At 38.5% G+C, this 144179-nt stretch overlaps 2 protein-coding genes across 3 annotated transcripts; one reads left to right on the forward strand and one right to left on the reverse strand.

The window, feature by feature from the left end:
- The first annotated feature begins 26595 nt into the window (after positions 1-26595).
- On the forward strand, positions 26596-105278 carry LOC137267906 (high affinity cGMP-specific 3',5'-cyclic phosphodiesterase 9A-like). 2 transcript variants are annotated; one of them, XM_067802348.1, is made up of 13 exons: positions 26596-27014; positions 72307-72456; positions 78793-78850; positions 92582-92684; positions 93406-93548; positions 94282-94423; positions 94970-95065; positions 96055-96177; positions 97048-97208; positions 97847-97949; positions 100608-100712; positions 102122-102268; positions 102761-105278. In XM_067802348.1, the coding sequence occupies exons 1-13, from the start codon at positions 26927-26929 to the stop codon at positions 102917-102919; spliced, it is 1578 nt and encodes a 525-aa protein (XP_067658449.1). In that variant the 5' UTR covers positions 26596-26926; the 3' UTR covers positions 102920-105278. The 2 variants fall into 2 exon arrangements, with proteins under 2 accessions (XP_067658449.1, XP_067658450.1); XM_067802349.1 differs by lacking the exons at positions 100608-100712; positions 102122-102268; positions 102761-105278 and adding an exon at positions 98664-100451.
- A 5294-nt stretch (positions 105279-110572) lies between these two features.
- LOC137268591 (protein brambleberry-like) lies at positions 110573-137224 on the reverse strand. Its single transcript, XM_067803163.1, has 11 exons — positions 136956-137224; positions 134655-134783; positions 133603-133788; positions 131614-131836; positions 130290-130406; positions 128421-128600; positions 127444-127650; positions 126215-126382; positions 125645-125763; positions 121338-121465; positions 110573-115319 (listed from the first exon to the last, which is right to left on the reverse strand). The coding sequence occupies exons 1-11, from the start codon at positions 137184-137186 to the stop codon at positions 115205-115207; spliced, it is 1803 nt and encodes a 600-aa protein (XP_067659264.1). The 5' UTR covers positions 137187-137224; the 3' UTR covers positions 110573-115204.
- Positions 137225-144179: the final 6955 nt, after the last annotated feature.

The raw sequence follows: 144179 nt of genomic DNA on the forward strand, positions 1-144179 counted from the left end.
ATGAATGATGGACAGTAGACATTACCATCTTGACAACTAGATGTACAAGTAACACGGTGAGGGTCCCGACGTAAAATTCGTCCCCAAGACGCCTGTAATGTCTTCAAATACGACGAACACGAAGAACGAACAAGCACCGTCTAGTCTGACCTAGAATCGCTTGATAATGAGGAGCCATGAAACAACCTGAAATTTGTTTGTACATACATGCATAGATACATATTTCGTTGAATATCATAATAATTAATTCTAAACAGTTTACAGACAATATAAACACGGTGATAAAGTTAATGATTATCTCTTTTATGCCATATTGATTAGTTCAGTGTTTACTTGGATAACATATACTCATTTACACGTGTGTGTGCGTGTGTAACAAATGCATGCATGCATGCATACATACATACATACATACATACATACATACATACATACATACATACATACATACATACAGACTGTTTATCTACATGTTTCCTTTGAACTTCACTTATGCATATGTACCTACCTACCAACTTCACATACGCATATATACCGAGGGGGGAAAATAAGGGATCACATGAAAGGACAAGTGTTATTATTTTCCAGGTTTCTTCTCAAGCCTCTTGTCGCATATTTTGTGAATAAAACCTGGACAAAAATAAGGGTGCTTTCATGAGATCTCTTAGTTTTTCCCACTCATTATGTTTGTCTGTCTCACAGTCCCTGAACCACATTATTTTCCCTTGCGTCTAACACTTTCTGCTGTGCATTGCATCCCAGTTGCGTAGATCGAGGCTCATGCTGTTGATCACTGGAGTGTCTGGTCCAGACTCGATTATTTACAAACCGCCGCCATACAGATGGAATATTTGGAATTGTGCTGAGTGTGGTGTAAACCCTAACTCACTCACTTTCTACAATGCAAAAAACCCTTAATGAAGCCAGGCTAGTTTTCCTCTGAATATCACAGAGTGTATATAATTCTAATTTCAGTTTTATTTTATTTCTAAAGTCCTAAAAATAGCCCCGTATATATTTGTACATCCGAATACGTACAGTTTGTTTAAACTAAAATCAGGTGAGTAAATTACACAGCTCACAAATCATTCGACTTGCGGACAGTGTTAATAAATGACGCGGACTCTGTCGTTTAGCCTGTTTCGCCTGAGGAAACCCATTACGACCTCTGTCAACCTGTAATTTATCGTTCTTTACGGTACTTGTCAAACGGGTACTCCTCAACAGTCACACGCGTTTATATTTTGAGAATCCCTTTTCGTTTTAGCTGGAGGTCAAATGATAAGTTCACACCTACTGTGACGTGATGCTATATTTGTTATCGCAACAATCCATCTTTTGACTGTTTGTCTCTTTGACGTCATACCTTCGTGTGGATTCAGTGACAGAGAAGGGCGTGTTTCTCGCTTTTCACGTGTACGTTGTAATATCCGTGTGGTGTTATAAATGCGCAATATACTGTCAGTGTCGTGCTCGCTCATAGGTGCGTTTGCTTAATCCTGCGAACAAATATCGGAACTTCATACTTAAATTGGTCTTTTACAGCTGGTTTATGTCTTTGAAATTGTTAGTTTGAGCGACCTGCAAGTTAATGCTGTTCTGTGATGCTATGATGCGATTGCTTTTTCATGAATTCATTCAATAATATAGAATGACGTTTGTGTTTTTGCAGCTTTTCGAACTGCACTGCACCCAGTTTGTGGTCACTGAACCAGACATACGTATGCGTGGCGCAAATAAAGCGAAAATCTTAATGATGTTATGAAATGCAGTGCTTGCATTGTTATCCTGTATAGATGTAGAATAGTTAGCGGTATAAAATAACTGTAATCTTACAAAGCCACACACTCAGATACAAAATACTGACTGGATATGAAAACAAAATTTTCCCTCCCATTCCGTTTTGTCCGTGAAGGTCCGGGGTAGAATAGGCCTTCAAGAACCTATGCCTACCATAAAAGGCGACTATGCTTGTCGTAAGAAGCGGCTAACGGGACTGGGTGGTCAGACTCGCTGATTCGATTTGGTTGAAACATGTCATCGGTTCCCAATTGCGCAGATCGATCCTTATGCTTATGATCACTGCAGTGTCTGGTCCAGACGATGTTTTGATCGCCGCTATTTATAGCTGGAATATTACCGGGGGTGCAAAACTAAACTCACTCACTCACTCCCATTTCGTTTTATCGAGATTTTCAAGATATCTCGAGTTACCAATATAATATTCAGAAACTGAATCATGATGACGGAATATATTCCAACACAATCACCTTTGCATACAAAAAGTGAGCTGCGCACATTGTACCAATTTGGGGAATCGAACCTGGGTTTTGCGACATAACGAACGAACGCTTTAACCAATGGGCTGCCCTACCGTCCCTCCAGATAGCTGAGGTTAAGCTGTGACGATTGTGTACATTCAGGTTAACTAGTCTGCCTTATCGTCTAATTTGCTGAAAGTCCATCGATTTTTGGGAGCCAGGGTTTGGCTTTAACTGAAAATCCGGTTGAGTAAAACATGCAACATGTCAAATGCAGATGTTGTGTCGTGGCACATATTACACATATTACGCCGCTGATGCAGTCATGTGGTATTGTCCTGAGAAAATGTTTGTTGAATGACTCACTGTGGTAACTGACCAACAACAGTTCTTACTTGTGTATTATGAAAGGTAGTGATTGAATGTGTAAGTAATGCCGCAGTCGCAGAGATGGCACGACAGGTTATGTGAAAAATCCATAGCCACACAATACAATATTAATGTAACTTTCCTTTCTCGTTTTGTATTTATCGTTACGAGATTCATACAGTCTGAGTAAACTTACTCTCAGTGTATGTCGTTACACTCCACCACTGAGTCTAACAAAACCTAGTAGAAGGTCGCGTCAGGTAACCTTTGAGAGACCAATGACCGACCAATCAAACGCTAGAAAGTTAAACAGATTTAACTAATCAGACAACGGCTACTATTTAGGGATCGGAGGGACTTTCAAAATATTCAGGTCACTGACACAGATCTCTCCACAAACAAAAATCCGCATATAACACAATTATTTGACCTGCAGTATATACGCTTTGGGGTTTGTGTTGAATTGGATACCATTAGCTAATATTCCCGCATGATGACATCCTTGAATATTGCCAAAAATACCATTTTCAGCGACTGTTTACTCACCGTTGTCATGGTTGTACGTACGCCGTGTGCATCCCCCGGAAGCGAGCGTACGCTAAATAGCATTCGGAATCGTTCGGGTATGAACCTTTTCGAGATAACAAGTTCTAAAGGTATGTGCGAATGTCCACTTTCGCGATTTGGTAAGCTGTGTTCTGATTGGTCAGTCTCAAAGGTTACCTGACGTGACCTCCCATAAGTTTTGTTAGACTCAGTATGGGAGTGTAACGAAAAGTACTGAGGATAAGTTTACTTAGACTGGAGCCTCGGCGCTGATCTCTTGGAATGCACCTGATGCATTGCACCTGATGCATTGCTGTGTCCAGCAGTCGCTTAGTTTATACGAGACTTTTAATTCAAATTGTATTTCCAATCATTTCAATACAAGCTGAGTTATAAACAGCAAAATGAATCGCAAATACGATGCTGTCAGTCCTACCAAGCTTATTAAGAAGCACTGTATTCAAATGTCATCTAATCGCATTAAGTCCGATGCCTCGTGTGTCTGTTTGTCAGATCATTAATTATCAGCTGACAGACGGGATGGGTGTTTTTTTTTATTTTTCATCATCTGAAACTGAATCCTTTCGTCCTTTCGAAACAGATTTTATCTGAATAGGCATTCGAGATTAAACAAATATGGTAAGTTATCACTTGGAATTAATTTGTAACAAGAACTATATCATCTTGGAAATGATGCGAATATTGATATGAAGTTGCAGATATTATTAACAGAGACAGATTGGTTCTTTAAAGATCAAATGTTATTGCAGAGAGAGAGAGAGAGAGAAAGAAAGAAAGACAGAGAGATAGATAGAGAGAGACTGGAGTATCTGTCACATGTCCAAGGTATTTACATCGAGCATAGTTTTACGCCGCTTTTATCTTTGCTCCGCAATAGCACGGCGGGGCCAAGAAATTTTGACTCCACGTATTGTACCTGTATGGGCCATATTAAGTCAAAATAAAACAAACTTTGGTAATGGACTGAATTGCTTCCTGGCGTAATTAAGTTGTTTGATAAATACGAAAAAACGTTTTCTGAGGTAAACAATCTCATGTAAACGTGACGCTAATAGAAGGAGTCTTATCATCCAAGCCTTATATAGGAAGAAACGGTGTGAGGTTACATGTTCATGCACTGTGTCTTATCGAAGGTATATTTCGGTATATATTCCTCATCTTGACGACTCCGGTAATAAACAGAATATTATATTAGTGTCCATATTGTACTATATTTACGATGAGCATGCCTAAATATCGGCATATATCCTCACTCGTTGGAAATACCAACATTTAGGCACTCGTGTCGTGAACATAGTATAATATAGGCACTCATATAATGCACATCTGACGTCATAGATTCAGTTACGTCATGCCATGTGTTAAAGGCCACATGAAGCCAAAAATCAAACATAATTAAAACACAGTTACCACTTATTCGTGATATAAAATGCATTTCTGATTAAGAAAAAGCAAATAAACAAAATTATAACCGTACAATCGCAAATCAAAAGTGCAATGTTTTGTACTCGGGTATACCTTCCTCGAAACGAAGCGGCCGCGAAACCGAACCCAGTCAAAGCCGGTGGGTGTGTACTCAAGTCTAACGAAGCCTTTTCATTGGCCACTGTTACGACAAGCATTAGAATACAAGCAGACTGACATATAGGAGTCTGGTTATCACAATCAGCATGTTTTTGTATTTTGGGTTTGTTTTTGTTTTTTTTTTGCTTTTTTATGTAACCAGTAGCTTATCAACTTGTTTGTGTACACAACCCTGATTAGACTACTGCTGTAGACCTCATACCCCAGGCAGGCATACTGTTTCTGTGAACCTATTCACTGCGCCTACCTTATGAGCGCAGGGCAGCAAAGCTGTTGAAACGTTGGGGGAAAATTAGTGAATCGTTTTAAATTCGATTTCATGGGCTTTTTGCTGTCAGTTGTGTTTGTTTAAACTTTACAGGTTCGATTGGCATTTTTCATGGTTTGTTTCGGTAAGTGCATCGTGGCTATTGCATGAGTTCAAGACTAGGTTTGGTACCCGCCGTTGTCGCATGTAGAACGCAACGTCATAGAAGAAACATGACGCCATAGCATTGTTCATGACGTCACTTCACATGACAAAGTCATATTTTGCAAAATGACAGATATTTTCGCCCTCGTAGGTCATAAACAATCTAAATGTTTACACAGCGAGTCCTACTGCAACAGGTTACGGTTTTCTGTAACGACTGTAACGACTGTAACGACTCTCTACACAAAGCAATAATCTCTGGACCAGTATCTTCACGCCAAAGCACCTTATCGGACTCTTACCCAATGAAAGTGTTTGGCATAAGTTTATGAACCTATCTGAAAATGTCAACGTTGCTTAAAGAGGCATCGAAGCAGCGTGATAAAGGACCCAAAAGACCACTCGCATCAAGTCAATACCGCGAGTTATATCAGAATTTAATGAAGGAATCCATTTTGGCACTTATATGACTGTCACGTGACAACAGCTGTATATCCATTCGTTACCATTCGCCCCTTTCCGTAACTTCCAAGAAGGTGTTTTGTACCGGAATAACACTCGTTGGTCGCGAATTTTGTATGACCGTTGTGTTTGCTTACACAGTTCTCGTTTAATTTCCAAATCTTGGACGACGACAGTGACACCGCGGATTCCCTAGTTTAAGTTTTGACAGACCCAAACTTCGTCTGACCGGTGTCAGCATCGTTCTTTGGTGGACTCAAAATGGCCAAGTCGCATTGGTGAGGATCCAAGTGACGTAATCTTTTAATAGTTACAAGTATTGATTCACTGACGAATAGCTATAACGGAGTCATTTTCAGCATTTATGAGTCAGGGAAATTGTGCTTTCGACTGCGGAGATACGTATATTAGATTCTGTGCCTTATTTTGAACATTCCTCCGGTCCGCGATGCACACATTATACAGTAAAATTGACAATGACATTTTTATCAATCATAAATCCACTTGCTGAGCTCTAATAGCCGTGTGTAATTAGAACACGAAAATCGGTGGAGGGTGAATGCAAATAGTTCATCAAGGTGACATCTGGATTTCCGATTGCTAATATCACTTTGTATTGTATCCGGTTTTCTGGTTTTTAATTATATTTCGTGTACTGAGGTTATATAAATAATAATGTTCTATGATTGAACTCTCCATAACCTGACACATACAGAAAACAGCTTATGGCAAACTAACGTTGATAACGAACTGGGATCCTGTCTCGACCACTTTCTGTACACTTTAGTCATAACACCTACAGATATGTCGAACTGTTGATTGTTTCGATTTTTGTTTCTTGTTTATTTTGTTTTTTATTGTTTTTATCATTTTTATATTGCTATTTTGCTTAGTCGAAGTGCCATAAAGCTACAGATATAATGAACTAACATAAGTATTATTAACATATGGTTACTTTGAGTGCGTTATAACCATGGCTTACTGTACAGTGCGGGCTGTCATTGTCAGTGATATTTCATATGAACCTTTAGCAAATCAGGTTTTACGTGAAATAACAAGCAGGGCTACATTTTGAGTACGAGTGCTTGAGTACGGTTTTACGCCGCTTCTAGCAATATTTTAGCAATATCACTGCGGGGGACACCAGAAAGGAATTCACACATTTTACACATGTGAGGAATCGAACCCAGGTCTTCGGAGTGACGAGCGGACGCTTTAACAACAAGGCTACTCTACCCTACCCGCTAACTTTTTAAATAGTTTCTACTGTTAAGATCATGTCGTCAGAACTGAATTTATAAGCTAAGAGTAATTTACTAATATGGCTTTTTTAACAAGTAAGGTTCTCCAAATACCATGTTTTCAGGAAAAGAACTTCGGACCAAAGGACTTTAAAACGGAGCCCCAAACCTAATAGATACTTCAAAATTACATGGCTTGTGCCAGTAAAGATGCAGTTTCTGATGATGTATTGGAGCAAGCTCACAAAGCATCTCCTAACTCTCTTCTCCTGGCTCCAGATTGTGCAATTTGCGAGGAATAAAAAACAATATGTCGTGCATGGCGTCAGTAATGACCTCATCAGACCTGATAACGTCCATCTGCCGGCCCCGCCGTACGCTTAACTCCATCCTTTGATAGATTGGTGTATCGTCCATGAGCTCTTTGTTCATCCAGTAGAGTTGAAGATCTTGTCTGGTTTATATTGTCAAATTTGTGCCGATTCGTCTCTAACAATGGTGACATTTGCCTTGAAAACAGAATATTTCACTTTACCAGGGTGAAGACATTTTAAGATATACTCTTTTAAACCTTGTGAAGAAATTCTAATTCAATTTACACATGAGTCAGTTTGACATATATGATCTTGATTTTTTAAAAACAATAACTGCATAAAACGGTCCATTTTCTTGCAAGGGAACAACTGTTGCTTGATGTATTTTGTGTCACATGCCGCCCACTGGTACCAGAGTACTGTGACAATATTCTCGCTATTTGTTTGTTGCTTAACGCCGCACCCAGCATTTACGCCGTTAAGAGAAAACCACTTGTAGACTACCCCCACCCCTTCCTCTCGAATGTTAACTAGAAGGCTACGCTAACTTGTGTGGGTTTTTCTAAGCTACATTTGGCAGTATCGGAATGAAATACTCGAATCTGGGCTAGACACTCCAGTGACTGAAATTATGAGTATCGGTCTTCCCACCTGGGGCAAGATATGATTCATAATCTGAGTCAACAAGCGACATCCCTAATCCGGATGTTCACTTGCAAGGATACGCTGACCTCTTTTTGACCAACTGGGAGTGCTGAGGTACACAAGTTGTTACAGCATTCGCCCGTCATTCGTTATACATGCTTTCATTACCCTCATGGGTACAATACGTGAAGACCGTTTCTGGTGTCTATAAACGTGATATTGGAGGAACATTGCTAAAAGCAGCGTAAAACTGAAACAATCAATTTTGGGAACTGAGTGAGAAGACCACCACCTTGAACACAGGCATGATACTGACGGACAAAACATCACGGATAATGTGGATCTGTGATTCGGTCACAATTAGTTCGTGCCACGCCAAAGGATGAGAGAGGAACGAGGAATTGCGGCTCATTGGACCATAAAATAATGGTGAAACGAAGAAGTGTAACCAGATTGGTGAAAACTGCGGAAACAAAGATCACGAAACACTCGTCAAGACTTCAGCTATGACGACGGAAGCGTCTTCTAGTGATAAAACGTGCCTTTCCATTAATTTCCCGAGGATGGTCCAGCTTCCTTACAGAATACTTAACGCGGTGACCATCGAAAACAAATGAAGCGCAAAGATGACATATTAATGCTGTTAACAAATCGGATGTAAAGTGACATGCAATCCATAAATATGGACTTATCGTTGCTCGTACTGCCATCGTCGATTATATAATGGCGACCTCGGAAAAGCGCGAACATTACTTCGCAAAACACTCACTTGTCAATGTAAAGCTAGTTCAATGGTTAATTTCAAATCTGTAGGTAAATAGGGGCGGTGGGGTTGCCTACTGGTTATAACGTTCGCTCGTCTCGTCGAAGACCCGGGTTCGATTCCCAAGATGGGTACAGTGAGTCTAGCCTTATTGTTGAAGTACGACAGAAGCGGCGTAAAATCGTATTCTTTCACTCACACAGTCCTGGTTAACAAAAGATATTCTTCTGAATCATTATTGAGGCTCCAGGATACCATCATGGTTATCGCCTACATATCATGTTTTGTAAACATAACAGACTCATTGCGATATGAATGAAAAAATGACGATAAGCCTTAAACTCACCCCATCACTCACTTTAAGATGAATGAGTGATCAATGTTTGTGTCGCTTTCGATTACGTGTCATCGTTAGGGAAAATGTTCATAATATCAACCCTGTTTTTGTGGGCAGTATTATCAACATACTGGGAGTGAGTGAGTGAGTTTTACTATTTGCAATATTCCAGCATTTCACAGCGGGGAACACCAGAAATGGGCTTCACACATTGTACCCATGTGGGGAATCGAACCCGGGACTTCAGTGTCGATTGAACGCTTTAACCACTTGGCTACAAAGTCAAGACAGTGTTTCATTCAGCTGGAGTATGACGTTAAACAACAAACAAACTCCTTAAACAGATCTCTCACGGCATTGAGGGCCATCCTGTCAACTTTCCTGTTACGAAATGAACTCAGCGAAGCATAACAAGTGTCACAGAAAGTGCGGATGTGCACTTCAGGTTTGTTCGTAATAAACGTGAGTTAATACATTGAAAATATGTTGTCTGTGACGGGGAACATGCGACAAGAAATGTCACGTACATGCACGAGTTGTGTCATGTGTTAACGTATGCTAATTAACCCGGGACATGACGTAGGTTGTGGTTTGGCAAGCATTTCCTGGTAGCTTCGACAACACATGGGGTTATAGGAGAAAAACAACGGGAAGGAAATTGTAAGTATCCTCAGTGTCCCATGTGTTTAGTTAATAATGTTTAACATGAAAAATAATGGCTTGTTCGGACAAAGACGTATATACATCGCAAACACCAACGTATTTGTTTGTTTACTAGCACAGTGAACGAGCTCAACACCCGCACCCGACCACTGTGAGGAGATGACAGTACAAAAGATGGCGCCCTTCGGCATTTTTCTACATGTTATTATCTTTAAAACTGTTGGTTGAAATTTCGACATGAAATATTCTCAGTCCGATTTCGTGATACTGATATAGCATGTTCGTTGTTCACGATGTACTTATATATTACTTTTGTCCATGACATGAAGTGGTTTTACAATGTATAATGGTTAAGGCATTCGCTCGTCACGTCGAAACCACGAGTTCGATTCCCCAAGTGGGTAAATTGCGTAAACCCCGATGATGTTGTCCCCCGACGTCATATTGGTGGAATATTGATAAAGGCAATACTAAATATTAGTCTACGACAGCTACCTACAAACAAACCTCAGACTGATTATGACACTAATTCCTGACCATATGGTCGAGTCTGAGAGTGGCACTGACAACGATCCTTATTTTAGCACCGACAGAAAAATGCCGTGATACAGACATAAAATACTTAATTCTGTTAAGCAGCCTTGTATTTTGCAACAATTGGTTTTCAACATGTTCATAAAGGTGAATGAGTGAGTGAATTTAGTTTTACGCCGCACTCAGCAATATTCCAGCTATATGGCGGTGGCCTGTCAATAATGGAGTCTGGACCAGACAATCCTATGACCAACAACATGAGCATCGATCTGCGCAACTTGGAACCGATCTCATGAGTCAACCAAGTCAGCAAGTCTGACCACCCGATCCCGTTAGTCTGTTCATAAAACATCTCGTGGTGACCATGATATTTTCTTTTCTGACCCGTATGATTCTTTGAATCTTAAAAACCCAACAAACTGATTGGAGTCCATGTTGATTATAATGACGACAATTGCTCATTTGTTTACAAAATAACACTGGTTTTCACACAAAACCTGTACAAGTATGGCCCTGGAATGGTCAGTGTTGAATTTATTGGTGAATGTGTGCATTCAAAATGCCCTTGTGCATGTCTTACGCGATTCAAGGTCCATACCGAGTGTAACCTCCATGTGACTGTATGTCAGTCAGCACTCTCCTCCTCATAACCCTTGTTAACCTCCTGATCCTTATGAAGGGGGCAGTTTACGAGAGTCCTCGCGTAAAGCAGATTCCAGTTACGAAGGGTTAATATAAAATCGGGACTCATTCATTCGTGAGAAATGTCAGGGGGTTGCTTAACTAAGATCTGTGGGTATATGTATGAATATATTCCAAGTCCCATTTTACTCACAGATATACTATACTACTTTGCTTTGCATCGCTGCTTGAGAGTGATTTATAAACATGTGCAGCACGATAATCATGGAATAATCGACCCTGCTTTCGGCAAAGATTTCTTATGACTATGGAAAAACATGTTGCCATACCAATACTTTCCAAAAAAGAAACGCATAGACGAGAAATCACTTGCGAATATATTGTATTTTCAAAAATGTATAATTCGTCCACAAAAAGACTTAAGTGCACGAAATCTTACACCAGTTTAGAAGAAGGACGTGTCTACACTACCAAGTGGATAGTTTTAGATAACGGAGACGCCGACATCGGGTTTCCTGGCTCTCAGATCAATCTCTTTCAACCTGTTCCGTACAGTTTGATCGGATATCCTCTGAAGTCCAGACACTCTGACTGCTGAGGACACCTGTAGCTGATCGATCACGCAACTGTAGTACCCGGATGTACCGATCAGACTCCAGGTCTACCTGTACGGGGACGGCCATTAGTAATGCCTGTTTGGTGGCAACGAGCTGCAAGCCATGATATCTTGCTCAGACTAACATTCAGACGCCTGGAAATAGAAGACTTGTAATCTCCAGCATACAGTCTTTCAATGGCGATGTTCCGTGTCGAATAGTCGAGACGTGACGTAGTGATTTGACCTTGAAACTCCTTCAAAAGTAATACCAATTTCTGAAAGTAATCTGGATTTTTATTGCCAGACAGTGAATGCTCTGGAAGATGATTTCTGTGGCGATGCCTTTCTAATCCCTGTAAGAAATCTCATCAAAATCAACATTTTCAGGTAAAATCGACGTTTTACTTGTGCAGTTGTGTAAAATCATGCTATTAACGCTTTTGCTACATATTTTGACGATTATTTGAACACAATATACAATTAATTTATTTTCAAAATACAAATCGCGTATGCGTTTCTTTTTTTTCTTTTTTTTTTCTTTCTTTTTTTTTTTTTTTTTGAGGAGGGGTAGCATATTTATTAAGACTATTCCCTAGATAAAGGCAATGAACGTTTGTCACAAATACTGGCGATATTGTTGTGGTATCCCGTATTAGGCATAGGCCTATGGAATTTAACAAGTCTACATATACCCTAACATTGACTATGTGCGACTATACAAAAAAAAAACAACACAATCGTGATGAAACTCTTTGTGATATGATGTCATGAATAAATCTCGTCGTCGAAAATTGCTAAAAGTGGCTTAAAACTATACCCACTCACTGACAAACATAGGCTAAACATAAAGATATATGATGGCAGGAGGTTGGTGATTTGTCAGTCGGATTGTGATAATAATAAATATAATTCCGACTGTACCCTTCTGAGTCTGCAGCGTAACGTCCTGTTGACAAACACATTCCTTTTTGTGGCTGCTTTTTTCGGCAAATCCATCGATCCACCCGCTAGACTTATGGCCCTTTATCAAAGGGAACTACTCTGTGTTTTCTCCGGTCTGCTTCTCTAATAACGTTACGAAGTATAGTGATGACTCATAATAGCAACAAAATGAACCTAGGTAAATTTCAGAAATGTTTCGCCCTCAAAGTCAACATGTTTGTCTGTAGACACTGCAAGTAGTCTATCTACCTTGCCCTACTTAAGAGCATATTTAGATGGGCCCGTTTTACCTATACCCAGTATATAATAAATCATAGTCTCTCGAAAGTCTCCGTATGGTTATGTTGTATGCAAAACGTATTGAGGCGACTGAAGCAAAGATGAAACTTGGGGAAGCGTTGAATTGTGTCCTGAGGTTTCGAGGATCTTCGGGTCGAATTTGCCAAGAATCAACTTTGATTCTGATCAACTGTAGCTGTGGTTCTACGACAATGGTATATGTTTTCCACTTGTGTCTCTTTTAGAGTTCCTTGTTTTGTGGGTTTTCTTGTAACTGAAACGCCGTGGCAAATATCCGTGCAAGAAAACACTTCTTCGTCATGTATAATAACAACGTATAAAGCGACAGGTTCTCCTCCCATCATCACGTCATAGTCACAGTTGTATTGTTATCTGAAATGTTTAATCGTTGCAGAGGCCAAATCATACAACTATCATTCACGGGGTCTCGATATCAGATCTATTTGCGTAAACGTTGTTGCTTCAGGAACGGGTAGACCTGTCCAAATATTAGTGTACATATCTGTGTCTGACGATCACGTCGCCCCCGCTCATGTTGATTTGGTTACCTAGAAACCGCTTGGAACATAGGACTTGTGGGCTGTTGTCGATCTCACACTAAGCTGTAGCTACAACAACGATTGAACTAAATCCTTTGTCATCAAGTCTCGAACAAACTGATGACGTTGATGACTCATTTAAGAACAATATAGTGATCCTTACATACAGTTTTGTGACGCTGCCTTTTACGTCATTATCACTAGCAGTGTCGGTTTAGCGTCATTAACAATGTTTGACGTCACTGATTACGTCATAAACAATAGTAACTTTGGTTTGCTACTCGCAGTTTGGTAGTGTATTGTTAGAATTGCCTTTCGCTTTGGGTCGTATGTATTCTCAAAGTGTATACAGCAAACTGTTGTGTGATTTGGGTACAATGAATGTTACATTATTGAATATCAAATAAAATGTCATTACATGAAAAGATGCTTGAAGTAATGCTTCAGTTGTTTGATGCGAATGGATTAGATGGAGTCACTAAGGTCTTGACGAGAATATTTTTGAAGGGACATGCAGACTCTTCCCGGTGCTGACTGAAACGATGGCTTCAAGAGTACGGGGTCACAATAATCACAGTATTTATTATTGCAAGGGAGTCGGGGAACACAGATCATTAGTCACTCCGGGATTACTCCCTTGTGAAAAAACGTACTAATATCACGTGTAATAATATCTTTGGAAACTATTATTTTTCCAGAGATGGCAGGCGGTTAGCTCCCTTCGTTCCATTATCCGCTGAGTTCGAATGCCTGATCTATGATCATTTGACCCTGAGTCTGTAACCATTAACAAGAATCGTGGGTTTCATAGAAGAGATAAATGTTGCACTAAGAACTAGTTTGCTTAGCTCATTTCTGGTGTAACCCAGCGTGATATTGCTGGAAGATTGCGAAAACCGGCTTGAAACTGAACTCACATCTCTAACAATTACGGTCAAGCCATGTAATTCGTTTATAGCAGCCTTAGACTAACAGTTAGTCTCTGAAATGAACATATATTACTGAAAAACGTCCATAGTGAGCAAAAAAATAAAATAATGAAATGGAGCCCTGAGACTTTCTTCATTTTCAGACTAAACAAATCTGCAGAGTGATAATTTCTTGGAATTTCTCAACACTTACAAAGATCCTTATCACCCATTACTGACACGCCACTGAAGGTGTATTTGACAGGCAACATCACCCTACCCAGCCCGACCCCTACCCCCTCTCAGTGTGGTGTGGGCAGCTCAGGGGAAGTATCAAGTGTCGCAACCACAAAGCTCAGGGTTAGCATATCTTGAGAATAAAGCTATGGCTGGAAAACTGGATGCATACAAAACTCCAACAAATATATCAAATATCTTTTTTCTGTCAAATCAAAATATTCTGTATGCATTATATACGGCAGTTTGATTGAAATCACATGGAACAGGAGAAAAATGTTTATTGGAAGTAGTAAGGCAGAGCCATGTCTTTGATTGAAGTGTTTTACAAGTAACAGTTAACAGGAAATGTTCAACACACACAGTGTGTAGAAAATGTTCACATGAGGTCGCTCATATGGACAATACTTTGTGCCGTCTTGTAAAACCCTTTGAAAAGACCGTCATCGACTTGTACCTGTCCTGTGGAATTGGAGTCACAAAACAACTGAGATAAAAAAACAGTCTGTTGTACAGACCCTGAAGCAAATATATCCAAGAATGCCCATGCAAGTCTAGAAAATGAGGCAAGTCTAGGTTCCCTTAGCTTTTGAAAGTGAAGAAAGTCTCAGGCTCCATTTTATTATGTTATTCTTACTTTCTTAACTATGACCTTTTCCCAGTAAAATATGTTCATTTCAGAGAGTAGTTGGTTGTCTATCGAAGATATTGTGAGTCAAGGGACTCGCTCAGGAAGACAGTATTCCAGGAAGGAAGATCAGGAATCTTGTATAAAACACACAACATGTTGCCTCATGTTGCCTCGTGGTGAGAGGACAGGGCAGGAGGTCTTGGCCATGTGTAGGGCCATGGGGGAGCTGTGGGGAGCCTCCCCATGAATTTATACTAAACATCAGTGACAGCTAGAGATCAACTGATAATTACTAGCCATATACTGGCTATGAATTCGACAGATTGGTACAGACCCTGAAGTTATGGAAATCTAGACTTGCCACATTTTCTAGTCTTGCGTGGGCTTTTCTTGGATATTTATACTTCAGGGTCTGTATGACAGACTATCGCAGCCTATGTTTGTGAAAGAACGTAATTGTGGTAAGGTTGGTTGGTTGTTAAAGCGTGTTACCAAACATTGTCAATAATATCAATCACTGGTTGGTTGTTAGGGCGTGTTACCGAACACTGCTAATAATATCAACCACTGGTTGGTTGTTAGGGCGTGTTACCGAACACTGCTAATAATATCAATCACTGGTTGGTTGTTAAGGCCTGTTACCGAACACTGCTAATAATATCAATCACTGGTTGGTTGGATTTGAATAATTTCCGACCACCTCATGGAGTTATTATAAATACCGCTTGGTGCGTCGGTTATGAACAAGCAAGCTAACAAGCAAGCTAGCAAGCTAACAATCAATCATGCAAGCAAGCAAGCAAACAAACAAACAAAACACTTGAACAAAGCAGGAATTCTCAAACGGACTTCAGTCTCGATGCTTCCGCAATATGCGAATGTATGGCCAGTGAGTGCGATGTAACTAGGTCTATATGACGTATGCCACTGCGCCTTACGCTATTTTGTCAGACTGTTTTTATCCGGGTTCTAGGTTTACTCTAGCTGACAGGAATTAAGCATCACTCCCAGTCAACCTCTTGTCAACGGAGGCTGATACTGAGGAAGAGATAACGGAGACGAACGCAGGATGTGGCTGGGCGTGACTCGGATACATTCTCGTGACATTTGATTTGTACTTCTGGTCCTTCTGAAAGTAACATGGATCTCGGTCATATTGCGATAGAGAAACGTACCATTTAAACAACAGCAACTCCTTGAATAAATTCACACACACACACACACACACACGAACGCACACACACGCGCGCACACACATGTACACACACACGTACACATATTGGTCAAAATAGCTTAGAGATAAATAGTCACTCTCTCACTGTATCGCTATACCTTTCCGTTCCTATCTACAAAGCTTGTAAATATTTTATTTTATCAACGATAAATGGACGATCCAACTCAAATTACTTTCACATCTCTCAGATGAGAGATAATAAGATACATTTATAATTGATGCTTGGGTAAGAATACACAATGCCATTCAGAAAGTGGGAATAATTGACAAGCTATATTTGCGAATACGCTTTCTCAGTAAACTACAGATTCTAGTATATTATTGCCTCATCATGGGACTGGGAGTGGGACTCGACTCCAAAAGTACCACAATATGTATGATAATTTAAGTGGAAAGTGGAAACCAAATATAACTTATGTTAGATAGACAGAGCTGATGGATAGATACATGGATAGGTAGATAGACAGATAGCCTTAACTATAAATGAGGGTATGGCGATGTAGAATCTAAGTTCCGAAAGATAGATTATGACTATTTTACTGATTTACCGAGCAGGCAAACACCCATGACTTTCTGCTGCAGCAATCAGGCGTAAGTCGAACTAACCCGACAGGACAGAATATAAGTGTGGTCTTCAAGCCCAATCCACTATGAATATCACAGTGGATCTGAATCGATTCCTGTCTCTTGACTTTCAACGGTCTGTGGCACATTCCATGACAACTGTGCACATCATATATATATATATGTATATATGCTAGTACAAGTAAAGCGTACTGCTAACCAACTTCAGTAGTGATGTCATTGGATTGTGACGTAATGTAATCGATTACGTCACACTTTCAACGGTCTGTGGCACATTCCATGACAACTGTGCACATCATATATATATATATATATATATATATATATACATACATACATACATACATACATACATACATACATACATACATACATATGTACATGGCACATTCCATGACAACTGTGCACATAATCGATTACATTACGTCACAATCCAATGACATCACTACTGAAGTTGGTTAGCAGTACGCTTTACTTGTACTAGCGACTCACTTACTTCAAATCTCGGCGGCAGGCACCAGAAATGGGCTTGGCTTCACACTTTGTATCCACGTGGGGATTTGAACCGCGTGACAAGCGAACGTTTTAACCTAACCACTAGGATATGTATAGCCTAGTGGTTAAAGCTAATATATATATATATATTGGTCTTCAAGCCCAATCCACTATGAATATCACAGTGGATCTGAATCGATTCCTGTCTCTTGACTTTAGTGATGTCATTGGATTGTGACGTAATGTAATCGATTACGTCACAGTGGCCATCACTGTGTCTTCAGTGCCACAGTCCGATGTCAGATAGAGCTTGGTGTAAAATAATCCAGTGAAGGAAGGAATGAGTGGGTTAAGTACCACAATGATTTTAGCATTATTTCTGTCCATGATTCGAGTTCGAATCTCAGTCGTGACAGCCAAATACTAGCTGCATGATCTGTCAGGGCGGTGGGGTAGCGTAGATTTAAAAGCGTTCGCTCGTCATTCCGAAGTCCCGGGTTCGATTCCCCACATGGGTGTATGTGTGAAGCGAATTTCCGTTGTCTCCTTGTGTGATATTGCAGTAATATTGGTAAAATGGGCGTAAAACTAAAATCACTCAGATGACAAGCCCCAAATTCCAGGAGTGTTGTGCTTAATAAGGAGCAGCAAAATAGATTACTCCAAGATGTTACGACTGTTTTCTTTTTCAACATAGACACGACAGTCACATGAACACATTGCCTTGACGTCATGGTGATGTTCAACAAAAACAGCAATAACAACAAAAATATTTAGTCACGCCATAGACTCATTGATTGCAAGTTTGAAATGTAAGCACTTAGATCTACGAATATATAGGATTTCATATTGAATTACACTACGATTACATAAAACGAACAGTTCGTGTAATTTGTATGCATTTACAGTCAATAAATCTTCAAATGAAATGTCATATCCATGAGATCAATAGAAGTGCCATCGTATTAATTGTAGAATGTGCCAAACACGATCGTTAATGCAGAGTTATATGAAAGAAGATCTGCGACACATATATGACGAACCGGTGCCTACAGAATAATTCTATTATATATGTCCGATATATTATCATTAACCACCTGGCAGAGATCGATATCAGTGACGGACCTCAGGAAGAAATACATATCATTTTACTGGGTTTATTCATCAATAAAATGCTTTATTGGCTTGTGGACATGTGCTCGACAATGCTCTTTATAATGTGGGCTATATAGGTGTGGTTGATATGGGAATGTACTTCAACGACAATAGGGTAGGGGCATGTGACAACAAGCTGTCGACTGATTGACGGATGACGCTGGAAGTATCTGTTTCATATCGGGTCATGGCGAGCGGGCTGTCTGCTGGTTGGAGACAGAAATAATTGTCTTGGGGCCTGTTATTGGGAGACGCACTTCTCAAATCGAGAAGGTGGTCTTACACGCTCAGTAAGGCTCATGTACTTTATTTATTAGCTTTCTTCCCACTAAGACTGTTTGTTCACTTTCTCATTCTAGTTTGTATGCTGACAAAACTGTATTTTATGTTCTCTGAGGCTCTGGCCCCGGGCACCATGGTTTAGTGTAAATGTCTTTGTCCTTTAGTCGTCCTAGAAACTATCTTTGTTCGAATCCAGGCTCTGATTATATTTCCAGGTTTGTTTGTACCACATTAGTGCTCGTGATCTTCGCTTAGGTAGTTGTGAGTGGGTGAGTTTACGCCAGTTTTAGCAATATGCCAGTAATATCATGCTGGGGGAACATCAGAAATTTCATACAATTTCCCATGTAAGGAATCGAACCCTTCCATTCGGAGTGACGAGCGAACGCTTTAACCTCTGGGCTACCCCGCCGCCCCACTTAAGTGGTCAAACTGCCGACATGTGTAACGCGTCCGGGATTTTGTAACATGACAGAAACCCTGTTTGGAGCGGTAGCCTTACTATGAAGTCGGTCGCTCGTCACACCAAAGGTCCGTGTTCATGATACTGAAATGTTGTTTGGCGTATCATGTGAGAGTGTTAAAAATTGCACAAAACAACACTCACTTTGTTTATTCATTTTGGTCATTCACATGTTCTCTTTGTCCATTCACATGATGTATTCACATTTATTCATCGGTCATATGGGTGTTGTGCTGTACCTAGCTGATATCTAAAATACTGGTAAGGTGTGTTGATTCCTTTCCAAGAACAATGTCTGATGCCCATTTCTAGTGTTCTCCGTCCACATCTTTCTGGATATTGCTAAAAGCGACGTAAAACCATACTCGCTCACTTTCCCAATGAAGAACGCAGTTATCACTTTGTTACTTCGTTATGTTTTCCAGCATGTGACTGATATAGACGACACAGTATGTAACATTCACCGCCAGCTCTAGACTGCGCAGAACTCATCAATAAGGGCTGGTTCGGGCGACAAGACGTCTTCTATTCAAGTCGGTTAGCCTTTTCAAGAGTGAATACCCGCTGTTTCACTTCCATTTCTAATTGATTTTCGTTTTAAGGCTGCGTTTGAGTACTCGGCATTGCGACGTCAGCATCAGATGTGCGTAGGTTGTCATCTAGCCAGGAATGAAAACTTAAACCTTTCTTAAACCACAATATGATCTGCATTCGTCTTTGTGAATAAATTGTTACAGTGAAATTGTGATTATGCCGCATTGAACATTTACTCATTATGGCTACACAAATAACCTCGCTGCAGAATCGAACATGGTCCTGAGGCATGGTCGCATATATTCACCAGGTTAGTTTTCAAGAATGGAGTTGGGTAAAACACGGTGTATCTAGTTATCCACGAGTCACCGAGTTGACACTGGCCATATAGGTCACTATTTTAGGTAAGCCCATGATTCTCGCATCACGGGATATCCTGACATGTGGAGGGGACGCAACTCGACTGAATGCTCGTCCACTTGGGTAAGTAGGCCACGGCACTTCGCGAGACGACACATACCTTTCCGAATGGCCTCATTGCTCTCAGATGACAGGAGGGAACCGATGATCTACACAGGAGTAGCATATTTCCGAAATACCCATCCCTAGTTTAGCCATCTATTACGACCGTCCACAGCTGTGACAGCCAAGCAAGGTTGTTCACTTAGTCCGGTCTAGTAAAGTCGGTCGCTCAATTTTGTTCTTGAATGTACGCTTGTCAACGGAGCGCCTAGCTCATATAAATGATGGTACCCAAAACAACATTTCAAATTTTACCAATATTTATTTCAAGTCTGGTGACAGCACTACGCCCATATAAAGCATAAACGCCCTTTGACCTCTATTCTGAATCAAAAGTTCGCGAGGTTCTCGTACCAATCACATGTCAGCTTCTTAGATGATTCGACTTCCTTTCTTAACTACCTGGATAAGACACATATGACTGACACAAACGACGCTTAAATACGACAATTTAAATTGTTTGTGGCTTTGGACACACAAATACTAAACTTCTAAAACAAGGGACTTTTTGTATCGTTATCGTGAAGTGAATTAATTCCGACGGGGTGGCTTTGTATCTCTCTGGTCTCAAAGTGATCCTTTAGGATACATATAGCACATAATTATACCACGGTTGGCGGCTAGATCAAAGTCGCCATATGTTGTCAGTGACACAAGCGATGGTGATGTATGTTAAATGGATGCAACGAACACTTCAACAAGACAGCATGCAGGTGTAAACATGTTCCTGTTCTTATATTTGTTCCTGTCATTAATCAAATCAAATAGGAGTTCTTAGAAATGTATTTGGTACTATCGATCTCTGGTACAAATTATTGAATTACCTTTTCCACTGGAAATTAACCTGTCAACTATACTATCACCTGGTTGCACTTCTTATGTTTCCGGTGACCGAGTGAATAAGTGAGTGAGTTTACATTTTCGTCGCTTTTAGCAATGTTCCAGCAATATCACGGAGATAGACACCAGAAATGGGCTTCACACATTGTACTCATTTGGGGAATAGAACCCTGGTTTTCAACGTGACGAGAAAACGCTTTTCACACCGCAGTTTCTACTTTATTTGATAGATAGAAGGTTGGAAGAGAAGTGTGCCAATGACAAATTGTATGAAACATTGCGTTAAATGTCAGAAATGGAGACCTACCAGTTTCAGACTGTGTAAATACTGACAAAGATTCCATGGGATCAGGTAAGTAGGTCAAGGCACTTTGCGAGACCTTACGTTGTTTAGCACTTCCGGTTACAAGTAACGATACATGCCTTTCCGAATGGTCTCATGGTTGTCAGTTGACAGTATGGAACCGGTATAATCCTTGCATGCAGGAGGGATTCCCTAAACCTAGCTCATGGGTGCAATGTGTGAAGCTAAATTCTTTTCTCCCCCGTCATGATAAAGCAGGAATATCCCTAGTAGCGGCATAAAACCATATTCACTCACTCCATACACTTATAACGTCAAATAGCGGAGTAGAGATAGTGTATTATCACTATGGGCACATTATGGTACTGAATCTGTTCGAATCATATATAAATTATAGAAAATCGTCTAAATGTTGTGTTTCAGGATTAATCAGTCGTGAGGTCGTTGGGGTAGCCATGAGGTTAAAACCTCCGTTAGTCACGCTGAAGACCCGGGTTCGCTCACTGAACAGTAGTGTTAACCCTTTCCAACCCGACTGATTCAATGAAAAAAAACAGGTTTGCTTTGAGGGCAGTCTCCGCATAATTAACTCTGACTCCACAAAGATTGTCGATTTGGTCTCAATTGATTATGATAATCTCCCCAGATTAGTGCATAGCTCTAATTAGTTTTCATGTTTTTCACGCACGAACACACATGAAACACGAACACAAACACATTGACGCAAGCGTGTTATCGTACTTATGCGCGCCTCTAAACACACGCATTCGTGTCTATCAGCACGAAAACGCACGCACGCAAGCACACAAGCACGCAAGCTTGAACTGCTATGTGTAATATCATAGATATGCGATGTCCACTCGAAACAGGAAGTCGGGTGGTAGCCATTCCTTCGTTGGACACATAAACTGTAACTTAATCCAAGAACCCTGAAGTATTCAGCCCGTTTTACTTAATCATTTTGAATTAATTGTAATACCTTGGGATTCGTGTGGGTGTGTAGCATTTGTGTAGTACACATATCACGACAGACAAACTTCGGCCGTGCACTCACCACTCACCCTAGATGTCTACATCCGGGCACGTGTCTCGTCTGATACTGCTCTGTCTTTCACAGCATGGCCATTGGGGGACATATTATCTGAATTTGTTTCTGCTCAAACCAGATTCTATTGTACAATTGTGGCTGTGTCTTAGGCATGTATTTATTGCAGCAGTATTACAGCTGCATGATATTGTTTGTACATTTGGTAAATTCCAGCTGTGTCACAGACTCTGGACCAGACAAACCCGAAACTGATATCCTGACTATATCCGAATCACTTAACCAATCATGGTGAAATAACATGGCATTTCTCAGTATATATTGTAGACAAGCCTCTTATAGACTTGAAAGAGATTGTCAGTTTACCACTGACAGTTAGCAAAGTTTAGCCATTCAAAGTTCCTACGTGTGAACTATCGACGTTCTGATATTTCTGGTAGACCTGAAGACACGAGGTTTATAAACTCCTGGCAAACTGTGACTTGTTCTCACACAGGGAAACGCTGTTGTTCTTTAAAAATAGGATATACTTTTTATTGTAGCCATACTTGTAACAAATTGCAGTGTTCTTTCATACCATCGCGATGTTTGTCTGTTTCCGGTAGAAGGCATATCTTTGAAAAGTTAAACATCTTGAAATTTATCTCCACGTGGAAACGTTTCTCCTATCGGCCATGTCTTTTTCCGTTCTGATTTGTTTTGTTTTGTTTTGTTTTTTCTTTTCTTTTTGTCGCCGCCCTGGCCAGATAGACCGATGTGTCATGACGTAGATAACAACATGGTGTGTTGATTGCAATGGAATGTGTTCTAACTCATGTCCTGTGCTTTCCTCCTACGACTCTCAATGACATGTCACGGGATCTGCTGTACATACAGCTGTTTGTTTACTGTTAAGAAAACCCGAAGATGCATTGATTCCTTTATGCCACGACTAGAAATATAGGAACTTGTGGGTGAACTTCAGTGCTTGTCAGCGAACCTGACCACTCGATCGCGATAGTCGCCTCATACGATAGGCAAATTCGCCTTTTGTGGCAAATATGGGTTGCTGAAGATATATTCTACACTGGATCTTCACGGGCAGTATCATACCTGATGGTATAAGTCACGATGTTGTTGCTGCATGTGATTTTGGGCCAGGAATTCATGCCCAAACGTAACGTACATTTTGAAAAAGAAGAAAATATATGATCTTAAGTCTCTGTGCAAATTTATAGAGACTTTATGAGTCACCCATGACAGGGGCAAAGTCAAAGAAATCACTCGTAGAATTCACTTCAATCCGGAAACAGAATCTAATCTGGTTTGGCTGGCTCGGGTTCCGGACTCAACAGATTCTCATAATTTGTATACAAGTGTATCACTAAATAGCTGACCGAGTCAACACTACAGAATCGACCATGTGTTACCAGGGTGAGGAGAGGACGAGCGTAAAGTAAGACTCTACAAACCATCCATTAATATTCATCACTAACGTCGACAGAAAAAACATATGTTCTCAATCTTGTCCTTTTCAGTTCCTTGAAAACAAGATGAAAGGAGACATTGATTCGAGATTTACAATACCTGTTGTGCTTCACCTGAACACTTCAACCGGGAAGACAGCTGGGTTGAAAATAAATCGATTTAAATTGAAAGACTCTTTCCTTGACGTTGACGGTTACATATCGATTGACGCTTCCCTCTGAATTTCACTGGAAAGTGGCATGGTTTTGAATAAGCGGATAAGCGATATTGTGGTGATGATGATGATGATGATGATGATGATGACAAAGCTTCACTGTTTAGAAGGTGTCGTGATATCATAACAGACGTGCGGGGGAAAACATGCATTGAATGACGTTCTCGAGGGCACGGTGGGGGTAGCCTAGTGGGAAAAGCGTTCGCTCGTCACGCCGAAGACACGGGTTCGATTCCTCACATGGGTACTATGTGTGAAACCCATTTCTGGTGTCTCTGGAATGTTGCTAAAAGCGGCGTAGAGACATGCTCACTCACTCACACACGTCCTAGCAAAACGATGACAACAAGAAACTAAAAGGACTCTGAACACAAAAATCGTAACGCTTCACTCGACTATTTAGAGACTGCAGTGATATCTGACGTGCGTAGTGAAACAATCTTTCACTCAGCAATACAGTGGAAAAAAGAAACTGATTGAAAACGCTTTGAATACAAAGTTCTCGCCGAATGTACATACGGTTGTACCTTCCCTTTGATCTCAAAGATGGCGTCAATACACCATGAATGCGAAATGCCGTGGAATTAGCTTGACATGGCGATAGAGCTTGTTCAAAGGAAACAGAAATACACGTCACATTTCGCGTCAGGGGACTTTCAAATGTTGTATTACTTTCATTGATTTATGAATACAATTTTATCGTAAATGCTTTCCAAAAGGAAACGGATTCAAGTCCACTTTAAATTCTCTTAAAATCAGAACGGTAATAAAAACGTGAAAACAAGTCGGGAGTAGGCCAGACCAACGATTTAAAAACATTATACACGTGATATTTAAGGCGTGTTCTACTGTATTAGAATGAAATCGCGTTCAAGTATTATAAAGCACTTCCAATCAACAAAAATAGGTCTATTTGGTGGTGGTTTGAAATAGAAAAAAAAAACAAAAAAAAAACAAAAAAAAAACAGAACAAAATTTGATAAGGTGATGTGTTTCATACAGGTATGTTTTAAAACTGCAGTTTGCACTATTTCGGTGATTGTGTCAGTCTATAGTAACGTTTAGATGATGTTTTAGATTTGGGATCAAGTAACATTTTCACGTTTACCCATCCTTTGCCCGTCAGTATACATTTTTAATGAACGGGAAATATGTTTAGCGCTCAGCAAGTGTCCAATTATATGACGGCGTTTCAAACCTTTCTGAAGCTGTGGAAATCTTGACTGGCCACATTTTCTAGACTTGCTTGGGCTTTCATGAATATATTTGCCTCGGGGGTCTCTTTGACAGACTAACAGAAAGTAGATACACCAGCCTTGGGATATTTCATTTCAAACGGATAACACCAGTTAATCTTTTCCCGACAGGAACGGTGAGTGAGGTAGGGTACTAGTTAAATGTTGAGACAATGTGTAAAGCCCATTTGTGGTGTTCCCCGCTGGAATGTTATGAAACGTTGCGTAAAGCCATCCTCATTCAGTCAATGAGACCCGTGAAGTTCCGGGTCGAAATATTGGCCCTCGGTAAGCCACTGCTTGTCATAAGAGGCGACTAAAGGGATCGGGTTTTCAGGTTTGCTGACTTGGTGACACACGTCATCGGTTTCCAGTTGCGCAGATCGATGCCCATGCTGTTGAATGCTGTTGATCTCTGGATTGTCTGGTCCAGACTTGATTATTTACAGACCGCCGCCATACAGCTGGAATATTGCTGAGTGTTGGGTAAAAAAATCATTCACTCACTCAGTCAAGGAAATGACCAGACACAAAGGTGTGCCTGTTTCTCGTTTTATACCATATTGCCCGAACCGATAGCCCGTGTAACGGTGACCTATATCACTAGCCCGGGCCAGGCAAACCAGTGGTTGATATAATTACCAACGCTTCACTGGGAATATTGTAACCAAGATATCGACAACTCAAAGTCTAGTCGCCACTGGGAAGCGTAGATTATTGAGGACGATTTTAACCAGCGTTTGGTAGAGTCGACACTGCCTTAAAAAATCCAAATCCATCGTATTTTTAATTTGACCTGAGAAAAAAGTACAGCTGAAAAGATCACTTTCGCCTTATTATGTCCTATTACATCAATTAGCTCTTTGAATTATTTTTTTAATAACATTGCTTCGGTAAGAAACGTCGTTAAAATATTTTAAAACATTTTTGAGAAATTGTATTAATGAAATTTAAATTTATCGTTATAAATGATACTTATAGTTCGATCGAGGTTCGGGTATTTAGACAGCTATTTGTTGTCCCAGTACGTTCAGAATGTGAAAGCAACCTTCCCTGATTGCAATACTTTCGTTGCCAAGCAATGCTGAACTGTTAGCCACTGTTTTAACATGCGTTGACTTGAGATTCTTGACTATGGACTAACAATTTCATAATGTTTACGAGCGGCTCGCGCCTTCCCTATTTGACGCGGAAACTAGGGTAAGTGTGTGGCTTACTGCACGAGATCCGTTGAACGCTCGTGGGGTTTCATGCGTGAAGCGAAATACGGCATACCACGTGATAACAGTCGCTCGACCAGGGCAAAAATTCCCTGCCAGCGATAGAATGCTTTAGTGGACTGTCATGAGCGATTCGCAGTTCAACGCGGACACATTAATGTTCCTACCAAGCCTGGGTTTCTATGCAGATGTGTAGTGGGTAGCAGTTTGACGCTGGATATGACAACGAGGATATACATCCAAATTATGTCGGTATTTTAACACAAAGGAGTTTGACAGAACGCGGAAATCCAGTTCAGCATATACCATGTGCTAGCGATCGTCAGTGGGCTTGTGTCATGTGGCTTACAACATAGGCCGATAAGAGGATTCGAGTCGAAGTATGACGACCAAAATTGTTTATTTTGTGGTTGACGGACGAAATGAACAAACAGAATTCCGCGAGAACGATGACACAGAAGATATGCGAGGTAAGTCTGTTCTGACCACGAAGCGCTGAGCAGTTCTGTGCTCAACCAAGTGCCCTGCGAGTGTTCAACGTAACCCACTTAAATAGAAGATGTACACGTCTAACGTTTCGTTGTCGGTGCTTAAGAAATGTGGGGTCCTTTAAGTTTATGACAAACTGTATAGGATTTACGCTGTCAAAGTGCCATGACGCTTTATAACGAGACACGTAGGGACACACATCTGAATGAGAAAAAAAGAGCTCGGTAAACTCCGATTCGCTGGAATTGACTTCAGAAAGTTATGGTTTAAAGGGTTTGTTTGACACGGAATTCCTTCATAGTAGAGATATCCTATGTCTAAATTAGCATTTACGTGGGTATGAAATGAGTTACGATGAAAGCGACAATTAGTTCTCCTTACTGAATAAATTTCTTCTCGCATATGCGTGTTCGATCCGTCAGACAATGACAGGTGTTCGTATTATCAGCTTGCAAAATAGCTGATGTTATTTTCCGTGTGTTGAGGTTCCATGAACAAGACACGTGTTTGTGTCTTTTTTAACCCGGCAAAGGGTTATTAAGAATTAATTCAAGGTATATCCGCCAAATTTCGATGTTTGAACTGTCATTTGTCGGCGTTCCTCTATGGGGTTGTCACTTTTACCAGCACCAGGTGTTACCTAACAAGTTGTCAATTACATTTGTGAGCGACATTAATTGACTTGCTTGAAATGGCTGACAGCCCAGCCATAAACTTTTGCCTATTGGTGGTATGGTGGTGTTATCAAAACGATCAGATGATGAGCCTTTTATGTTTTTGTATTGGACAGGAGATATAGGTTGTGATGTTATATAATGAACATAGGGAAAATTTAGTCACGGTTTATATGTTGGAGAGAGAGAGAGAGAGAGAGAGAGACCTGTCTATCGTGTTCTGATCCACAGTATTCTGATCCAGGATAGTTTTGCACGGCTGTTATCATTACCCTGCAATATCACAGTCTATTTAAAGTAGATCATTAAGTTATCTTTAATGCATGTGTCCTTTGATTGACTAACAACATTTGAGATAACAAAATGCTAATGAAAGTTATTTTGGGAAGAGTATTGGATAGAGATTGGGTGGACAAAATGGCTGTGAATGTGATGTGAATGGATGTTTCTAGCGGATCTTGTTTCTTCTACTTTGATGAGCATTTCACATACCTTTTGTTCTTTTATACATACACATGGGTTTGTTTTTTATGGATCTGCCAGTGAGAAAAAAAAAAATAGAAATAAATTTCCTTGCTCCAAAATTAAAAGCCTACTGTTTCTATTGGTAAAAAATGTAAATTTACAACAGAGACAAAATGGGTCTGGTCTAATTTTGATAATGTTATGTCGTTTGCAACATATGTATTATGTAGATATAAACACTGCCAGGCTAAAGAAAATACCCCTTGAAAATACAATGTGACCAACAACTTACGTACACTGTCAAAATTTCAAATGCTGAAAACAGTTGCCTAAACATCGCTAACACTTTTGATATCCATGTTTGATAGTAAATGATACTTCACCATCAAATGATACCTTTTTGCATGTTTCATCAGATATAGTTGCATGCATTTTTTGGCCCATGACGTTATCTACTTGCACATATTTTTAAACAGTTTAACAAAAGTTAAGAATTTGTCAAAAATTAAGGATGCATAGGTTACATTATATCAGACAGACGATACTAATTACAGGTAAACACAGGTGTGCATTTATTGGAGAAAATATGGTATGTGCAGGTACAGATTTGTAGTGGTGAGCCACTGGATGTTAATTGTTACTTGAAGCCACCTTAATGTCCACCACAAGTGCTGGCCTCCAGCTGAAGAGATGTTACCTAGTTGTGACACTGCTCTAGACATTATGGTGACCATTAGCTGACCGCAAGCTGTCTACCAGGCTTAATGGCTTGTGGGTTACAGCAAAGCTGGGAACATATTTAAGGTAACGTAGTATTTGTGTTATTGTTATAAGAGATTATTGCTTACTAGTTCGATTGGTGGATTGAAAAGACAAAAATATGAGTAAGAGTTACACCCAATCCCCACTTGAAATGTACTCTTTTTCTTATGATTATTTCTAGGGTTTAGGTTTAGATATAGGATTTTATTAAGATCAGGGTCAGGATTAGGGTAGTATTTCTGTGAAATACATCTATTCTTAGGCATAGAATTATACCAAAATTGGGGTTATGGGCAGAATTTTTTCCTAAATATGTAGTACAATGTCTGAATATTTCAATCAATATTTGTTATAAGTTCTTTTTGTTGATTGTTTTAAGTTTATGGCAAATATGGGCAAATGTCTTACGCTTTTTGTCTCCTCCGACCCTGTGATATTTCATCTTATAAAAGGTACTTGGAAACTTTCACTTACCATAAGAGGTGATTTAGTCGGATTGGATGTGTGCTCAGCTTAAGTGGTCTGTTTGATTCTATGTCATCATTGTACCCTGCATGTCATTGCTGGGCGCTATCACTGGAGTACCTGATCTGAATATTTACAGGCTGCAATCATGTCACTTTGCCAACTGAGGCTTAAAATCACAAAAAAAAAATAATTTCCACTTTGGACTTTCACTCATCAAGGACTGATGAATTAAACAAATAAAAATGAAACAGTGTTCAAAGTATTTGCAACAAAAAAATATTCTGTGGATATTGATTGATTTGATACCATATTCATGTCCTTATTCCACCCCAAATCACCCACACTGTGTGTTGACATGAAGTTTCTTGAGGAAATTAGGAAAAAAATGTGCACCAAATAATTTATAAAAATGACTCCCATGTACACTAAAGTCATCAGTCTTAATGAAAGTCATAATGTGTGTGGACAACATGCTTGAGTAGGCCTGACAACTTTCAGTCTCTGAATTTTTTGTAGTGTTACCAAAGAATGCAGTATTAATGGACAGAAATATGTTGAGTTTAACGTCAGTTTTGGAAGCATAGGCTTGTATAATTAATCACCTTCTCAGGTACGTGCTTCCATGTCACATTACCATGTTATATGACGTACAAGGATGAATCGCGAGGGACGTTTATCACCTGCTTGGAGTCTCACATTGAATTGATCAGAGCAACAGGAACTGTATCCAACTTGTGATTGGGAAAAAATCCTGGATTTTAGGTAAAACCCTATTTAATCTACTTTTGAATGTGAATTAATCAAACATTTATTTGACTTTTGTCAGTGCCATTTACAAAGCGATCTTAATGCGTAAACTGTCTTAAATCCTGATTGCTAAACAAAGCAATTTTAGCGCTAAGGTGAATGTTGTTTACATACCTTAGCATTGACATAGGACATTTGTGCTCAGACTGTTTGGAACAATGGCAACTTCTATTCTGAGACAGGCAGCAATTTAGTTCAAAGACGGCTTTATGGAGTGTATTGAGGATGTGTAGACTTGACAGTTCCTTATGGAAATGATTGAGTTTTTTTCGCAAGATGGGATTTCGAATTAAAAGGATTGTTTCATTTCTGACATCTTCATCTGTCGAGATGCTACAGATTCCTGTAGATTCATATTGCACAAATGGTTGTATAGATACATAGCCCATTATTGTCTGAAGGGGTTGCTGCTGGTGAACATATGGTTTTTCTGTATATTTATGATACTTGCACGTTTTGTTCTGTTTTATTTTATTTATTATCCCCCCGGCATGTAATGCTAGGGGATATAGTCGACGCCTCGTCTGTCTGTCCGTCCGTCTGTAATCATTTTGTTTCCTCAGCATAACTCAGAAACTGTTCAATGTTTTTAGACCAAACTTGATAGATATAGTAATCTCAGCCTATGGTTATGCCTTTTGCTATTGACAGATTTTTGGCATTTATATTTTTGTTGTTTTTCCAAGGAACATTTTGGTGTTAGTCTAATGGTTTTGTGGGCTTTGTTTCTCGAGCAGAACTAAAACAACGTTCAATATTTTTCTACAAAACTTGGTAGATATATCAGTCGGAACCTAAAGTGGTGCCTTTTGCTATGCACAGGTTTTTGTGATATATTATTTTCTCGGTTTCCATGGAAACGTTTCGGACTTAGCCTCAAAAGTGAGAGATGTTTTGTTTCCGAAGCAGAACTCGAAAACTTCTTAATATCTGTTAATAAAACTTGGCAGATATGTGTTGCAGACCCCAAAGTGGTGCCTTTTGCTATTTACAGGTTTTTGTGATTTATTATTTTCTGGGTTTCCAAAACCGTGGGATGGGCTTCGTTTCCGGAGCAGAGCTCAAAACCCATTCAATATTTTTCTGTGAAACTTGGTAGATATATTAATCAGAACCTATAGTGGTGCCTTTTGCTATGTACAGGTTCTTGTGATTTATTATTTTCTTGCTTTCCATGGAATCGTTTCAGACTTAGTCTGAAAAGTGAGAGGTGTGTTTCATATCCAGAGCAGAACTCAAAAACTTCTTAATCAGGAAAACTTGGCAGATATGTGTGGCAGACCCCAAAGTGGTGCCTTTTGGTTTTTAAAGGTTTTTAAGGAGGATAAGCTGGTGTATCTATTTAAACAGCTACTAGTCTATTAGACCCGGTTGGAAATGGTGTGGAAACAAGTGGTTTTAAAACCTTTTTCGTCAGTGTCACAGCTCCAGATAAGGATGGTATCAGCGTATGTTCAAAAACAAAATAAGCACAATACAGTAGGAAATAATATAGAAAATGTAGCAGATATGGAACAACAATGATGTATGCTCTTAGAATCATTTACAGATGTATTTATCTGAAAAAGCATTGTTTTATTGTTTATTGACATGCTTACACAAGAGTAGCAATGGTGTGGTGCATATATGAAACAAAACACAAGATCACAAGTACGCCATGAAATTCCATTTAGTACTCTAGATGAACTCTTAAGTTTTTCCATTACTCCTGTATTGAAAATTAAGGTGTATGTACTCTTGATGTTGAAAACATATCTGGAGCTCTGAGTGTTTTCTGCTATAGTGACTAGTATTAAGTTTAAAATTGTGTCAAGAATCAATAGATGAGAAGTTCATTTTGGGGGCCAAGGATGAGGACATCTTAATACTTTTTGTCATAATTTTATCAAAGTTAATTACTAGTGCTGTTCCAATGATTCAAAATAATCAAAAATAGATTGAAAGAAGAATTAGAAATGATAATTGATTCTAAAAAGCATGTTTTTGATTAAACAGAATTTTTTTTGTTTCAGCAGACTTGAATGAAGTAAGCTAAGCATTAAATTCTATGAAAATTTACAAACAAACATGCCTTCAGCTGTGTAAAACTTTGTGCATTGTAAAACTTTAACCACTTATTACAAATCCAGTGTCTTTCTTGCATGCTTACATTTTCATTGCATGACAGCATTAGTTATAAAAAATGTTAATAAAAAATCCAAGGAAAACCCCTTAAAATTGGTGATTACTTTAAACTGTATGTCTCGATTATAATTGATAATCTTTCACCACAAGTCCTCCGATAATCGATAGTAGATTTGATTTCTGATTCCCAACACCAGTAATTACATATGATAGATTTATCTGTGTTTCCAAATTTAGAGCCCTTTGCAGGCAATTTGAAAAAGAAATGTATTCCAAATATTGATTCTTTTATATTGTTCCAGTTTTCTTATGTTTAGGGGTATTTGAAATTGCTTTGAATTAATAATGTATAAACCATGTCTTGTTATTAGGTCCTATCTGTGAAGTGCAAATTGTCTCCACAAGGCAGAACATCGTTATAGCTGCAAGGTGAATTGGAATGTGTAGATTCCTTTTGCGGAGTTCTTTGCAGACATTCTTCCAATTTTGACATTGAAAATCAGTCTGAGAGAAGGTCTAGATGAACCATTAGATGTGGAATCATCAATAATGCATCACATGCATGCACTACTTGTATATTGTTCTCCATCAAACTAATGACATTAAACATCGGATCCTTCAAACTATTAAGTCATTCGTAAGAAGGCTTATTTAGCATGTTTACGGGGCTAGCTTATTGAAGTTGAACACTTTACAATGCTTATGAGGGTTATATAGGTTGGTTTTTAGGGCTCAATCTCACAATCACGTACTGTTTGAGGGTTTAGTCTAGCAGACTCTAGACTATGTCAAGTTTTTAAATCGCCATTGTTGTACGAGCTCATTTGGGCAGAGAAGAGAGTATTGATCTGTGCAATTGTTAGATAGAATGGGTGTGTTATTCAAGCTTATGTGAATCCATTGAGTAACAACCTTAAGAGTCAAAGAAGTAATGTTGGTCCCTGTTACAGTACTGTACTCGGTATGTGCTCAGTTACTTTACGTAGAGTTCACTGCAGATGTCTGCTTAGGCTTCTACAAGATGACTGCTGTGTCATGAGGACCTTTTTATGTACTGTCATGATGTGAAGTTTTGTTTATTGGCGCTAAATACCTATCGATTCTGGACAGCTTTTGAAAATGCTGTGTGGCAGTGTTGACATTTACATATTTTGTAAGCACACTATAATATGGATGATTTTTTACTTGCTGACTATTTTGTAGGTGTTACAATTGTTATTGTTTTTATTATGTATGAACTAGGGCTTTTATTTGATCCAATTTTTGGTATTGGACACTTGATTCCTCATACAAGTAAAAACATCAGATTTCATTTAACTCTCGCAGAATCAACACTTTATCGTATCGTAAAATCAAATGTCAACTTTTCAATGTCTGCTAGCTATTATATTGTAATTATGCCTGCACCAACCAATCATGTTTCGTCATATTTCAACTCTTCGAGTTGGAGTCAAAGTTACGTTCTGGCTGTGTGGAAACGAGTTGCTAATCACATATCAAATCAAAATAGATAAATCATGCACAGCCTAAGCAAGTCTATAAAGGTTGACTGGTCCATAGTAATGCTGGTTATCTGAATGAATAGTCTTTGGCCTTTTGAATAACACCAAGGCACCACTAAATTTAGTTTGTTATAAGTTATATAACTGTAGTTCAATTTCTTCTACTCGTCAGTTTTTGTAAATGTTTTAAAAATAATTTGCTAAATAGTTTATTATGAGAATTTAGCCTCCAGTTTTTTTCTGTAAAATGATTTGATTTCAAGGGCTAGATAGTGTCTCGCACCAGAAAAGACAGGCCTTTAATAGAAAGGCTGTTGCTAGTCCTGGATTTACTTATGTGTAAAAGGAAATAATATTTTTGAAGACTTACAAAACATATTAGATGCAGCGTTTTGGGAAAGAAGGGTTTTAATATCTGGGTCTTTATGTAGTCGGATGACTGAATGTTGTATAGGGGTTATAATTCAGACACAGGGTATTATATTTCTCAGCCATGCCATGGGCAGTGTTACTAAGCAGAGTTGAGCACCGTTGTCTTCATATTCATAGGACCAAGAAAAAACACTGAGTTATCCAAACTTCAAGACATCCGATCAGGTCATATCATCACACATCATTTAGAAACTCATGCTAGTCACGTGATTACACAAAACCCTCATTGGATTCTCAGTATGTTTTAGTCGGTTATCAGTGGTGTTTAGTCATAAGAGTGAATACTTCCTAATTAATTCCTTCTTAATTAATCCTAGTTGAACAACAAACAAGTGACTCCTTCAGTTCAGTTAGCCATGATTAGTTTGCACTCCCGCATCCCTGTTATTCATGGTGCGCCATGTGTAAACGTGTTGAAACAACTTCAGTTGAGTTGAATCTGTAATTCTGCTTGTTGTGATCATGAAAATATATCTGGAATCTCAAGCTGAAGGGGCTTGAATAATGAGCCTTCAGTTAAGAAGGATTTTGCCAGGACCGAGATGTTATTTCAAGACAAGTGCGATATCAAGTTATTGATGTTTGACACAAGGGTGCCTGAGTGTATTTAATGAGACAATGTTAAAAATCTTCTGTTCCCCAATTGTTGGATTTGTTTATTAATGACTTCATAAACTTAATGAATATTTTCATGTTATTAAAGTTTTAGAGTCGAAAACATTTCTCTATTATTGTTACATTAATTTTATGATTTTATGTCTCATTTTGAACATTTGTTTTAAAGCCATGCTGGTAATTCAAATGAATATGGTAGGTGTAGAAGTTGTCCCAAACCCACACCAATGTTATACAATGCTGCTTACAAGTGTTAAAATACTTGAGGCTTTACCTACGGCACTGGATGGATGAACCAGGAGAACAACCCAATTGGAAGCCACCCGCTCAGCTGTGAAGGTTACCTGTAATTCATTCATACTACTTTTCAGGGCTTTATCCCGTATCAATAGGCTGCAAAATATGGGGATTACCGCCTTAGCAATCTTTACACTCAGCATGACCACTGTCATTCTGTATATTGAAATATAGAGTCTGTATTTGTTTAACTTCGCACAGGCTTGAATAGGTCTTATCTGCAGTCCAGTCTTGCTAGAGCTCACAATGCCCAGAAAGGGCTGTCAGTTTGTTTACTAGTGGTATACTCAGATGTAAAATATATGCTACAATTATTATTCTCAAATAGTGTGTGATGATATCAAGAAGTGGGTTTATAAGTTCATGGTAAATATTTTGATGTCATGGTAGATAATAATGTAAAATGTAAAAGATAAGTGTAGAGGTGAAAAGCTTCATAAACTTTTTAGGTGTTTTTAGACAGTGAAATGAGGATGGCACCAGATGTGATCAGTCCCATTAAATGGCTCAAACAAGGTGTCTCCAGGTTTACTTACAACTTTTTAAATTTATTTCTTTATTTGTTTTGTTTGAAGTGCAGTAAGTAATAACAAAACTCAAAGGTGCCACCAATTTTGGTTAGATGTAACTACAGTTTACTAAACTTATTTTGACTGATATACAGCCAGTGACCTGGACATGAGCAACTGTTCCTTATATCTGTGAATTCTTTATAAGCATTTTCACTATAAATACAGCTTAGTGTGATCATGCTTGAATAAAAAAAATCACTCACTCACTCACTCACTCACTCATTGTTTTCAATGTTTTAACTATTCTACAAAACTCTTTTCTAGTATATTATTTTGTAACTAGTCTGAGTGACTTTTTTCTCTGTGAATAGATATGACAAAAATGGATGTATTTTTGGTTTGTATGTCTATTTTATGTATCACTACACATACATGAAATATTGACAAGTTTCTTATGTTAGTTTTGCTGCCTTATTTCTTAAAAGGGAAATAGTCATGTAAACATGATAATTCATCATTGGTGTTTTCTAATAAGGGAAATGCCAACCACATTCCATTAATCTACATTTGCTGAGCCAAAGGTTTCATAAGGTGGCAGGGTAGCCTGATGGTTAGAGCCTTTGCTCGTCACGCTGAAGGCCTCACTTCGAATCCTCTCATGGGTGACATTTCTGGTATCCTCTGCCTTGATCCAAGTGGAATATTGCGACAAGCAGTGGAAAACCTTCACCACTCACTCACACATGTTTCGTCTATAAATATCTAAGCTTGCATCATTTTGAACTTCTGATGAAGATGACATGGCACAACTGAAATGTTTTCAACCTGGCACTAATCTGTCTTAACTTACTCAAGCAGAAAATAATTTAGAAACCTGAGTGTCAAATTTTTGCATTGCTTCCAAATTTTGTCATGTTTTATAAATCCCACAAAAAGACATTCTCTTGAAAAAAGAAGCTTAAAAAGGTTTGTAATTATCTCTTGGAACTACAGCTCAACTGAATCACTAATGTGATGAGAATGCTGCTGAAACCTATGTGGGGCCTCTGTGTAAACTACACCTACGCTCACAGTTGCTGTTACAAAGGTGTTATTAATTAATCACTTCAGCAGAAATCTCTGCAAAAATCAATTATGACCAAGTGCTGCCATTTTGAAATAAATGATGGAGTGAAAGGGAGAGAACTACTTGGTGTCTGAATCCTGATGTTGATGACAAGTTTGATAACGTAGCCAAATTGGTTCCACGTGTTTAAATGTCACTGTTATTTTTGCTGTAGTAAAAGGATTAATGCTCAGGTAGATTGTCATGTGATTCTTCATTCGCTGGTGGCATTGTACTCCAGTTGTCAATGGTTTTGAAATGTTTTCTCAAATAGCCGCAACAGCCGCACCTGTGGACAATCCTCATAAAAGTCTACTTATAGAACTGTAGAACTTGGTTGGGGAATATTGGTTCTTTTAAAGGTCAGTGTGTTGTATGTAAGCTTTCATTAGAATTTGAGGAAACACAAGTGATTTCTTTTATTTATTTATACTGTTCTGCAAGCTCAGACATCTTAATATTCAATTTCAATGAACTGTTGATTGATCTTAAAGAATACAGCTTTTTGCCTAATTTTTTTGTACATAAATGTTAATGATAATAATGATAAAAATCATTTTTATAACCCATGTGTCTATGCAAAGTGTATGCTCAAAGTAGGTAACAATTAGAGTGAGTGAGTGAGTATAGTTTTGTGTCGCTTTTAGTAATATTCCAGCAACACCACAGCATGGGCATCACACATTGTGAACAGTGTCGGAAATCGAACCTGGCCCTTCAATATCATGATTGGACACTTCAACCACTAGACACCCCCACCCCACTCTGTTACAATAAGTCATTTGGAGAAAGAAGTTGTGAGCTGTGGTCACAGAGGTTTCTTAGACTGTTCTTGACTATCATAGTGAGTGAGCGAGTATGGTTTTACACTGCTTTTAGCAACATTGCATCAATATGGTGGGGGACATCAGAAATTTGGCATCATACATTGTACCCATGTGGGAATCGAGCCTGGGTCTTCGGCATAATGAGCGAACACTTTAACTACTTGGCTAGCCCATTACAACCATAATGGCAAAAACTGTGCAGACAAATGTACATGATCACAGGAGAATTAAATGCAAAATCATCACACGACCAAGAAGGGACATTTAAAAAAAAATATTTAGATGGTGTAAACAAGTTCACCTGAGGATTTATTTCTGAGAGTTTGCTTTCAGTTAAAGGACAGATTTACAGTGCCACAGAAGTTGATCAAACATAGTATGTTTGTATATTTGCAGCCATACCCTTTTAATCCTCTCCAAGTTCTTTGTGAAGAGCTGTCGGTTTGGCTAATACACTCAAGGTTGTTTGTCAGGTAGTATATCATGGTGTATATCATGTAGATTGTGATATACTGAGCAGATGAGGGCGGTACTCAGTGTTGGCGTCTCATGAATTAATCATGATAATGACGATAACGCTTGACAAATATTGATCAATTAGGAATGACCAAGCATGTTTTGGCATGACAGAGATATTCTTGGGTAGAGTATTTTCCTAATGACAAGCATATGTTGATGGCGACTTTCATATATGAAGGATGTTCTCATTAGCTACTGAAACACCTGTGGAAGTGAGAGGCTTATCATTTGTTACTCTAATGCTTAGTTTCTGAATGAATAAGCTTATGATAGAAACAAATACTTCTATTTAGATTGGAACAGGGGCCCAAGTGAATTTGGAGATTCAGAACCTGAACCTGGGGATTGTTTAATTTGGGGTCTTAGCATTGCAGAGAGGAAAATAATGCTGTTCGGGGGACTGTGAGACAGTGTTCAACATAGATGTAAAACTGAAACACTAAGTTATGTCTAAAGGACTGATGTGGCTGAAAGACTGGAACAATGTAACAGTGTTGAACATAGATGCAAAACTGAAACACCAGATGTAAATGAAGCACTGATATGACTGATAGACTCATTATAATTGAAACACTAAAACATAGGTGTAAAATTTGCTCTCTGAAAAGTGTACTTGCTTGACAGTTTCATGGTAGAGCCTTTTAAACACAGACATTCATTTCCGGTAGTCTGTTTCCTGTCAATGTACGTATTTATTGACAGCTCATGAAACAAGGTGTTACGATGTTGACAAGGATGCTATTTCCCAGGCTTTGTATGAACATTAAAAAGTATTCAATCACTTACATCTCCACCATGCATGGCAAAGCAAACAAGTTTGTTGTTGTGCTTGTCTAGTGTATCAAGGACCTGAGCTGGACTCGAGAGATCACGTCAGCGATTTAATGGCGCACAAGTTGCTTGCCTGGTGTATTCTTCAGCTGGGCTGTGTAAATATTTCTGTCTGTTGAGGGTTATAAATCTGGGATTTGTGTGAATTAGGCAAAGACGGGACTACAGCTGGCACTGGTTCTGGAGACCTAACACAGATTCATTACAAGACAAGTGTAGCTTCCTGGAGACCAATTCTAACCCACAGGTGAGAACAAATAGGGTTTTGCATTGTGCTCACCGTTGTACTCATATACTACAGAGAGGCAGGCATTGGGGTAGCTAAATGGTTCAATGCAGAGGAGTGTGATTCTCCTCTTGGGTACAATGTGCAAAGCCCATTTCTGGCATGCCCTGCTGTGCTATTGCTGGAATCTTGTGAAAAGGAACATAAAACAATACTCACTCACACGGTCACTCACTTAGTATATACTATAAGTCTCTTCTGTCTTATGGCACTCTGAGCAGTATTCCAGCTGAGCCAGACAATCCAGTGATAAACAGCATGAACATTGATCCATGTAATTGGAAACCAGTGACATGCGTCAAGCAAGTCTGCATGTTGACCACCTTATCAATAGATCAATTCTAACCGAACACACGCTTTACAAATATCCTGTGTGCAGCTTGTGATTTTTGCGAGCACCAACACCACAACAATTTTCGATGTTGTGCACATTCTATACCGGTATATGGCAAGTGTTCTTTCTTTAAAATCTGTTCACATCAGTTTCAGTTATCAATTTTAGGCAAGTGCTAAGGATGTCTGTTTTTGTATCATTAGGAAGCTAACGTGAGGGCATATGCTCCTGTATCTGGAATATAGGCCAAAATATTGTCGAAATTGTGTGACCTGGTGCCTTTAATCCTCTTGAATCAAATAGAAATGGAGTTTGAAGATGGAAAATCGGACAGAAAAGAGTAATTCTTATAAAGAAATGTCATGTTAAGATTATGTTGCTGGGAAACAGATTACATCTAAGATGTGCAGTATAAATATCATCTTTGAAGCAAAATTTTAATCTTAAAATGAAATGTCAGTTTTCGTAAATATCCTTCTTATTATACGACTTTATTCTTCAAATTTCATTAGTTTTTTTACACTGCAGATTTAATGTGTTGTACACAACAGATAGAATCTTGAATGGTAAAATAAGCAAGGGTGGTTTCTGACTCTCTCCAACACTGCTGTTGATGTTGGAAGCTGCTGATGGTGGTGGCCGTGGGTTTTAAGTTTCCTAATAGGCTATTGCAGCATTATAACACGTGACAAGGTTGCCAAGCATTACCAGATGTGGGTGGCTTCTGAGGTTCTATATTACAGGCATATGTTAAATTAGGTCAGTTATGAACCCGAACTCACAGTTCTGAAATGTGATTTGTTGCATGGATTGTAACATTATTATAGGGTTCCCTGGCTAGGATGAATTGACGTGAGAGAGTGGGTGGGTGAGTGAGTGATATGTCTCAAATTTCCCAGATTTAGTGGATTTTTTTCCCCAGATGTAATACAAAATATAGTCTTGACGTTTGTTTGCTTGTTATACAAAACCACACATCATCAGCTTGATTCTCCTTCTACATGCCATGAAAGTCGCTGCTTCTGAATCAAGGCATTGTGATCTACATTTGAATTGCATTTAGAAACTAATACCAAGGGACTATATTTTTCATTTATTAATAATACATAAGACTATTAATAAGCATTATTTGTATATGTTTTTATTGGTCCACCTGCTGTCGTACTTGTTGATCTAGACGATTAGAAACTCATTAAAAAGTACAGATGGCCCCAGTTCACAAGATGTGTTTCCACAGGTCAGGGTTATGAGTACCCTGACATAAAACACATGTATTGTCCAGTACATTCGTACTAGGAGTACAGACATACTCTATTGATATAGGTAATATTAAAGTGTCCACTTGCATCCAGATCAGTTTCTTTGTCAGATAAGATAAGATCTAACTTTATTATCATGGAAAAAATTCTGTTTTGTATAAAAAATGTCCTCATGGTGAATACAAACAAAATTTACAAAAAATATACACAATAATTACAAGCACAAATGAATGCTGATGATAATTAATTACAGCGGCTAATTTAATTAGTGGTTGTCGCATGCTTGATAACTATTGCAAAACATTTGATGAATTAATAACAGGAAGGCTAGATTGTATGAAGGACTATCGAGCTCTGTTTGTTTTAAGTGAAGGTAATCGAAAGATGGCAGTCCTGAGTGTGAATTTCAGGCGAACATGCTTCCAGACCTCCCCGCTTATTTATGACCAAACACCCCTCAGTGCCTTCTACTATCAACACTCGTCCATTTCACTTCCTTGCATACCCTAGTTTATTTACAAAAGCAAGTAAAAACGTTGCTATGACGTCAGACAAGCATCACATGACAGTGTGTAGTGTATACACTTATTTATATATCCCAAAAAACATTCCTTGGCCTGTGACAGGAATCCAGTCTCTTTGGAACCGGAAGGATTATGTATATCAAAATCTGTAAAACATATGGATGAAAGTCAATTGAAAGTTACTGATTTATTTAAACTCAGAATAATATCAAAAGAGATGATATTATATGAAATCAGTATTTTTATTTTGTTTGCATCATTAGCGTAACATTTAAGCATTTAGAATTATTTTTGTAATTAGTGATCATAAATTCAGAATGAATTTGTTAATGCAAGAAATTATTTTGTATGGCCTTACATGTACATCAATATGAATACATGACAGGTGAAAGTAATTAAGCAGCTTGTGTAATGTGATTTTAGTGGTATTCAGTTTAAAACATTCATCATTATGTTCGCTCATATAGCATGCTTTTAACCAGAACGTGTGTCTAATGGATATGTAGGTGAATGTTTATGTCGTGTAAACAGATAGATGATAAGGTAAAAGGGGTTATGGCTGGTTAATGTAAGCGTCTACTTGATGAACAGTACTGAAGATGGAGTATTTATGAATTTATATTGTCCTGTGTGTAGCTTAAGTGAAGTGTTGACTTGCCATTGCATGTGTTTGTGTCAGTGGTGACTGGTGGTGAACATGTGGTAGGTCACAAATATATAGCTCCAGTGTCTTGAAGTCAGTCATTAAAGGAGAATATGAGAGAATTTCAATAATTTGCTGTGTGAAAGATAAGGTCATCAGAAACATGTACCCAAAGTTTCAGTTTCAAATTATGAATATTTATGTCTTAATCGTGAAAAGACTCTCTGTTATCTCAGCTTCGGCCATTATGCATAGTCCGCTGGAAGTCATGTGACCTTTCCCCTCGTGACATCAAATGTGACTGGCATCCCAAAGACCAAGCTCTCCAGTAATAGAAGTCGTGTTGTTTCTGTGGTTTTAGCTAATGGTACAATGGCTTATTCAGTTATCTGGGGATGCATAGAATCATCGAACAATGAAAAGAGCCTCCATTTCATTCTTTTTCCAAGTATAAACACAGAATTAGGCAAGAGAAATGTTCCGATCATTCTGAGTCAGGAGCGCTTACTTTCAAGAGCTCGGAATGCACTCACCTGCAGTCACACCTAAAAACTATATTAAAGTACAATGAAAACATCTGTGTGTGTGTGTGTGACCTATAATACCATCATTTATGTAATTCATCTGTTTAAACCGTCTGACGTTTTTTGTATGAGTGGGTAAATGGGGCGAGATTGATGTGCAAGGGCCAAGGTGTGGATGGGGGTCAATGTTTTTGTGCGCGCTGATGCATGCGTTTGTTTGCATGTGTGCGTGTAATACCATTATTTCTGTGTTTTGTTTGTTTGAGCAGTTTGACTGTTGAAGGAATGGAGGAGTGCTAGGCAATAAGGTATTATGTTCAGATCCGTAACTGCGTGTGGCTTGACGGTTGTTTGTGCCACTGTCTGATGGTTGTTACACTATGTCTGTTGACTCCAGGTGTGTCATTTTAATACCATCATGGTTTTTATGCTTGTGTTATTGTGTCTCATATGCATAAAAAGGCTCGACTTTTTATCAGAGTCTGCCACATTCTAACAAACAATTTCTTCTTTATCAGAATGAGAATCAATCAGCTTTACCCATAAAACATAAGATACGCTTATTGCTTCAAATGTTATCATAAACAAACACCTCATAAGTCAAGTATTGCACAACAAGATTTGGTACAACAAAACGAATTCCGATGACCATAAGAATAAAATGGTACCAATTACATGGATTGTAAGATGTGAAAAATGCCGAAAGCGTAAAAAGCTAGACAGCAGTTAGTACTTCAGGAATAAAGTTTATATATCACTGTTAGGCACCTTAACAATATAACTGAACAATAAAACCAGTTATTCAACAGTTGTTTATATGACGAACTTACGAAAAGAAACATGTTCTTCAAAGATGTCCCTCTTAGTCAGTATATTTCAGGAATTTGTAGGGCTAGGTTTTATGGATGCATAGAAAAGGTGCAAACTACATAGTTAAATCTTTTTGAAATGTTTGCAAGTGTGCATCAAATAAGACCATGTTGGATGGGTGTGGTAGATATGGGCACGTTTCTACTGAAAGGCATGTTATAAAGTTTTTGCTAAAAATATTAAGAATGGAATCACACCGCCTTCCTCACCAGTGTTATCTATTCATATATAAACTTGATGAAAATGGTAAGCACACATGGGTTTCTGATGCCCGTCACTTACTTTTCACAACTGGTGTTTCATATGTTTGGATAGAGCAAAAGGCAGGAAAACTACAAATGTTTAACATCAGTTATGCACAAGAAATCTGTGACATACTAGTATATTCCAAGATTTGGCATGACTCTTTGTATATTCACAATTTTAAGGAATTAGTCGACTTTCAAATCATTATTACAGCCTGAAATATTCCTTACAGCACTAAGTGATAACATCTTGATTCATGCATTCAGTAAATTACGTATTGCATTGCATTAGTTTAAAGTTAATTTATTGAGAAAAAAAGCATTGTACTAATGAAAGCATTCCTGTATGCACTATGTATGTATGTTGTAATCTAGGAGTTCTTGAAGATGAGTACCATGTATTATTTGTATGTGGAAGGTATGCGCATCTCGGAACAAAATTATTTCATAGTATCAATCTCTAAAGTCTGTTCTCAGCACAAAAAATATAACCAAACTACAAATCCTGTCGTAATTTTCTTGAAACATGTCTTTTCCTTTTCACGAAGATGTACATATGTTCTTCCTGTCACGTGTTAAGGCTATGTCGTCACAATCAATTGTACTTTCGGTCACATGGCCAAACTACGGAATAAATGAATTGAATTAAACTGGTGCCTCCATTTCGATGGATTCTTCTTCTTCATTTTCACTGGATGTTTCTCCTGCATAGTGTAAAATCAGCTGGTATTGGTACGGTCTAACTTCCAGGTAAAACATGATGTCGGGAACATATATTACAGCTTCAGAATCCATGGTCACTGTCAAGTAGTCAAATACAACCAAAGAGGAAGCCACCGGCAATAGTCACATTTGACGTCATGTCACGTTATACCGGCTCTGCTCATTAACTGTCAGGTGTTTCCGCAGTAGGCAGAAATCCAAGGTCGTTTTTCACGTTTTTATAGTGATTTTACAAACTTTTTGAGAAATTTTGCAAGTGCAAGTGCACGTTTTTCCATATATCAAAAAATAGTTTTATGTTAGTATTCTTCTTTAACATGTTTAAATAGTCTGGTCCTGACTTGATTATTTTGACAAATGTATAGCTGGAATATTGGCGAGTACAGCATAAGACTTAATTGCTTTAGTTTGTTGACATATAGGTGGAATATTGCTGAGTGTGGCATAAGACTTGATTACTTGAGACTGTACGTCGTCATATATCTCAGATGTTGCTGAGTATGGCATAACAAAATCTTCTGCGAATGTTGCTGAGTTGCCCAAATCTTGAAACTTATAAGAGGAATTTGGCTGAGTGAGTGTAAAACAGCAATCAAAGTCTAGCCACTTTGTGAAATTGTGTATGAATGTTTAAGGTGAACTGGCCTGTCATGCAGTATTCTGTGACACTGCCAAGCCTTGGAGTTCCTATACAGCTGTGATCAGGTTTAGTATTCTGATTTTGTATCAATCCACCCCCGAACACTGCAGCTCGCTGTTATATACCTTGGCCTCTGTTATATGCCTTGTTTACAGTCATCACATTTCACCAGAGAGGCTTTGTTTACCTATCCCCAGCTTAATATACAGTGTAGTGCTTTGTCTGGTATTGGGTTGTATATTTCCAAATTGGTGTAATCAACGATGGAAGAAATAAGGTGTCAGTATAGCGGGGACATGACCAAGCATGAGGTATTTGATGGACAATAATATAGATATGGTTCAGGAGTCCGTCGTCAATGCTTCATGATGTTTGTCTCCTAGATTAATTGTTCCAGTGCCTAAGGTAGATAGTTGTGTATTAGCACTGCAGCTGCCAGATACATCTATGTAAGTGAAAACTGTTTATGCCGTGAAACAAATGACAAGCAAGCACAAACATCAAACAAACTATGTAAGTGAAGACGTTTGTTCAGCTGTGTAGTGGATATTTGGGTTCAGTAACTAATGGGATAGTTCCATGTTAGTGAAGATCATCAGGCCACAAATCAGTTGTGATTCTTTGGAATCGGAGAGTCCATGGATTGGTGACTGTTAGGCTGCTTGAATCCCGAGGGTTTGTCGGACTTCTTCAGTCCTTACACACGATGAAGCACATTAGGCAATTAAGTTTGTTAATAAGTACCTCTGTTCACTGAGACGAAAATGGGTACCTGATGGGTTAAGTCATATGACTATAACCTTCTAGTGCCTCAAAGGCAGCTGGGGTTATCTGGGAAGTCTTTGTGATGCATTGTTGAGCATATTCCAGTTGAACAGATACCAGGTGGTATAGAAATCCATTGTCATTATCATTATCATTCGCTTGTCATCCAAAGGCCCAGATACCATTCCCAACATCAGTACAATGTGTGAAGCCAATTTCAGGTGATGCCTGATGTGATATTGCTGGAATATTGTTATAAGCGGCGTAAAACCATACTGACTCACTCACACATTACATTTACTTGTTGGTGAATGTTGCGTGTACCAGCTGGCTCCACCTAGTAACGAAGTGAAAGTAGGATGGCTACAAGTTTTTTGTATGATGTTTGTTAAAATTGTTTGTTTAAGAGCCAATTTTCCCAGATTATCTTAATGGCCTCTCAGGTCTGTGTAAATAAGCATAGCTCTTAGCGTCTCCTATCAGTAATGAACAGCTGTTGAAGCATTGAATGAGTGATGGTGTATGTTTACAGGTGGGATTTCGACCATGTGATGGTGTTCAGTGTCAATTTTCCCCATGCGATCACAATCACACCAGAAGTGAATCAGCTTTCAAATGCTATACTACTCACTGCATGTCTCATCCATGAAACAGGAAACAAGCTGTTGACTGAATCCAGTCACTATATAAAACAACTATCGGTGTAGATGCAGGAAGTGAAGATTCACCACTGATTGCTGTTTTTCTGTTGTAAAGAGTTAAAACTGAACAGTTTTTAGCATGGTTGACACAGAATTTGGTTTTAATGGTCATTGATTTTTGTTTGGTTGTTTGTTTGTTTGTTCGCTTGGTGTTAAATGCCACACAACTAGTGGCCCAGACACGAATCTGGATCAGATAATGAAGTGATCAACAGAATGAGCATAGATCTAATGAACTGGTTATGATGACACCTGGGGGTCCAAATTTTCTACTCAGGTACCCTGCTCCCTATTATGCTACACTTCTTGAACACTTGTTATGTTAATTCCTGACATCAAATTTATAAGAAATGGCAACATATCCTTCCTCTCAGAGGCTAAAAGTTCTACATTTTCACCATCTTAGCCTTGTATTATACTCAAAAGAAGTGACTAATTATGTCTAAATCTTCAAAGATAATACAGCCTTTTAATCATGAAAGAATAGCATATTATATTGTGTAATTTCTTAGTCACATAATCATAATGGGTGTTGAGACGAGTACCGGCACTGGCAATGTATGTTTATGTCATAGCACCGGCAATGCATGTTTGTGTCATGGCACTGATCAAATATTGCTGTCACTTATGACACTTGAGCATAAACATTCAACTAGAGCTGTGGTGTAGCTGACTGGTAACGCTGAAGACCTGGGTTTGATTCATCACATGGGTAGGTAGGCACAGTGTGTGAAGCTCATTCCTAAGATACCCCTGGCCATGATAGTACTGGAATATTTCTAGTAGCGATGTATCACCTTACTTACTCACTCACTCCAAATGCAACAGAGTATTAATATGACTCTTGAGCGTAAACATTAAGGCAGTGAAGTCTGAGACACTTTTTGATCTCATTGGAGGTTGTACCAATTAACTCACACAATGTGTATCACGTATTATGTCAGGGTTGTGTTACTGAATGGACTTGTCAATCTCATTAGGAGTCCCAGAAACCTGTTTAGTTTAACGCTGGATGCTGTGAGAATTTAATTAGAGTCAAGTACAGGTGAATGGTTGCAGGTGGATAGTAGAGTAGCCATCAGGATATGGTGATTGTTGTTGACACTTTAGATCTGGTTTTGATTATATTTCTTCTGGTTGTCTCACTCACTCACTCACTCGCATACCCACCCACCCACCTACCCTCCCATGCAAGGATATCTGAATAACAAGATGAACATTATTTTCACAACCGCCAAGCCCTTCCTGCAATGCTGAAGACTGAAATGAAGCAAGTCTAGATTTCTTCAGTCATTGTCCCTGAATCTCCCCAACTGTTTGGGGCTCCTTTTCAATTTGTTTATTTGTTCATTATCAAAATAATATATATTCAGCTAAGCCTTAGCCTAGTAGTGAAAGTCTTTCCTAATTTCTCTAATTTGTTTCTCAGCTCACACCTTAAATTTAGACACTTTTCGGTTAAGCTATTGATGGGTATTGTTTCAGGAACCACCCAGCCTTCTAAAATAACTAAAACAGTGAAACTGGATGGATTGATGGTCATGTATACTCAGGGGAACAGTGTCTATTCTAGGATGTGCGATTGCACGATTCGCGCTAATAATGATCAAATCGTGCCTCTAAAAAACAACAGAGAGCGAACTTTCGTGCATAATAATTTGCTACCTAACTACCTTTCAAAAAACATACATAGGCAACATACCTTGCAAAACACAGTTTCGTCGATCTTTTTCAGGACATCAGTTTGTTTTAGCTTCGTTTTCGAAATCAGACAATATTATCACTTGAAGTTGCAGATGACAAATGAATACGAAATTCTTATTTACAACGGTTTGTGGTAATTTGGCGTGAATAATGCCATGCAAAAGAATGAAAATAGCTGACTATTTTGCACAAAATACCACTGAGAAAGCAACGGTGTCAGCCATGTCTCCCCAGACAGATATGTCTGTTAAGGAGACGCGTGAATCGAAAGGTGAGCAAAACCCCAAAACTGACCCCGGTCCCTCTGACTCTGAAAAAAACCCAAACCAAGTGTTTTTCAGAAAAACATGGTGTTGGTTGCAATAACTTTCATACATCCATACTATTTTGAAAGACGGTAATACAGGTATTCCCCCCCCAACGTTTTCCAAATCCCCCTCCTTTTTCGTAAGTGGGCGACTAATACCCCTAGATTTTCAGTTCTAGAATAGACACTGGGGGAAAGAGGGTTGTTGTGAGGTATCATATTGCTGATTTTTTGAAAGCAACAACTAAAAATGACTTTTTTAGTCATTACATGTTTTAGTGTTTAATAGGAGAAGGATATGTCCCAGTTGCATTCAAAGGAAAGGGAGATATTGTGATTGCAAGACTGAAGCAGTGTCCAGTATCCCATGTATCTTGGAACCATGTTGAGAAACCATATAGTTCTTGTAATTGTGCCAACTGCAGCATTTATCACAGGACATAATATGATGTGGCGTGAATCATATTTTCCTCCAACTTTTATCAATAAAGTTATCTGTTGTGTGTTATGATGTGTGTTAAAAAATACAGTTTAGGATCTAATATCAAGAAGACCTTAGTTAGAATTGGTCTTCTGCAACCTCTTATCCTAAGAGCTGACTAATGGGATTGGATGGTCAGATACACTGGCTTGGTTGACACATGTCATTGTATCCCATTTGTGTAGATTGATGCTTATGTTGTTGATCACTGGATTGTCTGGTGGAGACTTGATTATTGACAGACTGTTGTCATTTAGCTGGAATATTGCTGAGTGTAGCGTTAAACAACAAATCATACCAACCTAGCCAGGAACACTAAACCGTTTAGGTTGTCAGCTGAGATGTGTTGATTGCTGTATATCAGAAGCATTTTGAGAATACACCTGTTGACAGCCACTTTGTACATAATTGTCACTTCCCTGTTGTTGATGTGGATGATAGCCATGTCTGCCTCTTACTACCATCAGTACTGTCTGGTCCAGACTTGATTTTATTTACGGACTGTCGTCACATAGCTGGAATATTGAAGAGGGACATCACCATTAAGTTGTACTACTTTGTAGCAGTGTTCCGGTATTCCATTTTGAGAACATACCACTAGCCACTGCCAGTGCATGTGAGAAAAAGTAAATATACAACCATACAGTTGAAACATGTGCAAAGGATTGGAATAACTTGTTGGACGTTGCCTTAATATTTCATCATCTGTTTCCTCCGTGGTGTCATCATTTGCACTTTATCAATCTTGTAAATCCAATATCCCTTACTTTTTTTGAATGGCATTATTGTCATAACTTTAATTTAGCAAGTTATTTGAAATTTGTAAAAGCAAGTTGTGCAGTTGCTAAATAACTTTAAAAAACACAACAACAGAGAACCATGTTATGTTAATAAGCTGTTACAACCTGAGTAGGAAAATCTGAAAAATGGCGCTAATTTTTTTTGTTATGCGTTGGTAGTGAACCAACTCTGAGATTTCAACCAATTCCCAACACTACTAATCTGTGACACTGGCTGCGTAGGGTGTGTGAGTTTCACCTCAGCAACTAACTGAAAATATACATGTCTGTAGTCTGAGGCTGAGTATTCTCTGAAAAACGGTGGCACTTATCAACATGATGCCTGAAACTGATTGTGGACATTTAGCAGTAGTGACACAAACTCAGTTCAAACACTGATTTAAATCCAACATTTTTCTTCTTGTAGTTGCCTGACCATTTTCTCTGCTGCTGTTTCCTGTAAGAATCTTTGAAATGAACAGGAAAACTGGGGCGGTCATGTCATGTTGCCCTCTTAGCAACAGGTCCCTTTATTATTACTAACTCTCACGTCTACAGCTGGTCAGTGGTTTATATAGAGGCAGGTTGTTAAGTATGGGATTATGTGATTATTATGTTTGACTATGAGAAAACAGGTCTTAGTTAACAATCATCTACGTGTCATAGTTATGTCCCCTTCTGGCTAATTAAAGTAAATTTAATTTGTTGTCTGAGCATGGTTTAAATAAGGAAATTGTGGGTCCGTCAAGAGCGACTAATCAGGGTGGCTCATATGTTAGACATTCACATTATGCATGGGTCACTATTAGGTGAAAATTACTGTTTATTTACGTTGTTCTGTTTGTTAAACTCGGCATGTTAATGATAACTGTAGTAAAACACATTTCTTACTCACCCAGTGAAGATACCACTGTTTAGTAAATCTGTGATGCTGTTACACGTTGTGTCATATCATCCCATGAATCCCCATGTATGATGCGGTAATGGTTTACAGCTATGATGTCACCTAGTGCTGGGAATGGGGAAACTTACCCACCATCAGTTACTGAACGATTATTGATTATAGTCAAAATATATACATTTTTAATATAATCACCAAGGGTTTCCCACCAGGCTTTCCATAATTAATATTTTCTAACTAATATTGCCATGCAATGAAATGCATGCATGAAAGAAAGACATTGGAATTATAATTGGACAAAAAAAGGTTGAAATTTTACAATGTGCATAGCTTTATGCTGTTGAGCACATGTTTTTATGTGAAATTTGTCAGATTTAATGGTTTAAGTTTACTTCATTCAACTGTCTCATACTAAAAGTACTAAATTATGATTAATGGAATATATGTTATTCACCATCTATAATCATTTTTAATCCTTCATTCAATCGATTCTCGATTATTTTCAATGATGGGACCACCACTGTGATTATTGTCACAATGCTATTGCATTGGTATTAGACCTTCCTTGCCTTGTTAAAAGCTGAGAGCTGTCACACTGTAGGCAGGAACTGTAGGTTGGAGAATAAACATAATACTAAACTTGCTGCCGTAAAATACAGTTTTTATAAAACTTGTGAAAGATTTAGTGTCAAACTCACATTTGCTCATTTGATACCAAATCATTAAGTTGATTTTTGAAAAGGTATTACATGGAAAGACTTTTAGTATCGTCCAATTCTAGCATGATTATTAATTTTTTGTGACAATATCGGTTTCACACAAAATTAACCCAGATATGGCAACAGTTTGTGATCGCCATCCGAAAATGCAGGCAAGGTATTAGAATGAAAGACATGGGACTTTACTTGCGTTTGAACATAATTTACAGTAAATATGTTTGCTATGAAATGATGGATGTAACAAAGTTTGTTTCCTGTCGCCTGTCGTATATTTTAGTTGAAACCTATATATCAAACTGAATTTATAGCAAACAAGAAATAGACTTCCTTTGGAGTTCGTTCTACCCGTATTGAACTGCATGGTAAAAAATTCAGCAGCAACACTTTTCGATCAGTGTCAGATGATGGCCATGAACTCATATAATAATTACTATCCAGCTGAGAGGGATATAGCTTCTGTTCTGATAGTGATTACCTTACAACTGATTTTGTATAGGGCCTGACTTAGTTAGTCAAGGCTGCTTTAAGTACACTTGTGTTGCATTGGTGTCTTATATTACAACGCTGGATTGATACACCTGTATTTGTAAGAATAATGATAGAACCATTCAAATCCATGTGCTATGGATGACTGGTTGACTTGTCCGTCAGTAGGATTAGTGGTGTGTTAAATAGCATTATGTGTCTGGTGTATTTATTTATCCCAAAGCTATCATAAGTCTATTGTATGCTTGTTATTCTGTCTTGATTATGTAAGTAGCTTTGTTGTGCTTTAGGTTTAGCCTTACCGAGGTCAAATATTTTATGACTAGTGACATTGAGATTTGCCAAGGTTACAGGACTTCTGAATGATTAAGCTTATCGCATCTGAAGCCTATTTCCAAAAAAGAACTTGAGATGCTGAGTGGGTGGATTTAAGTCTGTCTTCGACCATATTCCAGTTTTTCTAAAACTGCAAAATGAGTTTTAATGATGGCTGAATTTTTTTTTTGACATCATTTGTATTAAGACTTTTGTTTCAAGATCTGTTTTAGGTTTTTGTGTCAAGATCTATGTCATCCTTTTTCTATTGGGTTATTTCCGATTTTCGTGTCAGTATTGGTTATAGCCTTTGTGTCAGTATTGGTTATAGCCTTTGTGTCAGTATTGGTTATAGCCTTTGTTTTAGATCTCTTGGAGACTTATATTTCATTATCATCGTGAGGTATTTCAAGAATTTGTTTCAAGAACTGTGTGATACTTTGGGTTCAAGCTCTATTTGAGATTTTATCAAAATCAATATAAGATCTTTGTTTCAAGTCAATTTATAACTTTTCTTCTTTGTGAAACTGGGTGACACATCTTGGTGCAGACAAACCTGCAAACTTGAATAGGTTATATCAGGGAACTGAGTGTATCATCACAGGTTTCCGTCATATTTATGGGGACACAGTGTGCACTGTAGTCTAGTGCTTAGTTTCTGAATATTTATAATTTTGATAGTAACAAACAATCCGTTATAAACTGAAAAGGAGCCGCAGGGAACGCTTCACTTAAGGCTTTAGCATTGCAGGGCTAGGCAGTAGAGGAAATAATGTGGTTTAGGGAATGTGAGACACACTAAGTGTGCACTGTAGCCTAAAGCTTAGTTTTTGAATATATATGATTTTGATAGTAACAGATAATCCCATATAAATTGAAAAGAAATGCCTTTGAGATACAGGATCCTGAACGTGAGGAAATACAGACTTAGTTCATTGAGGGTTTGGACGTACTTCATTTGCAGAAAGGGATTGGCAGTTGGGAAGATAATGTGAATCAGTATAGTACAGACAGTATGCACAGAAAACTGTACTAAATCCTCCCTCTCCCTAGGAGGCACGTAGCGTGAAGAACAGTGTGAACTGATTCTTTAAACAGCAGAATTAGTCCAAACTCTTCTTCCTTTTAACAGATTCGACCCGTGAAGGTCCTGGGGTAGAATAGGCCTTCAGCAACCCATGCTTGCCATAAGAGGCAACTAACGGGATCAGGTGGTCAGACTCGCTCACTTGATTGACACGTGTCATCGGTTCCGAATTGCGCAGATCGATGCTCATGTTGTTGGTCACAGGATTGTCTGGTCCAGACTCGATACTTTACAGACCGCTGCCATATATGGAATATTGCTGAGTGCGGCATAGAACTAATCTCACTCACTTTTACAGATTCATTATCTTGCCTTCAAGCACTTCAAAATGCAACTTAATGTCACCTGATCATCCTAGGCATTTTAGAACTTTTCAGCAATCTTTTTTTGTCCTCTTGATGGTTACTGGGCCTCATCGACTTAGCAGGTAACACAATTAATTATGGCTGATACTGTACCTAAAGCAGTGATTTCATACCCAAACTTGGGACTTTATGCCAGAAAGGTGGGACATCCTAGAAGGAAGACAAAAGCTTAATGAATTGAAATGAACAATTGGTTGTACTTACTTGGATTGTCATGAGATGGTTTTATGACAATATCGTATTGCCACAGTTGGTTTACTCCTGACTATGCTGAAAATGGAAGTAAACAGACCTCCTGTGTGGGTCTTGTGTTGAAGTGTTCACCCTCAATCATATTGTGCTTGATTGTGCAGACAAATGCAGGAGATTCACGTTATGAAGTGACAAATCAGAAAGAACTCTGGTGTGAGTGGGCACCTCATTGTTCACTGCTTGAGGGAAGTTGACTGGTATCATAAACATGTAATGATGACTGGTTTGAATTCAGGGCTATGACATTTGCTGTTTTCAAATAGTAATGTAATGAATATATATGTTGGGAATGCAGATGTGATTTCTTCACAAATAATGTTGACGTGAAGTGAAGTCCATCTCAAATCAGCTCAACCTGAATAGCTGCCTAAGAAGCCCATGAAGATCCTGGTAGAACTGGTCTCTAGTAGCCCATGCTTGTCTCGGTTGACATGTCATTATATCCCACTTGCGTAGGTTCGTGCTCATGCTGTTGATCACTGGATTGTCTGGTCCAGACCTAATTATTTACAGACTGCTGCCATATCGGTGGAATATTGCTGAGAGTGGCTGAGAGTGTCATTGTATCCCATTTGTGTAGATCGATGCTTATGTTGTTGATCACTGGATTGTTTGGTGGAGACTTGATTATTGACAGACTGTTGTCATTTAGCTGGAATATTGCTGAGTGTAGCGTTAAACAACAAATCATACCAACTTACCCAGGAACACTAAACCGTTTAGGTTGTTAGCTGAGGTGTGTTGATTGCTGTATAACAGAAGCATTTTGAGAATACACCTGTTGACAGCCACTTTGTACATAATTGTCACTTCCTTGTTGTTAATGTTGGTGGTATTCATGTCTGCCAATTAGTAGCATGCAGTTTAGGGTTTGGATGCAAGCAGCATGTGGTAATAAGATATCAACAATCTCCGTACTGTGGCTTCTAGCTGTTCGCCTGTAGTTAGCTGCAAATTTTGTAGGATTTCTTCTACTTGTTAAGATGCCAAATATCTAGTTTACTAATAGTATGTCATGTACACCATACATTTTAGTGGCTTGGACGGTATGTACATTGAAAAGATTTGAGGATGGACGAACCAAGAGATGGAAAACTACTAAATTTCTTGTTTTTTTTCTGCCATATTTTCTTGTGACTTAACATTGATCTATATGGAGATTTGGATTAGGGGAGGGCTTGGGGTAGTGTCGGATAAATTCAAAAATGTCTATTTCTGAGATAGGATTATGAATGGCAGATTTTGCCTGATTATGATATCCTCTTTGTCATCATCACAAATATGTCTGTGTATTTTGCTAAAATGATAACTATCTAAAACCTATGCCACATTTCTGATGCCATATAACTTGAATGTTGATGAGTGCGGCGTAGAACTAAACTCGCTCTCTTTGGGCTTATCAAGCATGTTAAACCAGCCTTCCTGGATCTTAAGCTCAATCTGCACCTGACAACAATGGTGTTTTTTATGAAGCTGTTATAGGTAGGATCTTTTTCATTGTTCATTCAGACTATGAGATGATAATGGCCGACACAAACACATGCTGACTGAGATCAAGTACATGAAATTGTTCTGAAATGGTTAAGGACTAAGATTTTAGGTGAAGGTATTTTGAGGGTAGGGCTAAGTGCATGAAGAACAAACATGTGTTTGCATATCAACAGATTTCATATTTTGTTTTGTCTTATTTTCTTATAAACTTGAATTCAAGGTCAGCTGATGGGTAGAGCGATGTTTGGGGTTAATCACAATGTTTTGTACTATATTATTGATGACACAGTATTCATCTCCATTACTAATTCTTTCCAGTTGTGATAGTTCCAATTATTGATCACTCAGCCATGGCAGATGCATGTTTCAGAATCATTAAAAATTGCTGCTGTGGTATGACAAGTTTGGCATGTTTGGATATGTCTCCAGATATTGTTAGTTTCTTTCTAAGAGCAATAAACACCCATATAATCATGTACTTGTTAAACCAGGAATCTCATAATCAGATTATATTATGTTTCATTCATTGTATATTATGGATGAGAGTAATCAGTTTTGGTCATCAAGTACTATTTGTGTCCATAACACCACCACAAGACTTTCCTTTCTCATAGACATAGCTTCATTATCACATCAAAGGACTTGTTATGGCATGGTTATAAATTTGTAATTGACGACTTTGTCGTTAATATCAAAATTGTGTGACTGGCCCTTTGATCGTGTTGGTGGTGTGATCTACCAGTTCGGCATCACGTAAAGACAATCCGTAAGTATAGGTCTCCGCCTCGGGGTACATAACCCCCAATTAGCTGCGATCTTGCTGGTCGTCCGAAATGAGCATGATATTGACGAAATTTGGAAATTAATGGATGCTGTGGCTGTGAAGGATTAATGTGCCCAAGGCGATACACATATGCCTCTTCCTATCGGCTGGATTAATTGACACAAGGTCGGTTACCTACCGGTAGCAAATGAGGCTCCATGCAATATCATGTTAAGACGATTTGGGCATAATGTGTCGCCTTCGGCTTATTGTATATGATAAATGTACATATTGGTATGTTATGACATCATGACATATTTAAAGACAGTTTGGGGATATTAATGACTGTGCAATGGACATTTCTGTGTGAATCATGATGATGTCAATGTTAACTTTGTCATATATACTCAGCAAATAGACAGAGATCAGAACATTTTGTAATGTTCTCAACACATTAAGTAGAGAATTAACAGTCTGTGCTTAAAGCAAATCACAAATGAATTCATGATCAATAATTGTAATTGTCTGTGATTGAAGGAAGTTAAACCAAACTCACTCACTCACTCACTGACTCCAGTCACTCCACTCTCTCACAGGATTCTAGATATGTCAACTCCATATATGACATATCTGCACAATATGACAGATTCACCTGTAAGTAGTGGTTCAGACATGAAAACAATATGTGCTATGATATGCTGATCGAAAACTGGTACTTTGACATGCATTTGGAAAACTTAGTAACACAAATCTTCGAATATTGCTGTTTTGTTTCATTTGTCCCATTAATCAAGATTTTTTTGCATTTTTGCTTTGTTTGCTGGATTATAAGTAGTTTTTTGTTGTTAAAAAAAACCCATGTTGCAATACATGGCAATACACATGATACATATTACAATATATGCTTGCCCATTGCAGTATGGTAATATGAAAATCTCTGCAATACTTACCTCTGATACTCACACTAGTCAGTCCAACAACTGAACATCTAAGATGCATGGTGTTGTGCTAGATCTGAGACCTGTACCACTTTTGGACTCCTGCAACATCTGGGTAACACACTTTGATATTTGTCATTCAAAGTGTCATTCAAACCAGTGTTGCAGTCGTAGCTTGCTCTGAATTCCTGATGTAGGATCATCATACATCACCATGAGAAATGGGGATAATTAATTCACCTTGACTTCTGTACATGTAATTTGAACCCACGTAGTGCTGTCATTTAAAATTGACCGGCCCGTCCAACATTATATGTGCCAAATTCTACTAATCCAGTGGTTAATTTCTGTCATTGAACACCAATTTTCTAAATCTGTTCCTGGAGAAGAAAGCATACAGTTTATCTCTGCCCAATTGGCATTTAATAAATGAGAGGATAAGAATCATTCTCCATGAATCGTCTACAATTACATGCCCTTGTCGGGGATTCTACCACTTAATGTTTCTACTTCCAGTATTCTGACAAGAAATTCCTGAACTCCTACTGCTGGAACTGTCATAAAATTGATGACTGAATCAATGAGCCTTATTCATGAACTTTAACATTTCACATAACAAGTCTTCATTTGGCGGAGTAGAACAGAAAGAATCAACCTTTCCTTTGAAACAGTATCAAATAATTTATGCACTAGGCGAGAGGGGGGAAAGACATGCTTTTAAGCTAATACAGATTCTGAGGGGATTGCGAGAGTTAAGAAGATCTCACCAAGGAAGTATTTGTCAAAGGTTTGCAACTTGTTCTTTGTTGGTTGGTTTGTTGTTTAATGATGTGCTCAGCAATTTTCCAGCAGTCTGTAAGGACCAGACAATCCAGTGATGGACATAATGAGTATTGATCTACACAATTAAAATGACATTTGTCACTGAAGTATGCCAGTCTGAGCCCCGATTCAGATACTAGAAGCATGGGTTCTAACCTGGATTGCTGAGTGCTGCATTAAACAACAAACAACTTAACTTAGTAACATCTTGCCATGTGATATCAGTATACGAGAACATTTTAAACTGCTCTGCATTATTTTCATTTTGTTTCGAAAGCTCTTACTCAATCGAAGGCAATATTTGGTACATAAATTCAGAAACGTGTCTCTACATTGCGTCCAGTGCAAGTCCTAATGATCGAATAACCAATTCTTGCCCTGAAAGATGTGGACTAGCATTTAAGACTAATTTACAGTGTCAGACAAGGACGTTCTTCTTTGACAAGCATAATAGGACAAGCTGCCGGAGCAGTTAGGTTGTCAAGGAGATATTTTGTCAAGTAACAGGGTTGTACTGTAATGTGTTCAGGCATGTGTTGTAGTGTAGTTTTAACATTTATAAATGGTTTTTCGTGCAGATCAATCGTCTGTGTTGATGCTGTTTACAAGGTGCTCCCAGTCCAAAATTTGACAATTGATATTTAATGCTGCATTTGAACATTGCTTCTACATTTTGATTATTTAAATATTGTGAGTTATCAAAGTTATTTTGCTTAGCACTGTTCTGTGACATTTATGATAAATGCTTTGTGAGGTCGTGTATTAATACAAAATGATACAAGTGTGTATCAGAATCAGATGGATGTTGTGGCTCCTGAGAGTTTATACTGGACTTCAGTCCTGCCCCACAACGAAGCATGTGATACATGTGGTCTCACCCTAGGCAAGTGAGTTTGTTCAAAATTGGATTTGTTCACCCAGCAGAAAATGGGTACCTAGTGGGATAAGTCATGTCCGTCTAGTGCCTAACAGGCTGCCTGGGTTATCCAGGGTAAACATATGCCTTGCTGAGACTGTTAGTGCCATGAGCGTTCACCTCGTCAATGGAGTTGAGCACAATATAGATGCACATATTATTATCATAATTAGTAATAGCTACTTAATCATATGAAGCATGAAACTACATAATGTCTGTTTGCTCAAGGTGTCTGTGGGGTATGACTTGAACTGAATAGTCCAATTCATGTTTTAAACAATATATGTAGGAATTCTTTCTCTTTGTATGCGACAGGACGGGTTAGAATGTATCTTCAGTAACCCATGCTTGTCATGAGAGGCAACTAAAGGGATCGTGTGGTCAGGCTCGCTGACTTGGTTGACACATGTCATCAGTTCCCAATCACGCAGATTGATGCTTATGATATTGATCACTGGATTGTCTGGTCAAGACTCCTATTATTTACAGAACGCCGCTATATAGCTGGAATATAGCATCAAACTAAACTCACTCACTCACTCATAGTATGATCTGTTTCATGATTATTTGTATGGTTGAACCTGAAAGTTCCACAGTAATTAATTAATTCATTAATGAGGTTTCCTACAGTTTGTTGACAATATTACAGGAACATTGAGGAGACTGTTTTCTCCCTCTGCTATTGTATCTTGTATCCAGACTACAAGATGGTGGTGACTGGTGTTGATGTATTTGATGTCTGCTTAAATTAGAGAGGAAAATTGTAGTTTTGATGCCACATTGTTATGTATAGATGACAATATCTCCCAGAGTATCACAATACATATTTATATTTTGTAATGCTACATTTGGGTCACTAATCGGCACTATAGATCTACAACAAATGTTTCATCAGCTATGCTACTCATTCCGTTTGTTGATGGAATCATGTTTCTAAGCATGTTTGGTGTTTTAATGTGTCCTTTTAGAAACTCATCTTACTATTGTGATGTATATCATATCCTCTAAGTGTATTGATGCTGATCTGACTGGCTTTTGAGTTTGGCAGCTGACAAGAATTATCTCTTTTGGCAGTAAAGATCTTCTTAGTCATGAGGTGGAACAAGGTTGCCCACACTGACTGCTGTCTTGGATGTTTGCCACCTAGGTGAATCTCACGAATATGGTCTTGGTGTTGATTGATGTAAAAACACAAGCTGCATGAACCAGGATCTGTGATCACCATCATGGGTTTCAGGCCTGATGGATCCGAAGCTGCACTGCCTCCGTTGTGGGTGCTCATCGGTTTCTAAATTGCGTGGTTCTATGCTTATGATGTTGATCACTGGATTGTCAGGTCCAGATTCGATTATGTAGACCACCACCATATGACTATTCCTGAATGTGGCATAAATCTGAACTCACTCACTCAATGTTTCATTCACCATACTCACCCACAGTCTTATTCACTTACTTGTTAACTGACTGTACTCACCCCCACTCTTGTTCCCTCACTTGTTAAGTGACCGTACTCACCTACACTCTTATTCACTCACTTGTTAACGGACTGTACTCACCCACGCTCTTGTTCACTCACTTGTTAACTGACCGTACTCACCCTCGCTCTTGTTAACTCACTTGTTAACTGACCATACCCACCCACACTCATTAGCTGACCCACTGACACTACATACCCTCATTCGCTCACGTGTATTGGTGTTCCCCGCCATAATGTAGCAGATATATTGCTATAAGCAGTGAAGACTCTCACTCACACTCTCTGTACTTTGAATGCCCACAGATCAGGTGTCATAGAGTTGGTGGAATGTGTAGACTAAGGCTTAGTTTCTGGACGTATGTAATTATGATATGAACAGATAAACCTGTTTAAATAGAAAGAGAGTCTCATAGGGATGAGAGAACCGGAGGAAATCTAGACTTGCTTCAATTAGGGCTTTAGCATATCAGGAAGGGCAAGGCAGCAAGGAAAGTAATCGTGTCCAGATACTGTAAGACATACTTTGGATCACGTTAAAATTTGTATGGCCTTCATAATAAGCTCTATAGATTATTGACATGTTCCATTGGACGACTGTAGGTTCAGTGTGAGGGTAACGCTCCAGAACGTCATTATCTTACATCATAAATCTCTCCTGAAGTTCAATCAGGGTGTTAACATCACCCTGTGTGCACCAGTGTTTATCCCATGATATGTTATCGCTTGTATCTCTGCCATTCTGTTAGCTAAGCTTGTGTGCGTGTGCTTTATTTCTTTATATCACATAAGGTGAGGTGAAATTGTGTTTGATGGGCTCAGTCTTGATGATATGTATCATTTTCTCTATAATAGTGGATAGTTATTTAATGATGATTAATGAGACTGGTGTGACATTTGTAATTTTTCTGTGGGTGTAGCTCCTGGCATAGGAAAGTAATTCCTTAATGGGAGAGGAAGCTGATAATTAATTAGCATTTGTTGATGATTTGTGCTGAGGATTGTCATAATTAATTTCCAACTGAATTATGTTCAGATTTTTTTCATGTAGTTGAATATGGATACTTGACATGTGAACCAGTGTTTGTTTGTTACTCATCAGATCAGACAGAGGTGAATGTGTGCATTTGGAAGCACGTGCTTGTGTGTTGGGCACAGTGGGAGGGAGGATATTAGTGACTTTGATATCATGCCGTTTATTTCTTTTTAAATATTATTGTTGTTGTAAATAAGTAGATGTTAACATGATTCTTTTATTATGAAAATAGATAAACTATGCTCCTTTTATGCCCCTGAATGTAGAATGATGGTGTGTAGGAGCAAGCACACCTTTAGTTCCGTAAGATATTGGAACCAGATATTGGTGGAAGAGATATTTTGAATACACAGATATTTGTCGACACTTTATATAAACAGTGATCACAAAAGTTGTCCAAAGAGATATAACTAAACACTTTTATTCAGGTGGCATGAATCAAAACCAGTATTCCCATGTCTTAACAACAGTGGCATAAAACCCAACTCGCTCACTCACCCACACAAAAGTGAAAAAATGCTCCCATTTGGACTCAGATTGAGATTACAGAAAGTTCCCTGTTGAAAGGTAGCCATATTACATTTTGTTCCTGATTAAACTACCAAACTGGGGCATTGGGGTGGCCTAAGGGTTTAAGTGTTTGCTCATCATGCTGAAGACCCAGGTTCTATTCCCATCATGGCTACAATGTTTGACGCCTATTTCTGGTGTTCCTGATATTGCTGGAATATTGCTAAAAGAAGTGAAAAGCCGTGCTCATTCATTTGGTACCAAACTGCAGAAACAAATGAGAAGGTGGCATCAAACTTTGAGGTGAGTTTTTATCAGTTTGAACAGCCATGCTGAAGCTCAACTTAACCTTTACTTTCTCATCGCTCATTTCTAAATGGGTTTTTGATGCTATTACGTCAAGGAAACACATTGCATGGCAGTTTTTTAATTTCTTTAGGAAGACAAATGGTAATCCTTGTTCCATGCATTTTTAACATTGAAATGAATATCTGCCGACCTGTTCTGGTGATTCAAAAGGTTTGGCATCACAAGCAGTTTGCTCTTGGTATGTGTGTGTTTGTGTGTGTGTTTGTGTGTGTGTTTGAGTGTTTGTGAGAGTGAGTGCATGCATGTGAGAGCATGCAAAGTAAAGAAAATTGTAAGATTTGTGTATATTTCTCATTAATAATCCATTATTTGTAACAAACAAAAATTTTGAAATGAGCATATTTTCAGCATTATACGCACAATGTACAGTAAGCAGTTTTCATTTTTAACCTATAGTGTACAGAAGATTCATTGTGCCAGTAATTTTATTTTAAAATATATTTTTTAGTCTAAGCTGACAGATGCTTCTTTTTTTTTCATGAGAGTTAAATGCAATTTTATCATTAATTCTTGTGTTGCATACACGATAACACCAATCTATATTCAGATAGTCTTTCGAAAAAGTAGAATAGAATACCCCTTCCTATCTGATGTTTGATATTTTTCCAGTACAGACCATGATTTTTTACTGAATAAATCCTTAAACAAGCCATGAGTAAAATCTGTCCTTAATTGGTTGTAAAAGAAGTGGTTAAAATCTTTCCCTTGCCACAAAGAAAACCATGGCGGGCCTGCGTGGATTAGTTCTTTACATGGGAAGTTATTTGTTTATAGGGAAGATGTGTCATTTGGGCAACTCACTCACTCACTCACGCACGCACGCACGCACTCACTCACGCACTCACTCACTCACTCACTCTTCCGTGGAAGTTACACTAGTCAACATACATAAGCCATATCTATCATACCTGTTCCTTGTGATGTGTTGGTGTGAAGTAAGGACTCGCGGGTATTTAGTGAGATATTCTCAGCAATAGGTATCAGGCATGACCTCCAGCCATCTGTCATTAATGGACGCTCTAGATGAAAGGGAAGTGGGTTTGATAATACTGATTGTAGTTACATGTATGCTGGTGTCAGTAAGTGCATCGCTGTATTACTCACACAACCATGCAGTTTGAGGAGTTTCCTCATCACGTTCTTATTTAAACAGTTTTTCCATTTGAAGTACAGCTAGACGATTCTGTCATCAGACACATGATACAGTCAGATTTTGAAGCGGAATTGTTTTGTAACTGTTGTGTTTTGTATCTGTTGTGTTTTGTATCTGTTGTGTTTTGTGTCTGTTGTGTTTTGTGTTTATTAAACCTAAAAATGTCACTCATACAGACACGGAAACAAAAATGATGAAATCTCGCAAAAAAATTACATTCGGTCCTATCCACAAAACGTTCACAGCACTACACCATTTATTAAAGTATAGAGTTGCAGTAGGTTGTAGGGTTATGCACGCTTTGTGTACCGGGACCCAGTTGTACAATTAAGGGAATTCTGAAAATGGAAAAAGTAGAAAATATTAGGTATTTGTATTTCAGAGATGGAACATATGTTAAAATTTCATTTGCCCTCAAAATAATTGTAACAGAGAGTGCTTCACTTCTTCGATTTGCGTCTTAGAATGCTTCAGAATGCTTTTGTTAAGCATGTTTAGATATATGTATTTCAGGGAAAGTCAGACAAAGTGCACAATATGTATCACAAAATAAGTATAGTATTTGTTGATATGTATCAAAAGATATCTTTCTGTTTAATATTTGTCTGTATTTTTCATTATATTTTTTTCATTCTTAAGATTCAATTAAAAAAAAGCCTCAGTATCAGTTCAGTATCATTAGACATGCTAGCATGAGACTGTTTGTTGAGTCAGTGTGCACATTGTGAGTCAGGCAAACTAATATTCATACTTGTTCATATCTGAGTTAAAATTAAACATCACATTGGCAAGATTTCAGCTACATCGTGACATGTTCGTCATATGTTGCAAAGCATGTATGTGTGTTTGAGGCACACAACGTATCTTCAAGACACGTCAGTCAGTGCTAAAAAATTGAATCAGTAAATGCTGATCTACCTTGAATGCTAAACAGTCTTTCATAATGTCTTTAGTTTCCGTGAATGATGACTGACAGCGATTAATTTCTCAGAAACCTTGCGCATGCTGAAAAAACAATTCTCGCCACTGATGGAAAACGGGACCATTCCGTGTGGGTGAATGAGCAGGAGAGTCTATAAATACAGGGTTTTGTCTGGAGAAAATCAGTTTTCCATTAATAAGAGGGTAGTACATCAAACATGGCTTATCTGCCAGAGACCAAAGAGACTCAGGCTCATGGCCATATCTCGTCAATGGTTGCCATGTGGACATGTTGAGCTATAAATCAGATGAATGTTGCTGGACATTTGGTTACTAATCTAGGTAATAGGTCTGAGGATGATTAGAGCGGAAATTAGCCTGCTAAGGCCACAAGATGTTGGATGTTTGGTTTACAGATTCGGTCTGGACAGTTTAGTGTAATAATGTAAAACAGGCAGTGTGGTAGCTGAGTGGTTCAAGTTGTCACTAATCATGCTGAGGTACTGGGTTGATTTTGTGTCACACATCGGTACAGTGTGTGAAGCTAGTTCACTCACTCACTCACTCACTCACTCACTCTAGATCTATTACATTAGTAATTGTAAAAAATCAAGAACCCAGCAAATGTTATGATCTAAGAAAGTGGATTTATTTTCAGGTTTCACAACAATTGAATTAACCATCTTACTCAAATCTCATCTGTAGTGTATTTTTTGGCCTACCTTTTAAAATTTGGGGAATCTGTCCTTTATTGGTTCAAATGATCTGTTAGAGAAATTAAAGGACAAATTATTTGTCCCCTGATTTAAAAAAAATGTGAAGATCTTCAGATGTTCTGGAAAATTGTGTTTTGCGGGAAAAACAAAAAAAGACTTTGATTCTTCCATTAGGGAAAAAAATGTTAGGTTTTGAAGCAGTGACATTTAAAAACTGTGTGTGTTTAGCAGAAATCATAGCCCCCCTCCTGTGAAAATTAAATGGTCAGTCTGTAAATTAAATGGTATTCCCTCATGGAAAAGCAGCGGGCATACTGGTTGGCATTTCTTGGCAGCAGAGTTCCAAGTCTTCCCACTCATATTGTCAGAACGCCTGAAGCCATTCACCCAGGTTATTACAGAGACCGTTTGCCATTGATAATATAACACTCCACTCCCCAGGCTTGTGATGACCAGAGCGTAACTGTGCCCTCTGGTAACTCCATGGCATTAATGTGGTCAGATTTATAACTTGATTAGGTGTGTATCCAGTGTACGTGGGACCTTAGTGTTCTTGGCTCATGGGAATGTTGCTGTGTGCAATAGTTGTGAATCTCATTGTCTGTTGAGGGGCGTTGGGGTAGCCTAGTGGTTAAAACGGTTGCCTGGCATGCCAAAGGCCGATGTTCGATTGTCCATGTAGGTACAATGTTTGAAGCCCATTTTTGGAGTCCCTGTCGTGATATTGCTTGAGTATTGCTAAACGCGGTGTAAAACTTAACTCACTCATTCACTTACTCATTTGTTGTTGAGGGGCAAGTCTGTAGACAAGTTGTTATAGCGTTTGCTAAGAGCAGCAGTTTGCTAAAAATCACAGCTCACTCACTTGCTCATTTGTTGTTGATCATGTGATGGTCGTGATCATGGTTTTCTATCCATTTTTGTCTGTTTAAAAAGTAAGGATTTTTTTTAGCTTATCTAGTACAGAAACAAACAGCACAATAAGAAATGGAAAGATTAGCTCACCTGGTACAGAAATCAGCAGCATTAAGTTAGATAAGTATGCACTGTTTGATGGGTACCATCAGAGGAGATATGCTAAAGTTATTTTGGTGCTCAGTTTTAAGATCACTTCAGAAGCTCTTCTAGAAACTGTGAAGAAACTACAAGTAATATGTAGAGAATCTCACCCAAGTGTCTACTGATATCAATTATATCAACACAAGTTGATAAAGTAACAAATATCCGAGGCTTGCCAAGGGTATTTTTACCTTGATCAATGAGTGTTGATATAATTTAAATCAGTAGACATGAGGGTGAGATTCTGTTTATCATTCAAAATCATCCTTCATTAGTTTCCAGTGAAAAATGTACATCTCTGAACACAGCACTGCCATCAGTTTTGCAGTGCAGCGATGTTATAGTATTCATTTTAGACTGTACTGTATCCTTGTGACATCTTGGCAAACTATAGCTGCTTGTGTATATGGCTGAAACAAACAGCATAGATCATGTAAACAAAAGTTGTGTAATTGTTTTTAATGAGACACGATGCTCCATTGTTAATTGTTTATGTCACTAGGAAGAGTTCATGTTTGTGTTTGTTGGACATGATGTACTTTAAGGGTTTTGATTTATATTCCTGCCTTGTCAAAATGGGCTTGTGCCTATTTATCAAACTGATGAAGCAGTGTAAGTCACTCATCTCTAAAGTGTTCATTTTTATGAACGTTTGTTCAAATACTCTAATTGCTGATTCAAGCCCTATAATCCAATAAATACCCACTATTTTATTTTCTTATCTATGTAATAGAAAACAGAAGCAGATATTTACTGATAGAGACAATTCTTTTGTTACATGAAGTTCCCCTTGTTGACTCTGTTCGTGTTCCTATTAAATGACCTGTGATTATCTGGGTTAGAATTGATCTTCAGTAACCCATGCTTGTGGTATGAGGTGACTGACAGGATCGGTTTGTCAGGCTCCATTACTTAGTTTACATATGTCATCGTATCCCATTTGCACAGATTGATGCTGAGGCCATTGATCACTGGATTGTCTGGACCAGACTTGATTATTTATTTACAGATCGCTGCCATATAGCTGGAATATTGCTGAGTGTGGCATAAAGCTAAACTGACTGACTGACTGACTGACACTCCTATAAAATATGTCATGAATGGTTTGCTCATTTTAACCAATGGTACGGGGAGTTATAATAAATCAAAACATTATGAATGCTTTGTGGATTGGGACCAATGTCATATGCCCAGCCTGTCTAAAATAGTCCCCTTCATGCCTTTAATGTAGGGACTCTGAGGTTTGATGTATGGGTTTATTCAGGTCAGTATGCAGACAGTGATGAGACAGCAGTAGATAGTATTTGTTTTCTCTTTCCATGGCATGTTTTGGGTTGTTATGAATGATTATCTTGTTGTGAAGATCGGGGTTGCAATAGGTTGTCAGCCATCAGGTAACAGGAAAGGGTTGGATCCACAAAGTGTTTTTGATGTTAGGTCAGGCTCATGGAATTTGGTTGTTTCAAATCATTTTATCGCATAGATTGATGCCATGATGTCAGGCACGGGATTGTTTGTTCCAGACTGCTGTGAAATAGCTGGAATATTGTCGAGTATAGCATTTAACAACAAACAAACAAGCAGTCATCACCCATTAACCAAAGACATGAATAAAACAAGCCCGTCACCACTCTTCTCAGTTTGACATTTACACAGACATAATGTGTTTTCGTAGATTGCCACGCACACGAAATATTTCCCCTCGATGTAACTTCAGTTGTCATAATGTATGGAGATGTTGTGTCAGGCAGTTCCTGTGAGAGCCAAGTAGTGTTGTCTTTCCTAATGCCTTGTATTGTAGTCACAGCAAAGGAGTTTCACATGTAAAGTCACCTACAAATGTCCTTACCATGAATGACAGGGGATATACTATTTCCCTGCATAATGTCAAGAAGAGTGTCATAGTCATCTATTGCAGTGATCATTTTACAAAGGTCAAAGCCTAGTCACATTCAGGCTATCTGATACCATTTATACTGAATAGTCTCTCAGTTATTGCTCTTTGTATTTTGTGCTAGAGCTCATATGTTTTTCTGTGTAGGTAGTCACGGGAAGAAAGAAATATTCAAAGACCTTTCCAAAAAATATTTTTGGCTTCATGTTAAGCAGTATTCTAGCAGTTCTGGCCTTTAATGTCATAAGTTTCCAACTTGGGAGGTACAACTGAGCATGTTCTTTTTGAGAAGATTCTTGTGTGTCTTCTTGTTAAAGTTGCTAGGTCAGGATTACATAGATCATCTGGAAGGATTTTGGCATGCTTTGCTGAGAAGACTTATGCACCCTATTTATGCCAGAATCTTGTGACTGGCCTGCCCTGATTGTTTGTAGTATTCAGTCATTCCTTTATTTCTAAATCCAGTAATACCAGCTGCACATTTATTGGTTATAGTATACAAGTTGTCAGTAGTTGCCATGAAAGTATCCTGATTATAATTAATAGAAATAGTTTTGAGGGTAATAGATAGAACATTACTGTCTACAATTTAGATAGATGATGCCATTATATATTAGTCAGCAGTGTTTATGATTATTGAGAACAATAACTAGGGAACATTAGTACCATAGTTCCAATAATTAGAATTCCGATAATGATGTTCACAGTTGTTGACAGCCATGTTGTAGTCAGCAATGATATAGCTGTGCATTGTGAATGAAGTTATGATGACTGAGTACAGGTGTTGCATTAGAATCAGCAGTCATAATCTTCCTACAACTTATCAAGTTTAAAAAATGTCCCCAAGTAATTTAAAGAATAAAGAATATTTTTAAAAAAATGTGCCACATGAAATTTGCAGGTGATGATTCTTTGTTAACTTGAGATTGAAGTGTGCAAAAAGAACCACTTTAATCAATCTTGCAATTAAGTTATTTTTATCAAGACTGTCTCTTTATATAGTCGACGCCTCGTCTGTCCGTCCGTCCGTAATCCTTGTTTCCAGAGCATAACTCAATAATTGTTCAATATTTTTAGACCAAACTTGATAGATATAGTAATCTCAGCCTATGGTTGTGCCTTTTGCTATTTACACATTTTAGACATTTATATTTTTTTTGTTTTTCCATGGAACATTTTGGTGTTATGGTGGGGGTGGGCTTCGTTTCTGGAGCAGAACTCAAAAACCGTTCAATATTTTTCTGCAAAACTTGGTAGATGTATGAATCAGAACCTATATTGGTGCCTTTTGGTATTTACGGGGTTTTTTTATATATTATTTTCTCGGTTTCCATGGAAACGTTTCGGACATAGTCTCAAAAGTGAGAGTTGTGTTTTGTTTCTGGAGCAGAACTCAAAAACTGTTCAAAATTTTTTTGCAAAACTTGGTAGATATGTCAGTCAGAAGCTGAAGTCTTGCCTTTTGCTATGTATAGGATCTTATGATGTATTATTTTCTCGGTTTCCATGGAAGCGTTTCGGACCTAATCTGTAAAGTGAGAGGTGTGTTTCATTTCCAGAGCAGAGCTCAAAAGTTTCTTAATATCTGTCCGTAAAACTTGGCAGGTATGTGTTGCAGACCCAAAAGTGGTACCTTCGTTTCTGGAACTCAAAAACCATTCAATATTTTTCTGCAAAACTTGGTACATGTATCAGTCGGAACCTAAAGTGGTGCCTTTTGCTACTTACAGGTTTTTTGTGATTTATTATTTTCTTGGTTTCCATGGAAGCGTTTCGGACTTACTCTCTAAAGTGAGAGGTGTGTTCCGTTTCCGGAGCAGAACTCAAAAACTTCTTAATATTTGTCAAAAAAACTTGGTAGATATGTGTGTCAGACCCCAAGGTGGTGCCTTTTGCCATTTTACAGGTTTTTATGATGTATTATTTTCTCGGTTCAATGAACAGGTTGCTGACTTTTTTTCTGGAGCACAACTCGAAAACCATTTCATATTTTTCAACAGATCTTGGCAGATATGAGACAGATAAAAAAAATGGTGACTTTTTCAGATTTAAGAGATATATGGCATTTATATTTTTCATGAATTCCATGGAAACAATTCTGACTTGGTCTAAAAACGCAATAAGTAACTGTCAGATGATTTGTCCTTTCAAATATGTGGGGGCCAGGGAGATATGTCATCTTCTGATGACTCTTGTTTTATTTTATTTTATTTTATTTTACTGTATGTTAAAATATAATGAAACTGCTTGTTCAATATACACTGTAAGAATGTATCTTAAACTGATTGTCACTTCCAATTTCCCCTCACCTCGTCTGTCAGCATAGTCATTTTTGAGGTGAGTGATTTTGTGTCTGGTATCTCTGGTATGGATTAATAGTCATAGACAGGATGACTCGACTTTTGTCTAGTACAGTTAGCCCAATTAGACATTGTCACAATTAAGTCATATTCCTGCCTTATCACAAAGTCGATTTAGTCTTTAACTGCATGCATTGCTGTGGTGTCATTCAGTTCCTGGGCCCTTGTTCTCAAAACATTCTTGGCCCTAAGAATTCTTAACTTCTATTAGAGCCAATGTGTTAAGAATGGGTTTAAGAAGTTTGTAGGGTTACGAATGGTTTGTGAATATCTAGCCTGGGTTTTGCCAAAGAGGTGCCAGTATTCCTGCTATGGTTTATTGAGGAGAGTGGTTGTCCAAAGTGAGTGAGTGAGTGAGCCGCACTCAGCAATATTCCAGCTTATGTGGTGGCGATATATAAATAATTGGGTCTGACAATTCAGTGATCAACAGCATGAACATGATTAGACATAAAAATGGGATGCAATGGCGTGTCAAGCAGAGGCAGTGAGGGTGAACGACCAATCCCATAAGTCACTTTTTGTGAATTACATTGGATGCAGAAGATCAATCTCAATCGGGATCTTCACAGGTCAGCTGTCCAGAATGTGCAATATTAGTATGTCATCTCTTGCTTGATATGCAGTGTTAGGGTACTTGTTGTTTCCCTGCCTGGTATTAGCATCAGAGTTCAGGCTGGTTGAGAATCAGTATACTGTGTCTTGAGTGATGTAGTAACTTCTAGAATGCCAGTACACTAGACTACAGACAAATTATTATTGTAGAATATTTGTATAACACACATATCCAAGCAACTGGTGCTTGCACAAGGCACTGGTATATTTTTATCATTTTGTTTCCGGAGCATAACTCAGAAACCGTTCAATATTTTTCTGCCAAACTTGGTAGATATATCAGTCAGAAGCTGAAGTGGTGCCTTTTGCTATGTACAGGATCTTGTGATGTATTTTTTTCTCAGTTTCCATGGAAATGTTTCAGACAAAGTCTGAAAAGTGAGAGGTGTGTTTTGTTTCCAGAGCAGAACTCAAAAACTTCTTAATATCTGTCCGTAAAACTTGGTAGATATGTGTTGCAGACCCCAAAGTGGTGCCTTTTGCTCTCTACAGGTTTTTGTGATTTATTATTTTCTCAGTTTCCACGGAGACATTTCAGACCTCAAAATGGAGGGATGTACTTCATTTCCGGAGCAGAACTCAAAAACCATTCTATATTTTTCTGCGAAACTTGGTAGATGTATCAATCAGAACCTAAAGTGGTGCCTTCTGCTATATACAGGATCTTGTGATTTATTGTTTTCTTGGTTTCCATGGAAACGTTTTGGACCTAGTTTCAAAAGTGAGAGGTGTGTTTTATTTCCAGAGCAGAACTCAAAAACTTCTTAATGTCAGTTAGTAAAACTTTCTAGATACGTGTGACAGACCCCAAAGTTGTGCCTTTTGGTTTTTAAAGGTTTTTGTGATTTATTATTTTCTCGGTTTCCATGGAAACGTTTCGGACTAATAGTCTCAAAATGGAGGGATGGGCTTCGTTCCCGGTGCATAACTCAAAAACCATTTCATATCTCACAACAGATCTTGGCAGATATATGAGACAGATTTTGAAATTGTGACTTTGCTGGTTACAGATATATGGCATTTATAATTTTCATGAATTCCATGGAATCAATTCAAACTTAATCTAAAAAAACAATGAGTAACTCTCAGATTATTTGTCCTTTTAAACATGTGGGAGCCGGGGGGATATGTCATCTTCTGATGACTCTTGTATATTGATGTTATAGAAGTATAGTAATTATATGAAAGACAATGGATTTCTAGTGTGATTATTTACAGACCACCATCATGTAGCTGAAATATTGCAGAATGTGGTGTAAATCCAAAAACGTAATCTTTTGCGGTGTTCTTGTCAGTTTTGATGCTGTAAGCATCTTCAAATGTGTTTGTCCATTTTTCAATATGGCCGCTATGACAACCAAATTGATGTTCGTGTTTCTATTCCAGAAACTTTCCGAGCTGCAGCAGAAGCAGGGCCTAACGACATCCTGAAGTTATACAATACTCGTGGAAACCTCATCAACATTTCACCGGCATTGGCGGAAAATACGCCAGACACACGGTACAAGCTGGAAGTAGTTGCATCACACTGTACGGGTAAATGGACTTCTCCTTGTTAAACTTCATACTTCCTGTACGGCATGATCAGTGTCATTGCTCGCTACTAGAATGTTTTGAAAACAATATTAATTTCCTCATTTTCTTTGTCTCTGTTTCTAAGGATGCTTCATGAAATGTTTAATTAGTTTTTTTTTATTTTAGAGTTATGAGTTTATTGGTGCTGAAGTGAGAGAGTATTGATGCTGAAGTATTACACATCCTACTTTTTTGTGCCCTTAATTCAATGTTCAGCTGACCATTAATGTGGAAAAAAATCAGAAACCAGTTACAAGGTTTCTTTTAATTACTATTTGCTTTATTATCCCTCTTTTGAAAAAGGCTGATGAAGCCTGACACTATTTCATCTAGATTATGCTATCTTGATTACATCATCTTAATGGTATTGGGGTATCCCAATAGTCATGATGGAGGCCTGGGTTAGATTCGCCACATAGGGTACAATGTGTGAAAATCATTTCTGGTGTCTCGCTGTCATGATGTAGCTGGAATATTGCTAACAGTGGCATAAAAAGATGCTCACTCAGTGAATCTTCGGTGATCCTTATAAGTATCGATGGGATTGTGGCGAAGCCAAGTGGTTAAAGCGTTCACTTGTCACACTCAAGACCCGGGTTTGATTCCCCACATGGGTACAATGTGTGACACTTAGTTTTGGTCTTTCCCCTTACCCCCCTCCCTCCCTCAACCAGTGTCAAACCATTCTCTCATCTGGCCCGAATTACTTGTCATAATAGGATACCTAGGAGAAGCATGTACAATGTGTGTGATTACCATACAAAATAAGTGAACCCCATTGCATGGCATGTACAAAATCAGTGACTCTTCCTCTCCCTTGTACATGAATCCCCTTTCTTACCAGAACAAAATATGTGTCCCCCTTAAAATGATCATTTCCCCCAACCCCACATACACAATCGTCTCTTCTGGTAGCTATGAATTATTTTTTACAAGGTTTGGTCTCAGCTGTCAAATTATCAACATGACAATATGCAGACACCTTTTACATAGACAGTGTACATCACTGACAACAGCATCAATCAACCAAACAAAGAAACAGACAGACAAAGAAAGAAGAAAACAAACGAAGAAAAACAACAAGTGATTTCTCTAGTGAATTATGAAGTGTTTTCTGAAACCTTGCTTTGATTGTCTCAGCAAGGAGTGGTCTCAGTTGTCAACATGGGAATTTTCAACATGGCAACCTTGGCAGCCATCTTGAAAAGCCTTTGAAAGCATTTCCTGTCTATTTCTTCTGGTATCACACCTGTTTATCACCTGATGCTAAACTGTTTAAGCAGTGGATGGTGTAATAAGCAGCTTTAGAACTCTGCCTTCTAACTGTTGCCATGGTGGCTATAACAATATTATAAACTTGACCATCAATATTCAAGCTCTTAGTATTGTGTTCACAATTTGTGGTGATAGTGTAGTGTAATATTTTTCGCTTCTGTCTTTTTAGTTCATGACTTAAATTAAATTTCAACCTTGATATGCTTTTCTTTCCAAACTGGCATTTTTCCCAGGTCAGCTTGAATTTTGTTTTTATTTAGAAGTTTGGAAAATATGTTTTGTATGTAAGTAAAAAAACATTTTGTCGAATGACGAGGAACATGTATTCAGAGATAGTTCTTTTATCAGCGATCGTTTGGTGCTTAGTCATTTTGGCTGTAGGGGGTGTTGACGGATGGCTGCAATTAAGGAAATGGAGCAATATATCTTTGTTTAATTTTCTTTTTTGGGCTTTAACAAAATACCATTTAGATGAATTTTGTTCAGGTGTTTTTAATTCAGAATTGATCTCTTGATTTCTCATTCCAAAATGACAGTCCTGATCAATGGAATAAATCAAAGTTGACAAATTCCAGACAATAAGCAATATTTTGGTTGACTTGATGAATAAAATACTTTTCTGAAGTGTCTGGATTTACTGACATGTACAAATACTGCTGATCAATCTGTTAAAGTCGTGCTTTTTGGATACAAACTATTTACAAAAAAATGTTAGTCATTCAAAATACAGTTTCAACAGGAGGAAGAGAGGAAACATACAGATTGGTCTTCTTTTGAAGATGGATGACTTGTGGTAAAATGACGTGCATTTTTCTCATGTTTTAATGAGTCACAATGGATGTTAACCTCAGAACCACCCACAGGAAAGTTAGTCAGTAACCATCCTGTGTGTTTTTATCATGAAAAATCTAGACATGTGTTTTCGAACTTACATACCCTGAAACAACTTGATACATTGCAAAAAGTTTGATAGCCTTTTAGAATTCATGATGGATTAAAGCAAAATATTGACAGTTGGTTTTTTTCATGCTAGACAAATTTTACCTGACTTTCCAAAAATTATTATAAGTTTCCCTTACAACAAACTATTGAAAACTTTATATTAATAAAGTTATATGTACTTCATGAGTAAGTTTATTATCTTTTTTATTTTTATTCAAAATAATTTTAAATCAACATGTAGAACATTTAAGTGACAATTCTGTCCACATCTTAGACCATTACACAGCTTTACTTTTGATATGGGTTATCGTAGTATAAAGTTTTAGCAGTAACTATACTAGATTGTAAATGCTTTTTGATAACAGTTGTACATAGTATATACAATATGTAAAACAAATACTCTAAAATTTACTTGGCCTGAAGTACAAATGGGAACTCGACAGCAGCCAACATGGCGTGAGTAGTCAATAGTATAAAGTATTAAAGATGTGTAAAAGATACACTAAAAGTGGCGTAGCCTAGAATAAGACCAGTAAGCCATCAACACGAACTTGGCTTGAGTGGTCAGTCTACCTTTGATGGTCCCCAGGGAAGTTGTCTCTGGCTGGTGAGGTGATGAGAAAACAGTAGATGACAGAATGTGAAATATCTCCGTTAATCCTGTCTGAGAAGCATGCTAGCTCAGGCCATTAATCTTCCCCCGCCTTTCAACGAACAATCCATAAGCAATTCCTGCTGTAGTGCCAGACATTGGTTCTTGGACCAAGATGGATGTTTATGGTAAGACCCTGTTAAAACCAGAATCTCTAATTTCATCACCACTGACTGGATATAGGAGTGTTTTTGCCAGCCTGGAATAACACATATTAATTTGAGGATATATAGAGTTTGAACACCTTACCTGAGTTCTCGATTGTTTTTGAGGTCATGAGAGTTAATGATTTTCAAATTTTAATTTCCAGATGTATTGTATGAGCAGTTTGGTTGTTGAATTAGGTTTTACGTCACATTGGCTTTTTTTTTTAGCCACCTTGTGATGAGATCATTTCTGGGGTAGGCTAGTGGTTAAGCATACGTTCACTTGTCACGCTGAAGGTTGGCTTCCTGTGTTCGATTCACCAAATGGGTACGATGTGTGGGGCCCATTTCCAGCAGACTCTGACACCGGATGGTCAGATTTTCTGACTTGGTTGACATGACATACCTGTTACCATTTGCGGATATCGATGCTCATGCTGTTGATCATTGGATTGTCTGATCAGACTTGATCATTTACAGACCATTGCCATATAGCTGTGATATTGCTGAGTGCGGTTATGAACTAAACACACTCACTCACTCACTCACTTACTCATTGATTCCATGTTAACCAATGGAATACTCTCAACCGAACTGTCTACTGAAAGTAAGAATTTGGAAAACAGTATCTGCTTTCTTCAGAACTCTGTTATGCTCTTGGAACATTAAACACAAAGCAAACTGAAGTTTAATAGTTACTGTGAATAGTTTAGTCACTTTGGAACAAACATTTGCTGTCTTTATCTAGCAAGACTGGAACGTTTCCACTGTTTGATTACACAGAGTCTTATAAGGAAGATAAATGGTGAAAATAGTCTTCAAGATGTAGCTTGTTCATGATCAAAGCCTGATTTAAAACCCAATAAAGCTTTAGCGTGTGAAAAGTGTGTATGGTGAAAACGATCTGCTGATTGGGAGCATCATTGATTGGGAGAAATATTCATAATTATGTATATGATATTGTGTCTTTTATTGTAAACGTTTCTGATTAAGTAAAGTTTAATATCCATCAAAAGACTTTTAGCTGTTAGTTGCTGAAGGCAGAAAGTGAATATTTTTGTACAACAAAGTGTCCATACAATGTCCTTGTGTCATAACTCCTTGTATATTTTCTCAAAGCTGGTATATTTGTCGGTGATTGATCAATATTTAGTAACTGATTATCGATCGCCATTATCTATTTCATCAATCAGCCAGGTATACATGGTTTTCAAAGCACTTTTTCTGGTATTTTTGACATCATATGGCTGTCCAGGTGCAAATGCCCTTGTAACATTATTCAGGTCAGTGACCATCAACTGCAGGGTATTTGTCAACAGGTAAATGGTATTGTGCTACGAGATTAGTAGATTCTATAATTGTTTTCGTTACATTGTAGTAAACTGCTAGGGTGAAAATTGTCCACTTAGTCACTGGTTCTGATATCTGTGAATTAGCGGGTGTGTGATATTGAATAACCTGTTGATTGGCGATGATTATATTTCTGCATTTATTGTTCACATATGAATGACCAGTGTGTTTTCTGGAGCAGAATGAGGTCTGACGCAAATTGTTTTGTGTGTGAGAATGTGTGACCTTAATTGTGTGTAATTCTACCCTGACTATGAGGATTGTTGTCCAAGCTTTGTCTAAGCTGCATGTTCTTATCAACTGGGTCATATTGATATGATATTTTTCCATTCTTCTCAAAATGAAATGTAATAATATTGAATTATGTGGCACACATAATCCTTTCTTGAAGTGCACGACAGTTATTTACTTCATGATATGGTGTCATTGATTGAGTGGTAGTCATTGGTTTCATTCCTGGCTGTCATACCAAAGTTGGTACTGTAGGTTAGTGGCTGAAGCATTTGCTTGTCACACTGAAGACCCAGGTTTGATTCCCCACAAGTGTAACATTGTGCAAGCTCAGTTCTGGTGGCCCCTGCTGCGATATTGCTGAAAGTGATGTAAAACCGCATGCAAGCATGCATGTTATAATGTGGTACTGCTAAACACAGTGCTTGTTACCAAGCTTCTGACTTTCCTTAACTAGACACACACGGACTTGGTACACCGTCTTTAAAGATGGGTATGCTTGTTCAATTGTAGCATGACGTCTCTGCTGAGTGGAATAACACTTACATTACTGCTGACGTCCAGATAAGTACAATTTGCACCAAACTCACTAAAATATATATACATACATACAGACGCAATGCTTTATCTTGTAACATTAAACCCTTTTTCAACACATATATAAGTTACCATTACTGTACTCCCAAGAACATAGTCCCATAGAGATTCCAAGTAGCTCCTGTTTCACTGCAGGTGTTCTTTTTCTTTCTTTTTTTTCCAGAGAAGTACAGTGTTTAACCAAAACATAATAAAGCTGTCATTTTATCATTTCACTGACTCACTCGGCTTGGAAAGTTATCAGCATGTTGGGACCTCAGATTAATTCCCATGCTTGTGAGGTTCACGACAGCAGTAAAAGTCTGCTGTATGTGGGTAGCTTCAGGCTGACCTGAGCACCTGTATGAAATGCTGTAATGACTTAATACCATTCAAAGCTGCACTGCAGTGCATTTGGCTCCAAACTGGAGTGATGGATTGCAGTCTAACTGAAAAACTAAGAAACATAAAGTACTCAATGAAATGCTGATCGTAATCAAAACATCACACCAACTCTTAGGTTTTTGCAGGATTTATTTCCTAAAAATAAGTAAGTTGTTTATCAAACTGTCATTAAAATATTGACACAGTTCCCAGTTACTTCGAGTCAGGAGTGCAGAGAAAGGGACAGACAGATGTTCGAGAAGCATGTGCATAAGTGAGTCATTAACCTTTCTTGCACATCTGGCTGTCTCGTTCTGTGCACTCCTCCCTCATTACAAACAGAGACCTGTGTCAGTATTTTAGACAAGTTTTTAATTTGGAGGGTTTATATTCTCTGTTTGATTGAATATTATATGTTAATTAGTTTATAAAATAGATTGCAATTCATTGGTCCACTTTTGAATCATACTGTAAACTGTACTCACTCATACCAATTGCAATTATTCTGCTTGTTTGCAATAAATCACAGCTACACATGAAAGTAACATGCCTTTTGTCTAAAGCATGATGATGATGACGTTGATGTTCATGATGATGATGATGATGATGATGATGATGATGATAAAGATATAATGTTCAATGGACCCTTTCTCTCCAGTTATCAAGTTTTCTTCTGTTCGTTCATATTTTTTGTTTCATTTTTTGTGTTTATCTTGGAACATGCTGTTTTCATATTTGCAGGTAAACAAACAACTTTAGTCTCTCACCTTGGGTTTGACATGAACTCGTTAGAGCAAAGGTAAGACAGTCTTCATTACTTCTGAACTGCTGCATAAAAGAAAGTGAGCTCTTGAAAATTGCATTTGATAAAACATTCTTAAAAGCTCTCCAAAAAGTACTGGGATGAAAACAGTTGCTGAAACAGTACTGTATTCAAAACAGAATTATTACCCCTGTATCAAATACACAATATTTTGATTGTTTCCTGTGGCCACCATTCAACAGATATGTATAATTTCTTTTGTCCTTCAGTATATGTGCATGCTGCGACAAGATACTTTAAAAGCTGTAAATCATAAATTTGCCATTATAATGATATATCTTATACAGATCAGTTCCATGAAAATAGGACTTCAGTAGTCAGGAACTTGGCCATGTTAACCTGCACACAGTAGAGAGACTCATTGATGGGGGTATATTTCATGCTTGTTTCACTTGAAAGCCTGAAAGTTTTAAATTTTTTATTGATCATGTCAAGTTGAATGTGTCATTGCTTTAATCATTGGTGTATCTGTATGTATTTTCAACAACTGGAATTGCTATGCAAATTTGTCTGATGTTTTTGTGGGGATTTTTACTGGTTCTCTCATCAGCTTGTGTTCAGGCTGTCATGTTAACAGTGTGTCATAAAATAACATTCAGTCAATATGTAGCACTGAATCCTATTTTCCCATGCTTAGACTGTAACAAAATACCAGCAAAGTAGTTGATGAGATAAAGTGTGAGATGATTTGAAATTAAACTTAAAAACTTGAATTGGGAGAATTTCAGTCCTGCAATATGTTTTGTCATATTTATTCAGTTACATAGGTATGTAGCTCAGACTCATTTAATGTCTTTTCTACAAGATTGTGTTCTGGTGGTTCAAGAGGTATATTCGTAATGTACATCTTTGGATGGCTGTTTCAAGAGTCAAGACTCAAACATAAGTTATCATTGCATGTGTATATATGTACCATATATTATAGAGCGTCCATGAAGATAATGGTTAGGATTGGCCTTCAGCAACCCATGCTTGTCGAAAGAGGCAAGTGAAGGAATTGATGCCACCCAAGCATATGATGTCAAGATGTCAGGCTTAGTGTGTCATTGTATCCCAGTTTCAAAGACGGGATCACTTGACTGTGAGGTTCTGTTTACTGAAAGATCTTTATCATATTCAAGTGTTAAACAAAACGCATATCATGTTAGAATGAAGTCATGCAAGGACTTTGTAATGCTCTGAAACAACAGAAACTGGCCTCACTCATTTTACCCATCTGGGAAATCAACCTGGGTGGTTGATGTGATGAGCCAGTGCTTTAGCCACTGGGCTACCTCACTGCCTCAGATATAATGGATGGATGATTTCATGGAGGCTCACCAACAATGACCAGGGATAAATGCAAGCAGACGAAACTTTTTTTAAATGTCGTTGAAATCAGATCTTCCTAGCACAAGTAGTACTTCCCTACTAGATTGAATGATTTTGAGAATGGTTTTAAGCCGCTTTCAGGAAAATTCCAGCAACACTAAGGAAGGGGACATCAGAAATGGACTTCACACATTGCACCCATTTGGGGAATTGAACCTGGGTCTTTGGAGTGACAGGGGAACACCTTAACCATGCTTTTACCCCTGCCTTGATATTGGAGGAGTATTGCTAAAAGTGGTGTAAAACTGAACTCACTCACTCATTCCCACATTAAGCTGACACTCAATGATGAAAAGACTCAGATCTGCAGTAAGCAAATTTCAGTCACTCTGATTTTTAAGCATGATCAAGTCCTTTACCCAAGTTAATGTCACCAGAAATAACTGGTAAAAATTCTTCACAGATTTGGTCAGATCTGTGTCCAGATGTGTATTTAGTTATCATGAATATATTCAGAATATATTCTTCTTCTTTTTCATTTTTAAGTTATGGAAATCGATGGGCTTGTCTAAATGCTTTGCTCACTCTTGCATGGGATTTGCATATCTGGAGGCTGATAATCTGATCGTCTGATGAGAATGTTCCTCATGGAAGCTTCTATCCTTTGATCTCTATGTGTATTTCAGCCAAATGTATGATCTTTGTCTGATAACATTTTGTTATTGTCCTTGTTGACATTGATGCACGGAATAACCTTGGCGATCGGTAGCGCCAACCCCTCTGTGAATGTATCAACACATATTTGGAAAGAACTTTATGTAAGTGAAGAAATGATCAGAATGGGGGAGGGTGGGGATTTTTATGCATTGATGTTGTCCAGTACAGTGACTTTCATCAGTAGCAATCTTCCCGATAACTCTATCTCCCCTCTATCGAGTATTGTAATGAAACTCAGGTATCGGTTTCACTGTGAAAATCTCCATTAGTCACTGTATGATTGTCTCGTGGGGTTCACTCAAGTACAGATGGAATGGCCGGCAGTCTTGAATTTGTCCTAGTTTCAGTTGTATATGTATATATGTGGTTGGTGCGTAACAAATTATTTTGACTGATCAAGCTCTGGTTAATTGATCTTCTCATTCAGGATGATTTTTTCATTGGTGAATGAAACAAATGAAAATTTTCCATAGATTTCTGGATTTTTGTTTCATTTTAGATACTTTTGAGATCGATGTAAATCTGTAATAAAAGACACCCAAGACCCCCCACTACATTTTCAGTGTTTTTTGTGCGTTGCCACTCTCGTATCTGATGAATTTTCCTATAAAGTAGTTTTCAATCTGAATTTTTATTATGTGTGAAAATGGCGCCTATGTAGGAGGACCAGTGATTGATAGCCTGCCATTGAAACATTCGAGCTATGATCATCATAGTTGTACTTGGTCAAATGGTCACAGTGTGTGCTCAGTGAATGGCAGATCAGTGCAGCACAGACACGCCATAGCACAATTGTGGTTTTGAATTCAGGTTGCTTGTGGTGCTGGTTTCATCTCAGTAAATCAGCTTCACCTTAGGCTTCGCTCGCTCGCTCACTCACGCACGCACGCTCGCACGCACACATGCACACGCGCACGCACTCACGCACTCACTCACTCACTCATAACCCAACCCTCATTCACATGACAATGGGAATGGAGCATGTATTATTTTACTCAGAACTCAGTAGGGCCGAGGATTTTCAAGAGCATTGCACCAAGAATCTTGGAAAATAAATGAAATAAACAAATTCCCTTTTAATATTGTTGGTGGAGTATCAAAATTGTGCAGACACTCAAACGGAGTGATAGATTAGAAAATTAAGAAGGAAGAATGTCTAAAACAAGACAGTAACGTCTCCTTTTCAGGTGAGAGATAAATGTAATTTGTTTCCTGAAATTAATCAGGGAGGTGATTGATGGTAGTGTTTATGCGATTAGTACCGATAGTGACTGCTTTTGATCAGATATAATTACTGTTATTGGTTAACTGGCTATTGCAGCATGTTCAGAAAAGCGATTAATTATACTATGGGTGTGAAAGGTACTACATGAGATCATCTTTAAACACTGTTAATTCAATACATACCACACCATACATAGTTATAATGGCTTGTGAATTGGATGTGATTTTATCATGAAGTCATAACTCAGGCGTGTGGTTGCAAGATAATTTGCTAGTGGTGTCTTGGGAAATTTAATGCCAATGAAAGTAACTTTTGTTGCTGTTGTATGACTTATGATGTAAGGATGTTGTCTGAATCTACTGATTTTAAATAAGGAATAGAAATATATTTGCCAGCTTATTAATGTCATAAATGATATTTGCAGTGGGGTAGCCTAATGGTTAAAGCACCCACTTGTCATGCTGAAGATTGCAGGAACTGGAGGTAATTGGTCAGGTACTTGATAAACCTGAGACCCAGTACCCCACGCTTATCTCCCATTGGTGATTCTGATGGAACAGTGTCATATGTCATCATCAATGTGAGACATGCATAGGGTACTGGGTCACATGTCTATCCAGTATCACCAATGGGAGACACGCATAGGGTACTGGGTCACAGGTCTACCCAGAATCATCAATGGGAGACAAGCATAGGGTACTGGGTCACAGGTCTATCCAGAAACATCAATGAGAGACACGTATAGGGTACTGGGTCACAGGTCTACCCAGAAACATCAATGAGAGACACGTATAGGGTACTGGGTCACAGGTCTACCCAGAATCATCAATGAGAGACACGTATAGGGTACTGGGTCACAGGTCTACCCAGAATCATCAATGGGAGACAAGCATAGGGTACTGGGTCACAGGTCTATCCAGAAACATCAATGAGAGACACGTATAGGGTACTGGGTCACAGGTCTACCCAGAATCATCAATGAGAGACACGTATAGGGTACTGGGTCACAGGTCTACCCAGAATCATCAATGAGAGACACGTATAGGGTACTGGGTCACAGGTCTACCCAGAATCATCAATGGGAGACACGTATAGGGTACTGGGTCACAGGTCTATCCAGAAACATCAATGGGAGACACGTATAGGGTACTGGGTCACAGGTCTATCCAGAATCATCAATGGGAGACAAGCAATGGGGTACTGGGTCACAGGTCTATCCAGAATCATCAATGAGAGACACGTATAGGGTACTGGGTCACAGGTCTATCCAGTATCACCAATGGGAGACACGTATAGGGTACTGGGTCACAGGTCTACCCAGAATCATCAATGAGAGACACGTATAGGGTACTGGGTCACAGGTCTACCCAGAATCATCAATGAGAGACACGTATAGGGTACTGGGTCACAGGTCTACCCAGAATCATCAATGAGAGACACGTATAGGGTACCGGGTCACAGGTCTATCCAGAAACATCAATGAGAGACACGTATAGGGTACCGGGTCACAGGTCTATCCAGAATCATCAATGAGAGACACGCATAGGGTACTGGGTCACAGGTCTATCCAGAAACATCAATGGGAGACACGTATAGGGTACTGGGTCACAGGTCTATCCAGAAACATCAATGAGAGACACGCATAGGGTACTGGGTCACAGGTCTATCCTGAAACATCAATGGGAGACACGTATAGGGTACTGGGTCACAGGTCTATCCAGAAACATCAATGGGAGACACGCATCGGGTACTGGGTCACAGGTCTACCCAGAATCATCAATGGGAGACAAGCATAGGGTACTGGGTCACAGGTCTATCCAGAAACATCAATGGGAGACACGCATAGGGTACTGGGTCACAGGTCTATCCAGAATCATCAATGGGAGACAAGCATAGGGTACTGGGTCACAGGTCTATCCCGAATCATCAATGGGAGACACGTATAGGGTACTGGGTCACAGGTCTATCCAGAAACATCAATGGGAGACACGCATAGGGTACCGGGTCACAGGTCTATCCCGAATCATCAGTGGGAGACAAGCATAGGGTACCGGGTCACAGGTCTATCCCGAATCATCAATGGGAGACAAGCATAGGGTAATAGGTCAAGGGTCCATCCAGAACCACAAATAGGAGACAAGCATAAAATGATGGCTCACAGTCTGTCCAGAATCACCAATGGGAGACAAGCAAGCACCTGTTTTCTGAGAAGAATATGGATAGAACACTGACCTAGTACCCTATGTTTGTCTCTAACTGGTCATTTTCATGATAGTCTGGAGAGCAAAAAGTGTGGATTAGATGGTAATCATGTGTTTTGTTCCCCAAGCAATGACAGTTAGATTGTAAGATGGAGTCAAGCCATATTTGCTAACTCAGTCAATTACCAGTTCAGATGCAGATTAATAAATACCTCCCATATACTTTCTACTTGGATTAATGTAACAGTTAAGAGAAAAACAGCAGCACAACAGCATAATTATATTTGATGGTCATTATATTTGAAGAGGTTATGTGTCAAAATCACATTAACATAAACTCCATCGATGATGTAATATTTGTTGTAAGCACCTATCCCAGACAGAGTTAGAACTGATGTGTGCTCATTAAATCAAGGTATGTCTGGGAGCAGTGTGTGCCAAGACCCATCATACTTGGATAGAATTGTCGATCTTACATCAGTCAGTCTGGACTGATTACAGTCAGCCAGGAGATGATGTTGCTGACAGCTGAAAATAACATTCACTCAGACTGCTGTAAAGTAGTGTGATGGTTAGTTTGGTGCTGATGGATGGATGGGTGGGCTGATTGTTGCTTAAGGAGGTCGGTTATTGCTTTTCAAAGTTTATCATTGCTCATGGAGGTTCATCATTGCTTGTGGAGGTTGATCACTTTTCATATATGCTGGTCATTGTACTTTGAGGCTGGATATTGCTCTTGAATGTCAGCCATTGCATTGTGAAATTGAATATTTAACATGCAAGGTTGAAATTAGTCCATCAAAGTTTATTGTTGTAGTTGAAATTTACCATTGCTTATTGGAATTCATAATTGCTCTTGAGGTTTACCCTTGCACTCGGGGATTAATCATTCTACTTGAAGTTTATTGTTGCACTTGATGTTTCTTGTTACACATGGAAAATGTTCATTGCACTTGATGCTTTCTTTTTGCACACTGAAGATACTCATTGCACTTGATGTTTCTTGTTATACATGGAAGATATTCATTGCACTTGATGTTTCTTGTTACACATGGAAAATGTTCATTGCACTTGATGCTTTCTTTTGCACACTGAAGATACTCATTGCACTTGATGTTTCTTGTTACACATGGAAGATGTTCATTGCACTTGATGTTTCTTGTTGCACATGGAAGATATTCATTGCACTTGATGTTTCTTGTTGTACATGGAAGATGTTCATTGCACTTGATGTTTCTTTTTGCACACTGAAGATACTCATTGCACTTGATGTATCTAGTTACACATGGAAGATGATCCTTGCACTTGATGTTTCTTGTTACACATGGAAAATGTTCATTGCACTTGATGCTTTCTTTTGCACACTGAAGATACTCATTGCACTTGATGTTTCTTGTTATACATGGAAGATGATCCTTGCACTTGATGTTTCTTGTTGCACATGGAAGATGATCATTGCACTTGATGATTCTTTTTGCACACTGAAGATATTCATTGCACTTGATGTTTCTTGTTATACATGGAAGATGATCCTTGCACTTGATGTTTCTTGTTGCACATGGAAGATGATCATTGCACTTGATGTTTCTTTTTGCACACTGAAGATACTCATTGCACTTGATGTTTCTTGTTATACATGGAAGATGATCCTTGCACTTGATGTTTCTTGTTGCACATGGAAGATGATCATTGCACTTGATGTTTCTTTTTGCACACTGAAGATATTCATTGCACTTGATGTTTCTTGTTGTACATGGAAGATGTTCATTGCACTTGATGTTTCTTGTTATACATAGAAGATGATCATTGCACTTGATGTTTCTTTTTGCACACTGAAGATACTCATTGCACTTGATGTTTCTTGTTGTACATGGAAGATGTTCATTACACTTGATGTTTCTTGTTGTACATGGAAGATGTTCATTGCACTTGATGTTTCTTGTTATACATGGAAGATGATCCTTGCACTTGATGTTTCTTGTTGTACATGGAAGATGTTCATTGCACTTGATGTTTCTTTTTGCACACTGAAGATACTCATTGCACTTGATGTTTCTTGTTGCACATGGAAGATGTTCATTGCACTTGATGTTTCTTGTTGCACATGGAAGATATTCATTGCACTTGATGTTTCTTGTTGCCCATGGAAGATAATCATTCTACATGAACTTCAACATTAGATATGCATGCTTTTCACTGGACATCTCGAGTTGAAAGATTTGATTTGTCAGCATGGTGGTGACTACTTCTACATGTATCAAATCTTTCCCAATAGCCATTAAAGTTTCTCCTTTGACCATTTTCCCTGTCTATCACAAACATCAAGTTATTGATGTGTTCACAAGACATGTTCCTCTGGGGCCTGGCCGCATATGTTTCTACGTTTCTCTTTGACAACTTGGTGACATCTATACCAGCTTTTAGTGTCAGTATCCCGGTCACAAAGACATCGTCTGTATTGATGAACTTTGCATCTACTGAGGCTTCTAAGATTGTGGCTACTACATCAGTGGTGATGAAGTACCCAAACCCTAGGCATGACTTTGGCCATCTGTAAAATGGATACACATGTTCTGGAACATAAACACGAGCTCTTGGGTTGCGAGATGGAATTGATAATGACTCTAATTGATAACACTGAAAAAGTTTTTTAGTTGACTTTCCTTTCAAGTAGTCGACTATTTTGTAAATATTTACCAATGTGTCGTCATCAGTTTTCAGGATGAAGTCAGCATCTGGGCAGTTTGTATTGATCCAGTGATAAGCCATTATGTGTTTGTAGGTTAGATTTCTGTAGGAATCTATAAAGTTACCTTGTACAATATCCTGAAAAAGTCTTGATTCAATTTCTATAGATTCCTGTTTTGTAGAATTAAGCGTCAGTCCAAGCATGAAAACAATCCTTATTGATTTATTGTCAATCCTTTTGATGGATCCAAAGGTTCTTCGGATTTCCTGCCGATGTTCAATGTGATCTGGTGCTGAATGAACAAAACCAACAAGAAATGGACTGCCTTCACAGGATCCAGAATCCAAATTCAATGAAAATTCATGTAAATTCAAAAGTATGTCTTTGGGTGAATTAGGAGACAAGGCTATAAATGTTTTTATTCTTTTATTAAGTTGATCAGAATCTGCTTCTGTGTTTATGAAATGACTGAGGGTTTTCAGAATCAGCTTTGACTCTTCCAAACTGCTGAGATTTTGCTTTGAGTCATGGGTTCGTGCCAGCTCTTCCTGAACAAATGCTTCTATTTCGTCCTTAAATTCAATTTGACTTTGTCCAGGTGATGAGGTTATGTTCATTTTTGATAATCGGTTTATCATTTTTTCAAGCTTGTTTGTAGCTGTAGGCTGGGTTGGATGTGATTGCTTCCAACAGCTAACTGACCCTGCATTAACTCCAGCTACGGTTGTGTTTGATCTTAAAGTTGTTGGTTGGTCTGATATTTCTTTGAAGAAAATTCTAGCCAGATGTGGAAGTTTTATCATATACACTTGAATAAGAATTACACCAAGACTTCCTATGACAAGAAATGCCCACATAGTGATTAGTGTTTCAAGCGTTGGTAGAACATGTTTTCTAACGTACCTCATTCTTCTTTTGTTTGAGCCCTGAAACAAAGATGTCAGAATTTTAAAAATGCTATGGATTTTAAATGGTCTTACATGGTTAGTTATAGGGAGTAAATGTTTGTGTTTTTCCCACCTTTTAGCAGAGTTTTAAGAGTGGTGAAGACAATAGAAAGGGTGTCATTGGTTGTACCTATGGTGGAATTGAACCACAGGCAAGGAAAACTTCAAGAGTCAACAAGGGGTTGTGGGTAGCCTAGTGGTTAATGCATGCTCATCATGCCGAAGACCTGGGTTTGATTCCCCACTTGGGTACAGTGTCCCATTGCTGGTGTCACATGAGATTACTGGAATATTACTAAATGTGACGTGAAACTCACTCACACAATGAGTGAACAAAACTGGTTTCTAATCCATATCAATTGATGCTGATTGTACTGATGTTGGAAGTAGTTTTTCTAACAGTATAAGGGGTAGTGCGATAGCCTAGTGGTGACAGCGTTTGCTCTTCATGCCTAACACCTGGTTTGATTCCACACATGGGCACAATGTGTGAAGCCCATTTTTCTAGTGTCCTCTGCCGGGAAATTGCTGGAATATTGCTAAAAGCAGTGTAAAATCAAAACTCACATACAGTATATCTCACAACATGATTCAGGCAAGAAACATGACAAGCCATAGATTCAGAGGAAAACATGCCACAAGGTTTTCTTGCAGCTAGATTCAACCACTTCATGACAAATATTCAGTTTATCTTGGTCAAGTTTCCATGTTCAGCATCTGTTTTAGTTTTCACAGTGGTATTCACCTCATCAATATTAGATACAATAACAAACTCTGTGAATACAGCATTTGTGGGGAGAGTTGGCAGCAGCATGTGATAGGGCATGATGGCGCTGTCTGATACAGCAGGATAAATGAAAATGTAGCCAACAACATGTGTGGTGTCTTGTTCCTGAATTTATCCCCGAATTTTTTTATGTCAGGTTTTGGAACGTCTGTCTGTAATCATGTCTGAAGGACTTTTTCATGAAGAGATCATGAATTAAGTTTGATTTTGGACCACCCAAGTAATTACCAGTTTGTAGAAAGTCAAAATTTTATATAAAATTAAGTGAATTGTGATTTATTCTTGTGTTTATGAAGAATCTCACAATGGCACCAATCTTTTTGATTTGTCTGTCATGTTTACCAAGTCTGTTTCAGATAAAAATTGTTAAAGACTGTGAAAGATGCCATCACCGTATGCTTATTTCCCCTATTTGTTTTACAGCTAACTGTGAGCAATCTTACAATATTTTTATAGATTCAAGACTTGAGAATGCTGTGGTCATAAGCTTCAGGTAAATTACCTATGCAGATTGGAGAATTCTTGAGCATCAATAGGTTGTATATTAAAGAAGTACATGTATTCAAGTAAGAATTGTACAACATCCTACCTTCTGTCCATGGAATGTCTTTCTTTGATAGCTTGTTAACTTACATCTGGTGACTTTTGATGCCGGCACCAGCTGACTCCCAGCAGTGAATTTCACTGTGATTGTTATCTACAGTCTAATACATTTCATCTGATATTGACGACAGGACATCTGCTGTGTTCCTTGATGAAGAGGTGAACTTTATTAAATTGAGGTTATTTTTGGACTCGTCCCACCTTTCTTATGACGCAGATAGTGATCAAATAAGATATCGTCAGCCAAATGATCATGTTAGAAAGCCATATGTGAAACAAGAACTGCAATTTGTACAGATATAAATTTCTTGTGATGGTACTTTGTAACTGTATTTCAATAAGTCCATTGTTCAGTCTTTCTTATATTTTCTGGTTTCATCCAAAGGATTAACACTTGAGATCTGTATTACTTCAGGGAGCGGTGTGGTAACCTAGTGGAAAACGTGCTCCTCCTCATGCTGAAGACCTGGGTTCGCTTCCCCAAATGGGTACTGTGTGTGAAGCCCATTTCTGGTGTCTGTGGTGATATTGAAATTTAACTGGCTTAAAATGCTCACTCACTCACTCACTCACTCACTCAAACACCCACCCACCCACCTCAGGCCTTCTTTCCACCTGAAGACATGCAGAGAGCAGCACTGACACAACTTATTCACACCTGTTCAGTTTCTCAGTTTCATTCTGTATCCGCAGGTTTTGAAATGTTATTAATTTGTATATTTTCAGACTAGGCAATTCTTCTCCAATTTTGTCTGAAATTATTGATCATGAGAGTCCATGAGTACACTGGCATGAGCAGAGAACTGCAGACCAGTCACTGTATAGAGTTTTCTTCCTAATGTGTGGTGGCTACCTAAGTTAAGATGCTTACCTTCGGGATTTTGCTTTAATCATTGTGATTTTTATTTAAAAATGTGTGGTATTACATTGATTAACTATTACAGAAACAATATTTAAAATCGATTTGTTCAAAGACAGCTTTGCATTTTGTAGTGTACTCATTGCATTGCATGTAAATATGAGCATGGCATCCAATTTGGTTTGGTACACTGTTACTAAGTGACCCCATAATTTAGCTTGCAATTTAGCTTGGAAAACATTAGTTTCAGATTTCTGTTAAATAATTGGTGTTTGAGCATTTGAAAGTATTGAACAGTATTCCAAATGTAAGTGACATGTGAACCAGATTCTTTTTAAAATAGTATTGGGTGTCCGTGTGATGGAGAGTGATAACAATGAGAAACTACACAGAGATAGACTAACTTTTGTGGGTAGCTTAAAGGCTGTTATTGTCATTACTGTAAAATTACTGGAAGTTGCTCTATCCAAAAATTACTGATAGGGTATTACTGGATAGACACATGCCAATGATGGTTGACACCAATCTTGAATGGCACAGCAATTAGTAGTAAACATGGACAAATACTGTGTGTCCCTTTCCACCTAGCTATGAATGGGTACCTTGTAAGGATGAGAACGCTGCAATAACTCTTGGGGCCTAGTATGATCCCCGGGTAGTTGAGGTTGAAAATATTATGTGTTGTTGGCATGGACATTCACTGATTGAGGAAAAAAACAAAGTGCCTTTCAGCAGCTGAATTGGATATGCAAATGCAAATGTGCTATTTGAATATCAGAGTAATAGTTGAATGTGGTGATACAGATCACATATGCCATTAATGTATTGTTCCAGCCTGTGAATGTATGGACATAAAAACCCTGTGTTTCTAAGTATATTGTTATTGTATGCTGATAGAAAGGAAATCAGCAGGATTAATACTGAAGTGGGTTTATGCCGCGGAGATTGTAAAACAAACACTCGTGCTATAACATGACACATCAGTGCAGATGTATTGCACTCTATGAGAGATAAAGTGTGCTGTGTTTGGGTTTAAATAATATGCCTAAGTGCCTTTAAGTGGCATTCATATTCTCCTAAGGCCACAAAAGTGATTTTTTTTTTATTTACACCCTTTTCAGAACTAAAGGCAGCTGGTATTTTTGTTGTTACATTTCACGTCTTTTCCATTTTTAAATTAGATATCAAAGATATGTTTGTACATTATTTGTTGTTGGATGCTATTTTTAAATCAATGGGTGAACGCTTGTGGTTTATTTAATGAAATACATAAATACATAAACCGATTTTCTTCTCATGTTGGTACTTCAATATAGTAAATGATGTCATGGTGCAGGGGTGGATACTGAAGGGGGTGTGGTTTGCGTACCTCCTCCCCAAATAAATCTTCCCCAAGGAGCAGTAAGGTGCAGGGTAGAGGGGTTTATGTTTGGAAGTGAGGTGGTTGTTTGGTAGAGGGGTTTGTGTTTGGCAGTGAGGTGGTTGTTTCATAGAAGGGTTTGGCTTTGGATGTGAGGTGGTTGTTTTGTAGAAGGGTTTGTTTGTGGTAGTGAGGGAGATGTTTGGTTGAGGGATTTTTGCTTTGGAACTGAGGTGGTTGTTTTGTAGAAGGATTTATGTTTGGAAGATGGGTTTATGTTTGGTAGTGAGGTGGTTGTTCGGCAGAGGGATTCAGGTTTGGCAGAGGTTTTTATGTTTGGTGGTGAGGTGGTTGCTTGGTAGAGGGGTACATGTTTGGTAGTAAGGTGGATGTTCTCTCAGAGATAGGACTCCATGCCAGATCTGATGAAAGGGCGTGGCTTAGTCTAAGAAACGCGATGGTATGTTAATCTAATAGAGAGGAAGCATTACCTGTTGTAGTGTATTTTGATACACAGACTTTGTGAATGTGATGGAGTATGTGAAGTTCTATTGTCAATGTTGGTAACACTATCAGCTTAATGGGGAGATTTTACAGTCTCTTCAAATGCATGTGTTGTGTATTATTCACAGCTGTATTTGTGCTTGTTGCCTAGCAGTTTTCCATGTCTGTGTTGGTGGTCTTCAAATAATTGAATCTGGGCCAGACAATCCAGTGACTGACATCATGAGCATTGATTTTTCCAATCAAGTCAATCAAGTCAGCAAGTCTGATCACTGATTCCATTACGCTTACAAGATTTGATGCTGCTTACAGAAAGCATGGGATGCTGAAGACCAATTCAAGCTCTATTATTCACAGGTTCAAGCTAAAGCGAACATGTGTGAGGTAGGACTGTCTGAAAAGATTGAAAATAGGAAATATTCCTGAAGGAAAAATGATGGTCAGTCAGGTATACACAGATGTAATGAAGGTGTGTCACTCATGCACGGATGTGTTTGTTTCCAGGTTACAGAGACTAGAGAAGCGGGTGTTTGTGGACAATGGTGACATCCCTTCCATTGTCCACGACATGAAGGAGAAAGTAGAAGACTTTAAGGAAAAACTGGAGGTATGTGTAGAAATACAATGTCTGTTAGATCAGAAGTGTCCCACTGTGTTACAATTCCTGTTAACTTCATCAAGGTGGTTTGGTAGCCCTGAGATGAATGTGTTTTTCTATGAGGGTCAAGGTCAGGTTGCATCCCAACATGGCTTTGTAGCATGCTCCCAACATGTGTTTCTGTATTGATATCGTGGCACGTCTAATCTTGATTACTGTGTGTATATCCGCAAAGTGATGCTTGATAACAGTGTTACTATTTACACTGAAACATTGCATATGGTATAAATAGAGAAGTTGCATATCCAGAAGCTATTCCCTTGTTCACCATACCAGCTTGTTCATGTCAATCAAAGACATGCTTAGATGACCATAACACTCAAACTTGAACAGAAACCTTGATGTGAATAGATCCCCTTTCGGCACTGGGCCAATGGAGTTTACTGAAAATATTAGAGCAAGTGCTAGTGTTTTTAGTTTTATGATGCTTTTAGCAATATTCCAGCAGTCTCCAGACAGGGGACACCAGAAATGGGCTTTAATCATTGTCCCCCAGGGGGGAATGGAAGTCAAGTCATCAGCGTGATGTGGTGACACTTTAACCTGTCAGGTACCCCACTGACTGCAAAATATGGTATGAAGGGAATACAGATGCATGTACCAGGGCTGTATAGGGAAGGATGTTCTCTGTGGTATGGAAACTTTAGTTTCACTGCCATTCTTGTTTCAGGGTGTTGAACATTTAAGCTGGTTAGGTCTGTTCAAGGATATCTCAAGTGGAACATCTTTACAACCATTTTGGGACAAACAGAAATCTCTCAAAAAGAGTGAGCAGCATAACCGACGGGTTTTTGAAAAGTTTATGAAAATGAGGTTAGTATTTCTTTTAACCAGCAAAATAATTATGTGAATGTGTATCGCTTTCATGATTAGTAGGTGGGTAGTTTTATGCCACACTTGTCAATATTCCATCTACATGGGAGCAGTCTGTAAATAATCAAGTCTGGACCAGACAGTCCATTGATCAACAGCATGAGCATCAACATGCAAATTTGCGAGTCTGACCACCTGACCCTGTTAGTCACTGCTTATGACAAGCATGGGTTACTGACGGCCAATATTCTAACCTGGATCTTCATGGGTGATGGAGACATAAAGTATCATGACGTGATGAAGAATTTGTTGCTTGTGCTCATGTCAGAGTAAATTGTTTTTGTTACATGAGTAAATGGATGTTTGTGATCCTGTAAGCCAATTGCATCACACATGCCATGTAGATTGAGATATTATTTGTGTTCAGAACCCATGCTTTTCGCAACAGATGACTTATAGGTCCGAGTGGTCAGCAGGTTAATGTATCCCAGTAGTGTACATCGATGCTCATGATGTCGACCACTAGTTTGTCTTGTCCAGTTTAAAAACAGGCAAAACAACACAAGGAAAACAATAAACATAAGAAGTCAGTAATACCTCGCCGTCCGGCATGATTAGTGATGAAGGTCAAATTCTTGCAAATTTTCTTTGTCTTTGAAATAATTATGGGTTTGAATAAGTCATTGAAAAGTACATGAAAAGAAATGTTTTGACTTTGAATGTTATTTTGCAGTCAAGTGCAGATGACAGATGAAGTCCGTGACTATTTACGGAAGCCTACGTTTGACAACTGGCAGTGGGATGATTCTGAAATGCTCATCCTTCTTCGCCAAATGTACATAGATCTCGGCTTTGTCACAAAGTTCAATATTGAAGTAAGTCATCCATAGTTATCATCACAGTTTTCTATAGTGCAGAATTTTTAACCAATGTTAGCATAAGTAGGGCATACGAACGCTCTTGTTTACCAGGCTTGCTTTTTTTCAGATTGTTGTAGTATGTGTACCTGTTTTTGTTCTTTGGAACCTGTGAGGACACGAGCAAGAATTTGTCTTGTCTTATGAGGCGACTATAATTGGGTGGTCCGGCTCGCTGACTTGCTTGACACATGGCATTGAATCCCAGTTGCGTAGATTGATGGTCATGCTGTTGATCACTGGATTGTGTGGTCCAGATTGGATTATTTACAGTCCTCTGCTATATTGCTGAGTGAGGCATTAAACAACAAACAAACAGAAACAAACTTGATCATGATGGTACACTATGACATGGCACATGCTATTTGCTTTGTACATATGATGGTTTAATAGTATTTCCATAATCTTGACTTCATTTAATATTATCTGTAGGTTCCTGGTACATGTTACATGATGTGATGGTATGTTACAGATGCATGTTACATGACATATTGCCTGTTACAGATGCCTGTATTACATCAGTGGTTGTACGAGATCTACAAGAACTACAATCAAGTGCCTTTCCACAACTTCAAGCATTGTTTCATGGTTGCACAAATGGTAAGCTGAGACTGATAAAAGGTATATGTGAAGGCCTGGCTTAGAATATTGGCCTTCAGTATCACATGCTTGTTGTAAGAGGCGACTAACATGTCATCAATTTCCTCTTGCACGGATCAATGCTCCTGCTGTTGATCAATGGATTGTCTGGTCAAGACTATTATTTACAAGTGGTTGAAGCATTTGCTTGTCATGAAACTAAGCCCCAGGTTTGAGTCTTGATTCCGGTTCAGTGTATGAAGCATATTTCTGGTGTACCCACCATGATATTGCTTCAGTATTGCTAACATAAGTCCCATACTGACAGAGGGGCAGTCAAAATAGCCTTGTGGTTAAACACAATAAAGACTGGGACTGGCAACAAAAAGGACTAGCTTGAGTTGAATTTCAGCTGAGTGCTGGATCCATAACTGTTCTGTGTTTCAGGAGAGGCTTGAGTTATATTTTTATTTTATATTTATTTTTATTATAGGATATTTATATAGAGAACATAACCATGCAACTATTGCTTGCTCAAGGCGCTGGTATTTTATTTCAGCTGAGTGTGTGACCCAACACTGGTTTGAGTTATATTTCAGCTGAGTGTGTGACCCAACACTGTTCTGTGTTTCAGGGGCCCTGTGAATGTAGGGGTAGAATAAGCCTTAAGCAACCCATATGCATGCTTGCCATAAAAGGCGACTATGCTTGTAGTAAGAGGTGACTAACGGGATCGGGTGGTCAGGCTCGCTGACTTGGTTGACACATCTGTCATCTGATTGCGCAGATCGATGCTCATGCTGTTGATTACTGGATTGTCTGGTCCATGGAATATAGCAGCAGCGTAAAACTAAACCCACTCACTCGCCCACTCACTTACTCACTGTGTTTCAGGACTGCTTTTAGTTATGTTTCATCTGAGTGTGTGTGCCAACACTGATCTGTGTTTCAGGACTGGCTTGATCTATGCTTAAGTTGAGTGTATGACCCAACACTGTTTGGTATTTCAGATGTATGGCCTTACATGGCTCATTGATCTGCCGTCCATGTTAGACGATGTTGACATACTCACACTCATCACATCCGCCATCTGTCATGACCTTGACCACCCGGGCTATAACAATGCGTATCAGGTAGGTGAATAAATTGCATATCGACACTAACATTTACTTTCTGAAATGATCATCTTTATCATGTGGGTTTTTCATTGTCTTTTAACATGCAATAGAAATGCATGTGAACATGGAAAACTGTTCATCATTTTTGGAAAAACATGAAGCTGAAGAAATCTCGGCTTGCTGTAAAGGCTAACATGCATTTTCTTGTTATTATTTCTAGGTCTGTATGGCGTAACATGTGAAACTTGTTGAGTGCCATGATGTTTGTTTGTTATTTGATTCTGCACTCAGCAGTATTCTAGCCATACGTCGGTGGTCTGTAAGTAAACAAGTTTGGACCAGAAAATCAAGTGATTGACAGCATGCATATTGACCACCTGATCCTGTTCTTGACCAGCAAAGGGCTACTGCAAGCAAAGTCTGTACTGAAACTTCCGGAGTTGTAGGACTCAGAAAAATTCGAATCAACCAAGAAAAATGTGTAGATACAAAGTAACTAAACAATTATCACGAGCTTTGAATCAAAGTGATATCCCGAAAATTTGGTAATTGAAACTATATACAGAAGTGTTCGTTACCATTTGTTTGGGATTCAAGATATTAGACAAGCATTGTATAGCAGCTGAAACTGCAAGTGTTATAGAATTTTACTTTTATGTTGAGCTAATAAGGAATTTCATTTATTGTCCAACTGTGACAGCCACTTCAAGATGGAATGTGTGTTTCATTCTGTACAGTCATTTAGGGATCTTTTATTGCCTGTGGTTTCAATTAAAGACCTTCATCGAAGATGCTTAACTGTAATTATAATCATGCTTTAAGTATATTCAATAGATTTGCTGGCTGATTTTTCTCTTTTGTGATCAGTGATTTTTTTGTTTTCAGATAAATGCTCGTACAGAGTTGGCACTTCGGTACAATGACATCTCTCCTTTGGAGAACCATCACTGCGCAGAAGCATTTAAAATATTGGAGAAGAAACAGTGTAACATTCTACGTAATCTTCACCGAGATGAGTACCGCAGGGTACGAGAGGGTATGATTAAGTACGTAGTCACAGTTGTCTCCCTTTGATGTAGTTCACATAGTGAGTGAATGACTTTGGTTAAACGTCCCTTTGAGTAATAATCTAGCAATATCATAGTGGGGAACACCAGAAATCTTACGGATGTGGGGAATTGAACATGGGTCTTCACTTTATCCATTAGTCTACCCCATTGAGCTAGTTCAAGCAGACAAATCACCCCTAGTGACAATGTTGCTGACAGTATGTATGCTCTGTCCCTGTTGAATCTGTGCAATCAGCTGTGACAATTCAACCATGAATTGTAGTTATCTTACAGTAAAATTGTTGGTGTGTCCACCATGATGTTGCTGGAATATTGCTAAAACTAAACTCAGTCATATGTTGAAGATAAAGATGCTGCAGCGTTACATTTGTTATATCCAAGATGGGTGAGGTTTCCAAGAAACAACATACCTAACAAACAGCTTGCTGACTGATCCATCCATTCCCAGGTAGTTTCCTATCTCCATGTACATATACGTACTACTGTTCTTCAGTTTTTCATGATTTAAATGTAGACAACAGGGCTCACAAGATTTGAAAATCATATCGTTTTGCTTGTTTTGTTGATCTTGTAAGTGAAGAATGTTTCCATGGAAACACTGTTTTGTGTTCCAGGTGTATTCTAGCAACAGACATGGCAAAACACAATGAGATTCTACACTCGTTCAAATCGATTGTGCCTACGTTTGACTTTAAGGACAAAGAACATAGATCTGTGGTATGTATGAAACAGGAAAATATATCTTTAAAAAGGAAAAAAATATATTTTTTTATAATAAATAAGTGAAAACCATCAAAATATAGTGTGTGAACAAGGTGGATTTTTAATAATTTTGTTTATTAGTCATGATTGTTTGAAACGTTCTGTATTTCTGATAAGCTGAAACTGAAATATTTGTTTTGAGGATGATCACAGTGTTTTCTAAGCTGTGGGGTACCAGCTTCTGCAAATTTCTGATTTTTTTTAAACAGATGTTCTGTGACTTAGCAAGGGATTGCTATGGTTAACAAACTTATTCATGGCTTTATTGATGGAGAAGATTACCAGACTATATTTATCGACAGGTCAACAGTATGTCTTCATAATAGCAGGTGTGGTTGTTGGGGATAAGAAACATTGCTTCTCAGGCAGTCCATATGCTCACAAAATGAAATCATTTTTGTAGTCAGATTTTAGGTTCTAAAATATTTATGATATTTAAAAAAATGAATTAACTTATAGTTATTTTTCTCCTTTACTTGTCATTGTCATTTGAATTTATTTTTGTATTTTTCATCACTGTTCATTTTCTTCATATTTTAAACAATATAAAAGAGTATTGCTCTTTTTGCATATTGTACATACTTGCCTGAGAGACAGTATTTTTTATCTGTATGAATACTGTTAGAAATATCATGTTTTGTAAAATTGATTTGTGTGCTCCTCTCTCAGCTGATGATGATACTAATGAAAGTATCGGACATTTCTAACGAAGCTCGACCTCTAGATGTTGCAGCACCATGGGTTGATTGTTTACTGCAAGAATTCTTTAATCAGGTTTGCAGACTGTCACAGACTCAGTGTTTTAGTTTTGTCCCTTTCAGCTTCCAAAGTGGTGCAGCTGATTTCATTTTATTCTTTGCATGACATTTGTATGCATCTACAATGAGGAAATTGTGGAAATGATTGTCAAGTGGAACTGTTTAACTGGGTACACTAGATTCGGGCTCAGTAGGGATACAGGGGCAGTATCACCAGTATTTCCTTACATGTAAAAGCACGAGCAAGGATTGGGTGGTTTGATTATTGGTGAGTGACTGAGGTTAGTTTTTCGCCACACTAGGCAACATTACAGCTACATGTTATCTGTTATAATCCAGTATGGACCAGACAATCCAGTGATCAGCAGACGGAGCATTGGTCTGCGCAACTGTCATTAACTTGTGTCAACCAAGTTAGTGAGTCTTACCACCTAATCATGTTAGTCGTCTCTTAACAACACACATGGGTTACTGAAGTCAGTATTTAAATCAGGCCTTCATGGGTTGGTTTAAATATGGGACTGGGTGGATTGCATGTTATTGTATGTTATGTTATGTCAGCCATTGGTTGCCCAGCCAGTGAAGATCAGTCACATGGGAAATTATGAACCTGAACCTTGGGAGAATTTTGTTTTATTTTAGGCTACAGTTTTATAGACATCTGGGTTAGAATAGGTCTTCAGTACCCCATGCTTGTTGTAAGAGGCAGCTTACAGGATCGGGTGGTCAGACTTGCTGACTTGGTTGACACACATCAGCATGTCTCTTTTGTGTAGATTGATACCCAAACTGTTGATCACTGGATGGTCTAGTCCAGATGCAATTCTTTACAGACTGCCACCATACAGCTGGAATATTACTGAGTGCACTGGTTAGCAAAAGTCCAGCAACCAAATATTGTAGTTCATGGCTGGGAAGATTGGAAAATACGTGATTTAGGGTCTTTGGGATCAACAAGACAGTTCAGTAGAGAGATGGACCAAGATTACAGTTACGGATCTGATATCAGTTCAAACTGTCAATTATTTTCCTTTCCTTGTTTGACCAGACCAATTTAAATTTCTTTCCTTTGATATTACACTTTGAATTGCAAACATGCTTATTACAGAATAACTTCCTTTGACAGCATTTAATACAGTTTCACCCTCCCAATGTTTGGTCGTGACTTGTAACTAAAATGAAAATTGAAATTTGTCTGGTCTTGTGTATTTGTGTTTTATTTCACCATATGCATGATATTCTTACATGTTCCACGTGATGCTCTGATTTATATTTTTTGTGTGCAGTGAATATTAGCCAAAAGAGCCATTATATTTTGAGTTCAAAGGGTTGTTTTTAAGGTCTTCCTTATTTTGGCAGAAATATAACTAAATTGGACACCAAAAATAACTTCACACATTTTGCCTGTAAATCCTTGGCTTGGTGAAACTTGACCCTTGTATCAAACTCATGTCCTGCCTGGTACCCATTCTGCAGCTTGGGGGTTGGGTAGGGTAGCAAAGTGTCAAAAGCGTTCACTCATCATGCTGAAGACCTGGGCTTGATTTCCACATGGGTTCAAAGTGTGGAGACCATTTCTAGTGTTCCAGAATGGAGATAACTAAAAGTGGCATAAAACTCTTTCACTCATTTTATAGCTTGCCAGCTTGACACTTTTGGGTCTATCTATTCTAATTCCTGAATTATTATTACCTAAAAATAAGAATGCCATAAAAAATTGCAAAATGTAAAAGGAATTTTGAACTCCAGGGTTAATGGTTCTCGAGGCAGTATTGGTGGCAGTATCTGTCCATTTTTCCTGTTTTCTGTTCTCACTTGCTTTATTTATTTTTCTGTTTTTTCCCTTACCTCTCAGCTGTTGATGATATTAATAAAAGTGGCAGACATTTCAAATGAAGTTAGACCCATGGAGGTTGCCGAGCCATGGTTGGATTGTTTATTACAAGAATTTTTCAACCAGGTAAATTTATGAGTTTTGATGATCATATTAAAAATTAGGAAATCATTAAAAGATGTGTTTCTTTATTTGCTTGGATGTTTGGAGAAGTTAAGAAATCATATCAGATAAAAACCTGAATCTTCCTTTAGTTTAAAACCCAATTGTAATGTGATTTATGTTTGGAAGGCCTGGGCCTAGACTTTCAAAGCTCTTTCAGCACTAAGATAGTCTGAAGTTAATGTTAATGTATGGCACTTATGATTATCGTAGCACTAAGAGATTTTCGAAAATCTAGGCCCAGCACAACAAAGTGTGAGGACCAACAGCAGCACTCTTCTCATCTGGCATGAACTGTCTGTTTTATATTATTTTGTGTTCGTGACATTTCCCATGCAACTCACTAGCAATTGGCACCGAGTTGAACCTTAAAAACCATCAGTCTAAGTAAACTTAGTATCAGTGTTAGTTGTTACACTCTTATACTAACACTAGTAGGAGGTCACATCAGGTAACCATTAAGAGATCTATGACGGTCCAATCAAATGCAAGATGGCTGAACGGATTTAACCGTTCAGACAATGGCCACTGCTTGAGTTCAGCGAGACTTCCTGAAAAAATGTTCTCTCAACAAACGAAAACATGGAAACTTGATCTGCTGTACATACACGGTCGAGTTTCTGTTGACATGGTTACCATCAGTGTTTGCAATACTATATTTTGTCAGTTGGCCATCAGGGCCGGCTGCCACCTGCAGGCTTTGAAATCTACAGGCCATGAATGAAATCTGCATGACCATTTCACTGAAGTCAAACCAATAAAAACAAAATAGACTACACTGTACACAGTTTTACATTGTTTCTACTAAATTGATTAGCAAATCCTATAGTGCAGAGTCATGTTTCTATTTGTTAAAGAGTGGTGTTGACATTCCAATGTGCTGAAATGCCAGGAAGTGAAACTCGAAGTTAATGTAAGTTGAAGGATCATGGATGATTCCCAAAAGTTAATGAGAAAATATACAAACAATGGAATTATTCCAGTTAGAAAAGTGTTGCATCATCCAGCAGTGATTGTAGGGAAAATAGTATTTGGAATAGTTCAAGTACAAACCTCTTCGAGGGTAGAAGTTCGAAAGGTATGTGCAAATGTCCACTTTCATGATCTGGTAAGCTGTGTTGTGATTGGTCAGTCTCCAAGGTAATCTGATGCGACCTCATACTAGTGTTTGTTAGACTCAGAGTAGGAGTGTAATGAATAATACTGTAACTTTACCTACACTGAAAAAATGTGAATATACTTTTTTTACCTGACATTAAAGTTTTGAGTTGCTCCTTTGTGATCTGAAAAGTAAAACAATTGTGCACAAAAAGATTTAATCTCATTCAATCATATTAGTGCCAATAATAGGTATTTTTTTTTCATAATTTCAGAGTGACCTTGAAAAGTTAGAGGGGCTACCTGTTGCGCCCTTCATGGATCGTGACAAGGTCACAAAGCCATCGTCTCAAGTTGGTTTTATCAAGTTTGTTTTGCTGCCATTGTTTGAAGCTCTTGGGAGTCTCTTCCCCAAAGTAGAGGTAACAGTCTTAAATCTAAAATAAAAATCCTTCGGGTCACTTTATTCTTGGTGAATAGTTGTTGAGGATGAATTTTTACCTGGGGGAAAAAAGGAGTGTGTTTAGATCGACATTTACCGTAAATATCTTATGATATTTGGCCTCATACTTGCCCTAAATATTTTGATATTTTTGCCATTGGGGACTCAGAATATTTTCTGTGTTTAGAGACAGTTTTCTCTCGGAAAGGTTGAGCAAAATAAATCTCATGCATGAATTCATCATGGCAGTTTTTCTGGAGCAAATCAGTTTTATTCAGAGGCCAACTTAGTTCTACCAAGATGTTGATTCAAGGGCAGTATTCCAGTTGTCAGCATTTAAATCTGCCTCAATATTTTAATCTGTACTTTAGTGAGACAGTGTAATGTACTATTTTACATTTGACCATATTCAAAATGGCATTTCATATTCACAAATTAAAATACTTACCAACATATCACATTCCACTTGCAGCCAGAAATCATTGAGCCAGTGCGGAAAGCGCTGGAGTACTACACAGAGATGCAGAAGGCATTGGAAGAAGAAAAGAAAAAGAAGGAGAGCACTCATGGACTAACAAAACAAAATGGCATCACACCTGCTCAAGTCAGTCAAGGGAAGGTGCAAACATAGTACCCAACTAAATTAAGATGAAATACAAGACCAGAAGCAGATGCAGGGGAAGGGAGGTAACTCCCATTTCAAAATTTCAATGGACAAAACTCCACACTTTTAAGGTGCTGCAAATATTGGACCAAGTGTTGAAATGGAAAAGATTACAGCCATTGAAGGATTGCAATGAGAGGAACCTAATGTTTCCTTTCAAGGTTTCTACCATTGACAGATGGTGATCGTAAGGATCAAACATTCGGAAAACAATGTGCAAGTTGCAATTCTCTGAGCTACGTCATTTTATGACTTCCAACGAAAAACATATTCTGAGGATGAAAATAGCTCTTTTGTGGATTAAGTTAAAGTTCAAAATGAGTTATTTTTAAGAATTATGTTGTGCGCCCAATGACAGACGTAGGTATATATATATATATATATATGTGCGTGGGTGTGTATATACATATATATATATGTTTTAGAGATCCTCAGTAGACAATATAGCTTGTTATGAATATTAAAACTGGTGCAAACAGTTGAATGTGATTCAAGATCAGTTTGATGACATCTCTGTGGTGAAGATGGAATTTTGAACAGAAAATTCTTCCAGAGGATTTTGACAGCTGACATGTCTGCTTGTGTTGAAACGTGGAGTCAATATTGGGGAGAAACTCAGCAGGGTTATGTTCTAATCTGTGTTCACGTGACTCAAGCTGCCATGTGTTGTTGATTCAGTGTTTCGCCTTCAAGTCACGTGTCAGCGTGTGATATTTACAAATTTGTGATAGAAGTTGTCAAGTGTGCATGCTGTCTGGAATCTGGTTCGCCATTACAGATAATGTTTCCTTGAAGCAAAGTTACAGTTTTATCTCTTCATATGGATTCAGTGACTCATTTTAAGTTTTTCTGCATATTCAGGGATTTTGGTTACTTTGACAAAGAACTTTGTATATTTTATTATTTGGAGAGGTTCGTCATTGTCTGATTCTGTTTCTTTCATGATAAACTTCTATGATATTAGTGTGGACATAACAGAGGAATTTATCCTATCAAGTGCATGTTGAATGAACTAAAACCAGCTCCCCTTGAAGTAATCATTGTGAATATGTAACTTGTACATGTTCAGTAGCATGGGGGGTACATGTTAAATAGCATTGGAGGCAATAGGGGAAGCCTAGTGGTTAACGTGTTTGCCATCACACTGAAGATGCGGGCTCAATATCCTACATGGGAACAATGTGTGGTGCCCATTTCTGGTGTTCCCCGCTGTGATATTGCTGGAATATTGCTGAAGCTGGCATATAACCTTATAAACATATAGCAGTCAGGCAGATTCACAGTCATACAATGTTTTGTAATAAAATCGGATTTAAATTTACTTGTGAAAATTACAAAATTTCTCATGAACAAAGATACAAAGAAAGTGAGGCAGTATTCTTGTTTTTTAGATTAGCATATTGCTCTTTTTTAAATTGTAAGAAATTACCTTTTAGTGTCCATTAGTTTGTGTTTTTCTCACTATTATAATTGGTGCTTTTATAGAAATTTAATGTCAATTTAATCTGGGCATTTTCCTTTTGCGTCTTTTTGGTTGTGTTTCATTCTGTTGTTTGACTGTTTGCTGGAAAGGAATATGGTGTAACTTGTTGAGATCAATGAAATAGTTCTCAGTTGATATTATGAGCTAGATATGTTGTTTTGCACATGGAATTCAGATTTTGTTTAACATATTGTAAGGCAGAAAAATGACTCAAACTCATTCAGCTTTCTCCCATGACTGTCATCTGAAGTAATTTATACACAAATGAAAGTTGTTTTTTTGTTTAGATTGCAAGATGTTACTTTGGGTATGCTTTGGCAGTTTTTTCCTCCCACAGAAACAAAGGGACACACCTAGTGAAAGGACACATTTCAGTAATGGGTTTTTGAACCTGTGGATCCATAGATGAAGCCAACTAATTACATTCTTTCCAAATCTTTATGAGATACTGAGTAGTAATATTATAACACATTTTTCTGCTATTTTTGTTATGCAAATATTAACTGTCAGTATGCTGAGTGCCACTTTCTGCAATACTTTTTACCTGTCAGTGTTAGACATATGATATTGGCATGTAACTTTTAACAAATGTCACAGTGAGCAATGTTTTTTGTTCCTATTTTTTTGTCTTCTGTGTTAGTTTTTGATAATTATTTTATTGTATAGTTTAGTTTGCAAGATAAGGAAATTTACATCAGGGGTCTGTTCAATGAAGTAATTGTAACGCTAAGGTGACCGTGACTATCCAACATTAACATAGACTTAGGACTGACTAATGCTTGAAGGTTTTATTGAACAGAACCCTGGTTTCTTATGTAATGGAATTAAAATCTAGTGTGCCAACTCATCAGTTCCAATATTTTTACATTAGAAACACCTATTTTTGTCTTGCCTCTCAAACAAATGTTGTCTTCTGATTGAGTGCTCTTCTATTATTTACAATGTGTGCAGTTTACAAGTGAGTAACATTTTCTATGTGGCCGCTTGGAATGCCGAACTCATTTATTACTTTGTGATAGAAAATCTCTATCTCGAATAACATTTTGAATCATGCATGATGTACGGAAATTACTAATGTTTAGCAAATTGATGGAAGGGAGATAACTCTAAATCTGTTATCTTGTCAGCAAAATCTAGCAATTTCTACGAACAAAAATTTATACTTGTGCTTCATACAATTTTTCATAAACCTTGAGGTGTTGGGGGCCCAAGGGGTCGATGTACCCTTGATGTTTGTTTCTGTTCAGGGAACAGAAACAACCATAGAAGATACTTCAAGCCCTGGCCCCTGAACACCTCAAAGATTATTTTGAATTATAGTGTGAGTGATGTCTCTCCCTTCTAATCAGTAACATAGCAACTCTTCACAGCTAGAAATTATTATGATTTAAACAAATGTTTTTTGTGTTTTGATGATTATGGTAGGTATTCCATGTTTAGGTTCTGCAGTATCAATGATGTAACTTGACAACTTTTGAACTTTTAGTTTAACTATGTAATTTTACTATGAGAATATGATTTTAAAAATCTCCCAAGTTTTACTCCCCAGTTGATACATATGGTATATATATATGTATTGTTTTCCCCAATCTTGTAAATTTTTATAAGTAACATATGTTAATGGCAGTGTATTTCTTATTGTGGGAGAACTATTTTATTCTTTGAATTTATGCTTTTAATTTAAATGTGATTGTGAAAATACCAGAACTCTCTCTAAAGCTCCAAAGATATTTAAAATCACAACACTGTCCAAAATAATATAATTGTCTTGCTGAAGTTGTTAGGTTGCTAGTATTAGTTCAAGATTCAGCATAATGACTTAAGAATTAAGAATTAAGAATTAAGTACTTTCACTTCATATGAACATGTAATCTCTGTGATAAAATGACTGAATTATTGTCAATTATTATTGAGTTATTGTCTGAAGATTTAAGACTATCACATTAAATTCAGATATTTTACTTGGTTATGGTACTTATGGCTCCTGAAAGGGTCATGCCAGGTATTAATTTTTTGTTAAGGTCTCTGCAGTCTTAGTAAACTTAGTCTCATTACACTGCTATGATGAGTCTAACAAATCCTAGTGAAAGATTGTGTCAGCTAAACTTTGAACAGCCCATGACTATCCAATCAAGTGCGAGATACCTGAATGGCATAACCAGTCAGACAACAACTACTGTTTGGGGTTTGGTGGGACATTAAAAATTGCCTGGTTACTGACCAAACGAAAATCTGCATAAAATACAGATACTTGACACCTTGGGGTTTTTGTTGACAGGCTGTATGAAATACCCAGAGCCATTTCTGTGCACCAAGAATACTACAGTCCAAAGGGGAAAATATGACAGGCATAGTTGTGGTTTGTCTGAAGCTTCTTCAGTTCTGATTAACTTTGTAAATTAGTTCTTGAGATTGGATTGAAGATTTAACCAAACATTTCTGGTATCAAGTGACAAATACATAATGCAGGAAGTTGGCTGAGGAACCCTTGCATTCTTCTCTTGGAGGGGAATGGTCAAGTTGCACAAAATTCACCTGCTACAACTCATTTTGTAGGTGTTTTTGTTTCCTCAATCAGAAATGTTGTATCTGCGTTAAAGATCTGAATCTAGTAACATTGGAATCATGACTGAGTCTGTACTTTAAGTGAGATGAATGTTTTAAGTGAAAATATCCAGAACAATTTGATGATTTAGTGCATGCCATTACCAAGAACAAGTTGCTCATTGAAGGAGTCCATCAAGCATACGAAAGGGCATAAGTCTGAAATCACAGTTTCATAGGCAGACAATGAAGGAAGATTATGTTGTTCATAATAAGATTTTCCAGGCTATGAAAGAAGTTGGTGCACTGGATAGGTATTTTAATTATTTCATATATGTGAATGAAAGTGTGAATGTGTGTCAAGTTTCTATGGCAACGGGTAAGTGTAATCCTTCTGTTTGTCTGCCCAAAACTTGTTCAGTTCAGTGTCCACAGGCACTGAGCAATTTGAATTTGAATATCTTCAACAAACATATCCATCTTTCAGGTTCTCTGAGGTTTGAAACTGTATTAATAACCTTTTGTAGATTATATTTCAGTATAAGAAAATCATGATATGTATTATTGTTTAAGAAATTGAATGATAATACATACAGAATATATTTGTTGAATAATCAAGATCAAGTTAGGGGCTGCAATCACCTGGGGAAATGTATTTATTCCACACAGAACTGGTCAGTTTTTATTAGGGATGGAAAGAGTGAATGAGGGAGGATGACAATCACATAGCAAATGGGTGTGGCTAAGATTGTAGGGTGTGTGTTTGTGAAGGACAGTTAGAGGTGTATATTAAGATTCTGTGCAAATCTCATTGCCAAACCCATCTTAATCAACCCCAGAAGAGGTGATGGAGTAGACTAGTGGTTGAAGCATTCTCTCATCATGCAGATGGCAAGGGTTCGATTCCCTACATGGGTAGAATGTGTGAAGCCCATTTCTGATGTTCCCTGCTGCGACATTGCTGGAAAGTTGCTAAAAGCAGTGTAAAAATCAACTCGCTCATCCCAGTATTATGAAAGGTGGCCAGTTCCTAAAGATGAATAATATTTAAGAAAGTGTAAATTGCTGAGAAAATAGACATGTTGTGGTCATAATATTAGGCTCCTCTCAGAGAATGAAACTAAATGGCTTGAGAAAAAGACATCTCAAACAAAATTGCCAGCATCCCTTCACCTCCAGAAATGGTCAGTTTTGAAATGAACAATCCCCACAATGTTTCCTTATTGAGATTTTTTGTTATATCATCATTGTTCTTTCATATTGTTAAATATATATTTATTAGTTTCATTTTCCATCATTTTAAGCCCTGAATTAGACATCATTATTGAGGACTAAAATGTAATACTTTTTATACTTACAGATTTTGTACCTGCTTGACAAACCTGGTCTTGAAAACAACCTGGTATATAACAGATTTTATCATATACAAACTTCATGAAGAAGTTAAAAATTCAGAAATGCTGACTGGTCGGTCTTGTAAGGTCAAAGTGACCTGATTGGTGCATAGTGAAATAAATCGGAACTGTCAATAAATGTGTATTTCATGTTTGCGTGTGTGGCTGTTCATCTCATCTGCAGCTGCCTTGCAACGTGTTTGAAAAGTGACACAAATCTTCAATATTTTATCATATGATTGTTCCTGTATTGTGTCATCCCAAGGACAGAATCACAGTTAACAATCACAGACATGCCACATCAAATCATCTGAACAAATTCATGTGAGGAAAGAGCCTAGTGGTTAAAGCATTTGGCATGTCAAGTTGAAGACCCAGGTTCAGTTCTCCACATGGTTACAATGTGTGAAGCCCATTTCTAGTGTCTTTGCTATAAAATAGCTGGAATATTGCTAAACATGACGTAAAACCATACTCACTCACTCACTCACCTGGCATGTTTGTGTGAACAACAATTGTTACTGCATGGACAAATGACCCTGTTGCTGGAGTCATTGTGAACACTACAAAGGTCTTAACCCCTCCGTTTATCTAAAGCACAGAATCATCTCCATGTCATTAGCTGACGCTGCCCTTGGATATTAAGCTCAGTGTGAAACCTACCACCCGTCATTGCCCTGTTTGTGCTACCCTCAGCCATGTTTCAGCTTTGTACAAGGAGTGAGTTTTTTTCACGCCACACTCAGCAATATTCCAGCTTGAGTTTGAGCCTGGTCCAGACAGTCCAGTGATCAACATCATGAGCATTGATCTGCACAACTGGGAACTGACAATGTGTCAACCAAGTCAGCGAACCTGATTCTGTTAGTCATCTCTTAAGACGGGCATAGATGCTTTTCATGGCAAGCATTGGTTGTTGAAGGCCTATTCTATCCCAGACCTTTACAGGTCTTGTACAAGTGAATGTAAATGACTGAGGTTAGACCAGACAATCTGGTGAATGACATTGTTAACAACAGTTCTCTCTGTCAGGGTCCAAAGATTCGCTGTTAACCAGCGCCAGATTCGTCTTGTTAACTCGTACAACCACCACAGACTGATGGACATCATTACTCCATGAAAGAAAATGGGAAATGTACATAATCAATCACACACTTGTCAGGAATGACTTGGTATATACTGTTGATTATACAGACAACAATTATGGCATTGCTAGATCTTCCCATGAAAAAGTCAACTTCCACAAAATCAATCCTGTTGATGGCAGAATTGATGACTGGCAATGTCATGTCACGTGATAACAATCTCTCTGTTCATTAACTGTCACATGTTTTCATAACAGGCAGAAATATGAGCACTTTTTTGTGTGTTTTTATTGTAATTTTACTATTTTTTTTTTCGTTTGAAAAAAGAGATGTTGAAAAAAGCGATGTTGAACAAAACATAATGCTACACTCATGTCTGTTGTGAGCTGCTAAAATGCACCCTACATGAAATGCATGTGCATCATGAAATTTGGTATCACTCTGAGCTGAAGTATATTATTGTAGAGTCGGAAAAGCCACATGCATTGCTTTAAGCCATTATAGATCATGAAAAGACTGACAGAAACTTAATGACACAACACCATCAGCCGCTTAGAAGGATGGGCATCACAGCATGTGGTGGCAAGGACCACCAGGCTGTCCAGACAGACCATCTCAAACCTATGGACCTGAATCAACAATACTGGGAGTATTAAAGACAGGCCCAGGTCAGGTTGGCCTCGGGTAACCACCTCCACCCAGGATTGCTACATCCGGTAGAGACATATTTGTTCAAGCACCACAGCAGCATAAACTACTACAATCTTCGACCAGACAGTTTGCAGTGGGCTATGAGAAACCAGACTTCAGCAAGAGTCAAAACATTCAAGACACTCGGCATCTCCTTTCTTCAATGGATCACTGCTGTTACCTATACTCATGGTAATCAAACCAATTCAAACACTAACCTTTTATATCTAACCAGGTGACTTTGATAGCAAACACTTTCTGGATAATCGTCTTTGGAAATTTCTAAAGTGATGATTTTACTGTAATTGAGACTTGCATTGTCATGTTTGAATAAGCTGCATGCTCTCAGTATGTAAACTCCAAAAGAGAATGTCAAGTCTCTTTGTTTTGAAGAGTATATTAAAAGACAACTAAACAAAACAACAAATCTTAAAATATTTTTATTTCAGACATTTTACACATTCTCTCACATGAAGCACTCATTAACGGACATATTTAAAGTCTTGTAACTCAATACCATTTGGATTATCTCACATGACAGCATTATTCTCAGGTTCCACAAGACTAGTTCCTGTACAGTTAAGATCCAGTAAAACTACAATGTTGTTTAATGCTGCACTCCACAATATTCCTGCCATATGGTCGCAGTCTGTCAATAATCCAATCCAGACAATCCAGTGATAAACACCATGAGCACTGACGTATGCAATTTGGATATGATAAAATGCATCAACTATGTCCGTGATTCTGGCCAACCTGATCCTCTTAGTCGCCTCCTACAGAAAGCATGGGTGACCAATTCTAACCCGAATCTTCACTTTTTCAACTGCATATCATGCAAACCAATTTTAAACCATTCATATAAGAAATAATAAGAAAAAGTAAGTATAGATGTCCATCACCCAGAACTTAATTCACTTCACACGTATTACAGAAAAAAAAAGATATTCCTTGAAAATTGTAGCAATTATTTATGTTTACATTTCCAAAAGTAAATGTATCAATACAACGAATTCAACCTGAATAGTTGGAGTAAAATCCTTACACCAGAACAGTACAAACAAATAATGATACCTTCACTCTTGAAGTAGCAATTCAAAGAATGCTCTGTCACCACAACTTTTATTCACTCACGTAAGTAAAGGAGAAAACAACAACATTGTCCTGGAGTGATTCTTTGGTTTAGGAGGAAATACTACTCAAAATCCATTAAGGACCATCTCACTGTTTCATATCACATGTGTATGTGTCTTGACATGGATTGTTGGTTTTAAAGTTGCATATATGACATCATGGCAGAAAAGTCTGATGTATCCCTCTTCGACATGATATGGCAGTCCCAGAAACATTATCTGGGCAAACTTGGATTTAAACCACAAACTTAGGTTCCTGCTACACCAAAGGGAAGCAATGTGCTGTATATGACCATAGAATGGCTGATCATATAGATTGGGCTGGTGGGGTAGCCTTGTGGTTAAAGTGTTTGCTTGTCACTCGAAAGACGTAGGTTCGATTCCCCACATGTATACAATGTGTGAAGCCTGTCTCTGGTGTCCCCTGCTGTCATATTGCTTGAATATTGCTAAAAGCAGTGTAAAACTATACTCACTCACTCTTAGATAATGTGAGGTCCTAACTTGACCCTTAACATTAGCATGAGAATGGAAAAATATGTTTGATGAAAATGTAACCAATGGATAAGCTGACCCTGTTCTACAAACTGCTCTTTTTGGTCCTCAGATTTCAGCTTGTCTGAAGTCATATACGTTGATAAATGCACCATCTCAGCTCCCTTGTAGTGATATCAAACCTAATGGATGATCTTTAACTTCTTTTGAGTAGTATATTTCAGAGAGAACTAAGCACTGAAATGAACACGTATGGGTATAAGTAAGACATACATTGTATTAACAAGCTGTAGAGAGCATCTTGGTGCACAGGCATCATAAAACGTAACAACAAGACAAAGTCATCAGTATCCCCCACAATGGCAGAATACTCTTCATGAATATGTCTATGAGTTATGATTATGTCAAATGTTTTGGTGTGCATATGGCAAAGTGTAAGGAGAGTATTGAATGGTTTTTAAGTTCTGCTCTAAATTTAAAAGTCACACTTGTATCCATGGAAATGCAAAAAAACCCAAAAAAAACCCCATAGTTTACTCTGAATTCCAAAACAACCAAAAGGAACCGGTACACCACCAGATCTACTACCTGCCAAGTTTGGTGAAAAAATAGTGGATGGTTTCAAAGTTCTGCCTCATAAATGACTATTACCACCAATTTCAAAGTCAAACTTGTTGCCATGGAAATACCAAAAAATATTTTATTCAGAATTCCAAAACTACAAAGAAGCACCATTACACCACCAGATCCATCTGTGCCAAGTTTAGTGCAGAAATATTGAACGGTTTAAAGTTCTGTGCACAGACATGAGTCTATTTTCATATCCAAACAAAACATGTTGTGGGGAATAAAAAGGGAGATTACAATCCATGTACAATCCCTATTGGGAATCTAAAAAGAAAATGTTTTACAACAACCCACAGCCCTGTTTTTGACAAGTCATTTCCAAAACTGCTGAGAAGTACCTACATAGCGATACAGTTAGCAGAGTTACATGTTTGAATCTATTTTCCCATAACCAATGCCTGTGAACCAGCTGCTTTTCTCACAAACTTACAACATCAATAGCTGCTCTTGATGAAAATATATAATTGCAAGTTGTCAGCATATTTTCTTTTACACTGACAAAGTGTCTTTCAAAGTGTTTGAAAAGTTCAATCAATTTTGGCATTGTTAGAGAAGAAGTCATAAAAAGTTGAAAAATAATGCCATCAAAACACCTCCTGTCTCCATTAATATTATGGATATTATGAAGTCATTGTTCACTTGCCATGAACACATCCGATCACTCATACAATCTTTAGATATAGCTTCTTCTAAACCAACTTTACAAATACACAGACACTGAAATACAGTTCTAATTTCCAGTTCTTGCATATTTCAGCATGACACAGTGATACTAATATTAATCAAACCTGACAGAGTTGAGTGAACCAAATAATAACAATATTGAGACACATTTTGTGCAGTCACCTGTTTGTTTGTTTGTTGTTTGTACCACACTAAGCAGCTTTCCAACTATATGATGAAAATGCTGTTCTCTGGTCCAGAAAATCCAGTGATTGATATCATGAGCATCAATCTTCACAAATGGGAAACAAAGACAGATATCAACCAAGTTAGTTTGAGCCTGACCACCTGAACCTGTTAGTTACCGCTTACGACATGCATGGGTTGCTGAAGACCAACTATAACCTGGATCTTCATGTTTCGGTCCCCTAAAGTACAAATTGGTCTGAACAATTACTCTGCAGGCTGGACTGGTCAACCTAGTGATCGACTTCATGAGCATCGATCTACTCAACTGGGATATGAAGACATGTCAACCAAGTGAGTGAGCTTGACCACCTGATCCTGTTGGTTGCCCTAATGACAAGCAAGGATTTCTGCAGACTAATTCTAACCTTGATCTTCATGGTACAAGGTTATTACACCACAGTCCTTGAGTACAATCTGTGATATCACTCCAAGGTGGAGCAACAGAATACCACATGCACATGAAGAATTGGGTTAGAATGGATCTTCATGAACCCATGCTTGTCACAATGAGGTGAATAATGGCAGTGGGTGATCACACTTGCTAAACTGGCTGATGTATGTCATCGTATCCCATTTGCAATGTTTCACAGACTGCTGTTATACAGCTGGAATATTGCTGACAGTGTTAAACAACAAACCAACCAACCATGTATAACTACAGCAAGAGTTAATGTGCTCATAAGTAACTCTCTTATTCTCGAACAAAAGAAATACATTACTGATCAAGTCAAATAAGTCCGAGGTGTAAACATATCATGGGACACACAATGATGGATAATATTAGAAATCATAATGCTTGAAAAAAAAATCCACTGACTTTTCTTAACATCTTTTGTTCATAATCTTGTCCCAAGTTATTTCATCCATTAAGATATAACAATGGGAAATTGATTGTTTGACCAGCATTCTAGAAGTTGGTAAGTCAAAGTCACTTTATGGATGACATTGATGAAAGAATCAACACTGAAATGGCATACTATGCAATAAACAAGACGTTACCACCCATAAAGTTGTAGGATTCATTTTTAAAGGGAAATTGACTCCAGAATCAACATTATTTCCAGGTACCTCCTGGTCCTCAACCAAGTAAATCTGTGAGACAAGATACTCCTTTGTTCTAGCTCACACCTTTTGCACAATGCACTTCAAATGTTCTGACATAACATGATTCGATGTTGAAACACTAACGTCATCTTTATCATCCATGTTGCACAAAACAACAACATTTTGAAACAGATGATGATCTCTAACTGACAATACTGAGTATATGAGGTACTGTTACATGCTCAAACACTTAAATTATTAACAGTTCACAGTTGACAGTTTCTGAAAGGAGATCCTTTCTTTTCATTAGCACCTTATAAAGAAAGGAACATTCTTGGAAGCACTCTGTTCCAATTCTTGGGCAATTTTTCAAATCAGTGGATATATTCAAATCTCTCCCCATTCCTGATTGTGAGGAGTACCTGAGTGTTCTCTTATTTACATAACAGTTTCATTGCAACAACAAGAAGATTTTCCCCAGCGTTTACTTCATTCCCACTGTGATTGCTTCCATTTCTAAGGCACACATATCCTGGATATCATTCAACTTAATGTCATTCAGAACCACCTATGTGTTAATTGATTAAGTAATATACTGTATCATCATGTGACAAGACCTCTTCAACATTATACATGATTGAGATCTTACTCTAAATAAACATATTCTCAATAAAAATAATTACCGATAAAGGAAATGAAAACATACAGAAATGAACGTTGATTTCATTTCGACGGCAGATGGTCATATATGTAATTTATATTATAGAATAAAAAATGTAAAAAATTGTTTCATATTATTATTTGTGGCAAACTGTTCAAACTGACAAAACAGGAAGAGCGTGTGTCTATGCCCTGAAGTGTCGATGGCAATATTCTTGTCCAGTCATTGACTGCATGCGGCAGGGGGCACCTGTCCTGGTGATAGCCAGACAACGTGATGCTAGAGATGGGGTAGAAGCCCTGTAACAAACACAATACAAAATACATGGAATAGATAGTCATTGATAAACTTATGGATTTAAGGAATGTCATTATCATAATATAAGTCCATACTTATTCTGACTCATGCTTTAGTGCTTATCTCCCCTTCCTTCCAAACGGTTAGTTAAACTTTAATCCCCTTCAAATTCCATAGACATGAATGTACAATCACTCATCTTGATCCACCTCCCCTTTTTCCACCCGAAGCACCAATGTGACCATGCACATGTCAAACCTCACTCTCTTTGATATATGCCTCCACACAGGCCTACAGCGAAGCCTGAGTGGTGAGAGGGGATGATTGAGAGGGCTCCATCTCGTCAGGATAAGTATAAAATATCAATATTTTTCCACATCCTGACTCATGCTTTATTACCTATTGAATCCAACAGAAAATGTGGCAGGTCAACCACATCCGTGATTCCCTGTCTGATTGTACTCAAATCCATGCTCACTTTATACACCCCCTGGTCAATCTTCTCTAGACTGCAAAATGGATTTCGCCCTGACATCTGATAGAGGACCACCTTCTTAAACCAGGTATGAGAAGTAATCATGAGATTTAGATATGGTAGACGCTTCGCTGTCTAGATATCTGGAACGACTCATATGGTAACATAAGGACTATTACCAAAACTGGTGTTGGGACCCATATGTTAACGTAAGGACTATTACCAAAACTGGTGTTGGGACCCATATGTTAAGGTATGGACTATTACCAAAACTGGTGTTGGGACCCATATGTTAAGGTATGGACTATTACCAAAACTGGTTTTGGGACCCATATGTTAAGGTATGGACTATTACCAAAACTGGTGTTGGGACCCATATGTTAAGGTATGGACTTCTGAGTCTTAGTTCACTCATGGGCTGACTTATCTTTTTAGAGAGGGGAACGTGGACTCTGCCGCTGGCAATGGATCAGTTGCCTGGCGTGTTGAGGCTAATGCTTTTACTTCATGAGGGTTCGAAGCTCTTGGAGGCTCTAACCCAGCTGCTTTATACGCTCTTAAGATCACTGCTCTGATCCAAAAGGAGACAGTGGTCCGTGAGACTTCTACAGTTGATGTGGGAGACAAAGGGATAAACAGACACTTGAACTTCCTTATTCTCCCAGCACTTCTCTTTATGTAGTTCTTCAAAGCTCATACTGGACACAAGTCCTGTGTGTCATTTAGCCCAAGGATATTCAATAAAGCCTGAACAACAAAACTGACAATCTGGTTGTCCTGGCAATTGATTCTGGGCAATGAAATCCTGCATAAGTCCTAGGTGGACAACAGCGTGGTTGCCAGCTTCAAATTTTGTACAGCCGAAATCTAGGGCAAGGATTTCGGACAATCTGGCTGCACTTGCTAAGGCAAGCAGAAATATTTTCTGAACGAGCAACTCAAAAGATCAGATATCTCTGCATCAGAGGCTCATAATCTTCACTGATGAGATGCCGCAGTACTACATTACTACATTAAGGTGCCAAGCAGGTGCTCGGAACTTCTGCCGATGATCCTCTAACTTAAAGAATCTCAATAAAGCCCTTAATTCTGGAACCTTCATCAACGTCTCTCCTGTTTTCATAGTGATGACTGAGCTGATAGCTGCTAAATAAGTTTGACAGTGTAGATCCTTTCAAGCATCTGGTAGAGCTCAAATGACATAAGTAGTCTGGTACTTGTGGGTGAGTCACTCTTCTGGCCGTATACCCCTTAGAAGTAGTAAATTGGTCAAACTTCTCCACTTGTCATCATATAGATTACAACGTAAAGCCAATGTTTCAGCTTTTGCTGCCCAGGTGGTGTACCCTCTTCTCTATATACAGGATGTAATATGTTCCATACTTGTAAATGGAACACTTCTGGTTTCCCGTGATTTTGCCTGGTGTGATGATGGATGAGGAGGTTTGGCTAATCTGGGAGGCGTAACACGGGTTCACCATGTTTCTCTATGAGATCTGGAAAGCAGGACGTTGCCTGCTAGTAAGGTACGACCAAAATCAGTTGCAGGATCTTCATCTGGTCGATCCTGCATAGTTCTTCTGGTAACAGGGAGTCAACAGCCCATGCTAGTGGATTGGGCACTGGCGAGATGAATGGTGTTACCTGATTATTGAATCTGGTTGCGATAAGATCGATGAAATGACTGCTGACTGTTTCTGTTATCCACTGGAAAGCTTCATCATGAACATGATGAAGCATTCACTCTGTTGGTGACAGAAGTACCTGTCTGGATAGGGCAGTGGCTAGGACATTCTTTGCTCCTGGGATGTGACGAGCCCAGTTCCTCAAGCTGACATCTTTAATGATTCTGAATAATTGGAACGTTAATTGCAGAAGGGTGCTGATCTGGTGGACCCTTGCAGGTTGAAGTGAAAGGCCACCACTGAGTTGTCTGTATCATCAGGGCTTGATTCTTTAGTTGCACTCTCCAGTGTAGAAAGCTTCTATTACTGTTTTCAGTTCTAACTGGCTGATGTAGAGGCTCCTCTCTTTTGTCAGTCATGTGCCTGCAGCGATCTTGTCGTTTTCATGTGCCAATCATCCTTGGGGAGATCTATGTAGAGATGTAGGGCGTAAACCGGCTCTCTCCAACAGGTTCTGCTGCAAAATATTGGATCTCACAGTCCACCACAGCAGGTAATGCTTTAGATGTTGTGGCAAGCTGAACTTCATTGAGATGTTTTATCAGGAAGCGCTGTAAAGGTCTTAACTACTGCAGTCTTCCTCTGCATGTAAGAACCTGCGCTGATGTCAGTAAACCTAGAAGACGCTGCTATGCTCTGAGGTTTAGAAGTTTGCTAATGGTTTCTGGTATTGACAACTTTATGGTCTTCCGTTTGTTGTCTAGAACCTGAATTCGATTCTCTGTAGCTAAGAATCTGATGCCCAGGAACTTCAAGTCTTGCAATGGTTCCAATTCTGACTTCATGAGGTTTGCCAACCAACCAAACTGTGTCAACAAGTTGATCATGAACTTCAACTGTTATTTGAGTAGATCTGCTTGATGTGTCTGTATGCTGTCGTCTAGATAAAAGGCATGGTGTAGAAGTTTCTGATGTAGGTATGTGATGATCGGTTTGGTTATTTGTGTAAATAACCACAGGGCTAAGGAAATTCCAGATGGCAGTACCTTCCATTGTTAGTGTTACCCGTCAAACAGGAACCGACGATATTTCCTGGACTTTGCATGCAGCGGGACATGGAGGTATGCATCCTGCAGATCTATACTCTGCAGAGTCGTTGGGTTGGATGAGATATTTCAGCTGAGGCAGATGATGTATCATCTTGAACTTCTCCGGTCTCAATAGGTATTCTCTGTACAACTGTACAACTGCATATGACCCGTAACTTTTCTTTGGAATTCTTTTTGGGCACTAGGTAGATTGGAGAATAGAACCCAGGTGTAAATCTGTGTTGATCTAGCAAATCTACAGCTGTTTTCTGTATTAACATGTTGACAGCTTCTCTCAAAGTGCTTCTCTGTAGTATCTGGATATGTGTGGACCAATGGTCTGCTGGTCAACAGAGACTTCGACTTCAACTGGATCTTGTAGCCTTCTTGCAAAGCATCTACAATGTAATCGTCTTGAAGTATTTTCCAGTTCTTCCAATACTGCTCTTGATGCCTGCCCACAATTGATGGTTTAACAGGAAAGACTGGATGCGGGAGTGACCAATCGTTCTGAACCTGATCTTCAGGACGGGGATCTTGGTGCACCCCTGTAGGAGCACCCTCGGCCCGAGTAACTACTGTTGTTGCTGGCACAACGAAAAGACTCAGAGTAACCTCCACGAGAGGTAGAAAACTTCATCTCTTTGGACCCCTGGATACCCGAAAAATGGGATCTCAGATGACGGGGTTGTGACCATTGTCGATACAAGTAGTTCACTGTCTCCAATATTAAGTTCTTCAAGTCTTGCGATACTTCACGGAATATCTGATGGATGCTGCCATCAAGCAGAATAGGTGCTGCCGAAGATTTCCACAAAAGAGGTAAACATCTGGCCGTGTACAGGGGCTCAGAAACCCATGATGAAGCAGAAGTTAATACCTGCCGATGTAGAAGCCAAATGGCCTGAGATAAATCCTTCCTTGATTTTCATGTTGAGTAACAAGTGCAGACAGGATCATCCGCTCTTCTTCAGTCTTGGGATTCTTGAAGATGCGCTTAAATGCACCTCATTAATCGCCCTAGATCCCTCTAGGCTGAAAAACATCCTCCAGGATGTTGTATCAAGCTGGGCTAACCTCTTATCTTCAACTTGGTAACTTTGTAACTTCACTTCAGAGATCAGATAGAAATTTTCACCTACCTCTGGAGCCTTAATAAAATGTTCCACTTTGTGATGTCTTAATCTTTCTTCTCCTCCAATGATGAGGGGCAACATCTTTGCCTCATGATGAAGCAGGAGTACTAGTTTGTACAGGTTGATGGCTTTTACTACTAGATTCCCTCAGTAACTTTTACTGTCGTTTAATCTTCAACTAATACGCTGATTAGTATAAACACGTCCTTATTAACGTCTTCTCCATCTCCAATTATTCTTAAATGTAAAATCTAAAGGCAATCACATTGGCTTCTTCATTGTAACTATAAAAACAGCTAATCAATCTCCAAAGGTTACACTGACAAACGGTTATTATTTACGTTAAATAATGTCTCCTTTGATGTTTTCTCTAGACACAGAGGCCGTTTTCTCTAGACACAGAGGTCGTTTTCTCTGGGCTTAGGGGCCGTTTTCTCTAGACACAGAGGCCGTTTTCTCTAGACACGGAGGCTGTTTTCTCTTGGCTTAGGGGCTGTTTTCTCGTGAGCAGTGGCCGTTTTATCGATTTTTCTGGGGCCCGTTTTCTCCGTATCCCACCGCAACAACTCACAAGGCTGACAATTGTCCCACCATGATACCCTTACCAAGACACCCAAACTTGCTGAACCTGACAACAGGTTGTGTAAGTTTAGTTTCAAATTTTCACATGTGAAAATTTTTACAATTCAAACACCAGATGTTGTGAATAAATAACACAGGTGAACACCAAGTCAGAGTACAACCTTCTGCATATAAAATTATAATAGTATAAATACAACAACATCAATGCATAATCAAACCAAAATACAGCAATGGATGAACTCCAGGGTGTGAGTCAAGCGCTGTAGGTGATGTTGGCACTGTCTAAAATACACAAACAATTAACTGAAACAAGGGAAAAAAACGCATATTGACTGACAAAAATTAGGTAATATTTGTTCCAAATAATAATACATTAATAAAGGCATTCATGGCAGAATTTGGGCTAAATATCCGAAAATGAACTGAAATTAAGCCACAAACGGACCAAAGAAACTACGCCTAACTGTCCACTCAGGCGATTAAGGAGACAGTGAGGTTTGACAATTGCATGGTCACGGAGCGCTTTCGGCGTGAAACGGGGAGGTGGGATATAAGCAACAGAGCATAAGGAAAAATATATGTTTTAATGTATTGGAGCAATAATTAGATGACTAATGGGGTTGTAGCAAGATCTGCTCAGGCATATGATCTCATGCTATCATGGCTACTGCCAGTGTATAAGCAACATTATAAAAATCTTTGAAATATTTCAGCAATAATGAGAACTTCTGATCAGACAGTTCATTGTCTGCATAGGGGAGATAACTCCAAGATGACTAATGGGTCACCTGTAAGATTATTCCTACAATATCATGTAAGTGTATCACAGCTGCCACCAGTGTGCAAGCAGCGTTATAAAAAAATTTCGGCTATAGTATAATGAGTCTGAGGGGAGACAAACAATGATACAGCCAGATCCTTCACACAGCATACATGCAGCATAATAATCTGGAAATCTCCATTTACTGACATGGTCAGGCTGCTCTAGCCTGACTACCATGCTACAACGGGTGAAGCCCATTTCTGGTGTCCCCGCAAGAATAATGATGAAAACCATACTCACTCCCTCACTCACAGTCACAATGCCAACACGACCCTCCCCATATACACCTACCTTGATGATTGGGGTGTGGCTGATACTGGGGTGCGGGAACCTGATGAGAATCTGGCTGGTGAGGACCTGTTTGGTGTTGAGTCCCCTCCGAGCTGGTTCAGCAACACCCTGCGCACCTGGTTCACTTCCTGTACACATAGAACCCCTTGTGAAAAACAATACTTAACACCTGTCATCAAACAATACTGAACACCTTCTATCACACAATACTGAACATATTCAATCACAAAATACTGAACATCTGTGTGGACCCCAATACTGAACATCTCTTAGTCATATGACACAATACTGAACATCTTGTGTGTCATAATGATGCAATTTTCTGAATAAAATTGATATTTATACTTATCCTGTCTCATGCTTAAGTGGTTGTCTCCCTCATCTATTCAAAGTTTAGTGGAACACTTGAAATCCCTTGAAGTTCCCTTCTTCAAAAGAGGACATAAAATAATGCTCACCCACGAGTACCCTCCCTTTCCTCGATGTTTTGGCGCCAATATTGGTCACATGATCGGCTATAATTGTCATTCTCTCAAAGAAATCATAGCCCAAACACTAGGATTTGCAAGGAAATCCAAGTGACATGAAGGGGAGGTGGGGAGGGTGGACCTCATGAGTCAGGATAAGTATAAAATATCAATTTTATTCTGAAAATTACATATTTTTCCTTATCCTGACTCATGCAAACACTGTATCTGATTTAAAAAAAACCCAGCCCTCCATGATTGTTGTAATTGAGCAATTTCCATGTAAAACGAGCTTAGATCCCAGAGCTCCCAATTCGTGTGGACTTGAGGCATGTGGTTTCTCAAAGTCCTTTTGCTGTATATGCTCGTAAAATAACAGTTCTCATCCAGACTGATGTTCATGAGATTACTGTAAATGTCTCTGTAGAATAAATAGATGCTTAAATTTCTGCCACTTTGTGTCTGTTTTAAATAAATCTTGAGAGCTCTAACTGGACACAAAGATATCATGTGGTCCAAGAACCATAGATAACACTGAAACGTGAAATTGTCTATCAGGTTGTCCTGGCAACTGATTTTTAGCAATGAAATCCCAATGTAATTGCAGGTGTACCATATCATAATTTGTGGAGTCAAACCGAGTTCTCGCAAAATTCAATGCGTGAATTTCTGGCATCCAAGCTGCCGTGGCTACGGCAAGTGAAAATAGTGTCAAATATTCAAAAGGATGTCCGATCCAATGGTTCATATTCCTCACTAGTGAGGTGTTGTAAAACAACATAAAGATCCAAAGCTGGGGCTTTGAATTTCTGTTGTTGATCCTCTAATTTGAATGAGCAAAGTAACACAAGTACATCTCCTACTTTTGTTAAATTGACACCTGATTTCATAGATATAACTGTACTGAGCACAGCTAGACAAGTTAAAAGTGTTGATCCTTTTCATCGCCTTGTTTGACAAAGATGACATAAGTAATCCGCCACATTAAGATGAGATGCTTTAGACGCAGTAAATCCTCTGCGCTTTGCATAAGCTTCAAACCATTTCCATTTGTCATCATACACATTGTGCCTAGATCTGCATAGAGCAAGAGTAACTGCCTTTGCCGTCCTTGCAGGATATCCCTGTTTTTTTCAAACACATCAATACATGTAACTGAAATATTCCTGCATTCTTGTGCACTTGTTTGGTGTACACTAATAAGTATGGGAAACCTCATTCTTGTTGGCCAGTAAGCGCAACCAATATCAGTTGTAATGTTGTTGTCTATTTGAGTTTCACCAATACTTGTATTAATACCGGAGATGGGAATGCATATGTGTTCAGGTCACAAATGCTGAGGGCGATCGTTGCCCTTGCTTGAACGTCCAGGACTGGAGAAACGAACATGTTATCTGATTGATGAACCGAGTTGCAAAAAATGATCTGAGTGAAGATCCTGTCATCCGAGTGATGAGCTGAAAGACTTCTTGGTGCAGCATCCATTCTGTTGGAGATGGTTGAACCGGACAAAAGAGAGCATCTGCAAGAATGTGTCTGCTCTTTGAATGTGACATGCTTTTATGTAATTGTTGAATAGTTGAACAGTCAGTTGAAGCAGGTTTAACGATCGTTGATCCTTGCTTGTTTATGTAATATGCTACTGTATTGTTGTATTGTCAAAATTAACACACCATCTTTGAAGGGATATGTCCACACACAGATGAGTGTTACAGTCCAGCTCTGGTTTCAGATTCTCTGCTAACTATACTGGATTTGCGCTGGTCAGTTGTAGATTCACAAACCGCTGAAGCGGCCTTAATTGTAACCTACTCCTGCGTGTCATTTCTTGGGCTGAGGTTAGCAGATCTAGAATGCATTGCCAATGTCAGTGCAAACGTTGTAATTGACATAGTTGTAGTCTTCCCCTCCAGGTCAAATGCTTCGCTGAGGTGAACAGATCGAGAAGACACTGCTACTGTTGTAGTGGTAACGGAGAGAGAGTAGAACTTGCGGTATCAAGACTTAAATCTTGTTGCAACACAAAGATTCTTCTTCCTCGGAATGTAGCACTTGCATCAGATCCAACTCTAACTTCATGAATAATCTTCTGGTAATATGTGCACTTGGCGAAGGCCTCCTATGTTTGCGCAAAAATTGATCCAAGCGTGAATTCTCAGTACAAAATTCTTTACGTTCATCTTCTACACACGTCCTTCTGTGCAGTATCTTTCCTGCGCAAATCTTCAAATCAGTAATCCTTGCACACGTTAGGCAAGGGCACCTTATATCTGCCAGAAGATTGATCCCAAACTGAGTAATTCTCCTGCAGTGAAGGGTACCTGCATGCAGGTGCATGTGTTCCAAATCAGAGGGTGAAAATGATGCACAACGATGCTGTTGGTGACAAGGAGACCTTCTGCGCAGAGAATCCTTTATGCTGTGATGTTAATGTTGGAAGAATCTTCCTTGGAGAATTACTGTTGAGCAGACATTCACGAATGTACCTCCATGATGCAGAGGTTATCACTGGCGATGATTTATAAGAATGTTTACATTTGGGCATGTCCTCTTAAATATTCAACTGGGACCACAAATCGCCAACACAACCTTCTGTTGAGCAAAGATGGAGAAAGTGACAATTATGGCCTGTCATGTGACCAAAGAAGGCGCCAAAACATCGAGGAAAGTGAGGGTATTCATTAATGAGCATAATCTTTTGAAGAAGGGACACAATAAAACAATACATAACACAATACAATCATGTTTGTCCCAATGCTGACACAATAACACAACACTGAACATCTTGTAGCACATGATACTGAATATCATTTATTGCACAACACTGAACATCTTGTAGCACATGATACTGAATATCATGTATTACACAATACTGAACATCTTGTAGCACATGATACTGAATATCATGTATTACACAACACTGAACATCTTGTAGCACATGATACTGAATATTATGTATTACACAACACTGAACATCTTGTAGCACATGATACTGAATATCATGTATTACATAATACTGAACATCTTGTAGCACATGATACTGAATATCATGTATTACATAATACTGAACATCTTGTAGCACATGATACTGAATATCATGTATTACACAATACTGAACGTCTTGTCGCATATGATACTGAATATTATGTACTACATAATACTGAACATCTTGTAGCGCATGATACTGAATATCATGTATTACACAATACTGAACATCTTGTCGCATATGATACTGAATATTATGTACTACATAATACTGAACATTTTTAGTAAGAAAATACTGGAAAACTTGTACAACACAATACGGAAGATCTTATGTAACACACTGCTAAATCTCACGTATTATACAATACTGAGATCTTATATGTTAATACTGATTATATTAAGGTGAAATGGGGTCTCATTCAAGGTTATTGCACATACATAGTGCCATGTGCTGACTTCAGTCCCTATCCAGGTTGTGTACATTGATACTCATGCTGTTGATCATTGAATTGTCTGATCCACACTCGACTATTTACAGAACACAACAATACAGCTAGAATATTGCTGAATGTGTAAAATACCAAACCAAACCAAACTTGCTCGAACAAACACCTTCCTGATAGTGCTATTTTACACCACTGCAGTTTAACCCAACACCTGACACATACCAAACTGTCCAGTCCTTGTTACATCTTCTTAATGCTGAAAAGTAGGCAGGGTAACAACATATACCATCTTTTAGTTATCATGTAGCCTCACCTGGGAATGACCCACTGTCCACGCACTCCCTGCACACAAACTCTATCCATAAAACCATGGTGGCAGTCTACATCTTGTTTAACACACTGCACCTACCTCAATAGTACTGTCTGGCTGCTGGACATTGTTCCTGGGGACTTCTTGTGGGGTCCGCACATCCGGGATGGCTTCCCCAGCACAGGACTGGGTGGTGCTCTGGTTCAGACTATCGGTCACTGCAACATTACACTGGACACTTAGCTGGAGGAGAAAACTACAGTGATAACCTAGAGTACCATGCTGTGCTACTTATAAAGCTACTTATACATGCAGTAATTCTTCCATTAAACAAAACCTATAGTTAGAGCAAACACAATTTCATATAGTTTAGTTGTAAAATAGTGCACAAAAAAAAATGTCTGTACCTATTCCTGTACTTACTAATAACCTGACGACACTCCCCACCTAAACTGCTTTGTCGCCAAAATATCACACAATTAATTACAATTAGGGTTTCAAGTTTACAATTTAAAGTGACCATCATGAAAATGTTTCTGTAGAAGTTGCTCTGAAATGTTTATAGCCAACAACGTTCCTCAAGATCTGACATGAAATTGTGTACCATGATACATACTGTGGCATTTGTATCACAATATTGTGCTTTTTTAACATGCATGGAACACTCACTGGTATTGTACAGCCTGCCCAGTGTGCTGGTCAGCTCCCTCAACTCGTCGGAGGACAGTGGTGCTGACTGACTTGATGAAGATGGAGAGAATGTGATTGCTGCTGAGGATGACCCTGGTGTGCTGTTGTAATGCAAGTTGCTGCGAATCCACGTCAGGGCCCAGTATGCTGAGGATGAAAGTAAATGAGTGAGTCAGGTTATATGCAATGTTAGCGATTTCATTCCAGAATTATCATTTGGGCATGTGGTCAGAGGCCAGAAATGGACCTCTGAATCTTGGTGTCGTCCATGTTTTGACCATGAGTTTACACCACTTTTGCGAGAGAAGAGAATGAATGAGTAACTATGGTTTTATGCCATTTTTAGCAATAATCCAGCAATATCATGACAAGGGACACCAGAAATGAAGTTCACACACTGTCCTCATGTGGAGAATTGAGCCTGGGCCTTCTATGTGACAAGCAAGTGTTTAAACCACTAGGCCACCCCACCCAGGGAAGAGAGGCTTTGAAAAGGATTACCAATACATGTATATTCTGCTATTTGTTGTTAGAGAAAACATGAAGTGATACCTTTACTTTACTTCAGGGAACACCAGGTGTACATATATGGTAGTCACAAAGCTGGAGATGGGGCAAATCTGGGAATAAACCCAGAAACCTAGTAAGTCTGAACCTTGTTTAATGGAACCCCCTGATTTCCAGGCAGTTAGTGTGAGGCTGGCTGGTTGGTTTGTTGTTAAACACCACACTCAGCAATATTCCAGTAATATCGTGGTGGTATATAAATAATGAAGTCTGGACCAGCCAATCCAGTTATCAACAACACAAGCATAGATCTATGCAGTTGGGATCCGATGTGTCAACCAAGTCAGGTACCTTGACCACCTGTTTCTGTTAGTCACAATTTACAAGCAGGAGTTGCTGAAGATCAATTCTAATCGTTATCTTCATGGGTATGATGATATGAATACTTTCGCATTATCATAGACCATAATCACTGACAGATAACATGCTCCATGGTTAAATGTGCCTCTTTTAATCTTCTGATCATGCATGTTGTTTACAAAGTTTCCACTGTAAAACTGAGACCAAAACAATATGGCATCCCCTTGCACACTCTCGCTCACATCTCATTATAGTCATGATTCCACTGCAACATTAATTCAGTGATCCATACATCAAACAACATTTTTATTCTCAAAATGTCAAAAGAAATGTATACCTACCCATAGATGTGGAGAAGATGAAGGCTGTCATGCCAGCAAAGTCTAGACTGGTGCTGTAGCTGATCTCAGCAGCAGCATTAGAGACGATGACAATCAGGAGGAGGAAGCGGGAGAAGAGAGGAAGATGAAGGAATGCAGCAGCCACCACCATTAGGAGGAAGTAAGCAATGTGCAGCACGCAGCTGGTCAACAGCTGCAGTTTGTCATCTGTGGAACACAAAACAGAAACGTGTTAAGTCAGAGTAACAAGGTGAGTGCATGTTGTCCAATGCCACTGTCTGAATCATTCCAGATACACCCTAATGGCCTCCAAATGACCCAATTAACAAGACAACAGAAGTACATGAAACCATCAAGCACATATCACACCTTTGTTTGTAGAGTGTCAAAGTACTGCACCAACTAAAATGGAATTAGAAACATCAAAATTTTACCCATGCAATACTGTGGGGTTTTTTTTAAGAGGAAACAAGTCATGCAGGTTGTTGAAGTTTCCCACTTCAGTACAATCACAAGCATGGTTCAGACAAGCCAACAAACACGATGAAGGCAAACTGGGAATCAAACCTAGGATCTGGTGTTCCTAACAGTCTCATTTCAGGCCAGAAAACTGGACTCAAATGACTGGACTCCAATACCAAATCATACACTTGCTCAATGATAAATATCTTTTTCTTTTGTTTAAAAAGTCATGGACAAGTGTAAACATTATTTCATTGGTCTTTACAGTTTTCAGTTAGTCCAACTTGAACATGTCCGAGACAGTTACTGCGTTTGTAAGTTCATAATTTTTATAGAGTTCTAATTTAGGGCTAAACTAAAGCATTGAGAACTGATTCAGAATTACAGCTTTCAAATGCTGGTTGTCAACTACATCTACTGATTTTTGCTTGTCATCAGTACAACTTTGTAGCCTATGGCTGGGAGACAGGTGTGAGTTTTTCAGGCTGGCCTGGAAGGTATGGACAACGACTGACCTGCTCCTCCCAACAGCTGGGAGATCCAGCCTATCTTCTTCTCCATGTTCTCCTGCATCTCTGCCACGGCTCCCAGCAAGCTGGTCACTGTTGTGTTGATCTTCTGCAGATTGGAGAACATTTCCTCATAGTTGGCAGTCAGTTTGTTGTGGCTGGTTAGCAGGTGCTTGGTGCTGGAATCTAGAACCATGGCAACATTATATAACAGGCAAGTCTGGGCAATAAGTGTTTAGTGCTGGGGATCTGCAACCATGGTTATAGAGAACATCAGAAGATGACACATCCCCCCCAGCCCCACCATATTTGAAAGGACATATCATCTGACAGTTACTTGATATTTTCTTAGATTAAGTTTGAATTGTTTCCATGGAAATCATGAAAAACATAAAGTAAACATCTGTAAACAGCAAAAGGCACCACTTCAAGATCAATCTCACATATCTGCCACATTTTGCTGCAAGATATTGAATAGTTTTAGACTTGTGCTCCGGAAACGAAGCCCATCTCTCCATTTTGAGACTAAGTCAGAATTCTTTCCATGTTAACTGAAAAAATGATACATCACATAACATGTAAATAGCAAAAGGCACCGCTTTAGGGTCTCCCCTACATATCTGCCAAGTTTTGCAGAAAGATATTTAGAAGTTTTTGTGTTGTGCTCCAGAATCGAAGCCCAATCCCTCAATTTTGAGTCCAAAACGTTTCCATGGAAATCCAGAAGATTATAAATCACAAAAACCTGTAAATAGCAAAAGGCACCATGTTGGTGTCTGCCACATATATCTACCATCTTTTGCTGACAGATATTAAGAAGTTTTTCAGATATGCTCTGGAAACAAAACGCACCTCTCACTTTTGATAGAAAGTCTGAAACGTTTCCATGGAAACTGAGAAAATGATAAATCGCAAAAACCTGTACATACCAAAAGGCACCACTTTAGGTTCTGATTGATATATCTACCATGATTTGCAGAAAAATATTGAACGTTTTTTGAGTTCTACTCTGGAAATGAAGCCCATCCCTCCATTTTGAGACTAAGTCTGTAACGTTTATCTAGAAAATAATAAATCACAAAAACCTGTAAATAGCAAAAGGCACCACTTCAGGTTTTGACTGATATATCTACCAAGTTTTGCAGGAAAACGGTTTGTGAGTTCTGCTCCGGAAACGATACCCATCTCATCATTAGACTAACACCAAAATGTTCCATGGAAAAACATAAAAAATAAAAATGCCAAAACTGTGTAAATAGCCAAAGGCACAACTATAGGTTGAGATTATTATATCTATCAAGTTTGGTTTAAAAATATTGAACGGTTTCTGAGTTATGCTCCAGATACAAAATGATTATGGACGGACGGGCGGGCGGACAGATTACATATGCGCATTACATGCCGCAGGGATAATAAATGATAAGTCCTTGACTCAGTTACCTTCACAACATAATACAATGTAGACAAAACTGGACAGCAGGGTCTATGTGCTGAACTTTGTAAACTTGGCAACAAGTACATATTTTGTCAGAGACAGAGGTTAAAACATCCAATCACCCCACAACCGAGACAAGTCAGTTTTCATCTGAGGCTATTGAATAATGGTATCTTATTTGCCCGTGGGCTACCAGATAATTTCAGCTTATGGTTTCGAACTGCAAATTTCTGGACCTGGATTTCATATCATATCTGCTCAAAACATAGGTAATAAATTTCACAATGATAATGTGGCAAGTGGCTTTTAAAAAAAATTGGAATCCCTATCATAGTACTGTGTATTGACGATGACATTGCTGTGATTGTAGGGTTAGAAAATCATCTTAGAAAATGGCTTGATTATTAGTAGTGAGACTCTTGTAAGGAATATGACAGTACCAAGTTTATCAAAGGCATCCTTGGCTCTGCTGTGGATGTTCTTGAGATCCTCTAGGATGGTCTGATGGTTCTGTCGCTGGGCAGACTCCTGTTCCTGTAGCTGTTCCCGGGTCAGATCTGTCATCATCATCATCATCATCATCATCATCATCATCATCATCATCATCATCATCATCATCATCACCACTGATAAAGTATACACCAAAAACAAATGATCTGCTATAAGGTTTCATCCTCGATATCTCCAGGGTATACGTTTCTATAAGTCTCCATTATACCCTGGACGCATCTACGGGTCGACCCGATATTTTAATTACCTCCCTTTGCTGGCTTCGCATTCTTGCAATAGCCAATCAGCTAGGCCGTCGTTATAACCGAGCATGCCAGTGTCAAGAAAGCTAGCGGTCGTGAAAGTTTGCTCGCAGTGCGACTGAGAATTTGGGAAAATCACACAGACATAATTTTCGGTCCGAAACTTTAAAAAAAAATACATGTGTATGTGCAAAAAGCTCCCTCTACCTCTTTCAGAGAACCTCTGCATGGTTTGCTTTGCCATCGATAATTTGAAAAGCGAAAGCGAGTTGTGATTGGTTCGCTCAACTTCCCAGCGTAGACACCTGATTGAATAAAAAGCCAGCCAAGGGAGGTATTAGACCTTGTTTGACTTGCGGAAAGCTGAGTATCATCACACTTGTTGAATTCTTAGGAAAAAAGTACTTTGCTCCATACTGTTTTGCTACTGTTGGGTGAGTAATAAATAAAATACTAAACTATGTCCCATGTAACACCATATTTATGAAATAAATTATGTAAGCACATTCCTTTGTGAATTTGTGAGAGCACATATTTCAGTTTATACTGTAAAAACAGACTGTATGAGAACTGCATCATTCAAAGTTTCTAACAGACTTACATGCAAAATGAGCCATTTTCAACATATTAAAGCAACAAACTAAATTCAAGGGTGTACATAGACAGTTTGAGCCATAAAAGACTGAGATGTCTGCACATATTCCCTATATATAGTACTGATGTTTCTTTTATTTTATTTTGTCCGCATAGATCACAGGAGAATTTGGTCCTGCTGATGACTGGAGCAAACAGTTACTGGTAAACATTACAATGACACATTTACTTGATCATATAGCTACAAAGTATATTGTTTTACGCACAAGAAATGCACGTAATGATAAATAAGTATTTCTAGTTCTAAAAACATCAAAATAATCATGGGATCGTGCTAAAAAATCAAAGATCTCCATCATTTAAGACCGAATCTGTCTGTTACAGAGGACTGTTCAAGCATGTAGAAATGAGGTCCTACCAAGCTCTTGTTTGATCTTCTGTGTCATGCTGGCAAGTTCCTTGTTCCCTGTGGCAATGAGGGACTTCTCCTTGGTCAGCTCCTGGATATTGTCCTTGATGTGTGTGAACACACCCTCCTGGGCTGACTGCAGACTCTGATGGGTGATCAGCAATTCCTGCTGACTCTCAAACAGTTTCCGTATCGTCTCAGTGGTCATCTGATGAAGCTGTTCTTGCCCATCCTGACACATACCACAGTGATGTCACAAGGACGTGTATGTACATATCATATATCTAACTTAGAAATATGTATTCTGAGGTAAATATTTTGAACAAAACAGATTTAGATGGGATGGGATGTCATCAACTGTAACTCAGAAAACTAGAGTCATCAGATGATGACAAATCCCTCTGGCCCCAACATACATGAAATAACAAATATAAATGCCAAAAATCTGTAAATAGCAAAAAGCACCACTTTGGAATCTGTCTCGTATATATATGTTAAGTTCTGTTGAAAGATATTGAATGGTTTTCCAGTTGTGCTTCGGAAACAAAGGAAACAAGAAAAATATAAAGGACAAAAACCTGTAAAATGCAAAGGGTGGTTATATCTATAAATTTTTGTTGAAAAGTATTGAATGGTTTTAAGTAATGATCCGGAACAAAAATGATTATGGGCGGATGTACAGACAGACAAGATGTTGTCTGTATCCACCCACCAACTACATGACACATTGACAGGGGGATTAAAACACCAAACTTGGATTCAGTAAAATTCCAGCTATATGACAGTGGTCTGTAATTAACCAAGTCTGGATCAGACATCCAGTGATCAACAGCTTGAGCATCTATCTGTGCAACTGGGATCTGATGACATGAGTCAACCGAGTCAGCAAGCTCGAAAACCTGATCTTAATATTCTTATTAGCCACCTCTTACAACAAGCATGGGCTCCTGAAGGTTGATATTCTAACAGTAACACGGACAGACCTTCACTAAAGTGACTAGTAAATTGGCTTGGTCATGTGATTCTGATAAACCTGTACGGGACCAGCGTGAGTTTGAGTGAAATATTCTTCTCTACACTAGCAGAGTACAGGAAGTTTCTACAACGTTTTGAGAGACGATGAGTTTTAGTATGAGAGAAGATAATTAAATATTATCTGTATTGTGCAATATAACACACTTACGACTTTATTGCAATAGTTTGTGATATACAAGGATATCCATGGACTCCGGGGAAATTACTATGAGATATGCTGATGACACAGCAAGAAGTAGTCCTGAAATGTCACGTTGCAAATAGCAAAGAAGTTGTAAATCCATACCATTCACTGTCATGTTACCTACCAGCTTCTAAATGCAAGTCAAGCATCTAAAACTACTTTGTCTTTTTGTCATTTGGTTAAACAGTTGCATTGTGAAATAACATCATGATGATTTTGAAAGGATCTCAGTTCAGACTAAAGAAAACGATGTTAATAATAACAAAGTCAAACTGAGTCATGGAATCCTTGTGCAGTACAATGTAAGTGGTCACAAGGGGTACATGGGTTGAAGTACCCTCAATGTGTGTTTGTGTTTCCTGAGTCAAATATTGTGGGTACATCAAACATTGAGGGTACATCAACCCATGGGCCCCAAGGAAACAGTGAAGAACATTTTTATCATACCAAACACCTCAATGTTAATTTTCAGTTGTTTGAAAAATGTTCTTTCTGCAGCCATCTCTTGATTTTGCAGACATGACAGATTTAGAGGTATCTCCCTTCCATCGATTTGCATTTGCAAAACATCAGTAATGTCTGTACATCACGTGATTCAATGTTATCTGAGATAAAGAATTACTACCACGAAGTACCATGAGTATGGCATTTCCAGCAGTGTTCAAAGAAAATAATACTGGGTTGTAAGCAGGGTAAAATGAAAATAACAGAAGAGCACTCAGCCAATCAGAAAGTGACATTTATGTGTGAGGTAAGATAATAGTTGTTGACATGCTTACCTTCAGTTCTTTCATGACCTCGGTTTGACCATGGGCACTGGTCATTAGGTTGTTGACCGTGGCCTCTGTGAGGCGATGGAATTGTGTCTGCTGAGCCTCATAACACATGGCACGTGCTCGGTTACTCACGATCTGGTAGGTGTTCCATGTGGTAGTGTCCATAGGCTTTGTACACGCCGCCAGAGTCTGAACGGAGATTACCATACAGCGTGAGTGTGTGAGTTAGTGAGGGGGTCAGGGAGTGATGGAACATGTGTATAAATTTGTGTGTGGGAATTTCATGCCACATTTATAATATTCCAGCAATATCACAGCTGGGGGACACCAGAAATGGACTTCAGACATTGCGCCCACCATACAGTATGTGATACGGACCCTGCATATCACCTAGCTTGTGAAATCTCGCAGTACTGACTCACTGTTACTTATGGTGGTGACTGTTTTGGTGGGAAAGTATACGAGATAGGCAACTTGTGGGTGAGTGTACTTTAACGTCTTCAGGCAATCAAATAATAATCTTACTTGTCCGTGGACTACTAGATGATTACCACTTATGATTTGAAACTGCAAATAATCTTGGATTTAATTTCATATCTGCTCATAATGAAACTATTAAAGTTCACAATAATTATAAAGTAGAGGTAGTAGAGAGTGAATTATAACTCTTCAAAAAATAGTCCAGTAAACATAGAATCACACACTGTTTCATAAAATCAGGGGAAGTGGAAAATTAGTCAGGACAAGTTACTTTCTTGAAGTGACTTGCCCTGTGTCAAGTGGCTTTTCGACATATTTTTGAACCCCTGTTACTTGTTCAACAGAATGACTTGTCTTCAAAACATGTCTGTTTTTGTGTTTGAAACAATATTTCATGACAAAAATTTATGTAAGATATTACTGATGATGCAATTTTCATATTGATAATCATGACTACTTCTTTAAACTAAACTAATTTTGATTATCAGTATCTTTGCAAGCCATATCAATATCTAACAAGAAATAAAACATGTGAGTGCCTTGTGGCTTCAGTCATCATTTACTACAAATCTCACCATAGAGCTTGTGCAGGGGAAGACAGGTCTATGCTCGGCCTCGGACTGACAGTTGAGAAGCTGCACAGCTAGTTTACCAAGCTCCTCTTCAGACAGATCACCACATTTTTTCCTTAAGTTGAAAACAACCTGTGAATGAACCAAAATGCTTGAAACAACATGCAAATAGTGCAACAGACCAGACATTTTCTACAGTTGCAGAATGGTGTAAATGTACATAGCATGTACATTAGTAATTTACAAATTACATGCATGCTCAGTTGCACTGCGGAACATTGCTACTCTAATCTACAATCGGTTGACATACAAATCATAAATACATTATGTCATGTTTAAAGTTAGCAGTGGGGAGCTATAAAAACCCAAAGAAACATTGTGTATTGCAGATCTGACATTATGATCAATATCAATACTGCAATATTACAAAGTGCACGATGCTAAAGCAGAAATACTTTATCTGGGAAAATTATCACCAATCATGTTTTTGGATGCCATGCATTTCACTCTTGCTATAATAAGCTAGTTTGAGTCAAGTACAGTACTCACTCAGATGATGCTTTGTGTATAGAGCTGTCTATTAAAGATGAAGATCAGGTTAGAATTTATCCTCTTTAACCCTGGATTGTCTGGTACATGTAATGGCGTAAAACTAAACTCAGTCACTCACTTAAGCGCTCAAAAATGCATAACACTATTTTAATTGCTCATCCAAGCATTGGAGTTTGCTCATGCTATCAACCACTGGTTTTACGGATCAGACCTTAATTTTACCAGTACATCCTGCCACACAAAATTTACTGTCCTCTTAAGAACTGGTAAGAGTTCCATCTGTAACCCATGCTTGAAATGTATCCTATACAGGCCCCCCTAAGTAATTGAAGGAATTACAGCAAATTTGAAGGAATTGCATCTCAAATGGAAACAAACGCAGCCCACTCGCGAAACAATTGCAGCGATATCGGTAGCTTAGCGGTAATAATGGAAACACATCAGTCCTATCGGAAGCAATGTCGGTAATACTGGAAACACGCTCGGCCATCTTCGGAGATTTTTCGGTCGCGAGCGGAAACTCACGCAGCAAAACATGGCGTCGTTGGAAGAAACACCCGTCTCGGTGAGTTGTGTTTTTCGTTCCCACTATTACATTTTTATACCTATCCATCTTTGACAACCCGTGTTGAATGCGTTTAGGTATGAGGTGTTGTCGGGGCAATAGCTTATGTTTTTAGGAAAAGATAGTCACTCTAGAAGAGTGTCACAAGTCATGCCCCTGGAGGTTGTTTACATCTGAACATCGAAGTCGTGCCGATGATTACGAACGTGCGCTAGACATAACATCATTTTTTGTAAAATATGTTTAAATTTGTCAACTGCACTTCATAGAAAGAAAAATTATGGCTCATAAACTTCTTCATGGCGCACGTTCATGATGTTCGTAATCATCGGCACGACTTCGATGTTCAGGTGTAAACAATCTCCAGGGGCATGACTTGTGACACTGTTCTGCAGTGGCAATTTTTTCCTAAAAACATAAGCTATTGCCCCGACAACACCTCATACCTAAACGCATTCAACACGGGTTGTCAAAGATGGATAGGTATGAAAACGTAATAGTAGGAACGAAAAACACAACTACCCGAGACGGGTGTTTCTTCCAACGACGCCATGTTTTGCTGCGTGAGTTTCCGCTCGCGACCGAAAAATCTCCGAAGATGGCCGAGCGTGTTTCCAGTATTACCGACATTGCTTCCGATAGGGCCGATGTGTTTCTGTTATTACCGCTAAACTACCGATATCGCTGCAATTGTTTCGCGAGTGGGCTGCGTTTGTATCCATTTGAGATGCAATTCCTTCAAATTTGCTGTAATTCCTTCAATTACTTAGGGGGGCCTGCTATATATTAGGATTATTTCAAGGTTTTAGGGTCTTAGGGTTAGGGTCAGGATGCTGTTTAGGGTTAGGGTATGGGTTAGTGTCAAGAAATATTTTTTTTATAAATAAACATTTGTTATTATTATAAAATGATACAAAACCTATTTAGAAGAAAACTCATAGGACTATAAACACATCCAAGAGCAACAACAGAAAATGTTAAGCATGTCAGTTTTGTATTTCGTCTTTGGCAAGCACTTAGATCTACCACACGTTTCTAAATCTGCTCTATCTACATGATCTAAATGACACGTATCTGCGGTTTGCCGTTCATTACCATCGTGTTTTAGTGTCGAATAATAGCAAAATACACTTGCAGAAGAAGGACAATACCATGATAACTGTTCACAGATAAATAAGGTGACTCACTATCTGATTACATGCATCCAATGTAGACAAATCCTTTAATGTTTTGGCAAATTCAAGAAAATGTTCGTCGGTCGTGATGACTTCAAACCTGGGGCCTGGTCCCTGTTTCACGTCACCATTTTCTTTCTTCTGCGAATCGGATCCAAACAACCATTCCAGAACTGACTGTGATGGATAAATTGTGAAATACAGCGTTAACACGAAATATATCTGTTTTAAAGGTCGCCACATATTTACATTCTGTTCGACGAACCGACGAATCTAAAGCCGGAAGTAGAATTAAAGAGGTCCTCACTTGAGAGGTTGGCAACTGTTGATTGGTTAAAATTTGTAAATGACAACTGATACTTTCTCGCGCTAGATTTAAAAATGTAAACAAATGCCACGTGTTTCATACTTCTTTATTCCCACTAATTCCTGATTGTTACCATAGGTGGATCTAGGGAGGTGGATGCAGGGGTGCGCCCCATCCTTTTGTCCTGAAATTTTGCTAAATGTCCAGTGATGAAAATTAAGTGTGGCATTTTCGCAGTGTAAAAAATGTAAATCTAAAACGACATTATACATTCCTTTCACTGCTTGTCAAAAGAAAACAGCTCACGAAATGTGATGAAAATCTAAGACCTAACCACAACCTAACTGTATGACCCGTGCCTGAAGATGATCGAAACTCCAATAACATCATGAACATCTATCTTTGCAACTGGGGTACCATGACATGTATCAAATAAGCGAGATTTACCACCCGACAATTAAGCAAAGGTTGTGAAGAATTTCTGTTCTGTATCATCTCAGGTACTTAAATATTTATATGAAATATGCCACACAGCATATTTGTCTGTGTTTCACCTCTACCACCCACCTTTAATTACATTTGTTCCTCTACCACATATTCCCTAACCAAGAAACAGAAAAAACCAAAATAGCAGTATAAGAAACAATAAAACGTAAAAGAAACAAGGGAACAACCCCCAACAAAACAACAGAAAACAAACAGCTTTCGGTGATCATAGTGTGTGGGTGAGAAAAACAGATAGAAATACCTATAACAAGGGATACTGTACAACAGGGATATAGGTCTATCACTCGCTTGCTTTCCTTGCCATTTGTGTGCCTCGTCATGCTCCAACGTTCCCAACGTAACTGTTGTGTTTAACATAACTTCAGGCAGTTTATTGTATCAGTCGGAATTTTACAATGAATGAATGGATTATAGTAAGAATTGTGAATGAATGAATGAAATAAATAAATAAAAAGAACAAAGGAAAGAAGTACATATGTGAATGAATGAAAGAATAAAGGACACACCGCGGCCTTCCCTCCCAAAACATGTTAAAGAACGCAAAAGTATCACGAGAACATCAGCTGTCCTTTTGAAAAATCTACTTTGAGATATGTTTGTTTACAATAATAATTAATTCAGATATCTTATTCCATGTGGGGAATGGAATGCACATTGAAAAAATGTTAACTGACACTGTCACACTGCCCTCAAAAATATAGTGTAAAACTGTCAAGAAGCATTCTAAAAGAGCTTTCCAGTTTTGTCAAATAATAAGATCAACATGAAAGAAAGAAGTTATGGAACTACAACCCTCAAGTATCAATGGCGAATCAGATCAGATCAGCAATATGTCATATTTTTTACACACCTCAAAATACACCCTAACATTTTGTATTATATTATGAAACTTTCACTGTTACTTGCAAACACATTTCATTTGATAGTATATTCCCCTCATATGAATTAAAGGTGTATGTGAAAGATGTTTTTGAAGAAATAACTAGAAACACTCAAACAATGGCTTGTAGCATTTCAATGGCGGACCAGAGCAGATCGGCGAAATGTCACATTTTTCAAAAACCTCAATTACACAATAACAATTTTTTCAAGTCATAAAACTTTCACTATTACTTGCAAATACCTTTCAACTAAAGGTATGTTTTCTTTCTAAACATTAAACGAATGTGTGAAAGAAGTTTTTATCGAAAGAAGTTTTTAATATACCGACTTGAAACTTTACTACAAATCTACTGTCATAATATGGACACTAAAACCAATTATTTGACTTAAACTGAAGTGACAAAATAGTTGACCTATCTTCTACATGTAGGATTTCAGTTGCTACAACACACAGCGAACTTAATCAGCTGTTGCAAATAAACCGGGCTCAGTCTTAAATACTACGCTGCCACCATATTGGCTACACTGGTTACGTAACGACCCGAGACATACATTCAGCGGCTTTTCGAGGAGTTTCTTCTCCCCCTCTATATAGGCTCCCTGCTATAATCTTTAAGATTGGCTAACATGTGAGTTAACATTTATAGGTATGAGCCCTAATATTGAAAAAAAACCCATAGATCAAAGCTTGTTTAAATGCCCTATTTTGACCGGTAGTAGCGGAATTGGCCTCCAAAGGGTGACAACTGCTTATAACATATTGTACTACTGAAGTCTGTTGTTGCGAAGATCAGAGATGCGGACGTAGAAGCCTTAACGTATTCCCACAGCGAACATTCAGCCACCGACCGACCTTGCCCTGACTGCTATGTTGTATTATATGCAAACGAACTCAGGCCTCCTGTTTCCAGTAAAACAATGCTGCTTTATGTATCCCTGTACAAATCGACCGTACACTTGCCACAACCCTAGTTCATATACTCAATGTCTTATTACGTTTGATCAAACAGAACCGTGAATGTCCCGGGGTAGAATAGGCCTTCAGCAACCCATGCTTGCCATAAAAGGTGACTATGCTTGTCGTAAGAGGCGACTAACGGGATCGGGTGGTCAGACTAGCTGACTTGGTTGACACATGTCATCGGTTCCCCATTGCGCAGATCGATGCTCATGTTGTTGATCACTGGATTTTCTGGTCCAGACTCGATTATTTACAGACCGTCGCCATATAGCTGGAATATTGCTAAGTGCGGCGTAAAACTAAACTCACGCACTCATTTGATCAAACAACAGTAATGATGACACGACCACAATGACATTTCCACCTTGTGGTTGTAACAGTTGAAATTTATAAGACCTCTTTTTAGAAATATTTTAATCTACAGTTTTGGAAAAAGCAAATGTCGCCAGAGTGAGGGCACTTATGTTGGTCTAAAGGCATCGTAGCTGTAGATCTCAGAGTCTCTAGTTTGTGAATTCAGTGTTCCCGGGAAGACAATATGGTTTGGGGCTCTACCATGGTAACCATATAAATACTTTCACTTTTCCAAAGAGAAGAAATGTTGCTTAATGTGTTCCTTCTTGTAAGTCTGACAAGTCGCTGTAGAGCACGATCATTTGGTTGTAGAAAGTCCTCTCACTTTCTTGTTGTAATGTTGTTTGTTACGTTGTACTGCCTTCCTAGATTCCTTGGAAACTGTGCATACTGAGTACAGGCTGATTAGACTTGTGCTGGTCCTTGCCACTTGGTCCACAGTGTACCCGTGATATATGGGTCAGCCTGGACACACCTCAAGGCATATCTTTCAAGCTTATGATGTAGAGTCTCAGTAGGCGCTGACAAGTCAAAACATTTATACGAAGAAGTCCCATGTTTTGAAGACGTTCTTCAAGTGTTACTGTTTTAGGTTTAAACTGGAATTTATCTTCAGGCAACATTCATCCCGTTCATCATTGGAACAACATTCCAATGGGCACTGAAAGTGCAGAGGAAGTCTGTACATTTAAGAAAATGTTAGAAACATTCTTCTTCAAAACATATTTAATTTACAGTTCCGAGTGACTCTTTCCATGTCATGCTCAGAGCATGACCCACCTGGATATTGGCGCTATATGAATCTCTATATATTATTATGTTCTGGATGTAATAAACCAAAAGGGGTTGCCAAGAATACACGCTATTCCAGATATGTAACAATTGTTTGAAATTCTACAAACCCTTTCGGTGGGTTTATTATTAACAAAATTGTCATAAGCAGTGGGTTATGTTAAATTCCATAATATAATGGGTTAGCAATTGTAGAGGTTCTTTACGATTTGATCTAACTGTAATGTTATTTTCAGGAGGGTTTCGGTGTCTGACATAATGATGAGATACAATCTGTAAGTCAGCATTACGTGTTATGATGGTATGTCGTACAAGATTAGATTTTGAAAAAAATCAAGTATATTCATTTGAACTTCAATACTTAATAATTTCTGACAATTAGAATCTCCTATATGCAATACTTGTGATGCACGGTCACTATCAGACTTGGCAATCGCAGTTGATTCTAGTCATCATGCAGTATATCTGAGAGTGAGTGAGGGAGTAAGTGACTAAGTAACTAATATAACGAAATACAGGTCGTGTCTTGCGAGGATTTTACCTAAAGTTAACTTTGAGCTGTGTAACAATAAATGATTCATCAAACAGTGACAGGTAGATTGCAATGCTGTAAGAAGCTATAAAACCCGGGTAGTACTGATGCATTATGTATCGAAGGATTGATTTTAATATCTTTTTGCATTTAATATATCTGGAATAAGCCTCCCTCGCCGGTGAGCACACTTCGTAAATCCCTGACTACCAATGTACCTACGCTGACATGTTCTGTATGACTAGGCTTAGCTAATCTGACGTGATGACTTGGCCTGATTTGAGTCTTTTTTATTTTTTGAAAGATAATGTTATATCCGTGTTTGTTTTTGTTATCGAGAACCTTGTGGGTTTTTTGCTGCTACAGCTACTGCGCCTCATGGGGTGTCAGTGTCATTAATTTACTGACAAGTTGACACCTCGAGAGGTACTGACCACCGTAGCCGAGAAATGCTGAAATGTGTTATCGCGCTTGGTGATCCTCTGATCGATGTAGATGTGCATGTTTATCACTCTGCATGTGCTGTCGGAAATACGTGTTGTGTATGAGGGCAAATGCACTGTTTCGGAATGTGTAAAGTCACCGTATGTCTCGACATGTGGAGCGTGGTGGCTAGTGTGTGGTACGCATATGGGGAATGGAACCCGTGTCTTCGGTGTGAAAAGTGAACGCTTTAACCATTAGGCTACCCCATCACATCCTGCTGTGTGAGCATTGTAACAGTGGGGTTGTACGGTGTTGTACTTTGTTGTTTGTGGAGGGGCCTCGTATGTTGCAATGAGGTGATGGGCATGGTGTAAGATGTTGTGTGATGTGACTGATAACGACACCATTTTGGAATGTTTATTTAACGTCATTCAAGCCGACTATTTTGTTGGATGCAGATACACACCTAACTTGAAATTTTCAGGCATTAGTGAAGCCAAACTGTGCCATGTTTTATAAACAGCATGCCCTTGAAGGACAATGGCAAGTGATACACCTCAGGAAGAGAGATATTTTGGATGTCAACTTCTTTATCATGAGGAACACAATGTTTCGGAAAATACCCTCACCCCTACATTCACCTGATGATGGTGTAAGGATATACTCCGAAACGCTGTGTTCATCATGAAAAGGAAGCTGCAATCCACAACATCTCTCTTCCTACTATAGTGAGCATGGGAGTCACTCTCCCCATATACTGTGCACAATCTAGATACATGAAAGTGTAATTAGGGACAACAAATATTAACACGTCATGGTACTCAGAACCAATGTGTTTCAACGTGTTATACTGTGATTGGGATAAATTGCCTGTCCCATAGTCAATCGTGATAGGCAGAATCAATATAAGTTTTAAAGAAAATACACCCAAAAACACGATGATGTGCAATTATGGGGACCTATCACAACGATATACTAGCTATGAATATGGTGATACAAAGCCATCAGTATCCAGACAAACCAGTGACTGATACTATGACTGAAAAAACGCCTTCTTATTACAAAGGCGCCTCACCGTGCCTGACCAGCTGGATGACCGGGAGGTCTAAATTGACAGGGAGTGGATGATTGAGCTTTACGCCACTTTCAGCAATATTTCAGCAATATCACGGCCGGGGACTCTCGAAATGGGCTTCACACATTGCCCTATGTGAGGAAACGAACCCATTTTGCTGTAACCACTGTACGAACACTGTAACCACTAGGCTACCCCACCGCACCTCTAAACTGATAATCACCAAGTTCTAAGTTTACATGGATGTATAGTGTATTCTGATATTAAAGCTGCGTGGATTAAGTCGCTGATCGTGTGACCTGGTGATTAGGGGGTCTGAGAGGTTCAAGCTCCTTCTAAAGTACTAGAATTTGTATTCTTCTAAGCTACTATCCTTAACAGGTAGTTGGGATTCAATCAATCTCACATCGGCTGCTCCTTCTTTTCACAACATGTCCAAACACGCTCACGTATACTTACACGTGCACGATTGGATCTTCAGGTGTTATGTTTTAGGTTATAAGCTTGAACCTATACACACAGCTGTTCTGTCGTATGGGTTGATATGGGACGTGGGGAGTTGTGACAGAACACAGTGCACAAGTGACTGTGAGATATGCTGAAGTGCCAAAAAATACATACGCTGCTGATTTGGGATTATTTGGGATCTATTTGTAATCAAGGTTAACAAATATTGAACCAATTGCTTCGCTGCGTGTTTGAACATGCTGTTTGAACTGCTCACTAATCACACAAAAGTTTCATTTACCGAGTATCCTCACCGCGTTTATACGTTTATACTATCAGTTCTAACCCATACTTCTTGTTTGAAGCATACAGACAGTCCATTATATTATGTTACCCATACTGTGATGCTGATATTATGGCAAACATACATACCCACGATGAGAACCGCCACCCCTTAAAAATAAAAACATCCAACCGATCAAAAGAAATACAAAGGAGATAATCTAGCGTGGATCTAGTGTGTATCTGTAGTGTGTGGGTCTCATTCTGTGTTGTGTCCCTTCGCAAGACACTTCGTACACAGTCATCGTCGTCAGTCTACCCAGTTGTTTAGAATGGGTACCTGAGAAGCGGATGCATAGTCACGCATAGCGATTAGTAGCAACTTTGAAAGTACAGTTCTGTCAGGTTGATAATGTAAAGTCAGAAAACAGCATCGCGTTGTATTCTAGGCGCAAAAACTAGCATTAATTAGCATGACTATAAACTGGAGGATATCTCTGGAGTATCCTGCAGGCAGAAATGTCCATAATGTCATTGACATCTGGATTCCCAGGCTATGTTTAGCTGCTAAAGCCTGTTGAGGTTGGAGCGGCACGTGTTCACGTGAAGGACGTGGCCCAGTGCTGGCACTCATCAAGCTTGGGCTTGTATTAGAGGATGGTCAGCGGAAT

The sequence above is a fragment of the Haliotis asinina genome, chromosome 16, assembly GCF_037392515.1.
Source record: "Haliotis asinina isolate JCU_RB_2024 chromosome 16, JCU_Hal_asi_v2, whole genome shotgun sequence".
In the NCBI taxonomy this organism is placed as follows: Eukaryota; Metazoa; Mollusca; class Gastropoda; order Lepetellida; family Haliotidae; genus Haliotis; species Haliotis asinina.

Excerpts from the sequence above, each read along its gene's own strand:
- LOC137267906 (XM_067802348.1), top strand. The coding sequence starts at position 26,927 with ATGACGACCAAAATTGTTTATTTTGTGGTTGACGGACGAAATGAACAA. Across the intron at positions 96,178-97,047 it reads GCTATAACAATGCGTATCAG|ATAAATGCTCGTACAGAGTT; the intron begins GTAGGTGAATAA and ends TTTTGTTTTCAG. Across the intron at positions 100,713-102,121 it reads TACAAGAATTTTTCAACCAG|AGTGACCTTGAAAAGTTAGA; the intron begins GTAAATTTATGA and ends TCATAATTTCAG.
- LOC137268591 (XM_067803163.1), bottom strand. The coding sequence starts at position 137,186 with ATGTGGCGACCTTTAAAACAGATATATTTCGTGTTAACGCTGTATTTC. Across the intron at positions 126,383-127,443 it reads CATCTTCTCCACATCTATGG|CATACTGGGCCCTGACGTGG; the intron begins GTAGGTATACAT and ends TTTCATCCTCAG. Across the intron at positions 121,466-125,644 it reads AGCCAGACAGTACTATTGAG|GAAGTGAACCAGGTGCGCAG; the intron begins GTAGGTGCAGTG and ends CTATGTGTACAG.